This window comes from Quercus robur, chromosome 10, assembly GCF_932294415.1.
Source record: "Quercus robur chromosome 10, dhQueRobu3.1, whole genome shotgun sequence".
Classification (NCBI taxonomy): Eukaryota; Viridiplantae; Streptophyta; class Magnoliopsida; order Fagales; family Fagaceae; genus Quercus; species Quercus robur.
Genome location: NC_065543.1, coordinates 46421307 through 46565485, shown reverse-complemented (window position 1 = coordinate 46565485; position 144179 = coordinate 46421307). Strand labels below are relative to the sequence as shown.

The 144179-nt window shown below is 36.9% G+C and overlaps 3 protein-coding genes, 1 long non-coding RNA gene and 1 pseudogene across 6 annotated transcripts; 4 read left to right on the top strand and 1 right to left on the bottom strand.

Moving 5' to 3' along the window:
• Positions 1–23121: 23121 nt before the first annotated feature.
• LOC126702158 (uncharacterized) lies at positions 23122–24989 on the top strand. The gene is made up of 2 exons (XM_050400817.1): positions 23122–23228; positions 23813–24989. Exon 2 carries the CDS (start codon positions 23813–23815, stop codon positions 24887–24889), a length of 1077 nt encoding a protein of 358 aa, XP_050256774.1. The 5' UTR covers positions 23122–23228; the 3' UTR covers positions 24890–24989.
• Positions 24990–55898: 30909 nt separating this feature from the next.
• On the top strand, positions 55899–64826 carry LOC126703262 (loganic acid O-methyltransferase-like; annotated as a pseudogene).
• A 5397-nt stretch (positions 64827–70223) lies between these two features.
• On the bottom strand, positions 70224–71271 carry LOC126701898 (uncharacterized). The gene is made up of 2 exons (XR_007647553.1): positions 71216–71271; positions 70224–71065 (listed from the first exon to the last, which is right to left on the bottom strand). It is a non-coding gene; the product is annotated as an uncharacterized LOC126701898 (long non-coding RNA).
• Positions 71272–84574: 13303 nt separating this feature from the next.
• On the top strand, positions 84575–101283 carry LOC126701897 (serine/threonine protein phosphatase 2A 55 kDa regulatory subunit B beta isoform-like). 2 transcript variants are annotated; one of them, XM_050400332.1, is made up of 14 exons: positions 84575–84744; positions 93536–93639; positions 93984–94091; positions 94192–94311; positions 94562–94753; positions 94850–94941; positions 95200–95318; positions 96859–96982; positions 97125–97248; positions 97903–97971; positions 99908–99999; positions 100129–100206; positions 100707–100783; positions 100905–101283. In XM_050400332.1, the coding sequence occupies exons 2-14, from the start codon at positions 93553–93555 to the stop codon at positions 101039–101041; spliced, it is 1419 nt and encodes a 472-aa protein (XP_050256289.1). In that variant the 5' UTR covers positions 84575–84744; positions 93536–93552; the 3' UTR covers positions 101042–101283. The 2 variants fall into 2 exon arrangements, with proteins under 2 accessions (XP_050256289.1, XP_050256288.1); XM_050400331.1 differs by lacking the exon at positions 84575–84744 and adding an exon at positions 93002–93239.
• A 14164-nt stretch (positions 101284–115447) lies between these two features.
• On the top strand, positions 115448–137428 carry LOC126704392 (protein MICRORCHIDIA 6). 2 transcript variants are annotated; one of them, XM_050403381.1, is made up of 19 exons: positions 115448–115700; positions 124244–124615; positions 124886–124960; positions 125071–125105; positions 125900–125978; positions 126099–126188; positions 126268–126343; positions 127510–127588; positions 128218–128346; positions 130959–131057; positions 131156–131257; positions 131343–131489; positions 132211–132303; positions 132697–132748; positions 132860–132971; positions 135208–135416; positions 135499–135655; positions 136223–136265; positions 136879–137428. In XM_050403381.1, exons 2-19 carry the CDS (start codon positions 124252–124254, stop codon positions 136981–136983), a joined length of 2046 nt encoding a protein of 681 aa, XP_050259338.1. In that variant the 5' UTR covers positions 115448–115700; positions 124244–124251; the 3' UTR covers positions 136984–137428. The 2 variants fall into 2 exon arrangements, with proteins under 2 accessions (XP_050259338.1, XP_050259339.1); XM_050403382.1 differs by lacking the exon at positions 124244–124615 and having other exon boundaries at positions 115449–115700.
• Positions 137429–144179: the final 6751 nt, after the last annotated feature.

Below are 144179 nucleotides of genomic sequence, written 5' to 3'. Positions count from 1 at the left end.
CGATCTTCAAGCTTTTCATGAATGATTAGTCGATAGTCTTAATGGTCTTGATACTTGCATAGACTTGTACCTATATCTCTTCCCACCTTTCTTTTTATGTTTTTGCTTAAAGAGCTCAACAAATGTAAATCTCAAAATGAAAAGAGATAATGAGCTGCAAAAGTCGTCGCACATACTAGTATTTGACTAGGAAAAAGGGAAAACGACTTTTTAATTGAAATGTATGGTGCTTAATAAGCCAAAGGCTTATTCTTAATATTGTAATATCAAAAATTTCAAGCACCAATCTCAAAATGAGATGTATTGTTCAAAAGGATCAAATGTTATGATTTGTATAGAAGCCAAATGAAAAGCTTCTAAGACTTGTAATCATTTTCTTGTGGGAGGTCATATATATTCATTTCTATAATTGAGATAAACCACTTGACCTAGTACTGGTTGTGTATGACTTGATTGAATTGATCATTGAAGCTTCACTCTAGTTTAAGGACTATTTCACATTTGATACTCACCCACAACACACAAGTTTTAGTTCAATTAATGCTTATTTCATTTGTGTGATTGTACATGCTCAAATGTGATGTGTATGCTCAATTGCTTGCCGATCAAATCCAAAAAGATTTTTGAGTATTTTATATGTTTTTGAAAGTGATTTTATACTTTGTGCTTTAAGTTTTGTTCAAAATGCATTTTATGTGTTGTTCTTCAAAAACTTGTTCAGAGGCATTTTCACGAGAAGCTCGCGACTAAAAGCTTCCCCCAAAAGAGGTTAAGGGAAAACTGGAAACCTCAAAATTCATACAAAGAGTATCGCGATTGTATCACGACTATTTAGCGACTAATCTCTTCCCACGAAAAGATTTTTAGGCAAAAACTGGAAAACACAAGTTTCATACAAAGACTATCGCGACTATCTCGCAACTGTTTTGCGACTAGAAGCTTCCTGCGAAAGTCTTTGTGCTTCAGTGGTGTTTTTCGCGAGTGATTTCGCGATATCTGACCCACAAAAAATGTGTGTTTTTAGTTTTATAGGGTTGATGTGACAGATTTTTAAAACACTCTCTATTTCCCTCTCATTGCCTCACTCGAACCTCTCTTAACCCAAATATGATTTTCTCACAAAACCCCATCATTTTCAAGCTTGATCTCTACACAATCAACTCAAAGGTATGTTTTGCTAACAGCCCTTTTATTTTTTCCTTAGATTATGCAGAAATTGATTTAGGGCTCTTGAGTTGGGGATTTTCGAAAAAGGGGTTAGGAACTTTGATTTTGGGAAAAATTTTTCAAAATTTTGATTAGGCTGTGCCCCATTTGTTTTGATTGTATCTGTGTTCGCCCCTTGTGGCATTTTAATCATGTATTTAGGCATATTTCCATGTGTTCATGCATTGCCCATATGTGTAGTGTAGTGTTGCATGCCATGTGTTTGTCAAAATGCTTAAGTGACATTTTGAGTTGTTTTGAACTCCAATGAGTTCCAATTTTTGGGTTTACCCTTGATTGAACTTGATTAACATGTTTTGATCATCGGGTGTGTGTTTTACACACTTAGCCTAACTTATGCCTCACCATGCCTTGCCATGCATCACCTAGGCACACACCATGCACACCTTATGCACACTAGATGCACACACATGCACAGTTGCTAATTTCTTGCATTTTGGTAATGGTCATATAGTTTAGCACTTTAAGCATGTTGTTTTAACATTGTTATGTTCTGTTTTAAGTCTTTGTGCTTATGTTTTGGACTAACTTGACACTAATCAAGTTTGTGTTCTTTTTTTTTTTTTTTTTTTTTTTTTTTTTTGTGTTTCCTTGTGCAGATGTCTCCCACCAAACATTCAGCTTCCAAGAAATCCTCCAAGCGTCCTCGCATGGACTCAGACAACTTCATATCAGCTGATGCAGACATGGCTTACAATGATTGCTACAAGCGAGCCACAATAATTATGGAAAGAGTTGTCAAATTGGATACCCTTGAGGACACTTGCATTCTTGACGTGTTCAAGGAGAGGACATGGACGAAGCTACTGAATCCGAGTTGAGTTGTGTACTCGAAAATCATCAAAGAATTCTTCTCGAATGCTAGTGTGGATGGAGACCACATTAATTTCTGGGTGAGAGGCACAAGGAATTTGTTATCACAAGGGAAACCATACAGGAGTTCTTGGAAGTTGGTCCTCCTTCTCAGCCGATTACCGTGCAATACGATGATCATTTGGAATCCATTAAGGAAATGGTAAGGCTTCTTAGTGGTACACTAAACAAGAAGTCCATGAACACAATTCCATTCAATCCGGAGATGAGAACTCTTGCTTATGTGATGATCCACAACTTGTATCCGGTCACCAACTTGACGACATTGTCCACTCCAAGGAAAATTTTCTTATACGATCTCTTCACTCATAAGGAGATCGACATCAGTGGACACATCTTCCATCTCCGGACCAAGAGCATTGAAAAGAGGAACTCCAGAACTATCATGCCATTCCCTTCTCTCATCATGGGCCTCATTGCAAAGACAAGGCTTAAACTTCTAAGCGGCCTCGTCGTAGTACAAAGAGACTATCCCATTGGTGCACACACAATGACTTGAAGCACAGCTCACATTAGAGGATCCAAAACCGGTGTGTCTCAAATACCAAGGGATTGTGTTGAGGAAGAGGGTGGAGATACGGAGGAGGAGATTGAGAGATTCACCTTTGCACCAGAGAGTTCTGCTTAGCCATCCTTTCAAGCACAAGCACGGGGACCCGATAGACTTGATCGCCTCATTGCTAGGGTAGAGCAGATGTATACCAAGCTAGACTCCCATGTGTAGCACACTGTGGACCAGTTTGCATACATCCAGGGTCAGATCACTGCACTATCTTCACAGATTGACGATATATTGATGACGCCGGGATCCGATTTAGAGTCCGAGTAGTTCTAGCCTCTTTGGCCATTCCGATCAAAAAGGGGGAGAAACTTTTGAGGGGGAGCAGAGCTTAGTCATAGACATTGGTTCATTATTGGCGATTTAGCATTTTTTTTCTTGGTTTAAACTTTATTAGTGTTTATAACTCTTGGATAGTTTTAATTGCTTTCTTTTAAAGCTTACTTTGTTTTTATATTTCAGTTTAATATTCAGTACTTGTATTTATTTCATTGCTTTGTAGCAATTTTTTTAGTACTTTTAGATGTTGCAAAACTATCTTAAGTACCTCGCACTTGTACCCTAGTAGGATTTTGTATCCTAGATGCAAATACTTCGTGTATTTTGCATTGGTTGTGTGTTGGACATGTAATTGATCATTGTGATTGGTCTTAATTGCATTGCGTGTTCGGATGAGCATTTACTAGCTAAATGTTCATTGTAGTCATTATTTAATGACTGTTCTTGTATGATCAAGATATGCTTAACTGCTTTATAGTTTATACACTTGATCGCACTTTACTTGCCCATATACATATCATGTATTCAACTTGTCATAAGCTTAATGAAAGTTTTGTTTGTGTGCGAGCGTTTCAGGTTACAGGTATATTCATGCAAGTGCTTCGCAGCTTCTAGAATAGGTGTGAGTGAGTTTTGTCACTGTTCCCAAACTCACGTTTAAGTCTAGAGTCTGTTTTAGGGGTTTTGCCATGGAATAGCCAAAGGGGGAGATTGTAAAGTTGTAATCTACAACTATTTTATGTTGGCTTTAATTCCGTGCCAAATTTGATTGTAATTATGTTCAATCTTATGTACCCTATATTATTTGTGGGATTTCATTGTAAGGGTTGTATGAGAGAGAGAGAGAGTGCGTGAAGACTCAAGGCATATTGAAGACTAAAGCTGTTTTCGTGGGTAGCTCGCGAGTAAGCTTCCCGCAAAGTGAAGCATGTGCCCTACACATGACTGGAATGCGAAGAGTCAGGACAGGTTGGTGACAACTAGTTTTCGCGAGTGTCTCGCAGGTAAGGCCTTCCTGCGAGATACCCGCGAAACATTTTGTTTTGCTGAACTGTCATTTCTAATACACAGTTTCTTTACCCACACTATATATACCCATATTACCCACAGATGTTGAGGAGTGCTTCTGAGAGAAAACCCTAGCCACAAACCTTGAGAGTTAGAGATTGTTGTACCTACAATTCTCAACACAATTTATTGTGGATTTTCCTTGACTCCTACCTCTTCATTTCCATGCACTTGAGAGATTGATAGCCCAAACACTTACCACACCCTTTTAGAGTGTCAAGTGAGGTTTTGGTGCTACTAGGAAGCATTGGAAGAAGCCAGGCTTTGGTAGATGCAATCGAGCGTATTGCGGGATCCGGAGAGCTAGACAAGACACGGTTCTGAGAAGCCTTGTTGGAGTAGGAGTTTGGAGGGCTTAGGTGCATTGGGTAGATTAGGCTTGGAGGGTCTCTTGCTGCTCGTGTATCCCAATTGATTGTCTAGTGGATCGATTACTACTTGGAGGGCGGCGGAGAGGTTTTACGCCGAGTACTTCGGTTTCCTCTTCGATAACACATCGGCGTGTTATCTTGTGTTTGCATTCTTCTTCCCTGCTCTTTTACCTTTCAGTTTACTGCTGTGTTTCATTGATTATGGGTTAGAGTAGTTTATTTGTTTATATGCTAGCATTTACTCTATTCCGCACTTAGTATAAGTTAGAGTAAAATCTATTGAGCCGTAATATTTAATTTGGGGGTCCAAATAGCTCTTGTGTATTTAACACATTTTCGAGCTTTCAATAATGATCGTGCAATAAGGTATCTAGAGGTAGGGTAAGTCTTAGTTGTCTAATTAATGTTGACACTCATTTTTGTTAGGGCTTTGCTATAGGCACTGAAAATGTAGAGGAACATAGCTTTCACAATTACAACGTAATGTCAATTGTTAAAGATGACGTACGCCTCACGGATTTGGTAGAGCTTGTGTCCAGTGGCTAGTGTCACTGAACACGTTGCGATGCAGACACGTGTCCAAGAGTGGTTAAAAGAGCGTTTTTTTCTTGTAGTGTAATCACCGTTTCAGTATCAATTTAAATTATGGTGTAGTAAAAAGATCAAATTCAGTCATATCAAATGGATAGGACATGAATATGGATGAACCCAAATCTTTTAACACGCTCTTTCTATTCCATCCCATGCTTCACATATGAAGATTAGCCAGTTGTCCACTTATTCTTAATTTTAATTTTACTTAACTAAAATAAATGATAAAAAAAAATAAAAAATAAAAAACCTGAACCATATTCATCCCACCTCTTTTTATTTGCTAATTTATTCCTAACATGCCCTAATAACATCTTTCCACATACAAGACTACCATGAGATTAATTACTATTAACCAATATCATAGATGATCACTAACATATGTAATATATATATTATTGACACCTAATGTATCTAAAAAATAAAAATCATTTATCTTATTTGAAGTGTTCCATTTTATACTCTAGCAATCTAGCTTACCACATGTCTTTTGTTATTTTCTTATAAAATAAACAAAGTTTTTTTTTTTTTTTTTTTTTTTTTTTTTAAAATTTTAAAAGACACATAACATATAGTAATTGGTAAGATGTAACACTAAAAGTGGAACATAAAATTTTATTTATATATATATATATATATAGATATACAGATTTTTCTTTCTTCTTCTTCTTCTTCTTCTTCTTCTTCTTCTTCTTGTTTTTTTTTTTTTTGTGCTTAGCAAGATTGGAAGTAGGACTTATTCGAAGCACATCCATCTACCTCTTGAGTCAAGACATTAGGACAAGAAGTGAAATTTAGACTAATAGCGGCATGTGTGTGATGCCCCAATTTGATTGATTGTGTGATGTGTGATGTGTGATGAGTCCTACATTGGGTATTTACTGGGTCGATCTGGGCTTTATTAACAACTACAAGGAGCCTCAATTGTGACTAGTCCTTTTGGAGGTATAGCGCAGATGTGGCTAGCGCTTTTTCTTGGGTTGTTACATATAAGCAAAGTTTATACAAAATAGAATAATTTTCTTAATATTAACAATTATTCCAAATACAAAGGCATATCGAATATCACGATATCGAATTGAAACATAAATCAAAGGATGCTTGACTCTCTTAGGGGAATGAATAGGAACTAAGAAGTTTATATAAATATTTTACAATTCTTGAGTAAGTCTAAAAGCTCAATTTGCTAAAAGAAAAGTTTTAAATACCATTTGGAGAATAGGAATATGACTATGAAATCACTTGGCTTTACACAAATTTAAAGAACAAGAACCATTTTAGAAAACTTAAATTGAAACTCAATTATTTTCGGAAAATAATTTAGTTTAGAAATCATCTTTTAAATGAGATTTGGACATTTCAAACGTTATTTAAAATTTGAAATTTCTCTTTAAAACATTGTTTAAAAGTTGAAGTTTCTCTTTAAATGATGTAAAAATGCTTTTGATAAACTTTAGAAAACGCAAGCTTTTGAAAACCTTTAACTTCTAAGAACCTAAAGAACAAAACTTGTGCATATTATTCATAATTACTTACAGCACTTAAATCACTCTGAAAGTCCAGCCGAAACACCCTCCAAAAAGTCTCAAAACACTCTTAAATAGGACCTATAATTAATCATGGAAATTACTTAATATCCTCCAAAAAATATAAAGCTTATCGAATTATACAAACTAACTCACTAAGATTATACTTTGTTGAACTAATTAATAAAACTAATGTAAGGAATCTCTACCCACAAATGTTTCCTTGAATTTATCAAACTCTAGAGGCAGTAACCAATATGTTGTACACTCAGGATTTGATATATGCCCCAACAAAAAGTAAACCCTTATACATTATTTAAGCTTTACAATCTTGACTTTTGTTCTAAAGTAAGAGCTGTAGGGACCCTAGGGTTTAATATAAAACCCCAAAGAAAACGTTAAACCATCCTAATATATATAACTAAAGAAAATGTGGAAAAACAAATAGGACTTAATAAATACAAATCTGAAAGAAACATGATGGCAATATTCACCTGTTCTAGGGACCCACAGTGGACAACGTGAAAGCCATACACACAGAGGCCAATTTTAAGATTTAATATATATACAAATGTGTCTCCTAATGGGTTTAATAGCATATAACCTCAATGAAAAATGGTGGGCAATATCATTGACTTATTTTATATATATATATATATATATGTACATATCCGAAAGAAAATGTAAGCCATAATCATAGATTAAAACTTGTAATTCCATGGCTTAATTCAAGGATATATGTAGTGGGCAGTGGGTAATCTAACGTAAAAGTGCAAGTCATATTCTAGGAAAATCCCTTTTAAACAATCTACACATCCCCAACGTTTTCCATGATAAAATTCTAAACCTTCAATTCTTTGTTTCTAACAGTGAGAAATCATACTTGAACAATTTGGTTGCCTCTTCAATTGTAATTACGTTTTTATAACATTTTTATAAACCTTTTTACTAGCAAATTTTTATTAGTTCGCATATGGCACAACATTTACATAATTTTTTTACTTATCAGTATCCACTTATTACATAAGTAATTTATAAAAAAATTGCAACTCTAGTATTTTCCTCATTTTAGTGACCATAAAAAAATTTATAGATCTAAAATTTAAAACAAAATATACAAGCCAAAAAAAAAAAAAAAAAAAGGAAGCTCAACAACAAAAATTACCAGTAAAACTAAAAACAAATTAAGCTCAATTAACTAATTTTTTCAAAAATAAATTTTAGGTTCTAAGACTTTAGGAACTAATGTATTAGAACTTCAATTTGTAATATGTTGGCAAACCATGATCAAAACATAGAGTCTAGGTTTAGGCTTGCTCAATGTGTGTTTAATTGTAAAATTGAAATCAAGTGATTGCAAAAGTTATTGGACAAAATCTGCAAGGCTCGATCGATCGAAAATTAGATTCAATCGATCGAAACTCGTGCAGATTTAATTTTCTGCAAAATTTCCAATTTAGGCCAAGCCCATATGAGGTGTAGGGTTAAGTGTTTTACTTCAAGTATAAAAGGAAAAACCCTAGCTACATTTTAGAAGTCTTTGGAGAGTTGTGTGTTGAATCTTCTATGAGATCTAGAGGTGTTTACCTTCATACACACACATAGAGTTGTCAAGATCAATATTTACATCAAGAACTTGATGATCTCTTCAGTTGCTGCATAAAGAACTTTAAAAAAGATCTGAAACTTTTGAGTGGAATCTCAAAGTCACAAGTAAGAGAACTTGTGGTTGCTGCAAATCAAGGAAAGAAGTAGTCTGTGGACTCGGAGCTGTCACGTGGTCGTGGTAGTAAGTTTTCTACTCGAGGTAGCAATGGGATGTTAGTGGTCTAAGTTCTATTATAAAAACTTCAATTCTTTCATAATGGATCTGTTTTACTTTGAAGATAGCTAGGTTAAATCCTCCCCAAGTTTTTTACCGGTTAGGTTTTCCTGGTTTATCATATCGTTATGTTCTTAATATTTCTGCATTATTTACTTGATATGATTTTATTGTGTTAACTTAGAACTGAATAATTTATTTAAGTAATCACTTGGCTAAATAACTAGGTTAAACAGCTTGTGTTAAGGGGTCTAAAAACGTACAATAAATAACCCTTCCCTTTAAAAAAATTTTAAACAAAAATAATTTTGTTCTTACCTAAAATAAAAAAAATTAAAAAAAAAAATCTCAGCAACTAAGTAGCAGAATTAGAGGTTGAAATTACTGCACACAGCCAACAGTAAAACTGCCCCTCCTAACTCAAAGTTCTAGCTCCGTCCTTGTTTCCAACTCTTTGCTATTAGTATCCATGAGGGCTGAAAAATTCAAAAGAGATGGATTTGTGAATGAGAAATGCAAGTAAGATACAATGGTTGTTTTATTTTAATTTTTCTTTTGCCTAGTTAACTAGCATTTCCTTGTTTATATAGGAATCAATCGACTATAGAAAGCAAAAATCTCCAGGGCCCGCTTTCATTAAACTGAGGCATACTAGCACCTAAATAGGGGTCGTTATTAATTGGTTCTCTAATTCAATTTGAAAAAAAATGCTTTGAGTACTACAAGTATATATATATATATATATATATATACATGGAGAAAATGGGTTTTTGCCCTTTTTTTTTTTTAAATATTGAGCAAAATGCCCCATGTCTGAAACTATTTAGGGAAATGTCCCTGTTCTGAAACTCGAATTTCTAAAAATCGAGTTTCAAATGTGTAACTCGATTTTTGGAACATCGAGTTATAGCAAATGTGGACTTAGAATTTTTTTTTTTTTTTTGGGTAACTCGAGTTCCATGTAAAGTACTCTTCCTATCTCCCTTGTGTGGTGTGTCTTTGTGCTAAAACTTCTTCCCCTCTCTCTTGTGTGTGTGTTTGTTTCTTAAAAAAAAAAAAACATTAATGTCAATTGGATGATATTTACCATTCTATCCATAAACTCATCTTTTATGGATTATTTTAAATTACAAAAACTTGAATTTTAACAATTAGTTGATGATGTGGCTATTAATCTTTGATCACCATTAAATTTTACAAGCATAGAGAATATACAACGATAATGTGATTTAACGATGGATTTTGTAAAGATTCACATCCAATTAAAAAAATATTGAGTGGTGTAACATATTATATATATATATAACTGAAAGCAAATCTAATTAGATTATTAACCGGAGTCTAATTTTGCGTCATATGTCTTATATAATTTTTCAACTATGAAATAATAATAATACACTAATCACAATATGTTACTGCAACAATTGAAAAAAAAAATTGTGCAAATTTTTGTATCACTATTCTTATTATTCTAGAAATCTTCTTGCGTGTATACACACACTAGTTGATAATTTGTGCAATGCACAAAATAGTTTAATAAAATATGATTTTTTTTCTCCTATATATTTATTATCTAAATATGAAATTGGATACTTATGATAGTTTTTAATAGACATTTATTATGATTGTATTTGTATATAAAATTTTATGAGTTTAAATTCAATAAGAAGCCGGTGTAAATCCCTTTACTTACACCCCCTGTAATAATAACATGCCACATAAGCTTTTCACACATTCATGAATACATTCTCAATAAAATAAAATAAATCATCAAATTAAAAAATAAAAAATAAAAACCCATTTAAAGAAGCACCAAGCCACCTAGCCTTCGGAGATGCTGCCAAACCACCGACGTTGCAGGAACCTGGAAAAATATGTCAAAGCTGTCATTGATATTGCAATCGTGACAATGGCAAGCAAAATTCTCTCTAACAAAATTTCCAAAAAAATGAATAATGGTCCAAAATTGGTTCATTTGCATTCCCTTAATTAAACTCCCAAACAATGAAATGAAAGGAATATTTCAAAATTTATTTATTTATTATTATTTATTTATTTTTCATTCTATTCATTTTCCTCCTCCCAAATAGAATGTAGGAGTTGGATCAATCGACTCATGGTCATGAGAATCCTAAGGGTTGGAACTTGGAACAATTGAGTCTAGGTAATTGACTTCCTTTGTAACTATTTTTATGTATGCTCAATAAAGACCACTCGTCCGCATCTTAAGAATCATTTTAGCTTAGTTTTATCTCAACAAAGACAAATTACAACAAATATTTGGTGTCTCCATTATTAATAGATGATTAAATTTGAGGCTTTTTAAGTTGTTTAGAAATACTAACTTGATCACAATTCAAATGATGGTGGTCTTATATAAAAGTGATGTTGCACTAATCACACTTTACCACCTAAGCATATTTGAAAAAAGTGAAAAACGTTGCATTTATAGCACTATCGTAAACATTTAGAAAGATGGCATAATGTTAACAAAATTAGTTTTTATTTTTATTTTTTTTATGGAAGTAAATTAGAATTGTATTAGCACATATATAACATATGCCTAAATAAAATATTGGTGAAAAAGTACAAACCCATCAGCCAAACAGAACCTAACACTGAGCTACATAGCATACATATGACATTTAAACAAACCTTCATTATTAAAACAAAAAAATTATGATGTTATATTATAATAAATTAAAATAAATATTAAAATTTATTTTTTCAGAAACTTTTGGGAAAAATTCTAAACCAACTAACCAAGTAATATTGGTAAGAGCATTAGTATTGGAATTTGTAAATGGTATATGTTAGAGGATTTTAGCATCAAAATCATAAAAGTGTGCATTATCCGGTATTGTTCAATCGAAGTTAAGGAGTTCCAGAGCACGCAGGAATGGACTTTCATTCCTGAGACCCCCTCGTCTATGTACTCGGCGCCCCTTCCCCCACCCCCCATTGCTTGAAGATGCGTACGCGATACGAGAAAGGGCTCTTGGGAGGAACCAATGAAAAGCTAGGGTAGAACCTCGGAGCCAACCCAAGCGAAGATCATCACTCAAAAGCTTGAGGAGCAACCCGCAAAAGGGAAAGTCATGGAGGCGGCAGACTCGCCAGTTAGGCACACCATGAGTACAGTAGCATCTTATTTATATGATGCTACTGTATGGTATTTAAAAAAAATTAATTAATTAATTCTCTCTCCTACTTTTTATTAATCATTCCAACAAAATTTCTCTCTCCTACTTTTTGGGTTATATATTTTATTGTGTAAATATATTATTTTAATGTGTTGTATAGGAAAATAAAAGTTGGAATATTGGGTTTGTTATAAAATGATATGATATAATTGATAAAGTAGGTTTTGAGATGGTAAAATAGAATTTTTTGAAGAAATCAGATGCGAATGCTCTAAAAGTCTTCCAAAAAAAAAAAAGTAATATTGATAAAATTGATAAAACTTTGACAATGGAAGTTACTCTTAACTAACAGCGTTAGTAAAATTAAGTATATGAAAAAATCTTGTTTGCTAGGATAAAAAGACTCAACTATATTAAATAAAATGAGAAAATGATTTGGACAAATTGAATCTCAATTAATATTGGTTCTCACCGGATTTTACAGAAATTGGATTTAAAAAAATTCAATTTTAATTGAATTATTATTATTATTATTATTATTATTATATACCGAATAGAATTTCTACTCTAATTTAATCTAAGTATATATATGTGTGTAAAACTCTCTCTAGAGACTTGAACTCTAACCCTTACCCCTTACATCCCACAAACATTTATACTTATAAAGTGATCACTGTACCAAGAGTACACAATAGTTAATTGAATTATTTTTTGTTCAACTACCATTATAATTCAAAACTAAATTCATTTATGATTTGCCCCACACTCCCGGAAAATGTAAAACATCTAAAGGCCAAGTGGAAGAGGACGAGTCCATTAAAAAAATAAATAAATAAAAAGAAAGTAGAGGACGTGTAACAAATAATTTTGACCAGATGACCACTTGTGTTCACATTATGATGGCGTAACATTTAATGCAACCATTATTTCACAACAATTATAAAATCCACCAACTGTAAAACGAAATTCGTGGTTTGTCAGGTCTTCATTAAATTTGTGACCCATAATTTAATTAAATGTCATATATAAAGTAAATTACGTATTTCCAGCAAGTTATATGATGTCCCATTTCGTTGACCCCTCAAGAATTCGATATACATGAGATTTTTTTTTTCCTTTTTTTTGAGAAAAATATACATGACATGCTGTGATGCTGATTAATACTTTTCACGCAACATTTAAACTTTATATGAAAAATTGATTTGCTATTACATTTATTACATTTAGAGCCGTCTGGTTGGAATGATGAAAAAAATGGTGAATTTAAAATGAGGAGATGATAGAAAAGTAGAAGAATAAAAGAAATGTTAGTATTCTCTTATATTGTTTTGTTAGATGTTGAAAAGTGGAGGAATAGAAGAGTCATTTGCTTGATTGAGAAAAAAAAAAAAAAAAAAAGATAAAAAATGTAATTTGTATAAATTTACTTTCATAACTAAAAGAAAGAAAATGCATTAAAAAAAGTAGAGAAAAAAAGTCAACTAAGCACAGGAGCATAGTAGAGGTATAAGCAAATTTAATATTTTTCTCATCAACTTCTCTCTTCCTTATTTTCTCTCCTAAAATCACTCCAAAGTGGAGAGATGATTTTGGTGAGCCTTGGGAGAGAATACCTACCCCACCAAAATCTCTAAAATTTTCCATCAATCCAAACAACTCAAAAAATCTTTGTCTCATTTACTTTCCATATTGTTTTCACCCCAGCAAAACCGGCACTAATACATCTTACATATGAGGCTTTGCAATTAATATATGGTTATTTTATAACAATTACATAATTTTCTTTTTACAGAGATATACTTTTTTTTTTTTTTTGATGAAAAAAAAAAAAAAACAATTGTGCCACCTAGTGTTAATACGACCTGTAAGACGAAACTTTACTATTGAAACGAAAACTTATTGATAAATTATTTAAAATTAATATTGAAACTTCTTTTACATTTATAGAAGTTGTTGGAAATAGATTTTAATTGGATTATTATTTTACATGTATTTTTTTACTTACTAGGTGAATGGGTTGTGTTTTTTCTTAGGAAGCCAAAAAGTAACTGTACGGCACCGAGACCCCAAGACCCATATAGGCCCTTGGACCCAAGCCTAACGGGAACAGCCCCATTGCCCTAAGCCCTTCTTGGATTTGCCTTAGCGTAAAAACTAATTTTGGACCTTGAATTCTGATAAGTGCTCGGCATAAGCTTTCCCGAACAAGCGTATTAACCGTGTCCGGGAAAATCATGATATGCTCGGTAAACTGCATTACCGAGCACTATCGACTAAGCTGGAACCAAGTTCCAAGGCCATAATTGTTGCACCCCACTCTCACCTAAATACCCACTTAAATCAAATAATATTGGACCTTCAATAGCACTAACAGAGGCTGAAATCGTAATCTCACCACTAACCTTAGCTATAAATAGCAGAAGTTTGGGAGGAAGAAGGGGTTCAGAAAAATAGAGAGAAAACAGTCAAGGGAGAAAAAGATACTGAGTGTTGCTTTGAGTCTTTATGCCGAGAACGACCCAGAGTAGGAAATTCTTAAGCCCACTACAAATAAATTGTGAGCTCAAGTGAGTTAAGGCCCAACAGTCTCATCCTTGGTTCCCATAGTAACAATTCATTGAAATGACCAATGGAGGATGGGTGATAGTCTTAAATGTAAAGCTTAAGTTTTTGGTATAATCAGTAATTTAACATAGTATCAGAGTTACGTAGAAGGTCCTGAGTTCGATTTCTGCCTCCTCCACTTTACCTCCTGTTTAAATTCTCACGTGTTGTGCCTCACTCCCATATGACAATATTTGATTAGAGGGTAGAGATATATATAAGATAATTACACCAAATCTTTAAAGCATTTAGTGTGCGTTTAGGTTAGGATTAAAAATTAAAATTATTTCACTATTCAACTTATTTTTGTTACTATTTATAAGCCTCATTGCACTTTTTGACACTATTCATGGGTGACACTATTCATGAGCCTTACTGTACTATTTCAATTAACTTTTACCTTTATTTACAGTACTTTCAACAAAATAAGTAGTATTTAAACATACCCTTAATCTCTTAAATGTGTTAAGTATGATAGCTCTGTATTATAAATAATGATGATAATGGCTCAATGTATGGTGAGAAGTGAGAACGCATCGAACGATTTAATTTATTTTCGTCTAAAAAAACTAACTTTTTTTTAAAGAAAAATAAAATAGTAAATAAATGAGTGGATTAAGATCAAGAGCAACATGAAACTTTTATTCATCACTAGCTCCTGCATCTCAAGAGTTACAATATCAAGAACAAACACAAAACTAGACCATTTACGTACGTGGACAAGAAGAAAGAGTTCATGCATCAAGCATCATTATTATAGGGTTGAATAATACATTTCACAGAACCAGCTATATATATATATATATATATATGTATATAAGAGTACTAGGAAAATAAAATATGACACTGAAATTGAATAATACATCCATGGAAGAAGCTTGAATCTTGTTGGAGTATCAGTATTCGCTGCAAATTTTCATGCACTTGGCACCATTACAGAGCCTAATGCATTCAACCCTCATTTTGGTGGCGCAGGAAACGCAGGAGACGCATGAGGCGCATGAAGCAGGAATTTCCAGCAAAAACACACAAGAACAACAACTGTAAAGCCTAGGAGAAAAATCATGTAAACAGCTAAGAAAATACCACGTTTAAGTTGACGATCTCCATAACCTACAGGTTTTTCAATATCATACTCGTCCTCGTAGTTAAAATCAAGCCTGAATATTTTCATATTCACTTTGTTGAGCCTGAACTCGAAAAATTCTCGATTACCTTTAGTTTCAACGTACTTGATTCCAGTTATAATCAACGCAAACAAGTTAAGTAAAACTGCTAATATAGAGATAGCAAAGAGGAACCAACCATATGGTGGCTTGAGCTTCTCTGCATCAGTGCAAATAATTGTTAATATGACTCCTTGAAACACAAAGTAGAAATTTGCAAGAACGAAAGTAAACGATTGAAGATTGCTGAGACGGGTATCTGTCTTTTCTATTACTGCGCTCAGTTCCGCTTTTTGCATCACAAGTCTTTCCAACTCTTTGTTAATATTCATGAGTGCTGAAAAATTCAAAAGAGATGGATTTGTGAATGAGAAATGCAAAAAAGATACAATGGTTGTTTTATTTTAATTTTTCTTTTGCCTAGTTAACGAGCATTTCCTTGTTTATAAAGGAATCAATCGACTGTAGAAAGCAAAAAATTCCAGGGCCCACTTTCATTAAACTGAGGCATACTAGCACCTATATAGGGGTCGTTATTAATTGGTGCTCTAATCCAATTTGGGAAAATGCTTTGAGAACTACAATTTATATATATATATATATATATTAATTGGTGCTCAAATTCAATTTGGGAAAATGCTTTGAGTACTACTAGTTTATACATATAAGTTAGATTCAAGTTACATTTGATTTAATTCTAAGTAATGTTACACTATTCAATAAATTGTTATAAAATTCATATTTTGAAAATCCTACCATTGAATTATATATTCTATATGTTCTTAACATCCATGTCATTTGGATGTTATTTACCATTCCATCTATAAACTCATTTTTTATGCAATATTTTAAACTACAAAAATTTGAATTTAATTTGACAATTGATTGATGACATGGCTATTAATATTTGATCACCATAAAATTTTACAAGCATAAAGAATATACAACGATAATGTAATTTAACGGTGAATTTTGTAAAAATTCACATCCAATTAAAAAATATTGAGCGGTGTAACACACACACACACACACACACACATATATATATATAATTGAAAAAAAATCCAATTAGATTCTTAATTGGAGTCAAATTTTGCGTCACATATCTCATATAATTTTCCAATTATGAAATAATAACAACAACAACAATAATAATAATAATACACTAATCACAATATATTACTACAACAATTGACAAAAAAATTGTGTAAATTTTTGTGTCACTATTCTTATTGTTCTAGAAATCTTCTTGCATGTATATACACTAGTCAATAACTTGTGCAATGCAAAAAATAGTTTAATAAAATATGATTTTTTTCACCTATATATATTATCTAAATATGAAATTGGATAATTATGATAGTTTTTAATAGACATTTATTATTTATTTATTATTTTAACTGCCGCACTAAATTGTATGCACTAAAACTTTAATTTTCTCACTAATTTTGTAGCACCACAAAATTGTCTACTCCCATAAAACTGAAGAGGCAACCAAACTGTTCAAGGTATGATTTCTCATTGTTAGAAACAAAGAATTGAAGGCTTAGAATTTTATCATGGAAAACGTTAGGAATGTGTAGATTTTTTAAAAGAGATTTTCCTAGAATATGACTTGCACTTTTACGTTAGATTACCCACTGCCCACTACGTATATTCTTGAATTGAGCCATGGAATTACAAGTTCTAATCTATGATTATGGCTTACGTTTTCTTTCGGATATGTACATATATATATATATATATATATAAAATAAGTTAATAATATTGCCCACCATTTTTCACTGAGGTTATATGCTGTTAAACCCATAGGGAGACATATTGTATATATATTAAATCTTAGAATTGGCCTCTTTTACTTACAGCACTTAAATCACTCTGAAATTCCAGCCGAAACACCCTCCAAAAAGTCTCAAAACTCACTTAAATAGGACCTTTAATTAATAATGGAAATTACTTAATACCATTGACAAAATATAAAGCTCATCGAATTATACAAACTGACTCACTAAGATTATACTTTGTTGAACTAATTAATAACACTAATGCAAGGAATCTCTACCCACAAATGTTTCCTTGAATTTATCAAACTCTAGAGGAAGTAACCAATATGTTGTAAACTCAGGATTTGATAAATGCCCCAACAGAAAGTAAACCCTTATACATTATTTAAGCTTTATAATCTTGACTTTTGTTCTAGAGTACAAGCTGTAGGGACCCTAGGGTTTAATAGAAAACCCAAAGAAAATGTTAAACCATCCTAATATATATAACCAAAGAAAGCGTGGTAAAACTAATAGGACTTAATATATACAAATCCGAAAGAAAACGTGATGGCAATATTCACTTGTTCTAGGGACCCACAGTGGACAACGTGAAAGCCATACACACAGAGGCCAATTCTAAGATTTAATATATATACAAATATGTCTCCCAATGGGTTAAACACCATATTACCTCAATGAAAAACGGTGGGCAATACCATTGACTTATTATATATCTATATATATATATATGTACATATGCGAAAGAAAACGTAAGCCATAATCATAGATTAGAACTTGTAATTCCATGGCTCAATTAAAGAATATACGTAGTGGGCAGTTGGTAATCTAACGTAAAAGTGCAAGTCATATTCTAGGAAAATCCCTTTTAAAAAATCTACACATCCCTAACGTTTTCCATGATAAAATTCTAAACCTTCAAATCTTTGTTTCTAACAGTGAGAAATCATACCTTGAACAATTTGGTTGCCTCTTCAATTGTGTGTGCTCTAAACTCCAAGTTAAAAAAACACCTCCTAACCTCCTTAGTGGTGAAACTCTTCTCATGAAAACCCAAATTTATCTTTTCCTCTACCCTATATTTTAACGCATCAGAGATGTGGGCTTGATCGGGTAGTGGGCTGGAGTTTAAAACCCACTTGAGCTTTATCTCTTTAGACTCCAAGAAGCCCATAAAACATCTTCCTCTTTTATTTTTTTATTTATTATTCTAACTGCAGCACTAAATTGTATGAACTAAAACTTTAATCTTCTCACCAATTTTGTAGCACCACAAAATTGTCTACTCCCATACAATCAAAGAGGCAACCAAATTGTTCAAAGTATGATTTCTCACTGTTAGAAACAAGGAATTGAAGGTTTAGAATTTTATCATGGAAAACATTAGGGATGTGTAGATTGTTTAAAAGAGATTTTCCTAGAATATGACTTGCACTTTTATGCTAGATTACGCACTGCCCAGTACGTATATTCTTGAATTGAGCCATGGAATTACAAGTTCTAATCTATGATTATGGCTTACGTTTTCTTTCGGATATGTACATATAATAAATCAATGATATTGCCCATTGTTTTTCACTAAGGTTATATGCTGTTAAACCCATTGGGAGACTGTAAGGTTGAATTTATTCAACCATCTAATTGGCTTTATTCCGTGCCAAATTTGCTTGTAATTCAGCATTTAGTAACCCTGTATTTAGGTGGGTTTGTTGTAAGGGTAGTGAGTGAGATAGTGTGAAGATTGCTCAAGAGTGTGCAAGAAAACAGAGTGTCGCGGCTGGGACTCGCGACTGGTCTCGCGGCTTCAACCCGCCAGAAGATGCACACGTGCCAAGCATGCTGGAAGATGAACAGTCATGCTAGCTGGAGCACTACAGGACAAAACAGGACAACTGGCCATACGGTTAACTCGCGACTGGAACTCGCGACTTAGTCAAGCCGCGAGGTCAAGCCGCGAGCCACCCCTGTTTTGGTAAAACCTGACGTTTCGCATTCCACTCCTCTCCAGTATAAATACCCTTTTAACCCACGTTTGAAAGAGAGCTTCCAGAGAGAATTTTGAGAGAGAAACCCTAAAGAAAAACCAGATTGTTTCACCCACAATCTCTACCTTAGAGTCTCATCAAAATCCCTCACTCTCTTCCTCTCCATTGTCAAATCCTTGAGAGGCCATTATACCAAACCTGGTTCTCACCATTATCATCTCTGTGAGACAGACGTTTGGAGTTCTGGGAAGCAGTTAGGAAGGAGCCAATATTCATTGGTTGATGCTACGGTGTAGTAGCGGAATCCGGAAAGCTAGAAAAGAAAAAGGTTCGGCGCAACCTCGTTGGAGCAAGAAGCTTGGAGGGCTTAGGTGCATTGGGTAGATTAGGCTTGGAGGGTCTATTGCTGTCCTTGTATCCCAACTGTATTTTCTAGTGGATTGATTACCGCTTGGAGGGCGGCGGAGAGGTTTTTCGCCGAGGTCTTCGGTTTCCTCTTCGATAACATATCTGGTGTTATCGCTGTGTTTGCATCTTCCTTCCTCTCTATCTCTGCCTTTACATTATCTGCTGTGGTTTATTTTGTTGTGGCTTAGATAGTTGTTTAATCAATACCATGTTATAGCATATGTTAAGTTTCCGCACACTATTGTTTAACATATTGCGTGTGTTGATTAAATTGGTTTTTGGGGGTCTAAACGTTCAAAAGTGTTTTTGTACACGTTTTTGAACTTTCAATTGGTATCAGAGCGGGTACACATCTGTTTGGTTTTATTACCATTGTGTGATCCTTGACTCCCTTTCTTTTTGAGATGGATAGGTCTCAATCCCTTAATGCACCTCCATATTTTGATGGAAGTAATTATGCGTTTTGGAAGGTTCGTATGAGAGCTTTTCTATGCTCTATTGATGAATCCGTGTGGGATGCTGTTGAGATGGGTTGGACCAAACCTGAGGCAGCCAAATCCACATGGGATAAGGCAGCTCTTGCTGCATCTAATGCTAACAGTAAAGCACTAAATGCTATCTTCTGTGGTGTGTCTCCAGATGAATTTCACAGGATTTCTCACATTACCATTGCCAAAGTTGCATGGGAGATTCTGGAAACAACTTATGAAGGCACGAAGAAGGTGAAAGATACCAAGTTACAAATGCTGACCACTCGGTTTGAGGAACTCAAGATGAGTGAGGATGAGTCTTTCGACTCGTTCTATGGGAAGTTAAATGAAGTGGTTGTCAGTAAGTTTAACTTGGGGGAGAAGATGGAGGACTCTAAGATTGTCAGGAAGATCCTTCGATCATTGCCGGAAAGCTTCCGTGCCAAAGTAACAGCCATTGAAGAGAGCAAGGATCTTGACGATATCAAGGTTCAGGAGCTGGTTGGTTCTTTACAAACCTATGAGATGACTCTGCCAAATCAACGGAAGAGTAAATCCCTTGCTCTAAAGACCACTAATGAGAAGGTGGAAGATCAAGGCACTTCGGGAGAAGATATGGTGGACAAGGATGTAGCCTATCTTGTTAAAAATTTCAAGAAGTTTTTGAAATTCAAAAACAATGGAAAATTTGATGATAAGAGAAAATTCCAAAATTCTGGAAGGGAGAAGAGGGATTTCCAAAGGAAAGATGGAAAAGAATCCCAATCCACACAAAGTGTTACTTGTTTTGAATGCAACGGGCATGGACACTTCAAGAGGGAATGCCCTAATTATTTGAAATCAAAAGGCAAGGTGTATGCCACGACCTTGAGTGATTCAGACTCATCCGACTCAGAATCTGAAGAGAGCTGTGATGGAGAAGGGAACTACTCAGCTTTCATGACTATTGCTCATGTTGAGTCTTCGGATGAATTGAATTTGCTTGTTCAAGACCTTGGAGAACATAGTGAGGATGACTCACTAGGAATTGTTGAAGAATCGGAAGCTGAAGAAGAAGAAAGCACAGCTACTCTTCAAGAAAATTACAACTCACTTTTGGAGAAATCTGGTGAATACACAAGGGTGGCCAAGGCTGCTGTGAGAAAGATGAAGAAGGCTGAGGAGGACTACAAAAGTCTCCTAATCCGGTATAGGGAGGCCAAATGCGAGATTGAAACTTTGAATGGTGAGCTCTCCGAAGCTTACACTAAAGTGAGATTTCTTGAAAGTGAGGTTGTTCAAGCAAATGCAAAAATAGAGAGGGTCACCACCAAGAAGCTTGACGATGTTATATCTTCTCAAAAGAGCTTCTCAGACAAATCCGGACTGGGATATAGCGGAGGAAGTAGTTCAACTGGAAATGTCACCAAAGAAGTGAAGTTTGTCAAAGCCAAAGATCCAGTTGCAGCTGATCCTATTGGTGTGAAGCTTGAGGTGGAGGAGAAGAAGAATGTGGTGGACCAACGGATGCTGAATCATCGTAATCAGTATGTGGGCAGGTCTGAGTCTCGTGCCAAGTCACGTCCTCGACCACAAAGAGGTCCTAGAGGAATGTATGTGTGCCATTATTGCGGACTTCAAGGGCACACTCGACCGAATTGCCAAAAGCTGAGAGCAAAGAACAGTGCTACTCCTCAAAGGTCAGGAGGACCAAGAATTGATAGGAGAACTTGGGCAGGGGATCAACCTAGAGAGCAAAATGGAGATCCCGGAATGATGGACGTGATGAAGATGATTGGTGCTTTCACCAACTGCTTGGAAAGCTTCTCACGAAGGTTTGAAAGTCCTAACTCCCGTACCCAACCCTCTAAGGAAATCACCCCAAACGCAAGTGTCGTGTGGGTGAAAAGGGGTACTCATGCATAAGCATTACAACATGTCCATGCATTAATACTTCCTATGATTTGTGACTATGTTTGTTTGGTATGCTTGTTGTTTTTGATTTTGGTTGTTTGTTTGTGAATATCTCTTAATTGTGTTTTATCATTCTTTTTGTTTCTTGAGTCAAAAATCCAGAAATCACATAAAGAATTTGAAAATCTAAACATTTGATTGACTTTGTTGAGTTTTTGTCTTAAAACTCGTTTTGCCTTGTACCTTTGTGCTAATGGCTTTGTGCATTGTCGAGCATTGCTTGTTTTCATGCACTCATATCACTTTGGGAAAAATCTTGAAATCTATGTAATTGTTGTAAATAGATCTTCAAACTTGTCATGAATGATTAGTGAATGGTTATGTTGATCTTGAAACATGCATAGACTTGTGTCTATATCTCTTCCCAATTTTTTATTTTTTTTTGCTAAAAAGAGCTCACTAAATGTAAATCTCCAAATGAAAAGAGATATTGAGCTGCAAAAGCCTGTCGCACATTCTAGTATTTGACTAGGAAAAAGGGTAAGCGACTTTATATTAAAAGTGAAACTTCTTTCAAAAAGGCCAAAGGCCTATTCTTCAAAGAAAAATGTTATTTATCCTTCTCACAATGAGAGATGATTGCCTCAAAAGATCAAATGTTATGGCTGAAAGTGGAGTCAAATGAAAGACTCCTAGTTATGTTATCAAGTTGTGTGGGAAGTCATATATTCATATTTCTATAATTGAGATTGGTCACATGATCTAGTGCTAACTGTGTATGCCTTGGTTGAATTGATCATTGAAGCTTCACATTAGACAAAGGACTATTTCATTGTTGATATCCACACACAACACACAAGTTTATGTTTGATAAATGCCATATTCATTTGTGTGATTGTACTTGATAAAATGTGTTTTCACATACTCAATCTTTGTTAATTCAAGCACAAAAAGATTTTTGAGTGTTTTAGGTGTTTTTGGAAAGTGTTTTGCTGAAAAATCTGAAAATTTCAAAAATACAGTTTTGTCCTGTTTTGGCGGCTCATTCGCGGGTGTGTCAAGTCGCGAGAATCAGTCGCATCTTCGCTGGTCAGTTTTGGCGACTTGTTCGCGAGTGGAAGGTCCAGTCGCGAGATTCACTCAGAGATTTTCGCGGCTCAGCTCGCGACTCACTCGCGGGTAGACCTTCCAGTCGCGAAAAACACTTAGAAAAATTTTTCAAAATTTTCCTCTTGAGTGCTTTGGCGGCTTGAGCTGGCGACTGTGTGGCGACTTGAACCAGTCGCGAAAATCGCGTGTTTTGCAGAAACAGGAGCAGTTTTTAAACTTTTTCAGCTTTTCCCTCGAATTTTTGTGACTGTTCATCTTCTCTCTAAACACTCTCCCTCCCAAACACTCCGTGCTCCCTTTTCCAATCTCTTGTGTTGCATCCTTACAGCCCAAAATCGTCGAGTTCCAGGTATGGGTTTTCTGATTTTCACTCTTTTCTACTTGATTTTGTGCTTTTACCCTTGATTTTTCGCATTTGATTGTGTTTTTGAAATGGGTTTGTGGTTCGGTCTCTGCTCTTTGTTCTTGCTTAGCTTGTGGATTCTGTTGTTATAGGTTGTGTTAATGATAGTCATTGTCCTATTGCTCTTGTGCTTAGCTAAGTATTCCTTTCATATTCACTCTGAACTTTGAGCTGTTGAGATGTTACTATTGGTTCTGTTGAGGTTGTGAGTTTTCCTTTGCAAGATGTGCATGTCTTTGTTTGATAATCTGTGGGAAGACTATGTTAGGTTCTATATATTATTTGTTTGTCATATCATTTTTTTCTGCCTCAATGTCCTTCATCTGCCTTCAGGATGGCTTCACCATGTTGTTCATGTGTTTCCTATCCTAGGATTAGTTTATCTATATGGTTGAACTAAATTGCTTGCTGGTTAAATGTTTGAAGTTCACATTGTTTGATTGATATCTTTCTCTGTTAAATACATGGTACTAACTGGTTGTGCACATATATTGTTATATGTTGTTGTGGCCTTTTCTGATTGTTCACAGATGGCCCCTTCACCCCAGAAGAAGAAATCTACTGCGAAGAAAGCTGACAAAAGACTTAAGATGGATCCTAGATTGTTTAGGTCAGTTCATCATTTTGAGAGATACAAGGATAACTTCTTGAATGCAGGAATCATTCAAGAGAGATTTGTGGATTTGGATGATTTAAGGCAAACTTTTATTCCCAGTTGTTTTGAAGGAAGAGGATGGGACAAACTTTTAAGTGATTTTCCTTTGGTGTGTGAACCTCTGATTAGAGAATTTTATTCAAATGCTGTGATAAAGGAGAATGAGTTAAATTGCTGGGTTCGAGGGAAAGAATTCATCTTGGATGCACATGTCATAGATGATGTACTAGGGCTTGAGGGTTTGGATGATGAGGAGTTTGTCAATTTCAAGGATAGGAGTGTCTCTATTGAAACAGTTCAACAGAGAATAGGTGGGCAGAGAGAAGGGAAGTGTTTGAATACCACTGCCTTTCCAGTGGACATGAGGGTTCTAACCATAATCATGATGTTTAACCTTTATCCTATTAGGAAGTTGACCACAATCAATTGTGCTAGAGCAATTTTTCTGATGGATCTCAAAGAGAAGAACTTCATAGATATAAGTTCCCACATCTTTGACATCATTGTGGATGAGACAAGAACAACATCTAGACCAAAACTGATCTTTCCCAGTCTCCTAATGAGGATATTTCGAAGGAAGGGTGTTCAAATTCCTCAAGACATCAGTCACATGTCCACACCCTCTGCAATCAACAAACTTACCTGCAAAAGGATCAGTGTTAGGCTTCCAGGAGAAGAAGATGAAGGTGATGAAGGAGAGGAAGTCCCAATGGAGACTGATGCAGAGGCAGCAGGGCATGCATCCACCTCAACACCAAGGAGGAGTGGCAAGAGGTCCAGAGCTTCAACTTCTGCAGATGCACCTCCAGATGCTTTCCAGATCATTCTGGAAAGGCTTGATGGGATCAGGGCAGTCCAGACTGAGCATTCTGACAGAATGAGAGCCATGCAAGACCAGATTGATGTCTTGGCTGCTACACTTGACAGCTTCACAACTCAGCATGACCAGTGACCCTTTGGCCATTCCATGTCAAAAAGGGGGAGAGAGTTCATTGATAATTGAAGCAGAAAAGCAGCTCTTGAGGGGGAGTAATTTGTTGAGGGGGAGTAATTAGTGTTTTTATATTTTTTTTAATACACTGGGTTTTGGTGTATAACTGTTTCTAAATCTTTTCATATACTCTTGGATAAACTTTTATATATGTTTGATGATGTTTTTCAGGTACTTGTTGTGTTTGTACCCATATGCTTTTGTAAGCTTTGAGGGTTTATGTTTTATGCATAGTTTGTAGGCCTTGTGGTATGTACCATGCTTAAGTGCAACCTTTATGCTATGTGAAATCAGTATTTTAAATCCAAATGTTCTGCATTGTGGTTTATGTACTGTCACTCTTGTGCCCTTGTAGGATTGTTCCTAGATGCATATGCCTTGTGTGCTATGCATTGGTTGAGTGTTGTACATACAAGTGTCTTGCCTTGTGCTTGTTAACTTGTATGTCCTTGTGTTCATTCCAAGTGTGAATGAACACTGTGATCACTACCTTGTGGTGTTCACCTGGTTGATCAAGCCATGGTTTGTTTATTAACTCCATCTTATGCTTGATATCATATTGCCTGTTTCATATGCATTTATAATTTTCTGCTTACAATGATCATGGTGTATTGTTGTGTTTCAGGAGTTTATGTTCATATGATTCAAGTGCTTCACAGCTTCTAGAATTAGGTGTGAGTGAGTTTTGATCAACTGTTCCCAACTCACATGTTAAGTCTAGAGTCTGTTTTAGGGTTTTGTCACGGAATAGCCAAAGGGGGAGATTGTAAGGTTGAATTTATTCAACCATCTAATTGGCTTTATTCCGTGCCAAATTTGCTTGTAATTCAGCATTTAGTAACCCTGTATTTAGGTGGGTTTGTTGTAAGGGTAGTGAGTGAGATAGTGTGAAGATTGCTCAAGAGTGTGCAAGAAAACAGAGTGTCGCGGCTGGGACTCGCGACTGGTCTCGCGGCTTCAACCCGCCAGAAGATGCACACGTGCCAAGCATGCTGGAAGATGAACAGTCATGCTAGCTGGAGCACTACAGGACAAAACAGGACAACTGGCCATACGGTTAACTCGCGACTGGAACTCGCGACTTAGTCAAGCCGCGAGGTCAAGCCGCGAGCCACCCCTGTTTTGGTAAAACCTGACGTTTCGCATTCCACTCCTCTCCAGTATAAATACCCTTTTAACCCACGTTTGAAAGAGAGCTTCCAGAGAGAATTTTGAGAGAGAAACCCTAAAGAAAAACCAGATTGTTTCACCCACAATCTCTACCTTAGAGTCTCATCAAAATCCCTCACTCTCTTCCTCTCCATTGTCAAATCCTTGAGAGGCCATTATACCAAACCTGGTTCTCACCATTATCATCTCTGTGAGACAGACGTTTGGAGTTCTGGGAAGCAGTTAGGAAGGAGCCAATATTCATTGGTTGATGCTACGGTGTAGTAGCGGAATCCGGAAAGCTAGAAAAGAAAAAGGTTCGGCGCAACCTCGTTGGAGCAAGAAGCTTGGAGGGCTTAGGTGCATTGGGTAGATTAGGCTTGGAGGGTCTATTGCTGTCCTTGTATCCCAACTGTATTTTCTAGTGGATTGATTACCGCTTGGAGGGCGGCGGAGAGGTTTTTCGCCGAGGTCTTCGGTTTCCTCTTCGATAACATATCTGGTGTTATCGCTGTGTTTGCATCTTCCTTCCTCTCTATCTCTGCCTTTACATTATCTGCTGTGGTTTATTTTGTTGTGGCTTAGATAGTTGTTTAATCAATACCATGTTATAGCATATGTTAAGTTTCCGCACACTATTGTTTAACATATTGCGTGTGTTGATTAAATTGGTTTTTGGGGGTCTAAACGTTCAAAAGTGTTTTTGTACACGTTTTTGAACTTTCAGAGACATATTTGTATATATATTAAATCTAAGAATTGGCCTCTTTTACTTACAGCACTTAAATCACTCTGAAAGTCCAGCCGAAACACCCTCCAAAAAGTCTCAAAACACTCTTAAATAGGACCTATAATTAATCATGAAAATTACTTAATATCTTCCACAAAATATAAAGCTTATCGAGTTATACAAATTGACTCACTAAGATTATGCTTTGTTGAACTAATTAATAACACTAATGCAAGGAATCTCTACCCACAAATGTTTCCTTGAATTTATCAAACTCTAGAGGAAGTAACCAATATGTTGTAAACTCAGGATTTGATATATGCCCCAACAAAAAGTAAACCCTTATACATTATTTAAGCTTTATAATCTTGACTTTTGTTCTAGAGTACAAGTTGTAGGGACCCTACGGTTTAATATGAAACCCAAAAAAAAAAGTTAAACCATCTTAATATATATAAACAAAGAAAACATGGCAAAACTAATAGGACTTAATATATACAAATCCGAAAGAAAACGTGATGGCAATATTCACTTGTTCTTGGGACCCACAGTGGACAATGTGAAAGCCATACACACAGAGGCCAATTCTAAAATTTAATATATATATATATATATATATATACAAATATGTCTCCCAATGGGCTTAACAGCATATAACCTCAATAAAAAACGGTGGGCAATATCATTGACTTATTATATATATATATATATATATATATGTACATATCCGAAAGAAAACGTAAGCCATAATCATAGATTAGAACTTGTAATTCCATGGCTCAATTCAAGAATATACGTAGTGGGCAGTGGGTAATCTAACGTAAAAGTGCAAGTCATATTCTAGGAATATCCCTTTTAAACAATGTACACATCCCTAACGTTTTCCATGATAAAATTCTAAACCTTCAATTCTTTGTTTCTAATAGTGAGAAATCATACCTTGAACAATTTGGTTGCCTCTTCAATTGTGTGTGCTCTAAACATTAAGTGAAAAATACACCTCCTAGCCTCCCTAGTGGTGAAACCCTACTTATGAAAACCCAAATTTATCGTTTCCTCTATCCTGTATGAGACTGTTGGGCCTTAACTCACTTGGACTCACAATTTATTTGTAGTGGGCTTGAGGATTTCCTACTCTAGGTCGTTCTCGACAGAGAGACTTAAAGCAACACTCAGTTTCTTCTTCTACCTTGACTGTTTTCTCTCTATTTTTCTAAACCCCTTCTTCCTCCCAAACTTCTGCTATTTATAGCTAAGATTAGTGGGGAGATTACGATTACAGCCTCCGCTAGTGCTATTGAAGGTCCAATATTATCTGATTTAAGTGGGTATTTAGGTGAGAGTGGAGTGCAACAATTATGGCCTTGGAACTTGGTTCCAGCTTAGTCGATAGTGCTCGGTAATGCAGTTTACCGAGCATATCATGATTTTCCCGAACACGGTTCATACGCTCGTTCGGGAAAGCTTATGCCGAGCACTTATCAGAATTCAAGGCCCAAAACTAGTTTTTGCGCTAAGGCAGTTCTAAGAAGGGCTTAGGGCAATGGGGCTGTTCCCGTTGGGCCTGGGCCCAAGGTCCTATATGGGTCTTGGGATCTCGGTGCTGTACATTAGCCCCCCCTTGATTCATACCCGATTGCCGGGAAGAATCAAGGAGCTGGCCGAGCCTTTTGACCTCGAAGATTTTTATGGCCTAGGAGTCGTGGTTACGGTTGCTCATTAATGCTCATCTCAAAAGACGTGTCGTTTCGCGGCGCCAGGTACAGTTGTCATTATTGCTTAACGCTACGTGAACCGAAGCGGCGCGCGTATCGGTTACGTTTGGTATTCGCAGGGCCGTTCATAAATCGTGCCCATTTATTGCTTGATTAAACGTTTCATTGCCCCCCTTTCTGACTCTATAAATAGTTCCCCTCAGAACATTCTCTTATTTTTCCTCCACCTCTGATATTTCGCGCTTACTCTTTGCTGACCAACTCTCTGTGCGCTTACTCACCTGCCCAGTGTTCCCTTCCTCCTTAGAACCCAAAGTAAGTTTTTCTTCCCCTTTATTTTCCTTTAGCTTATTTCTTCAAGTTCCCTTTCATAGCATTAGGTGTTATAGATGGGTTACTCTTATCTTCTAGAGTCCCCGGCTGCCTTGGCCACCTTTAGGAGCACATTTAGTATTCCCGATGACATGGATGCGGCTTACTGCCACGAGAGTGATATTTCTCTCCACCGAGGATTTGGTACAGCCTTCTTTCCTCTGATGGCAATTTTAGAAGGCGAGGTTAGGTTCCTCGTGGATCCCCTTTTGACCGATACACTTAGGTACTACGGGCTGTGTCCCGACCAGTTTCCCCCAAACTTTTACCGGGTAGTTAGCTGCGTCAGTAGGTTGAACCATACCTTTGATTTACAGTTAAATTACCATGACATTAACCATATGTATAGCCTCTGTGGGAGCAAAGCTACCAACTATTACCTAAAGACAAGAGATAATCGGGTACGGCTGATATCATGCCTGCCTGATTCGAACAGGAACTCCACCGGGGAGTTCGTTCGGGTGCGCGGCAATTGGTTTTCCGGGGATGTCCCTTGCCCCCTTTCACGACGTGAAGTGGGTTTGTACCAATCCCTTGATCTAATTGTTTTCCTCCACTTTTCCTTTTCTTTTTATTGAAGTAAATCTTTATAATCAAATACTGATATGACACTTGTTCCTTTGCAGACAGCAAAGTGTTTGTTCCGGACATCAGAACCGTCCATACCAAGGATTTGAACTTCATCCTTCGTTCCGAGATATACATGCATTGGGACGGACAACTCCGGGCTTCGCACCTAATCCTCGGAGTAGAGCCAGTTTACTCCACCTAGCAGAACTTTAAGCAGGCACTTCTAGTTGACAGTCCCCCGCTGTCATACATAGACGTTCGGTACGCAAACTTCTTGCCACCGAAACTTACAACCGGGGAGGCAAGGGAGTTTGGACGGCGCTTCACCTGCTCGGACGAGCTAGCCCCCTTGCGAGATGAGTTCGCGGAACGGGTGTCTCAGCGCCTTAGAGAGTTAGCCCACGAAACTATCCAACAAGAGGGCCCTGTTCAAAAGCAGCCGCAGCCCGAGAATCCCCCGGCCGAGCCTCAGCAACCAGTGATTGAAGCAGCTGCCTTGTTGGCTGAAGCTATCCAACCCGGCAGAAGGATGGTGTCAAAGAAGGTCATGACCCTTGACCGCTTCGTGCCCGGTGCACGGCAGCCCAACCAGCCCCCACCTCCTCAGGGCCGGGGTCAGGGGCCTCAGCCTCCACCCTCTTCTCAGGCTGGACGGGCTCGTAAGAAACAAAAGGTAACCGATCAACCTTCCACGGGCCCAGGAGATGCTGCCGTCCAGACTCCTCCCCAGCCAACAGGGGGGATCGTTATTCGTGAGCCGCAGACCCAGGTTGGTATGGGGGTTGCGTCCTCCTCCCAAGTGGCTCCAGCGTGGAAGCCCAAGTTCTTATTGGACGGCAAGCCGTTGCCTTCAACCGCCTGTGTTCGGATGTGGGAGAAAGGCGAGGGTGGCCGTATTGCCCAAACTTTGGCCGAAGGTCTTCTTCTTCCTGAGGACGTGCACGCCTTCGAGGAGGGATCTGAGGAGTCTGTGGGGCGCCGGTTAGAGTGGCACGCCATTGCGGTAATTATTTAGTTTATTTATTTCTTCCCATACATTCACTTCTGCTTCCTTATTAACTTTTGTGCTTGCTAGGCTGCCTAACTGGCTCATATAGTGGCTGGCCGGGCACGAGATCTTGCCGAGGAAGTCAAGCGCGAAAAGGGGGAGCGAGAGTCAGCGGCCAAAACGGCGAAGGAAAAGCTAAAGGCAGCTGAGTCCGCCGAGAAGAAGGCTGCTGCCGCGGAAAAGAACAGGGCATTGGCGGAAAAGAGGTGTGCGAAGCTCTTGACTAAGAAGAATGAAATGGAGGTCAAGCTAGCTGAAGCCATCAGCCTTAATACTTCCAATGCCAAGGAACTAGCCGACCTTAGGGCAGCCCTGGCGGCCTGGGAGCAAAAGTGGTACAACGAAGGCTTTACTGATGCCGAGAAATCTGCAGAGCTGGTAGTGGCCCAGGCTCGGAACCTGGGTTTTGAGGCCGGGTGGTTCGCCGCTCTCCAAGCACTGGGAGTTCCCGAGGATTCACACCTGAGAGACCCCGGCCAAATTCCCTTTCCGAGCCCTGTTACTGCCGTGCAGGATCCCCCGGCTGCTGTTGATGAGGAGGAAACGGCAAGCATGAGGGAGCTGGTTGAACAAATTGACGCTCATGCCGAGCCAGAGGACATGGAAGCCACCAACATCCCGACTGTACAGGACCTTCTTGGCGAAGACTCGCGTTTCCCCCTGACCGACCAACCAGAAGTAACGGACCTGGCCCGACCCTCCAGCTGATTTTTTTGTAGTCCTTTTATGCTTTTACTTATTTTTATCGCATTTCCAATTTAATAGTTCATTTGCCTATGTCACCGGGATGTGGTGAACGAACAATTACTTTTACTTGTTTGATTGGTAAACCATTTTCCTTTTCTGACTTTCGTTTTAATCCGTTGAATGAATTTCTATCTATTTGTATGTTTCGCTTGGATCATGCCAGTGTTTTGGCCATTTAATGGAATGATACCCCCAAAATCTATTGCGCGGTGCTTTGGAGAATCCAAGAGCGCCAATGGATTTAGCGTTTGTAAAGGGTTAGGGTTCCCGTATGTTCGGTGATTGTGATCCTATCGAGGGTGATGTTTTTGTCTTTTATTATTTTTTTATTCCTTGGTGGCGATAAGACTTCTACCCGCTCGGCGAATTTAGCTTACCCGAGAGCCAGGTTTCTGTCCTTTGTGTTTTAGTGCTAAGGTTTCAACCTGTTCAACGATTTTAATCGAGCCGAGGGTCAGGTCTCTGTCCTTAGAGATTTTAGTTATAAGGTTTCCACCTGCTCGGAGATTTTAATCGAGCCGAGGGCCAGGTTTCTGTCCTTAGAGATTTTAGTTATAAGGTTTCCACCTGCTCGAAGATTTTAATCGAGCCGAGGGCCAGGTTTCTGTCCTTAGAGATTTTAGTTATAAGGTTTCCACCTGCTCGGCGATTTGAATCGAGTCGAGGGCCAGGTTTCTGTCCTTAGAGATTTTAGTTATAAGGTTTCCACCTGCTCGACGATTTTAATCGAGCCGAGGGCCAGGTTTTTGTCCTTAGAGATTTTAGTTATAAGGTTTCCACCTGCTCGGCGATTTTAATCGAGCCGAGGGCCAGGTTTCTGTCCTTAGAGATTTTATTTGCAATTCTCTTGGTGAGCAGTTATGGAACCAAAAACAGCATATACAAACAACTTCATCATAATCTTGATTTTAGCAAAATACAAGTTCTGGCTTACACGGATGGTCACGCGTAGAACTTCTTCAAGTTGTTGGCGTTCCACGGCCGGGGAAGTGGCCTCTCGTCAAGGTCTTCCAAGTAGTAGGCCCCTGCACCGGCGATGGCGGTAACTCTGTACGGTCCCTCCCAGGTTTGAGCAAGCTTCCCTGCAGCTATGTCTCGCATGTTTCCCACGGCTTTTCTTAGCACCAGTTCTCCGGCACTGAATTCCCTCCCCTTTACATTTCGGTTGTATCTTTGGGCTAGTTTCTGCTGATACTCGGCGAGCCGTATGGTTGTGGCCTCCCTGCATTCTTCTAGCCAGTCCAAACGCTCCATCATCAGGTCGGCGTTCTGGACAGGGTCAAACCCCGCGACCCGTGCACTGCATAAGCTCACCTCGGTGGGTATCACAGCCTTCGCTCCGTATGTCAAAGAGAACGGGGTCTCGCCCGTGGATCTTCTGGGGGTCGTACGGTAAGCCCATAATACATTGGGTAGCTCTTCTGCCCATCTTCCTTTCGCCCCATCCAACCTCCTCTTGAGCCCGTTCAAAATAGTCTTGTTAACTGCCTCAGCTTGGCCGTTGCTTTGTGGGTAAGCCGGGGTTGAATACTTGTTCCTGATGCCGAGTTCGCTGCAAAAGGTCCGAAAAGCTTTGCTATCGAACTGTAGCCCATTGTCTGTTACTAGCAAATGTGGCACCCCAAACCTTGTGACTATGTTTTTCCATACAAACTTTTTCATGTCAGTATCCCGGATATTTGCCAAGGCCTCGGCTTCCGCCCATTTTGTGAAGTAATCTACAGCCACCAATACAAAACGGCGGTTCCCTGTTGCTCGGGGGAATGGTCCAAGGATGTCAAGCCCCCATTGCGCTAATGGCCACGGGCTACTGACGGGATTTAGACGACCTGCAGGCTGATGGATCAAAGGGGCTTGCTTTTGACACTGTTGGCAACTCCGAACATATTCGGTGGCATCCTTCTGCATCTGTGGCCACCAAAACCCCTAGGTCATCGCTCTGTGTGCTAAAGATCGTCCCCCAACATGGCCGCCACACACTTCCTCATGTAGCTCGGTCAGAAGCTCGCTGACTTTCTCGGGATGTAAGCATAAAAGGTAAGGGCCTGCAAAGGACCTTCGGTACAATTTGTGGTCCGAAGATAGCCAGTACTAGGGAGCCACCCGACGAATCTTATTGGCCTCATCTTCATCATCCAGAACTTTATCCTCGGCAAGGAAATCTATGATCGGGTTCATCCAACACGGATTGGCCACCGCTACCTTGGCAACCTCTACTCTGGCTTGGTCGGGAATACTCTTCACACTGATACTTGGCTCCCTTATAAGTTCTATTGTGACTAGCCGTGGCGTGTCCTCGGTAGCCGATGAGGCTAACGTGGCAAGTGAGTCGGCGTGTTTGTTTTGTGACCGAGCTACCTGGGACACCTTTACCGTTCCGAATTGACCGATAATCTGCTTGGCCGCACTTAGATAAGCTTTCATTCGAGAGTCCCGAGCCTCGAAGTCTCCTGTGATCTGATAAACTACCAGTCGAGAGTCCGAGTAAATCTCAACATCTTTTGCGCCTAGATGCAATACGGCCCTCAAACCGGCCAGTAGGGCCTCATACTCGGCTTCATTGTTTGAGGCTTTGAATCCCAATCTGAAGGAGTGTTCCAATCGTATGCCCTCAGGGGTAATTATGACAATACCAGCCCCAGCCCCCATAGCATTTGAAGCGCCGTCCACAAATACCCTCCAGGGGCGAATTTCTGCATTACAGATTACCTTGCCGTCGTTGTTGGGTGTGAATTCTGCAATGAAATCTGCAAGAACCTGTCCCTTCACCGAGCTTCTAGGTCGGTATCTTATGTCAAACGATCCCAACCGTGTCCCCCATTTGGCAATTCGGCCTGTGAAGTCTGATCTCTTTAACAGTGACTGTAATGGATACTCGGTGAGGACGAACACCATATGAGCCTGGAAGTAGTGTGGCAACTTCCTAGTGGCGTGCACCAGGGCTAAAACCAACTTCTCCAAGGGCAGGTACCTTGTCTCGGCATCTACCAAGGTTTTGCTTATGTAATACACTGGCATCTGTACTCCTTGGTCCCTTAGTAACACAGCACTTACAGAATGGTCGGTGACTGAGAGGTACATAAACAAATCCTCCCCGGGCTCCGGGGCCGTCAACCTCGACGCCTTTACCAAGTATTCCTTCAGCTCTCGAAAAGCCTTATCACATCCCTCGTCCCAACGAAACCCCTTCCACTTCTTCAGAAGTTGATAAAACGGCCGGCAGCGATCAGCGAACTTGGAGATGAATCGGTTTAGGGTGGCTAACATTCCAGTAAGCACTTGCACCTCCTTGGGATTGCTTGGTGGTCTGAGACGGTTCATGGCCTCTATTTAGTCGGGGTTAGCCTCTATTCCCTGAGTAGAAATCAGATAACCCAGGAACTTGCCAGCCCCCACACCGAAAGTGCACTTCTCGGCATTTAGGCGCAATTTATGCCGCCGTAGTATCTCGAATACTCCCCAGAGATCTTCCGTATGCTGTGACTCTTTTCTGCTTTTTACCACCATGTCGTCAATATATACTTCAACCGTGCATCCAATTTTTTCTCGGAACATTCTCGTCATCAACCGCTGGTACGTGGCTCCGGCATTCTTCAATCCGAACGGCATGACCTCGTAGTGATAGTTTGCATTCGGGGATATAAATGCTGTCTTTTCTCGATCCTCGAGTGCCAAGGCAATCTGGTGGTAACCCTGGAAAGCATCCAGGAAGCTCATCCTCGGGTGCCCATACGTGGCGTCTACTAGTTGGTCAATCTTGGGCATTGGGAATGGGTCCTTGGGACACGCCCTGTTCAAGTCTGTGAAGTCCACACAAACTCTCTATTTACCGTTCTTCTTCTTCACTACAACTTTGTTTGCTAGCATCTTGGGAAGAATATTTCTTTTATGACTCCGGCCTCCTTCAGCCGCTGGACCTCCAGGTTTACTGCGTCAACATATTCCTTTGACGCTCTTCTCGGTTTCTGCTTCTTCGGGGGAAATGATGGGTCCACGTTGAGTTTGTGGACAATGAACTCGGGATCTACGTCGGGCACTTCATACGGGTTCCAGGCGAAAACATCTACGTTCTGCAAAAGGAACAACAACATCTCTACCCTTTCCCGGTCATTCATGCTTGTACCTATCTGGAAATACTTGTCAGTATCTGGAAGAATTCTAACCTTCAATACCTCCTTGGCCACGTCCGCCCCCGTTTCCCCTCGAGGCTTCTGTAATTGCTATGAAGTTTCTTTCTCGGCCTATTCAGCTTGTCCGAGCTGTTCACTTTTCCATCTGATCGCGGCGACAAGACACTGCCTCGCCACTTGTTGGTTCCCCCTCACCTCGGCAACTCCATACTCAATGGGAAATTTTACTTTCACGTGGAGGGTGGATGGAACAGCCTTCATGGCGTGAATCCACGGCCTCCCCAGGATTGCGGTATACAGTGAGAATGATCGGACTACTATGAAGGTAACTATAACTCCCTTGTCTTCCATGTCCACCGGGAGAGAGATTTGTCCCTCGGGAATTACGACTCTCCCGTCAAATGAGACCAGCGACGTGTCATATTTCGCCAAATCCTGGGTCTTCAATCCGAGCCCTTCGAAGAGGTTCGGGTACATGACGTCAGCCCCGCTTCCTTGGTCGATCATCACCCTCTTTACCAGGAACCCGCCTATCCGGGCCGTCACCACCAAAGCATCATCATGAGGTTGGACCGTCCCTTCCAAATTGTCTTCTCCGAACGAGATGGTCAGCCATTCAACTTTCTTCTTCTTCTCGGCTGAATCTCCTCCCGTGCAAGCCACTGTTAATACCCTTTTTGCTGCTACCGTTCCTCTTGGTGCAGCATGGATGACTTTGATTACCCCCAGTGGAGGCAGGAGGGGGTTCCTTTTCTATTGGACGCCCTGGCCGGCTTCTCGGTCAGTGGAGTCTACTACAAACTCTTTCAGGTACCCTGCCTTTACTAGCTGCCCAAGATGATCTTTTAATACCCGACACTGCTCGGTGGTGTGTCCTTTGTCTCTGTGATAGGTGCAGTATAGGTTTTGGTTCCTCCGAGACGGGTCACCCCCCATTTTGTTTGGCCACCTGAAGAATGACTCGTTCTTGATCCGCTCCAAGATTTTGTGCACGGGTTCTTTGAACGCCACATTAACCCCTTCGATTTGCACCTCTGGTTCCTGCATTCTGAAGTCTTTTTTGGGTCTTGCCGACACAACGCCTTGCCGAGATCTCCCAAGTAACGGAGCTTTCCCCCTGCTCTGCAGCCGATCATCCTCCAGGCGTTTGTACTTCTCTATGCATCTCATCAGTTGCCTCATATCCTCGGGGGGTCTTTTCGTCAACGACTCCCGTAGTTCAGATTTTTCGGGGAGCCCCATCCTGAAGGTGCTTGCCGCAATTTTCTCATTCCCTCCACCAATCTCGTTGTAGAGTTCCCAGTATCGGCTGGCATAACTCCGAAGGGTTTCTCCGACCCTCATCTTTATGGAAAGTAGCGCGTCAACCGGCTGTTGCACTCGGATGCATGTCACGAATCTACTGCCAAACTCTTGAATCAGCTCGGCGAAGCTACGTATGGAGCCTTTCCGTAACCCATTGAACCATCTTAGGGCCGTTGAACCGAGACTAGAGGGGAATACTTTACACATCAATGCATCATTGTGTGCATGCAAAGACATCATGTGGATGTAATGACTGACATGCTCCACGGGGTCTGTCTTCCCCTCGTAGGAATTGAATGGCGGTTGCGTGAATCTGCTCGGTATAGGGGCTTGTTCAATCTCATCGGAGAACGGTAACCGGGCAGCCATTCGTAAGGCTCGGCTCATGGCGTCCATGGCAGCATTGTGGTGCTGCCATTCCTCCGGCGATTCTGACCCTCGGTCATCGTATCCATGTGACCATGAACGATCCCGCTGATGACGTGTCTCCCGGGAGTGCCGGTGTGACTCTTGAGAGCGTGATCGGTCTTGGAATCGTTACGTACCAGATCGGCTGGAGCCCTCCTCGCCCCGATTTCTCTTTTGCCGGGGGTTGCGATTCCTTTCTTGGCGCCGACCCCTTGCTTCCAGCTCCAAATCCATTACTAATCTGCGCAACCGCTCCAGTTCTCGGTCTCTATCATCATACTACCGATGCGTCGAGACGCCTGAAACCGTTCGGTGTGTCTGGGCCGACCCTTCTCCCAATCCGGACCTTTCCTCTCCTCTGGGGTGCTCCCTATCCTGCCGCCGTTTCTGCCTTCTCTCCCTCCACGTCGATCCCCGAGAAAATCCTATGGAACTGCTCGGCGCACGCCCTCCTGAACGCTCCTCAGACATTTCCCTGGTTTGAGTCTCAGTCGAACCACAGCTTCGTAGGAAAGCCCCCCGGTGGGCGCCAATTGTGGGAACTAGATATGAGACTGTTGGGCCTTAACTCACTTGGGCTCACAATTTATTTGTAGTGGGCTTGAGGATTTCCTACTCTGGGTCGTCCTCGGCAGAGAGACTCAAAGCAACACTCAGTTTCTTCTTCTCCCTTGACTGTTTTCTCTCTATTTTTCTGAACCCCTTCTTCCTCCCAAACTTCTGCTATTTATAGCTAAGGTTAGTGGGGAGATTACGATTACAGCCTCCGCTAGTGCTATTGAAGGTCCAATATTATCTGATTTAAGTGGATATTTAGGTGAGAGTAGGGTGCAACAATTATGGCCTTGGAACTTGGTTCCAGCTTAGTCGATAGTGCTCGGTAATGCAGTTTACCGAGCATATCATGATTTTTCCGGACACGGTTCATACGCTCGTTCGGGAAAGCTTATGCCGAGCACTTATCAGAATTCAAGGCCCAAAACTAGTTTTTGCGCTAAGGCAGTTCCAAGAAGGGCTTAAGGCAATGAGGCTGTTCCCGTTGGGCCTGGGCCCAAGGGCCTATATGGGTCTTGGGATCTCGGTGCCATACAGACTCAATATATACAAATCTGAAAGAAAACGTGATGGCAATTTTCACTTGTTCAAGGGACCCACAGTGGACAACGTGAAAGCCATACACACAGAGGCCAATTCTAAGATTTAATATATATACAAATATGTCTCCTAATGGGTTTAACACCATATTACCTCAATGAAAAATGGTGGGCAATATCATTGACTTATTATATATATATATATATATATGTACATATCCAAAAGAAAATGTAAGCCATAATCATAGATTAGAACTTGTAATTCCGTGGCTCAATTAAAGAATATACATAGTGGGCAGTTGGTAATCTAACGTAAAAGTGCAAGTCATATTCTAGGAAAATCCCTTTTAAACAATCTACACATCCCTAACGTTTTCCATGATAAAATTCTAAACCTTCAACTCTTTGTTTCTAATAGTGAGAAATCATACCTTGAATAATTTGGTTGCCTCTTCAATTGTGTGTGCTCTAAAGTCCAAGTGAAAAATACACCTCCTAGCCTCCTTAGTGGTGAAACCCTTCTTATAAAAACCCAAATTTATCTTTTCCTCTACCCTATATTTTAACACATCAGGGATGTGGGCTTGATGGGGTAGTGGGCTGGAGTTTAAAACCCACTTGAGCTTTATCTCTTTAGACTCCAAGAAGCCTATAAAACATCTTCCTCTTTTTTTATTTATTTATTATTTTAACTGCCACACTAAATTGTATGCACTAGAACTTTAATTTTCTCATCAATTTTGTAGCACCACAAAATTGTCTACTCCCATACAATTGAAGAGGCAAACAAATTGTTCAAGGTATGATTTCTCACTGTTGAAACAAAGAATTGAAGGTTTAGAATTTTATCATGGAAAACGTTAGGAATGTGTGGATTGTTTAAAAGAGATTTTCCTAGAATATGACTTGCACTTTTACGTTAGATTACCTATTGCCCACTATGTATATTCTTGAATTGAGCCATGGAATTACAAGTTCTAATCTATGATTATGGCTTACGTTTTCTTTCAGATATGTACATATATATATATATATATATAAAATAAGTCAATGATATTGCCCACCGTTTTTCACTAAGGTTATATGCTGTTAAACCCATTGGGAGACATATTTGTATATATATTAAATCTTAGAATTGGCCTCTTTTACCTACAGCACTTAAATCACTCTGAAAGTCCAGCCAAAACACCCTCCAAAAAGTCTCAAAACACCCTTAAATAGGACCTATAATTAATCATGGAAATTACTTAATATCCTCCACAAAATATAAAGCTTATCAAATTATATAAATTGACTCACTAAGATTATACTTTGTTGAACTAATTAATAACACTAATGCAAGGAATCTCTACCCACAAATGTTTCCTTGAATTTATTAAACTCTAGAGGAAGTAACCAATATGTTGTAAAATCAGGATTTGGTATATGTCTCAACAGAAAGTAAACCCTTATACATTATTTAAGCTTTATAATCTTGACTTTTGTTCTAGAGTACAAGCTGTAGGGACCCTAGGGTTTAATATAAAACCCCAAAGAAAACGTTAAACCATCCTAATATATATAACCAAAGAAAACGTGGCAAAACTAATAGGACTTAATATATACAAATCTAAAAGAAAACGTGATGGCAATATTCACTTGTTCTAGGGACCCACAATGGACAACGTGAAAGCCATACACACAAAGGCCAATTCTAATATTTAATATATATTTACCAATATGTCTCCCAATGGGTTTAACAGTATATAACCTCAATGAAAAACGGTGGGCAATATCATTGACTTATTATATATATATATATATATATATATATATGTACATATCCGAAAGAAAACGTAAGCCATAATCATAGATTAGAACTTGTAATTCCATGGCTCAATTAAAGAATATACGTAGTGGGCAGTGGGTAATCTAACGTAAAAGTGCAAGTCATATTCTAGGAAAATCCCTTTTAAACAATCTACACATCCCTAACGTTTTTCACGATAAAATTCTAAACCTTCAATTCTTTGTTTCTAACAGTGAGAAATCATATTTGAACAATTTGGTTGCCTCTTCAATTGTAATTATGTTTTTATAACTTATAGACCTTTTTGGTATCAAATTTTTATTTGTTCGTATATGGGCACACCATTTACATCATTTTTTTACTTATCAGTATCCACTTATTACTTTAGTATTTTATAAAAAAAATTACAACTCTAGTATTTTCCTCATTTTAGTGACCATAAATAAATTTATAGATCTAAAATTTAAAACAAAATATACAAGCCAAAAAAAAAAAAAAAAGCTCAACAACAAAAATTACCTGTAAAACTAAAAACAAAATTATTCTCAATTAACTAATTTCATCAAAAAATAAATGTTAGGTTCTAAGACTTTAGGAACTAATGTATTATAACTTCAATTTATAATATGTTGGCAAACCATTATGAAAACATAGAGTCTAAGTTTAGGCGTGCTCAATGTGTGTTTTATTGTAAAATTGAAATCAAGTGATTGCAGAAGTTATTGGACAAAATTTGCAAGGCTCGATCGATTGAAAATTAGATTTGATCGATCGAAACTCATGCAGATTTAATTTTCTGTAGAATTTCCAATTTAGCACAAGCCCATATGACATGTAGGGTTAAGTGTTTTACTTTAAGTATAAAAGAAAAAACTCTAGCTACGTTTTAGAAGTCTTTGGGGAGTTGTGTGTTGAATCTTCTGTGAAATCTAGAGGTGTTTACCTTCATACACACACATAGAGTTGTCAAGATCAACATTTACGTCAAGAACTTGATAATCTCTTCAATTGCTGCATAAAGAACTTTAAAGAAGATCTGAAACTTTTGAGTGGAGTCTCAAAGTCACGAGTAAGAGAACTTGTGGTTGCAGCAAATCAAGGAAAGAAGTAGTCCGTGGACTCGGTGTTGTCACATGGTCGTAGTAGTAAGTTTCTACTCGAGGTAGCAATAGGATATTAGTAGTCTAAGTTCTATTGTAAAAACTTCAATTCTTTCATAGTGGATCTGTTTTATCTTGAGGATAGCTAAGTTAAATCATCCCCAAGTTTTTTACCAGTTAGGTTTTCCTGGCTTATCATATCGTTGTGTTCTTTATATTTCTGCATTATTTACTTGATATGATTTTATTGTGTTAACTTAGAACTTAATAATTTATCTAAGTAATTACTTAGCTAAATAACTAGGTTAAACAGCACGTGGAAAGTTTTTCATATGGAAAAAATTTTAGCTATAAACTTGGTTGTAGCCTAAAGCTACACCTTTCAAAAATTTAACATGACTACATATTTTGAAAATTTAATCGTTAGATTGCATTTTGTTTACACACATGTTAAATTTCATGCTAATTGGATGTTATTTACTTTTCAATCCATAAATTTATCTTTTATGAATAATTTTAGATTACAAAAGAACTTAAAATTTAAACAATTGATTAATGAAAAAGTTATTGAAGTTTGATTTTCTTGATGGGAATGACATACCAACTCATGGATTCCTAGGCGTAGGGTCTAACTTGGGACAAGTAGGCTTAACACAAAGATAAATTGGAAAGAAAAACCTAACTAGATTAAGCAAAGAAGAAAAAAAGAGAAGAAGTCTTATATTAATGTTCCCTCTACTGGCCAAGGAAGGTATTTTTGAGCAAGCTACAACACAAGTCTTAGTTAGTTAACTCCCTTTTTTTTCTCTAATTTTTTTTTCTCTCTCTCTCTCTCCCTCCCCCCCCTTCTTAGTGGGGTTTTTCCATTCCTTTATAGTGCCTGTCTTTAATCTTGGCCCTCTAGCTGTAAGGTGGTGGTTGCTTATCAGTTACTTGTGCCATCCCGAGTGAGTTACAGGCTGTCCAGGTACTATTCAGGCATCACTTCCCCTATTAATATGGTTGTCCTGGTTGGTACAGAGTATTTAATGTGAAGGTGATGGGTGCTTCCCCAACTCGCTTCCCCCTTTTCTCCTTTGGCGCCTACCTGTGGCTACCAACTTCAATCTATGCCCTTTGGTACAGTGATAGCTCATCTCACCCTCCTCGAAGTGTAGGGGGAGCTCCTTCAATTGGCATAATGCTTCCTTCTCCATCTGCTGGGCCTATATGGCCCTTAGGCCTGACCCAGCAACACCCCCCCCCCCCACACACACATATATATAATCTCTCCTAATCATTAAAGTCATTTGATAATAGACTATTAGTTGGAGTAGAATTTAAATTTCTAAAACTTAGATGATAAAGTTTTATCTAAATTGAATTATTATTAAATCTTATCCCTTAACCAAGAGTCTTGTTGCTTAATATCCTAATAAAATATTAATTTAATAAGATGCAACTTCAGGGGAAAGACAAAAACAAAAATGTGATTTGTGTGGGATTTAAGTTTAGAAAATTTTGATGATAGACTTTTAGTTTTATTTAAATTAAACGATTGTTAAATTTTATCCTTTAATTTGAGGAAATATATCATAAAAATTAATATAAAATTAATTTAGTAATAAGTTAATCTTAAAATATTGATAATAGACTTTTAGTTGGAGTAGAAGTCAGAAGGCTTCTTTTTTTTTTTTGGCATACCAGTTCTTCTAAGTCCAATTTTTATTATATAGTATATGATATGATATAAATAATTGGCAAAAAAATAGTATATGGATTTTTTTATTGGAAACATTTGTCCTTTTGTTTTTGGAAACTTATTGCAGTGATCGTCATAAAAAAAAAAAAAAAAAAAATCACCATGACAAAATTCTATAAAATCTTGAGAGAGAGAGAGAGAGAGAGAGAGTTATTCTACATTAGGTCTCTTTATTTTCTTTTTTCTTTTTTCTTTTTTCTTTTTTTGCATGAGGGTGTGATTCAAATTTTGTTTGAGACTTTAAGCTAAATAATAATTCAAATTTAAAAAAAAAATAGTAGATAATAATGATTAGGCTTATAGATTTAAAGAGAGAGATGGAGTTATTTTGCATTAGATCTCTTTTTCTTTTCTTTTTTTTGCATGAGGGAATGACTTAGATTTTGTTTGAGACTTTGGGTTTGTTTAATTAGCCATTTTGGGAGTTTAAAAGAGAGTTTTTAAAACCCAAAACTTTATTCTGTAACCACAACTCCTCGTAACTTTTTTTGACAAACATTCATTGTAAACTCAAAACACTATTTTTCAATTGTTTATACAAATGCATCTTTTAAACTAAATAATAATTCAAATTAAAAAAATAATAACAATATGAAAAATTGTGAGGCCTCAAAAAGATGAAGTGTCACAATATTATGAAATCAATAAAAAAAGTCAACCGTGCTTTTGGTTTTATATTATACTAGTATTATTCATGTGCGATGCACGGCTTGATGAAAATTCACACGTAAGCTAAATTTTCTTTAAAATGATTTTAAAATAATATTAAACAAATAGTAATAATAAATTATAAAATAAGTAAATTTTTTAATAATAAAAAATTGCTTTAAGTTCTAATTGTTTTGAGCTTGGACTTTAACTTAAACTAGCATGTAACCCATGCAAACGAATAAATGCATTTAAAATTAAACGTAATTTTTATTATAAAGATATAAATAATTAGTCAAATTATTAAAAAAAATAGCATATAACACATGCATACATTACATATGGATACATTTAAATTAAACACAATTTTTATGATAGAAATATAAATAATTAGTCAAATTATATATATATTTTTTAAGTAAACGAAATTAGTCACATATTAAAAATTTTACACAAATTTAATACTACTTATGATAATTTTTTTTCTAATTTTTAATAAGATTGAATGTATGGTGATCATTGTTGTGTAGTGATTTTTATGAGTATATGTGATTAGTTCTTTTTACAAAAAAAAAAAATTGTTCATTAATATTAGATTCTTAGTATTTTCCACTCATTAACTCACTGGGTACAAAAAATTAAAAAACTTAAATGGACATTTAAAATTAAAAATAATTTTTATTATAAAAATATAAATAATTAGTCAAATTATTAAAAAAAAATAGCATGTAACACATGCATACATATGGATAAATTTAAATTAAACACAATTTTTATCATAAAAATATAAGTAATTAGTCAAATTATATAAATATATATATATATATATATATTTAAAGTAAATGCAATTAGTCACATATTAAAAATTCTTACCCAAATTTAGTATTACTTATGATAATTTTTTTTTCTAATTTTTAATAAGATAGAATGTGTGGTGATCTTTATTGTGTGGTGATTTTTATTGAGTATATATGATTTTTTTTTTTTTTTTTAGTTCATTAATATTAGATTCTTAGTATTTTTCATTCATTAACTCACTTGGCACAACATCTCAAAAAAAAAAAAAAAAAAAAAACTCACTTGGCACAAGGATTAGAAACTTAAGTGGGCATTTCAAGTTAAACACAAATTTTATTATAACAATATAAATAATTAGTCAAATTATTAAAAACAAAACATGTAACACATGCATACATATGGGTACATTTAAATTAAGCACAATTTTTATCATAAACATATAAATAATTAGTCAAATTATAATATTTTTTTAAAGTAAATGTAATTAGTCACATATTAAAATTCTTACCAAAATTTAATACTACTTATGATAATTTTTTCTAATTTTTAATAAGATAGAATGTGTGGTGATTTTTTTTTGTGTGTTGATTTTTATTGAGTATATGCGATTTTGTTTTTTTTTAATTTTATAGTTCATTAAAATTAGATTATTAGTATTTTGCACTCATTAACTCACTTGGCATAAAGATTAAAAAACTTAAGTGGACATATGGCACAAAGTTAAGTGGATAATTAATTATGAAGTAGTCCCCACATAAATTTAGACATGCATGGCGCAAAATTGGATTTTGATTTCAAATTCTAATTGAACTTTCTCTAAGTTTTGCCTCTATATATATATATATATATATATATATATATATATAGACACACACAAATTGGTGGCTAGTGTTTTGTTTCTTTATAGTAAACTTTCATTGACATAATATCTTGCACACAAATTCAGAAGTAATTAAAGACCAATAAGTAAGATGGATTTATTAGATTAAAATATAAGTGTAAGTTGCATATTGGGAAAAAAGTGAAAAAAAATACAACAACGTGGGACGTATTATATGAGATTTAATTATATGGATAACTTTATATGTATATGTGTATATATATATATATATATATATATTAGTTCGAGTAGAATTTAAATTTTTAAAACTTAGATGATAAAATTTTATCTAAATTAAATTATTGTTAAATCTTATCTCTTAACCAAGAGTCTTGTAGTTTAATACCCTAATAAAATATTAATTTAATAATATGCAACTTGAGGGAAAAAAAACAAAATAAAAAAACCTGAGTTATGTGATTTAAGTTTAGAAAATTTTGATGATAGACTTTTAGTTTTATTTAAATAAGACAATTGTTAAATGTTATTCCTTAATTTGAGGAAATATATCATAACAAATAATATAAAATTAATTTACTAATAAATTAATTATAAAATATTGATAATAGACTTTTAGTTGGAGTAGAAGTCAAAAGGCATTTTTTCTTTCCTTTTTTTGAGAAAGAAAATGTGGGTAATTGTGTGGGATTTAAGTTTAGAATTTTTTTTTATAATAGGCTTTTAGTTTGAATAAAATTTAAACTCGTTGACTTTAAATGATAAAGTTTTTCCTAAATTAAAATTTTGTTAAATATGATCTCTTAATTTGTGAAAATATATCATAACAAATAATATAAAATTAATTTACTAATTAGTTGTAGGGTAACAATTTGCAGCCCAGGCCCAAAACATATGGAGCCTTGGCCCAATGAACCCAATACAATAAATTTGTAGAGAATAGGTCAAAGAACTAGGTCTTAATGAGTTGAACAACGACTAGTATTGAATTGCATGACGATCAAACACAAATAAAGGATTCTAATATCAATGGACTTTCAGTCCGAGGAGGTCATACCTGTATATAATGATCACTCTCAGATATCAAAATGATTTAGATTGTTATAATATTTTCTCTCACTATTTTCCGATCCCCTTCTCATGGAGGGTCTCTCGCATTATATAGCTCATTTTGAGTCATCTTGATCCTACACATGTTGATCATCTGAGTCCCTACTTGAGTGCCCGTTCCATCAGACACTCTTTTTAGCCTTCTGTGAGTTGTGGTAGCCAAGGCAGCACTGTTCAGAGGTCTTCTCTACATAAATGTGGCCAGAAAAGTAGCTGCAATGTATTTAATGCGGTGGTAGCAGTTTTTCCTTAGATATTTTTGAGTTTCCTTCTTTCTCGTATGTTCATGAGGCACATTCCTATCGCTGGAGCCTTTTGGAGGGTCACTCTAATTGCTAGAGTACACACTTTGGCTACATTCGTCGTATCTGAGGAGGGATTCCTCCTCGGATCATCTTCCATTCATTCCCTACCTATGAGACTTTAACTGGGAATCCTTAACAACTATTTGCTCCTCCTTGGACTTGTCAATGTCCCAGATAAAGCCCAAAGCCCAATATATGATCTTAGGCTCTTACCCCTACAATAGCCCCTCAAAATTTCGGTTTTCCCCTCTTATCTGAGGAAAAAAAATGGGGTTTTGATTTTTAAGGGATAAGACCCACTAATTCTTTGATTCACACGTATGGGAATGCGGTTTCACGTGCCTCATAAATGTCACTGACGCTTCATAGCCCACGAGGCGCTATTAATTACTCCAGGCAGCTTTATGTCCCCTGCATCCAACGGTGAGGTGCTAATCCAACGGTTGACATTTTTCCTAGAATTTTGAGCAGGAGTATTCCCACTTACTCTTTCCCTCTATATAAAGCCTTGAAGGAAACCATTTTCCTCTTTTCTTCAAAAACCTTCAAGTGCTTCAGAGAATTCCAGCGCCTCGTCTCACAAAACATTCTAAATTCCTGAGTCTCCATAGCTATTTCTTGTAAGAAGTCTTCGCGAATCTTTCTAAAAGTTTTAGTGATTTAGCATACGTGTTCCTGTAATTCTTTCATTTCTTTATATTCTTCTTTTTCTTCTCGGCCTTTTTCTTTTTAGAAGCCTTTCTCTGCGTCATTTCTGGTCACTTAGATGGGTAGGTTCAAGCACCTAGTAGATTCGCCGGCCGGTATGGAGGGTTTTAGGGCCAAATATTGTATCCCACAAGGAGTGGGTTTAGAATATTGTCCTCCAGACCGAATACTCATTGACAGAGAGATGGGTCAAGTCATCATTCCCATGATTGCTTTCATAGAGGGAGGAATGACGCTTCCCATGGGTAGGATAACCAAGGACTATTTGCTTAACCACAAATGGGCCCCCCACCAGTGCGCTGCCAATATGTTCCGAATTTTAGGGTGCGTAGATGCTCTAAACGATCAGATGAACCTTGGTCTCACATGGCACGACGTTGCTCATTTGTACGAGTGCCACTCCCTTTCCGGGGCATATTATCTCAAATCTCGATCCGACGAGGTGAGATTGATATCTTGCCTTCCTAAGTCCAACAAAAGCTTGAAGGACAATTATCTGGTCATTTCCGGGGAATGGCATGACGGTCTTCACTTCCCAGTTAGAGCAGGAACACCAGGTGAGGTACTCTAGGATCAAGTCCCTCAGCCGGGATCTTAGTCTTCTGAGCTTTCCCTTTACTTACTCTTAGTTATTTGTTTTCTCAGATTAACCACAATTTCCCTTTCAGATGTTTTGCAGATAAAGATCACATCGCTTCGAAGATCAGTTCGACCAACATTCAAGCTCTCAATTACCTCCTAAGGTCGGAGATTTTCGTGAGTGAAGATGGCCAGTTGCAGGCCGCTCATCTGATTTTGGACTACGAGCCACTGTCTCGCATTTTCCAGGACGTAGGCCAAGTAATAAGGGCTGGAAGTTCCAGATTGGCTCGGATTGACATCTCCAAGCTGGGATTTTTAGCTCAGAGAGACCTTCCGCCCATTCAGCTGCCCATCCAGCATGTTCTTCAAAGGGTAGCCACTCCAAGAGAGGAGATAGATTCTACTCACTCATCCCTCGAAGCTGAGATTGATCAATTTTGCTTTAACGAGGAAGGTGAAGTGCCAACAAGGCCAGTAGAGCTCTCGGACTTTGACGTTGATCTTGACCAATTCTCCGCAGCACATTCTCCGAGGTTGATAATTGTCTAGATCGATACCAGCCTCGAAGTCGAAGAAAAAGGCATGGATCTAAAGCAAAGGTCCGGCTTAAAGGGCCTGATGGCCAATAGGAACAAGGGATAAACCTACAAAGATGTCCCCAAGGTACAAGTTCCTCCCAGCCTCCCTCCTTCTCCCCCGCCTTCCATTGACCTCGGATTACAGGCCAATCCAAATTTGAGGACGAAAAGGATAGTTTAGGATTTGGAGAAGGGCAAGATCGGTCCTTAAAAGGGGGTCAAACAGCAGAAAAAGGCCAGAGAGCCTAACAATAAGAGGGCCAAGTCCGTGGATAGTGTAGTGTGACGAGGGCAGCATACTTTGTCCCCTCGGCTCAAGATAGATGGTGCTCCCATTTCTTGGGACGCCACGATTTGGGAGTCTCAGATGGGACAGGCTTCATACCTCGCTGAGGCCTTACAACCAGCCCCTTCTCCTCCCCCGAGATATGGATGGGCTCAGGAATACCAGGCAGCCGGACCTCTTCATGTCGTTGAAGAGGGACTTTGCGAGGAGTGGGTTAGGAATGCCTGCGATGAGGTGAACGTTGAGGTCCAGTCTCGCCTTGAGGCTGAGAAAGCGGTCGAGCCCTTAGGCAAGAAAAGGAAAGCTTGTCCGATAAGGTTAAAGAGGCTATCCAAGCTCGTGCCGAGGCGGGCTTGAAGATCACGAAAAGGCAAGCTGAGCATATGCTCCAGAAGCTACATGTAACAGAGATAAATCTGGCCACCGAAAAACAACCTGTCTTAGATCTCAAGGTGCAGTTGCAGAAAGCTAAGGAGGCAACTCGGATGGCCAGGGAAGCAGCTGAGGCTGCGGTGAAGGCATCCTACGAGCGTGGGGTGCTGGACATGGAGAAAAGGCTGACGGAGGAGGTGGCTATAGTTTGTAGGGATTACTACACCGAGTCCCAGGGAGTGGCGATGGACCGGGCGGGAGTCCCTGCAGACTCCGAGTTGAGGAGGGCTGAGAATATCTTCTTCCCAGAGGATATTCGAGAGATTCCTAAGTCGAACCCTCCTTCTGAGAATCTCCTTTCTGCCTAAGCCCCCCTTTTTGATACCGACGTTCCTGAGGGGGCAGGAGTGGATAAGGAAGCTCAACCATCAATGAAGGATAAGCCCTCCGAGGACTCCCTCACAATTAGGGATGTAGTCTCGCAAACCAAGGACGTAGAGTCTAATTCCAAAGCTGATGGTGCTCATTCCGAGGCTGCTGATCCTAAGAAAGATCCCCTCAAAGACAAGGCCTAGAATTCTAGATATAGGATTCTCTTTTGTAGCTCTCTTTTTGCTTTCCATTCCTGTGGCTTTTGCTACTGCTTGTAATATAATTTCTTTTAAATTAATGAATGAACTTTTTCTTCTATTCCTTGGGTCCTTACTTTTATTGCTTCCATTTTTATTGTTATTGCAAACGAGCCTAAACTGTTGTTGCTCCATTTCCAACAGTAATTCATTGTTGGCATTTCAAGAAATCTAACTAAGTATCAGCAAGGTAGAGTTATTTTACGTTTCTAATACGAATTAACTCTCATGTAATGAATGCTGAATCTGAAGGTAATAAGTAACATACCTTGTAACTTAATTTCTATTTAACATTTATAAGGGTGTTCTTGAGTGTCAAAAGTAGTTAATTTCCCCTAAGCCTATGGTCTGAGGGGCCATGCAGGACTTAGGTTCTGTTTAACACTTGAGTAGATGTCAAAAGTAGTTAATTTCCCCTAAGCTTGTGGTCTGAGGAACCATGCAGGGCTTAGGTTCTGTTTAACGCTTGAGTAGATGTCAAAAGTTATTAATTTCCCCTAAGTTTGTGGTCCGAGGGGTCATGCGGGACTTAGGTTCTGTTTAACACTTGAATATTTACCAGAAGTAATTAATTTCCCCTAAGCCTGTGGTTCAAGGAGCCATGCAGGGCTTAGGTTCTATTTAATACTTGAATAAATGACAGAAGTAATTAATTTCCCCTAAGCCTGTAGTCCGAGAAGCCATGCAGGGCATAGGTTCTGTTTAATACTTGAATATTTGCCAGAAGTAATTAATTTCCCCTAAGCCTGTGGTCCGAAGAACCATGCAGGATTTAGGTTCTATTTAATACTTGAATATTTGCCAGAAGTAATTAATTTCCCTTAAGCCTGTAGTTTAAAGAGCCATGCAGGGCTTAGGTTCTGTTAAATACTTGAATAGATTGAGAGACAAGAAGCACGATGCCTTTATACAACAAAAGAACTTATTGATAAAGGAAATTTTCATTAGTAATAGTACCTTTTCAAGTTGTTTACATTCCAAGGGCATGGTATTACATGCTCATCTAAATCTTCTAGGAAATATGCCCCTATACTAGCCACTAAGGTGATGCAATATGGTTCTTCCCAATTAGGTCCTAGCTTTCTCCACGCTGGGTTTTTTGCAGTGCCTAGAACTTTCCTCAACACTAAGTCACCAGGCACTAGTGGCCTTAGCTTTACTTTGGCATCATAACCTTGCTTGAGTTTGTGTTGGTAGAACGCCAATTAGACAATTGCCCTTTCTCTTCTTTCTTCAATAAAATCTAAGCTTTTCTCTAGCGGCTCATTGTTGCTGCTCGAACTAAATGAGCAAGTCTTTAGCGTTAGAAAGCCCGTTTCTAGAGGAATACCAGCCTCGGCCCCGTAAGTCATCGAAAAGGGGGTCTCCCCTGTTGATCTACGAGGTGTGGTTCGATACGTCCACAGAACATGTGGCAGTTCTTCCACCCATCTTCCCTTCGCGTCATCTAACCTCTTCTTAAGTTCGTTTACTATGACCTTATTAACAGCCTCGACTTGCCCATTCCCTTGGGGGTAAGCTGGGGTAGAATATATATTCGTAATTCCCAATTCGCAACAGTACTCCCTGAAGGCCTTACTATCGAACTGAAGACCATTGTCCTAGTTGACGGAGTGAGGGACCCCAAACTGGGTAACAATGTTTTTCCAGACGAACTTTTTGGCATCCATATCTCTGATGTTCACTAAAGGTTCAGCCTCAACCCATTTAGTAAAGTAGTCAGTGCCGACGAGCAAATACATTTTGTTCCCTGCTGCCTTGGGAAAGGGCCCGACGATATCCAAGCCCCATTGAGCAAATGGCCAAGGGCTGGACAGAGGATTGAGGATCCCTCCTGGTTAATGTATGTTTGGGGAAAATCTTTGACATTGGTCACACTTCTTCACGTATTCATGTGCTTCTTTCTGCATGTTTGGCCACCAATAGCCTTGGGTGATGGCCTTATGGGATAAGGACCTCCCTCCTGTGTGGCTTCCATAAATCCCTTCGTGTAACTCCTCAAGGATTAGTTCTGAGGCCTCAGGGTGTACGCAGAGCAAGTATGGTCCAGAAAATGAACGTTTATACAGCTTCTAGTCCTTAGATAGCTAGAACTGAGAAGCTTTTCTCCGTATCTTGTCAGCCTCAGTCTCTCCTTGGGCAAGATGTCATCCTTCAGAAACAGTACTAGAGGGTCCATCCAGCTAGGTCCCACTCTGACTTGGTGGACATGGATCACTTCTCTCTTCGTCACTGAGGGTTTGTATAAATCTTCTACAAGGATGACCCAGGGTAAAGTTTGAGCCGAGAAGGTGGCAAGCGTGGCCAAGGAGTCGACATATGTGTTTCCACTTCTAGGGATATGCAATAAGCTAAAAGAATCGAAACGTGACTGTAGGTGCTCAACTTGGCATAGGTATCCTTGCATTCTTTCGTCTTTTGCTTCTAATTCCCCATTCACCTGGCCAACGACCAATCTTGAGTCCGAAAACATGTTTACTACTTTTCTGCCCAGTTTCTGAACCATGGACATCCCCTCTAGTAGGGCCTCATATTCAACCTCATTATTCGAGGCCGAAAAACCCAATCTTAGTGATTTTTCGAAGGTAATCCTTTCAGGGGAAATCAGAACTAGCCCCACTCCAGAGCCCCTTTGATTTGCTGCACCATCAACATATACTTTCCAGCATGTAGGTCCCTGTAGAGAGATTGCGCCAACTGATTTTTCATCCATGTCTTGTGTCTCTGCTTCTTCTTCTAACAAGGGTTCAGCGAATTCAGCCACCAAATCTACGAGGAATTGGCCCTTAATGGAGGTACGAGGCATGTACTTGATGTCAAAAGCCCCGAGAATTATGCCCTACTTAGCAATTCTCCCTGTATAATTAGCACTCTGAAGTATAGACCTGAGCGGAAGCTGGGTTGGAACGATAACTGTGTGTGCCTGGAAGTAATGGGGAAGCTTTCGTGTAGCTTGAACCACCACTAAGATGGCCTTTTCTAGTGGCAAATAACGGATCTCAGCTTCATGCAACGATTTGCTCATGTAATAAACTGGTCATTGTACGCCGTCGTCCACTCGTATTAGCACTAGGCTTACTGCATGAGGGGCCACAGCGATGTAGGCGAATAAGACTTCATCGGCCTCGGGATTGGACATGATTGGTGGCTGGGATAGATATTCTTTAAGTTGTTGGAAGGCCAAAGCACATTCCTCGATCCATCCACTCAAATCCCTTCCATTTGTTCATCAAGAGGAAGAAGGGTCTACACCTATCTGCCGATCGAGAAATAAAACGGTTTAAGGCAGCAATCATTCTGGTAAGCCTTTGGACCTCTTTGGGATTCTGAGGCGGTTGTAGGCTGTTAACAGCCCTGATTTGATCGGGACTGACCTCAATTCCCCTGTAGGTCATCATATAGCCCAAGAATTTTCCTGATCCTACCCCAAATGAACATTTGGAAGCGTTAAGATGCAGCTTGTGTCTCCTTAAAATTTCAAAGATGTCTCTGACGTCACTCACGTGCCCGGACACTACCTTACTCTTTACCACCATGTCATCTATATAGACTTCAATACTTTTACCCAGTTGCGGCTCAAACATTCTGGTAATCATTCTTTGGTAGGTGGACCCTGCGTTCTTCAAACCAAAAGGCATCATCTTGTAATGGTAGTTTCCAATGGGAGTGACAAAAACTGTCTTTTCTTGGTTGTTTGCGGCCAGAGGTATCTAATGATATCCTTAAAAAGCATTTAAGAAGCTCATCCGAGGGTGGCCCGCGGTCGCATCTACCAACTGATCTATCCGAGGCATAAGGAACAGATCTTTTGGGCAAGCTTTATTCAGATCCGTGAAGTCTATGCAGACTCGCCACTTTCCGCTCTTCTTCTTTACCACTACAGTATTAGCCAACCACTCAGGGTAAAAAACTTCCTTGATAGCCCCTGCTCTTTTAAGCTTCATCACCTCGTCCCTAACGACATTAGCATGCTCCTTCAACGGGCGCCGAGGGGGTTACTTCTTGGGAGTAAAGGATGGGTTAACATTTAGATGGTGCCAGATGAAGCTTGGATCAACCCTTGGGGAAGCCATCAAACCATCTCATCGCCACTAGTCCTAAGCTGGATGGAAATATTTCGCACATCAAAACCTCATCTTTGGAATGGACAACCATCCTCTGGTTAAACTAGCTTACATGCTCTATGGGGTCCGTTCGACCATTGTACATGGTGAAAGTAGGTTGATGGAATCGCCGAGGGAGCTTAGCCCCTTCTATCTTGCGTGTGAAGGGTAACTTAGAGATCCGATCCAAGGCCTTGCTCATGGCGTCGTTTACTAGGCCTTTACAAGATGGACTTTTGCGTCTGCGTTAATGGTGGTGCTCTTCCTCATAAGAAAAGGTCTCACTTGGTGGAGTTCTTGACCTTTGCCTATAACTGTCGTCCCCTTCATCATTAGTATCTGAATTGGAAGGAGACCGCTTCCGTTGTGCACGATGTAGTTTCTTTTTTAAGTCATCAATCTCTTACTGCAGGGCTTTATTATCGTCCTGCCTTTGGGACACGTGACTTCCCACCCTAGAATGGCTTCTGCTTGTATGGGTAGTACGCACATTACCCTCTCAATCTCGATCTCTTTCCCGTTCAAGGTTAAGAAAGTTGTCTTGCCGTTGAGAACCTGCAGGCTCCGTTTGGTGTGGACCTGCTTGGTGCAGACCTGCTTGGTGTGGACCTGATCCCACCATGTTTAACCGTTGCACTCACTGAGGCACAAGTTCTCCCCACAAACAACGCCAATTGTAGGGTCACAATTTGCAGCCCAGGCCCAAAATGTATGGAGCCTTGGCCCAATGAGCCCAATATAATAAATTTGTAAAGAATGGGTCAAAGAACTAGATTTTAATGAGTTGAACAACTACTAGTATTGAATTGCATGACGATCAAACACAAATAAAGGACGCTGATATCAATGGACTTTCAATCCGAAAAGGTCAGACCTGTATATAATGATCACTCTTAGATATCAGAATGATTTAGATTGCTATAATATTTTCTCTCACTATTTTCCGATCCCCTTCTCATGGAGGGTCTCTCACATTATATAGCTCCTTTTAGGTCATCTTGATCTTATACTTGTTGATCATCTGAGTCCCTACTTGAGTACCCGTCCTATCAGACACCCCTTTTAGCTTTCTGTGAGTTGTGGTAGCCAAGGCAGTATTGTTCAGAGGTCTTCTCCACATAAATGCGGCCAGAAAAGTAGCTGCAATGCATTTAATGCGGTGGTAGCAGCTTTTCCTTAGATATTTTTGAGCTTCCTTCTTTCTCGTATGTTCATAAGGCACATTCCTATTGCTAGAGCCTTTTGGAGGGTCACTCTAATTGCTAGAGTACACACTTGGGCTACATTCGTCGTATCCGAGGAAGGATTCCTCCTCGGATCATCTTCCATTCATTCCCTACCTATGAGACTTTAACTGGGAATCCCTAACAACTATTTGCTCATCCTCGGACTTGTCAATGTCCCGAATAAAGCCCAAAGCCCAATATATGATCTTGGGCCCTTCCCTGCATTAGTTATTCTTAAAATATTGATAATAGACTTTTAGTGGGAGTAGAAGTCAAAATGTGGGTTTTTTTTTTTAAGAAACAAAACATGGGTTGTTGTTTGAGATTTAAATTTAGAATTATTTATAATAGAATTTTAATTTGAATAGAATTTAAATGATAAAATTTTACCTAAAGTAAACGGTTATTAAATATTATCCCTTAATTTGAGAAAATGTATCGTAACAAATACTATAAAATTAATTTACTAATTAGTGAGAGTAGTCATTTGTCCCAACCACTTCTTCTTAGTTCAATTTTATTATATAATATATGATATGATATAAATAATTGACAAAAAAAAAATAGTATATGGATTTTTTTTAATATTGGAAACGTCTATCCTGTTGTTTTTGGAAACATATTGCGGTGATTGTCATAAAATTAAAAAAAAAAAAAAAAAAAAAAAAAAAAAAAAAATCACCGTGACAAAGAATTGCCCTCTTCCATAAAGTTAAAACTTGAAAGCCCTCAAAATTCTATAAAATCTTTTTTTTTTAGAAACAAAATTCTATAAAATCGAGTGCCTTATTAATATATAGGAGAGAGAGAGAGAGAGAGAGAGAGAGCGAGAGAGAGAGAGAGAGAGAGAGAGAGAGAGAGAGAGAGAGAGAGAGAGAGAGAGCTGAAGATGAGCAACATTACATATTTAGTGCCTGAATCTTATCCAATGAATGGCAGAGATGGCATTAATAGTTATACTAAAAACTCCTACTTCCAGTTTTCTTCAATTTTGTTAGGGTAAATTACAAAGTTAGTCCCTATCTTTTACATCATATCTCAATTTGGTCCCTAACCTTTCAATTGTACCAATTTGGTCTTTAACCTTTCAATGCTATGTCAATTTGGTCCTTGCTGTTAAGTGTTGGATGAAAATTGCTGATGTGTCTAATAAATCAAATAAACTATTATTTCCATGCCATGTAGATGGACACCTCAAATGCCATATCATATTACATTTTTTTTTTTTTAATGTGAGGGGTTGATTTAGTTCTTGCACGTGAGTGTCTATTTGGGATCAAATTCCAGATTTCCAAATAAATCATGGTTTTAATTTCATGGGTTTTGCTTATTTTGGTGTATTAATTTATACAAATTTATTTTTGTGGCTTTCTAATGATGTAACTTTGCTATTTTAATAAAACTAGTCGCTAACCCGTGCGATGCACGGGATAGTTAAACAAAATTTATACACATTCACTTTTATTGGTACAATCATTTGAAAATAATTCTAACTAATACCCATATGTAAGAGACACATTGACTTACTATTTAAAGTAGCATTTTGAAGAATTTACACATATTGTGCAACTGAGCCTTAATTTCTCATCAACAATAAAAACATGGAAATTCAAAACATGGAAAGAAAATAAAAATTACAACAATTAATTCCATTATCTTTCATGCTATACTTTGTAATTGTACAAAATTAAGTCAACTCAATTTAAGTAGTTGTAATAAAATTGGCTTCTACTATTCTCTATTCTATAGAGATATGAACATATTGGATTTCTCAAACAATTACCGGTATTGCAATAAAATGATTTATTATTGAAAATAAGAAACAAAGAAAATCTATCTATAGCTTAAGAAACACAATATACTAAAATTAAAGAGATAAAATTTTTGGAGGACAAAATATTATAGATAATTTTAGAAACAGATTATACACTTAAAAGGGTTAGTAATTTATAGCACTTACCCCCCACTATTAGTATACAGACACCAAGTGCGGTCGTCGTAACCCTTTGAAAGAACCTTCCCCTATTGGACCCTATCAAAAAAAAAAAAAAAAAACACCCAATTAACAAAATTGATCCAAAAGGGTCTAAAAAGCACACAAAATCAATTCAAAAACAAAAATATGAGACAAAGTAATTACTTTCCGCTGCCAATGAAATCGTCTTTTGTATTGCTGTTCCAAACTGCAACACTTATCTCTCTAAGGCCTTCAATTAACGAAAACACAAACTTCTCTTGGAATACCGGAGTATTATGATCATCTATACACACACACATAAAAAACAAAATCAGCATAACTCACTATAACTCTATAGAAGCCTCAAAAATATAAAGAGAAATTAAAGGGGTTGAATTTGATATTTATGTTTGGAGAGAGAGAGTTTGCAGAAACTGTGGCTTTATATTTCTTAACTTGAGAGAGGGGTAAGGTTGCTAGGGTTTTGAGGTGTTATAATGTTTTTATTTTTATTTTTTATTTTTTAAATATTGTGCTGAAATATTGTGCTGACGTGGAAAAATGTGGTGCCAGCAGAGGCTTCGGTTTTATATATATTTATATATTAAGCTGAAGTTTGATTTTGTATTGACAGGTTCTTTTGGGAGATTTGGTGCTTATACATTGTCCTAGGATGAAGAAAGTTGGTAGGACTAGAATAATAGATTAAAAAAAAAACTGGATCTTTGAGAACTTTGTTACTTTCCAGTTTCCATCGCAAATGTATTTTCTATATTTTCTCTATTAGTCCCATTCCTGAAATATGCAAAACACAAAATAAGCACATGAACGAGTAATCCCACAACAAATCCCAACATCCAAAACAAGCAAAACCCAAGAAATTAAACCATGAAATCAAAGTCTCTAATCCATTTTAGTTCAGCTAAGACAGAGAGAGATCGCAAGAGAGAGATTGCGAGATAGAGAGAGCAAAAACTGACCGGAACAGAGCTAGACCTCGCCGTCGGACCTTGTCATTGCTCCTTATTGCGGAAACCTCATAGCCTCACCCTTTCTTTTTGGACCAAGTGCTAGCTGCTCCTCAGATAGACACTCACTTGCAAACGTGAGTCAATGAATCAGCCATGTTTTTTTAATGTAATATTATGTGGCATTCCACGTGTCCACCTACATGGCAAGGAAATAATAATTTAATTAGTCTGTTAGACACATTAGCAATTTCCATCCAACACTTAATAGTCGGGACCAAATTGGCATAGCACTAAAAGGTTAGGGACAAAATTGACATAATTGAAAGGTTAGAGACTAAATTGAAATATGATGTAAAAGATAGGGACTAACTTTATAATTTACCCATTTTATTATCTATTTCTCCTATTTCTTACACTCTTCTCATCTTATTTGGCTAGGCCTGTTGCATACTAATGTGTATATCATTTGGTAATGAATTTTTACCAGCCAAATAATGTGCATGATAATAAATCTCTGGGCTGCAACATTTTTCTATCAGGCCACAAATGGAAGAAGCCCCCTTTTAACCAATAGAATATATTTAATTTATTTGTTTTGCAATGTAGAGAAAAAAAAAATACTTCCTTTGAATGCGTTGTTTATCTATCTAATAATATAAAAAAGTTTATCAAGGACCAAAAAGTTTTAACAAAAAATTTTATTTTTGAAAATTTATCATCTCTTCAAATGTTGTGTATTCTGTTAACGTGTTTTAGTCATAGTTGTCAAAAAGAAAGAGACTGCCAAAAAGCCAATGGATTCATTTTCAAAATCAATTTTAAGTTTATAACCACAATTTAACCATACCAATGATTCTTGTTATATACACGTGCATATATCATATATGTTAATAATGGCATACTTAACTTAGTGTCCATTTAGATAAAACTAGAGTCCATTTGGTATCTTATTTATCAGTTTTTTGAAAAATAGGATTGCTTTAAAAATAGAAAAGGAAAGAAAAACTATATATATAATAAAAAGTGACATTTAAAAAAGTCGAAAACTACTATGATTGACATACCTAGCTAGTATGCAGAGGGCTGGCGCAAAAGCTGCGAAGGCAATGATGGATGATATAATTACAGAGAAGCTTGATGTAGAAAAAAGAATTTCTAGTTCAAAGAGCACATTCCGTATAGCAGATTTGGGATGTTCAGTTGGGCCAAATACCTTTATTGCTATGCAAAATATAATAGAAGTTGTGCAACAAAAGTACCAATCCCAAGGCTTTGCTTCTCAAATGCCTGAATTTCAAGTGTTCTTCAATGATCACACATCCAATGATTTTAATACCCTATTTACCTCTCTCCCACCAGAAAGGCCATACCTTGCAACTGGAATGCCAGGGACTTTCCATTGTCGGCTATTCCCTAATTCCTCTCTCGATTTTGCACTCCAAATTCTCTCTAAGGTGCCAGAAGAACTGCTAAATAAGAACTCTGCTGCGTGGAACAAGGGGAGGGTTCACTATGCAAGTGCCCCAGATGAAGTAGCTCAAACTTATTCAACCCAATTTGCTAAGGACATAAAAACCTTTTTAGATTGTTGGGCTAAAGAGCTTGTGGTGGGTGGACTAATGGTGCTTATTATGCCAGGTATTCCAAATGGGATTCCTCATTCCAGTTCATGAACATGCGCAATCTTTGATTTCCTGGGATAGGGCCTCATGGGTATGGCAAAGGAGGTAAGCTAGCAATCAACTATTACTTTTTGCACTAGAAAAATTTTCAAGTCAAATAGATCACTGCAAGTAAATTTATTGAACTTATACTAAATGTCAGCATATGAACTTAGAATTGGACCTTAAAAATACAAAATTTTGTGAAACTTATACTTTTATATACTCATTGTTCTATATAATGTACAAGCAATTTGCTAGGCAAACAACATAAAAAGAAAACCACTTCATGAGGATCTCTTTTGTAGAGGTTGGAGGTTCTCACTTCTCCTAGTTATGCATTGTTCCGAGAACAATTTATGTTCCATACGTGTAAAAACGAAAAGAATGATGCTAGAAATACTATATATTTTATTACATATGCTTTGCAAACTAATTTGTGTACAAATCACAATAATTCAAACATTCATTTATTATTTTATTGAAATAGGACCAATTGCATCCACTACCACATCAAGTTGTAGGCCTTTTCTAGTAATATCAGTAATAGTTTTAGTATTTTCACACCATAATACCTACTCTTATCTTTGTAGGGATTAATTAGTGAAGCTCAAGTGGACACCTTTTACTTGCTTGTGTATTTTGCCTCACCCAAGGAGATGACGCAACTCGTGGAAAGAAATGAGTGTTTTAGCATTGAAAGAATGGAGATAACACTACCTTGGGCAAGAGTTGATGGCCTCCATGTCCAGGCATGCGTGATGCACCTAAGAGCTGGCATGGAGTGTAACACCCCAAACTTTTTAAAGCAATTTTACAATGTGAATAATATCTCAAGTGAATTTTATGTTTTTCAATAAGGTTGTTAATTATTTTGTAGAGGTCTTTTTAATATTAAAAGCTTGAGGTGGATTTCTTCCCAAGATATTTTTGTGATGAGTAGTTTATAATAACCCATACATCATCATACGGTAAGCCGCCCCCCTCCCCCCCACTATTTTTCTTCAGCCGCTTCTCCCTCTCTCCCTCCCCCTCTCTTCTCATATTCACTCTTCTTCTTAGTTCTTCCCCAATGATGACCGAACCTCCAAGCTCCCATATCTCTTTCCTCATTTCTTTCTCTCTCTCTCTCTCTAGTTGAGACCTCCTTGTTAGGGAGGATTATGTCTCCATTGGTTTTCCTAGTAGCTAAAACTCCATGAGATTTTTAAGTGGATTAAACCCAAGGTAAAAATCTAAGCTTTTATCTCAATTTCTTCTATGAAATCCTTTGGGTTTTGCTATTTAATGATTAATATGGTGAATACTTAATGGGTTTTGGTGAATAATGGAAGATTAGAGGGTTAAGATGATTCGGGTAGCAATGGTTTTGTTAAAATCTGAAAATTTCATAACATTTGAGAGTTTTTGCTTTGATAAAAGGTTTTGGTTGATTAGTTTTCTAATGGGTATTTGAGGGTTGGTTTGCTAGATCAACTATATGGGTCTTGTTGTTGCATATGTTGATGTGAGTTGATTTTAAAGTGTGTTTCCTTTGCATTTAAGTGACTTTGACATATGTGAATGTGGGCATTTGCTTGTCGCGTGCCAAGTGTTCGATAAATTGCCTATATGAGTTATGGGATTGAATTTCTTGACTTGTGTTGTGATGATTGTTTTATGAGGTTATGGTTTGTAATCCTAGCTGTTTATATGTGCTAACTCATGTAGCTATAAGGTTTAACCAAGTCTTGAAGCTTTTGGCATAGTGTTAAAATTATAGTATTTTTCTTTTGAGTAGGCTGCACTATGTGATTTTTTATAAATTATAGAAAAATTATTTTGTGCCGAATTTTTGATGGTACATACTACACATATAAGAGCTTATCCTTATTTAATTTCAAGTTGATCAAATAACTTTTCATGGACCAAACGGTTTTTACAAAAGAGCTAACCTGCTGTGTAGTGAATCTGAAAGTATGACGAGTATGTTGGGATTTTGTGGAATTTACTTGAAACCTTTGTTGAGTGGGTTGGCTTGTAAATTCTTACATTTTCTTCGACATGTGTTTTACTTAGTTAAATTTAATAATTGTTTGGTTTAATCACTTGCAATATTGTATTAAAATGCTTTGGTTGTGTTATGGTCCTTTGGATCACTTGTATGCTTGTTTGATGTCCCTTGGGGATAGGTGCCTTGGGATAGTCAAGTTAGGCTTTAGGCCCTCCATTTGATTTTATGGGACCATTTTCGATTTATGGAGACAAGTTTGAAGGTGCTTTGTGATAGGCCTTGTTATTGATAGGCTTGATCATTGTGTTTCTAGGTTTCAAGATTCTTGGTGATGAACCTAGTAATTGGATTGCTTACTTAGGTGGCGGTGCCCGGTTGAGGTAAAATTGGTTGGCCTCCCGAGGTAAGTAGCTTTTAATGGGATTTTTTGGAAAATAACCATGTTGCATAAATGTTATTTTTGGGTTAAACACATTTTGGAAAATTATTTGTGGAACTATATCTTTCTAAAAACTATTGTGTTGTAACCTTAATGTATATGACTATTTATGAAAAGTGCATCATGTTTAATATGACATATGGGGAAATTCATGAATATTTGGCATGGGAAAGAAAAGCACCTTTGATTAAATTCTTGAGAATGAATTTTATGGATTTATTGCATTATTCGCAAAATTTAAAGATGCTTTGATAATTGGAAGATGTAAGGTTGAATTTATTCAACCATCTAATTGGCTTTATTCCGTGCCAAATTTGCTTGTAATTCAGCATTTAGTAACCCTGTATTTAGGTGGGTTTGTTGTAAGGGTAGTGAGTGAGATAGAGTGAAGATTGCTCAAGAGTGTGCAAGAAAACAGAGACTCGCGGCTGGGACTCGCGGGTGACTCGCGGCTGCAAGCCGCCAGAAGCAGCACACGTGCCAAGCATGCTGGAAGATGAACAGTCATGCTAGCTGGAGCACTACAGGACAAAACAGGACAACTGGCCATACGGTTAACTCGCGACTGGATCTCGCGACTTAGTCAAGCCGCGAGGTCAAGCCGCGAGCCACCCCTGTTTTGTAAAACCTGACGTTTCACATTCCTCTCCCACTCTAGTATAAATACCCCTTTTACCCACGATTGAAAGAGAGCTTCCAGAGAGAATTTTGAGAGAGAAACCCTAAAGAAAAACCAGATTGCTTCACCCACAATCTCTACCTTAGAGTCTCTTCAAATTCCTCAACTCTCTTCCTCTCCATTGTCAAATCCTTGAGAGGCATTATACCAAACCTGGTTCTCACCATCATCATCACTGTGAGACAGTTGTTTGGATTTCTGGGAAGCAGTTAGGAAGGAGCCAATCTTCATTGGTTGATGCTACGGTCTAGTAGCGGAATCTGGGAAGCTAGAAAAGAAAAAGGTTCGGCGCAACCTCGTTGGAGCAAGAAGCTTGGAGGGCTTAGGTGCACTGGGTAGATTAGGCTTGGAGGGTCTATTGCTGTCCTTGTATCCCAACTGTATTTTCTAGTGGATTGCTTACCGCTTGGAAGGCGGTGGAGAGGTTTTTCGCCGAGGACTTCGGTTTCCTCTTTGATAACACATCGCGTGTTGTCCTTGTGTTTGCATCTTCCTTCCTCTCTATCTTTGCCTTTATATTATCTGCTGTGGTTTTATTTTGTTATGGCTTAGATAGTCTTTAACCAATTTCGTATTATAGCATGTGTTAAGTTTCCGCACACTAGTTGTTTGACATATTGCTTGTATTGGTTAAGTTGTTTTTTGGGGGTCTAAACGTTCAAAGGTGTTTTGTACACGTTTTTGAACTTTCAGAAGAGTTGATACAAAATCTTTTTGACAAGAAATGAATTTGAAGGCTCTGAGAAGCTTGTGAATATCTTTGGATATTAAAAGGTTTTGTGAAACTATTTGGAAATGAATTGTGTTTCGAATTCATGTAATCTGTGAGCTCTTTATGTTTTACCCTTATGTCGTGACATGTGATTATCCGGTGATTACCTAGCTAGATACTATAGTCTGTGTGACATTGGTATCTAAGCACCCGTCTTTGTGACGGCATATGAGTTCCGTCTTTGTGATGGAGTTGAGTTCCGTCTTTGTGACAGCAGATTAGTTCCAAATATGTGTCGGTGATGAGTTCTGTCTTTGTGACGGCGTTGAGTTCCGTCTTTGTGACGGCTGATTAGTTCCAACTGTGTGTCAGCGATGGGTTCCATCTTTGTGACAGCAGATGAGTTCCGTCTTTGTGACGGTGTTTTCACATGGCCTTGGGTTGGATTTTCAGGTTTTGGAATGGTGTTTTGATAGCTCACAGTAAATAGTAGTTTCATGTTAAAATATTTTGAAAAAGCTTGGTGCTATATCGTTTAAATTATTCTTATCATTTTACCACTGGAAATGGATTTGCTGGATTTTCATTGAAATTCCCAAAGTATAACATGTTTTGTAAAATGCCCATCATGAGACTTGCATTTCCTCCACCCCCATTAATTATGCTATTTACTGGGTTTTAGCTCATCTCAATCTCCAATAGTTTTACAGATAAATTAGCTACACGTCGGGCATGGAGTTTAATTTATTGGTGGAGATTGGAGTGCTATGTTACATTGGGAGACTTGGGCGACTCAATCTTGCAAAGTTTAACAAGATCACAATTAATTCTAATGGAGGTTGGATACTTGAGTTTTGTTAGCCTTAGGTATTGTAGGCCTAACTTCAATGTTGAGGTTGTGTATTCTAGAAGGGATTGTGGTTTTGTGTTATCCATTTGGAGTTTTGAAATATATTCATGTATTATTTGGAGGCACATGATTTGAGTTATTGTTTGTAAATGTGTTATAGAGCTCTGACTTATAATATGAAGATTTTAGTATGTTTATTTATTCTTATCATGTGTCAAGGAGGAAAAAAAAAAAAAAAAAAAACTCCTACGTTCTTGCTCTTAATGGCTTTTCTCTCATGCTTTGGACCCTTTTGGATTTGGGGTGTGACATAAAGGGTATAAAAAGCAAACATTTTGGAGCTGAGATTATTGATGAACTATTTGATCGATTTTGTAAGAAACAAGAAGAATTTATTAACTTGTTGGAGTCAAAATACAATGAAGAAGATCTACTCTTTATCGTTTTGAAACGCATATGATGCAGCTTTGGAAGCAAACGTAAGACTTCTCATTGTGTCACAAATTTGCATATGTATCAATGCAATATTTATATCAATATCGTAAAGAAACTTTGATATCAGCTACAAATGTACTTAATTTTATAAATAAAAGTCCATAACAATCATAGCCTCTTTTATATGAATAATGTTTAGTGAAGTCATAAATTAGAGGAAAAGTAACAACAATTGAATGTAATGCATGTGACAAGTACAAACAATGCTCTAAGATATTCGATTCATTGCATTGTAATTAAAAGAATTACACTGGAGTTTACAATTCAATATTTCAATTCATCAATTGGTTGTGCAATTCAATACAACTGGCCGATATCCCGCACAATTTGCGGTCCATTTTCAAAAAATCTATAAGAAATTATCCTATAATCTATTGGGTTCATCAATTCTATTATTGTTAGTTATAACTAATTTACAAAGTTTGTTAGTAAAACTAAATTCAAACTAAACCCTAATCCCTACCTGTTTTTTCTATTCCAAAGCTACGTATCCTTTGTTATGTGGTGCTTCGTCATGAATTGTAAGAAGGGAAAGGAGACAAATACTTTTTACAATGTTTAAGAAATCATAAACCTCAACATAAAAGAAAAAAAAAATACCACCATTCATGGCAATGATTAATAATAAAAAAAGTAGCCCCCATAAATCTTTAAAATATTCATCATATATACATACAACATTTACATAGCAAATTGCAAAGTACATGCCTTAGAGCTATAAATTATTACAATAATAGCTTAATAGAGAGTGTTGATACTCATTTTTGTAAATTTGTACCCAAAAGTTCTTGAGGAGGAAAACCCAATAGAAAGCAAGGCCCAAATGCCCACCAAAAAAGACCAAAGAAACAAAAAAGAAATAAAATCCTAGACTTACGTCTGGACTAAGAAAGAAATACAAGGGAAAGTGACATGCAACAGAATATAGATCTTTTGCAGAATACAGATCTTCTACCGATTGACTTTGGCAAATTAAGGCAAATTGGGTCCAAGACTTTTTTGACCTAATAAAGGGCAGTAAGCCAATAAAGCCCATAACATCCTTATAAAAGAAGGAGAGAAGCCAAACATATCTCTAGTAAGAGACACGATGGAAAGAAGCAAGAAATAACAAAAACATCAACAGCAGGAACTACGTGAAGGAGAGAAAAGCCAAATCAAAGGCAATAACAAATGTAGAAGGAAACAAAGCCACAGCAGCAAGAAATGCGTGAAGGAGAAATATACCAAAATCGGAGAGAAGACAAAAGTAGCAAGGTAGGTGAGTAAGGTAAGGTTTGGGCTTTGCCCTTCTGCATCCCAGCCATGCAAAGGAGTAGAGCCCACGACCGATGAGGGGCAAAGTTGTGGTTTGTTGGAGGGGGAAAATGACCTAGATTCGATATCTCGCCAAGACCAATTTTGGGAATATATTTTGCTGGGAAAGCACCTTTACCAAAAATTGGAGGAAGGTAAGTGGGAACCATCTAATACATGCTAGAGAGTGAAGATAGAGAATTAATGGAGACTTATACCGTTTTAGGGAAAGAGATGTGAGGTGGCTCCACGGCAGCCTGGCCTTTACCCAAAATGGGGAGACCATTTGTCGTAAGAGGGTGAAACTCCCTAGTGGGATTGAACCCACTTTTTTCCTGATCTACTTACCTTTTCTAGGTTTCAGGAACTCTTAGTAACATGGAATTAGAAACTTAATAATATACATGTTATTCTGCAACTGATGATAATCTGGTTTTGTAATCTCTGTACAGTGATGGCTAGACATTTATCTCTGCAGACGACCTCAGAATAAACACGTGGAACATTGAGATTAGTAATCAGTGTTTCAGTATCATTGACATGAAGCCATCAAACATGGAGGATCTTACTGGTAATTATGTTGATCCCCGAAATGTAATCTCTAGTTTACTCTCTGCCACCTTCTTTATTTATTTTTTACAATACTCTAGCATTGCATCCTCGGTATGTCTCTTACTCACCTCATTATGCCTTGTATTTAAATGAATAGTGAAATGTTAAAAAAGAAAGGATAGTAGGTTATGAATGATGCAGCAAAAGACTTTGCACTACATAATCATATTTATTGACAAACCTTTAATTGTTCTTCTAACATGATGAACTTTTCTTTCCACTACTGAACACTAAGTTGTAACTGTCAGAGGTTACGAATCAGTAGGGAAGGTTTATGATGAAAAATTTTAGAATGGGATGCATTTGGTTGTGTGTAGACTTGAACGTTAAGTAAATTCATGTTTCATACAGTTTTAATCGTTATTTTGTTTGGATCAGTCATAGCCTTTGGATTTGGTTCAAAATTCGAGTTTGATGGTTTGGATGCAGTAACATTTTCTTTGGGAATGATTAACATTTTAAACTAGTTCTCTATTGGATTCCACGTGGACACAAGGGATGGCATTGTTTGTTTGGATCTACTACTGTCTTTGTGTGAATTAAATTTAAATAACCCCAAGCAACTGAGAAAATAAATAAATCCACACAAGCATCTAAGGACAAAACAACCACACTGGAACAAAAAATTTACGGGAAAAAAACCATGAGGAAAATCCTACAAATCCACTATAGTAAATAAAGATTACAATACTCAAGTTTATGCCAAAAAATTGAGTTCAATAAATTGGGAAAGTACAAGAATAAATCTCCAAGAATAATTACAATCTCATTGCAAAAGATTTCTATCTAGTGAAACCAATGAAGCAGCAAGATCTTCACTCTGAATACTTCATCCTTTATGTGGTTGTTGCACTCAAAATTCCCTCCTGTACAAAACCTCCAAATTTATCTTCCTCACGCGTTTTGAGCAAAGAAAAAATTGCATTTTTTTCTCTCTCTAACAGCTTGCACACCCTTACTCCTTGATTGGACTGCTCTGTCTCTCTCTCTCTCTCTCTCTCTCTGTATTTCTCTGAGTTTTCCAACTTTTCCCACGCGCATTCCTGCCTCTAAATGCGAAAATGCTAACTTGTCTTGACTTGTTCAACATGCTCACTAATGAGCTTTTTATCAAATTTGGGCCGGACCACATAACGTGCAGTGCACCCAACATTGTTCAACAAACATGTTTATAATTATTTCTCAAAAAAAAAAAAAAAAAAAACATGTTTATAATTTTGACTAAACACAGTACACCTCATTCATAGGTTTATTGAGTTATGGTGTGAGAACTTCACCCACAGAAATATGACTTGATTAAACAGCAAATAATTTAAAGGAACCTTCAAATGTAATGTTAGTATTGCTTGATGTAACGATGAAACTATCAAATGTGAGTAAAAAATAAAGAAATCAACGAATTAACAACATATGTGATGTTTGTACCGTTCAATTTGATGATATAACCATTAAATGGGAGTAAAAAAAATAAGATAAACTATAAAGTTGTGATTTACAACTATGTTTTATGTTGGTTTTATTCCATGACAAAAAGTGTTGTAATTGTATTAATTTATTTCCTTGCATTTTGTGAGATTTTATTGTATTGGGTTTAATATTAAGTTCGTAAAGAATCAAGCATAAAATGAAGATCAGTGCAATTTCACGACTAGCTCGCCAAAAGCTTGTGAGTAAAGGTTCCCACAAAAAGGTCACGTGAGAAGCACATGTTGAAAACTAAAGAGTCAAGTGCCAAGCTGTATTTCGCAAGTACTTCGTGAGACAGACCATTTCACGAGGTATTCGCGAAACTTTATGCTTTGAGGATTTTAAGTGTGACTTTCTTACTCTTTACACATACTATACATACCATCATTACCCACAAAAGTAAAGGAAGCTAATATTCAAAGAGAAAACCCTAGATAGGTTTTTACAACACAACACACCCATCTTTTAGAGAGAGAGCTACTCATTCTTAGTAAGAAATCACTGTAGCCTATTCTCTTTCCCTCTCCCATTGTCATACCTTAGGAGGAGATTTGTACTCAAACACAACCCACACCTATTCAGAGTGTAAAGAGTGTTTTGAAGTTTGGAAAGTTTTGAGAATTTGTCAAAAGAAGCCGGTGAGGCTTGGCAGATGCAATCGAGCAGTATTGCCGGATCCGAAAATTAAGCTAGTGAAGACAAGACTTCGAAAAGTCTGTTGATAGTAAGAGCTTAAAGGGATCAAGTACATTGAATAGACTAGGCTTGAAGGATCTTTTATTATTTATGTACTTCAACTTATTCACTAGTGGATCGATTTCGACTTGAAGGGTCGTGGAGAGGTTTTTCGCCGAGTTTTTCGGTTTCCTCTTCGATAACACGTCTTGGTGTTATCTTATATTTGCATCTCTCTTCCCTTACTCTTTAAGCTATATATTTATCGTTGCTTGCTTGCTTATGGCTTAGAGAGTAGATTCGGTGATTGCGCTTTTTTTACTTTTGTTTCGCACTTAGATAAGTTAAAGTAAAAGCAATTAAGCTGTAATTTTAAAATTGAGGGTCTAAACAAGCTTGTGTGTTTTCACACAAATTTGAGCTTTGAATAACTACCGAATGTGATAAATTACGGTTATATGTGAAGTTGATATTACCCAATAATGCGACGATAGAACCATCAAATGTGAGTAAAAAAATAATTGAACCACTGAATGTGACAAAAGTACGGTCATATGTGATGGTACTACTTAATGTGAGGATGACACTGTTAAATGTATGTAAAAAAATAATTAAATCACCAAATATGACAAAAGTATGGTTATATCTGATGTTGCTACTGTGTAATGTGACGATAGAACCGTAAAAAGTGAGTAAAAAATAAGGAAATCATCGAATGTGACAAAAATACGATCATATCTAACGTTCATAGCTTAATGTGATGATGAAACCGTCAAATATGAGTTTAAAAAAAAAAAGGAAAGCACCAAATGTGACAAAATTACGATTAAATGTAATGTTTGAACTGCCTAATGTGGTAATGAAGTCATCAAATGTGAGAAAAAATAAGGGAACCACCAAGGGTATGGTAATTTCTTGATAATCATTCAATAAATAGGTTTTAATTATGTGAATAAATCCATATGACAATATTTTATTAGAGGGTATAGATATATAAGATAATTTACACCAAATCTTTATAGCGTTTAATCTCTTAAATGCATTAGGTATGATAGCTCTGTGTAATAAATAATAATGATGATAATGGCTTGATGTATGGTGAGAAGTGAGAATGCATCAAACAATTTAGGGTTTGTTTGGATACCATTTATTTTACTGAAACTGAAAATTTATTACTGAAAGTATCGTATATAAAGGTAAAAATTAGTTAAAATAGTACAGTGGGGCCTATGAATAGTACCAAAAAGTATAGTGGGACTCATAAATAATAACAAAAATAAGCTGAATAGTGAAATAATTTATAATTTTCATTACTTCCCAAACGCATACTTAATTTATTTTCGACTAAAAAAACTAACCTTTTTTAAAAGAAAAATAAAATAGTAAATAAATGAGTGGACTAAGATCAAGAACAACATGAAACTTTTATTCATCACTTCTGCAACTCAAGAGTTACAATATCAAGAACAAACACAAAACTAGACCATTTACGTACGTGGACAAGAAGAAAGAGTTCATGCATCATTATTATAGGGTTGAATAATACATTTCACAGGACCAGCAATATATATATATATATATATATATATATATATTTAAGCACTAGGAAAATAAAATATGACACTGAAATTGAATAATACACCCTTGGAAGAAGCTTGAATCTTGTTGGAGTATCAGTATTAGCTGCAGAGATTTTCATGCACTTGGCACCATCACAGAGCCTAATGCATTCAACCCTCACTTTGATCGCCCAGGAATTTCCATCAACCAAACAAGAACAACACCTGCAAAGCCTATGAACGGAATCGTGCAAACAGCTAAGTAAATATAACGTCGAAGTTCACGTTCTTTATGACCTTAAGGTTTTCGAGAATCTTTCTCGTCCTCGTACCTATGATCAATCGCGAATATTTTATCATACACTCTGTCTTGCCTGAAAAACAAAAATTCTCGAAAACCTGTAGTGTCAATGTACTTGATTCCAGTTATAATCAACGCAAACAAGCTAAGTAAAACTGCTAATATATAGATAGTAAAGAGGAACCAACGGTCTGACGGCTTGAGATTCTTTGCACCATTGGAAATAAGTGTTAATACGACTCCTTGAAACACAATGTAGTAATTTGCAAGACCGAAAGCAGACGAGTGAAGATTGTTGAGATGCGTTTCTTGCTTTTCTATTGCTGCGCTCAGTTCCTTTCTTTGTTTCACAAGTCTTTTCAACTCTTGGTTATTAGTATCCATGAGGGCTGAAAAATTCAAAAGAGATGGATTTGTGAATGAGAAATGCAAATAAGATACATGGTTGTTTTATTTTAATTTTTCTTTTGCTTAGTTAACAAGCATTTTCTTGTTTATATAAGAATTAATCAACTATAGACCAGTCTCAGCTTTCTTACCTCAGATTCACGGATCCTAACACAGCAAGAGGGATCGAAACTCAACAACACAAAAAGGTCCACCACAATATTTAAATTTATTTATATAGAAACTTTTGGGAAAAATTCTAAACCAACTAACCAAACAATATTTATAAAAGTCTTCTAAAAAAAAAGTAATATTGATAAAACTTTGACAATAGAAATTACTCATAACAAACAACGTTAGTAAATTTAAGTATATGAAAAATCTTTTGTTTGCTAGGATAAAAAGACTCAACTATATTAAGTAAAATGAGAAAATAATTTGGACAAATTGAATCTCAATTGATATTGGTTCTCATCTGATTCTACAAAAAAAATTGGATTTAAGATATAAAAAATTCAATTTTAATTGAATTATTTTTGGTTCAGCTACAATTATAATTCAAAACTAAATTCATTTATGATTTGCCACACACTGGGGGAAAATGAAAAACAGCTGAAGGCCAAGTGGAAGAGGATGAGTCCATAAAAAATAATTAAAAAAATTAAAAATAAAAAGAAAGTAGAGGACGAGTGGTAAATAATTTTGACTGGATGACCACTTGTGTTCACGTTATGATGGCGTTGATCTTTTCCTGTGAATGCAGAATACTAAAATCTCTCCAATTTTCCACCAACCCAAACCACTCAAAAAAACCTTTATCTCTCCCATTTACTTTCCATCTTGTTTTCACCCCAGCAAAACCGGCACTAATACATCTTACATACGAGGCTTTGCAATTAATATATGGTTATTTAACAATTACATAATTTTCTTTTTACAGTGACTTACTTTGAATAGCTAGCACGTTTGAGACGTGACAATGTATGCTACTTAACAATTGTGCCACCTAGTGCTTTTTTTTTTTCTTTTTTTTTTTTTTCTTTTTTTTTGTGATACATCCACCTAGTGTTAATACGACCTGTAAGACGAAACTTTACTATTGAAAAGAAAACTTATAGATAAATTATTTAAAATTAATATTGAAACTTATTTTAGATTTATAGAAGTTGTTGGTAATAGATTTTAATTGGATTATTATTTTACATATATTTTTTTACTTACTAGTTGAATGGGTTGTGTTTTTTCTTAGAAAGTCAAAAAGTGACAATTCATTAAAAGGACCAGTAGAGGATGGGTGATGGTCTTAAATGTAACTATCCTCTCACATGTAGTGTTGTATTGATGTTATTTGTGATTTATGCATGTCATTTGCCGATAAGTATTTAAATCACATACTTTTAACACTTGCTTTTACGTGTGGGTCGAAACTACCTCTTCATAGGTGAGACCTAACATGTGAAAATTTAAATGGGAGGTAAAGTGGAGGAGATAAGAATCAAACTCAAAATCTCATACTTTAATAACATTTTAAATCACCAATTGTCTCAAAAGTTTAAGTTATTAGGAAATGGTGAATTTAATCACTTAACCATAAATCTAACATTCTCCCTCACTTGTAGACCTAAACTTCCCTTTAATAAGTGGGGGCCCAACAAATAGGAATTTAACATTTTAAATGGGGGGTAGAATAAAGCAAAAAATCGAACTCAAGACATCTTGCTTTGATACCATGTTAAATTACTGATTATCCCAAAAACTTAAGTTCTTGGGAAATGGGGAATTTAATCATTTAATCATAAATCTAACACAAAAATTACATAAAAATACAAAAATTAATAAATTACAACAATTAAACAGTAAATTGTGTCCTGCGTCAAAATTCAAAAATCCCTAACCTTCTTACCCAAAACAAAGAAAAAACTATCATTTGACCTTATCTTAAAATAAACAAATAAATCTCTCATTCCATTTTATTTAAACTTTTAGATGGTATGTTATTAGTACTTTTATTGATCTTATTATAGAATATAATTTGTGTAAAAGATATTTGTTTAACTATGGTGTTTTGAAACCAAAATTATCACAAAAAAATTACTGTTTTTACATATTTTGGGCCAATACAACACACACATATATATCAGTAATAATACTACTATCACACACTTTGAGACAACTGTCTTACATAGTTGACAATGATAGGAAAATGCTAATAGATGCCCTTAAAGTAATGATTAACAATCAATTTAAAGAAAGTTTTTATGGAAAAAAAAAAAAAAAAACAAAAAACAAAAAAAAAAAACAATTAATATCTTGACAATTTTTTCATTTCTCATAAAAATGGTGTCAAAATTTTCCTAAAATAGATTATTAACTATTGTCCTAAAGACACCCGTTAACATTACCTAATAATTAATTATAATTTACCTCATAAGACAATTGTGGCAAAGTATGTATACCTTAAAGTTGTATTACTAAACATTACTAGATATGCAATTAGCCCAAATAAAAGTATCTTTCTCGAACTAAACTGTACAGTTACAGCCTCTTATGTTTCACGTGAGCTTGATCCGAAAAAAAATTGGTGCCCAAGAACTTTTCCAAAATTTAATAGCCTAAATAAAAGTATCTTTATCGAACTAAACTGTACAGTTACAACCTCTTCTCTTTCATGTGAGCTTTAGTGCATATGTCCGCATCATGTTAGCTCGTGCACTCTAAAGCTAACCTGCGTCCAACTTTAACTAGTTGGACCTTTCCAACATGATATATGGTCCCATTTTGTTGACCCATCGAGTCCTCGACATACATCACATGTTGATTAATCCTTTTCCCACCACATTTACACTTTACAGGACAATTTGCTTTGCTGCTACACTAAATACATCTTTACATACAAGGCTTTGCATTTATTATTTGGTTATTTGACTGTCACGTAATTTCCTTTTTTTTTCTTTTTTTTTTAAGGCACTTTGAAAAAACTCCATGAGCCAGTGATTTACTACGTTATGGGTCCACCCATTGCGAATAGTGATTAGTCTCTGGTTGAAGGTTTCGAAGAAACACTGTGGAAATATATATATATATATATATTAAGTATGTTCAAGACGTTCTGCTACTTTCTATATCGTGCCACATAGTGTTAATACGAGATTTAAGACAAACCATTATTATTGAAACGAAAACATATTCATAAATTATTTAAAATTAATATTGAAACTCGTTTTTGATTTATAGAAATTGCTTGTAATAGAATTTTAATTAGAGCAGCACTACGCCCATAATATTTTTACAACAAATTATAAATGGTAAATTGTTATTAATTCTAATTTGAATCTACTACTTATATTCCTTTCTTGGTCTCCCATAGCAGTCAATTATAACATGTCACTTAAGATTTGTTGTAAAAGTATTGTGAAAAATATTATGGATATATCATTTCTCTTTTAATTAGACTATTGTTTTAATTTCGTAAAAAATTTGTTTATTTAAATTCATTGTGTGTTGTATATATATTACTGTTACAATTCATTGTGTTGATGGGTTGACAATAATTGACATGATTGGTGCAAACCATATAAATATGGTACGTTTTGCAAGTTTAGTATTTAGTATAAATAGGTTCACTTTCATGCTAAAATGTTTCACCCGTAATCAACGCAAAGTTACCCAGTTCATAATATGTTTCATTTTTTATACAAACTTATTTAAATCATATAAAATAAATCTCATTTTTCACTAATATAAATTTGAAATTTAAATATTGAATTAAGTAATTAAAATAATTTTAATGGTTTTATTGAAAATGTCTTCATTGAAATTCTAAAATTCCTAAACTTTTACCCAAACCTAAGAAAAAACTCTCATTTTATCTTACTTTTCAAAAAAAAAAAAAAACTCTCATTCCATTTTTTTTTTCTTCTATTGTGTATTTCCAAAATTGGGTGGAATTTCGTTGAGTTGAAATAAAAACTTCAAGATGGTATGTTATTAGTACTTTAATTGATAATATTATGAAATATAATTTGTGTAAAATTTATTTGCATAACTATGGTCATTTGAAACCAAAATTTTCACAAAACATTTACTGTTTTACATACTTTGGGCCAAATGTCTTACATGATAAACTATGATAGACAGTTAGTCACAGTCTGTCACGTAAAACAGTTGTAACCAAGTGTGTGTGAAAGTTTACGTAAAACAGTTGTAACCAAGTGTGTGTGAAAGTTTATATTACTAACATTATTGCCAAAAGATCCGCAAAAAATTTGGTTCCATAAGACTTTTCCAAAGTTTAATAGCTTAAATAAAGGTATCTGCATCGAACTACACAATACAATTACAACCTCCTCTTTCATGACGGTCTAAACTCTAGTGCATGTATCCGCATCAACTCTAGAGCTAACCTATGTCTAACTATGTAGCTCTATGTAAGAGAGTCTTGTAACTTAATTGACACCTCCCTATGCACAAAGTGCTTGGGGTTCTAGAGAGGAAAGAGTTTAAGCAAAAACATTATTTGCTATAACTCTTAATATACTAACTCTGAGTGCAAATGCATCATATTAATATATTTTTATATTTTGTAAGCACATAATAAACGTAAACATATAAATTTTACACAAATTATATTTCATAATAAGATCAATTAAAGTACCGATAGCAAACCATCTAAAAGTTTTTATTTCATCAAAATGAAATTCCACCCAATTTTAGAAATATTATACAAAATAGAAGAAAAATAAAATGGAATGAGAGTTTTATTTATTTATTTTTAAGATAAGATGAAATGAGAGTTTTTTTTCTTTGTTTTAAAAGGTTATGGAATTTAGAATTTAAATGAAGAATGTAAGGACTCAATGCGCAACGAACCCCCACGGTGTTGGGCTCGCACGTGAAAGGGCCCAGACAATATCATTTGTAGAGAGTGGGTTTGAAAGGCTAGGCCTTGGATACCCGGCGGTGGGTTCTTTATGGTGTTCGTACGTGTTCAAGGTGTTTTCACCCTTGGAGTATGTCTCTTGGAGGTAGACTGGGAGGCCCTCCATTTTTGCCATTTTTTCCAGTCCCCCCTCCAGATTACTTATTTTTTTCTTTTATACTAGCCTGTGTTCGCTTTCCTTTGTCCACGTGTAGGGTCGACCTTTCCAAAACTGATACTTGTCCCGTCAGTCCAAGACAAAAGTCGTTGGGAGTGGTTGATAAAGCTGAAGAATACGGCTCTGTTAGGTGCAGAGCCGTGTATGGGGAAGGTCGTAGGGGCAGCCTTTCCTAGATATTTTAGATTTTCTTTCAAGTTTGTCCCTATACCGTTTTTGCCCCTCTTCTCGGTGGAGCTTTGGGTCAGCCAAGGACTGGACTGTCCACGGCTGCTTCTCCGGGCCGTTTTCTGCTTTATGTCATTGAGCTTGGGCCATAACCTTCTTCGGCTTGGGCCTTTGGACTCCCCATAAGCAAGTGGGCCTGGCCCATAAATTATTGGGCCCCACAATAGCCCCTCAAAACCATGCTGTCCGACCTCCTAGTTGGAGAGGGGGGTTTTGATAATACTGAGCCTTTATTACGGCTCATTTAATTCAACCTTTTACCGACGTTGGCAACTCTCCACCTGCCCAGGAAATGCACCGGTCTACGAGATGTTCTTCTTGATTTGTTCACGATATGTTCATGCCGTTTAGTTATCCGAAGCATGTCTTTAATGGTTTCTCTTCACGAGACCCCTCAGATTCAATGGTTACTGATGGTGTGGGGGAGCGGAACAGGCGCATTCTTGTTTGCAGATTTCCTTGGAGATCTGAACACATTTAGTACACTCCTCTTCGTCCCTTATATAAAGAGGAAAGACGAGAGTTGTTTTTCCCATATATGAATCCCTTAATCCTCCAGAAATCTGAAATCCTTAGATTCCTCCCAGAGTTTACCTTTACCTTCTGATTATACCTCAATCTGTAATACGTTCACCACAGTCATAGGCAATGAAGAAACCATTCCCCTCCCAAAAATACCATGTTCTAATAAAGTTTGAAATGGCTCGGTCAGGGCAAGGATGGCGGAGACTCAAGATTTGCCTCACCTTCCTTTCAGCCAAAATCCGAAGCAGGGACTCGTCACGTCATACTTTCGGCGTGACTGAGCCGAGGACACCCATGATCAGTACCACCCGCTCTCTCATGAGCATATCTAACATAGCACCAGTGTGTTAGGAGTCAGGACTGGGACAGGGACTAAGTGCCCCTGCTTCTTCCTCTCTTTGTTCACTAGCGTCTCCTTTTGTCTCTCTTTCTTCTTCTTTCCACCACCAGATCCATCCTGGTGCTTTTCCTTCTCTCTCTTTTGCTCCTTCTTCTTCCTTTTCATCTCTTCCCTCTTCTTCCCCTCCTTCTTTTCATTCATCTCCTCCATCTTCCTCATTCATCTCCTCCACCTTCTTCTTCCTTCTCCTTCATCCTCTTCTTCCTTCTCCTTCATCTTTTTCTAAAGAAGGTTCTTCTCTCAATATAGGTGATACTGAGGCAGAGATTGGAGAGACTTTGAAGACGAGTTTAAAAGACACCTGACTGTTTACTTATCTGTATTACTGATGTTATCGTTGCTTCGGCAGTTCACCTTTTGTATAAGCTTGTTTAAGCCCCTCTTTGTACGTTGTAATAATTCTTCATATTAATAAAAATTGTTATCAATTTACTTCGCATGTTCTATCTCTATGTCTTTACAAATTTGCAAGTGCTGTTCGGCTCAATAATATAACATTTGAATCAATGACAACTAGGGCCAAAATACTTGCTAATGAAAAGATGTCACCATAAATTTAATAGAATTGTTTGGCACAACAAGGCCGACCTGTGAAGAACGATACTTACCCCAAAACGTGCCGAGATGAGAACTGGATGCTCTATGCGGTGTAGGAAGTAACCATCTGAAGACGTATCACCCGCAAAAATGAACAGCCCCCTTAGGCTACTGAGTAGTGGGCGTTTCGCCATATTTTTAACACTGTTATTGGCCTTAACCTTTTACAGTATTTGAGCCGAGGACTTTCCCCATCCAAGTAGTTGGTTTTCCCATAGGTTTGAGTCCGAGGACCATGCGATGCCTTGGTTCTGTCCAAAACTTGTATTTTCTTTGTAAGTAGTTGGTTTCCCCATAGGCTTGAGTCCGAGGACCATGCAAGGCCTTGATTCTGTCCAAAACTTGTATTTTCTTTGTAAGTAGTTGGTTTCCCCAGAGGCTTGAGTCCGAAGACCATACAAGGCCTTGGTTCTGTCCAAAACTTGTATAGGTGCCGAGCAGGAGGTTGTCCTCGGCAATGGCTATTCCTCGGCGTGGGCCGTAGTCCCTGGGCCCCCATGCAGAACGGGCCTAGGCCGGGAATTCACTAGGCCCACAAATTAAGAGGTGTTTCTGTAGTCTTTGGTCACGTGGTACTCTTTGGCGCCCCACTGTTCGAGGTGCGCCTTCACGAGACTCCTTTAATCTCATGGTTGCAGGTGGCGTTGGAAATTGAGCTGGAGCCATTTTGTCTGTAGCGTTCCTTGGGACGCTGCGTGAATTAAATGCCACCACCTTATCTTTTTAAATAAATAGGAGAGAAAGTTGCTTTACCTACGCACAAATCCTTCAGTTTCTTCCCAAATCACAACTCCCATATTCGGTGCTATCCTCCCTTAGTATAACATGTTTGAGGCGAAGGTTGGGGTGAAGGAACTCTCTCCGCCACAGAGGCACCGTGTCCTCCTGAGACTCAAAGTAGTGAGGTACGGGCAAGGGAGGTATAAATTCAAGAGAATATTCCATTTCGACAGAGGGGAAAGGGTGTTTCTCCCTTTTTTAGTCAAAATCCGAAGCAGGTTCTGTTCATGCCAGAATTTTGGTGTGTCAGAAGAAAGATTCTCCGCCATCAGCGCCTCTGCCTTGTTGCAGGCGAATTTTTGGTGAAGGCTCCTCAACTTCCGGCTCCCTGCACCTTTCCTTCAGTGGTGTGAGGCTCAAGTTGGGTTTTTTTGCTGCCTGAGTTATGGGCATGTAAAAGTATTGAGGAAGAACAAGGTCTTGAAGCAGTACCCAACCTCTCCTCTGTGCCACCTCCTCGGCTTTATCTTATTCTCTTGTATCTTTCTTTTTGATTATGTGGTTAGCTTTAGAAGCCAACCTCTCGTCTGTACTGCCTCCTCGGCTTTGTCTTATTCTCTTGTATCTTTCTTTTCGATTATGTAGTGAGCTTTGACATGAGCTAATTTCAGCTTTTCATCGTACGCTGTACTATTTCTTTGTTTTAGTAAAAAGGGGAAATTTATTTACTTGTTTGAATACTATTCTTTTTGCAACACTACTTTGTGAATGGGTGTGCTCCATGTGTGTGTTTCTTCAATGATACTTAGAGCAGGAAACCTTGAAACATAATCCAACTAATTCTGATTTACCAACACTACCAGGCATTATGACGATAATTCATAGTAAGTTAAACTTAGGAAACTAACCGAGGTAACGGTTGAATATTCTGTGATAAGTGCGAGAATACCGTCCGAGAATGATAATCTCTAAATAATCCATCCGAGGAGTTGACTGAGCAGTAGGGAACTCCGATTGTGTTTCAGGCAACATACTGCTCTATATTGCATCGATCCCTTTGGTGCTGAAGATCCGAAAGTAGACTTGAGAATCCTCGCAATTGAGGAATTAACCCAATTGTTAGTGGAGGGTTTTCCTCGCATAGATCCTAAGGTCCATGTAATGTAGTTTTTCATTGTAAGTAGTTGGTTTCCCCAGAGGCTTGGGTCCGAGGACCATGCAAGGCCTTGGTTCTGTCCAAAACTTGTGTTTTCTTTGTAAGTAGTTGGTTTCCCCAGAGGCTTGAGTCCGAGGACCATACAAGGCCTTGGTTCTGTCCAAAACTTGTGTTTTCTTTGTAAGTAGTTGGTTTCCCCAAAGGCTTGGGTCCGAGGACCATGCAAGGCCTTGGTTCTGTCCAAAACTTGTGTTTTCTTTGTAAGTAGTTGGTTTCCCCAGAGGCTCGGGTCCGAAGACCATGCAAGGCCTTGGTTCTGTCCAAAACTTGTTTTTTCTTTGTAAGTAGTTAGTTTCCCCAGAGGCTCGAGTCCGAGGACCATGCAAGGCCTTGGTTCTGTCCAAAACTTGTGTTTTCTTTGTAAGTAGTTGGTTTCCCCAGAGGCTTGGGTCCGAGGACCATGCAAGGCCTTGGTTCTGTCCAAAACTTGTGTTTTCTTTGTAAGTAGTTGGTTTCCCCAGAGGCTTGGGTCCGAGGACCATGCAAGGCCTTGGTTCTGTCCAAAACTTGTTTTTTCTTTGTAAGTAGTTGGTTTCCCTAGAGGCTTGGGTCCGAGGACCATGCAAGTCCTCGGTTCTGTCCAAAACTTGTGTTTTCTTTGTAAGTAGTTGGTTTCCCAAGAGGCTTGGGTCCGAGGACCATGCAAGGCCTTAGTTCTGTCCAAAACTTGTCTTTTCTTTGTAAGTAGTTGGTTTCCCCAGAGGCTTGGGTCCGAGGACCATGCAAGGCCTTGATTCTGTCCAAAACTTGTTTTTTCTTTGTAAGTAGTTGGTTTCCCCAGAGGCTTGGGTCCGAGGACCATGCAAGGCCTTGGTTCTGTCCAAAACTTGTGTTTTCTTTGTAAGTAGTTGGTTTCCCCAGAGGCTTGGGTCCGAGGACCATGCAAGGCCTTGGTTCTGTCCAAAACTTGTCTTTTCTTTGTAAGTAGTTGGTTTCCCCAAAGGCTTGGGTCCGAGGACCATGCAAGGCCTTGATTCTGTCCAAAACTTGTTTTTTCTTTGTAAGTAGTTGGTTTCCCCAGAGGCTTGGGTCCGAGGACCATGCAAGGCCTTGGTTCTGTCTAAAACTTGTTTTTTCTTTGTAAGTAGTTGGTTTCCCCAGAGGCTTGAGTCCGAGGACCATGCAAGGCCTTGATTCTGTCCAAAACTTGTCTTTTCTTTGTAAGTAGTTGGTTTCCCCAGAGGCTTGGGTCCGAGGACCATGCAAGGCCTTGGTTCTGTCCAAAACTTGTAGTTGTTCATTTATTTATTTATTTTTTCCTAAAGGTTAGCTCCTCGAATAAGGTGGAGGAAGTCAGCTTGATGTTTGAAGCCCCTAGACTTGCCCACGCCACTGGCACTGCGAGGCGTAGCCCCTAGTGGGAACTTATGTTGGAACAACAACAATGTGTCGCCAGTCATAAAGGCGTCCTCATAGACTCTTATTCGACAAAAGCCTAACTCCACTGTCGCCTGAGCCAACGCGCAAGCCCTTCTCACAGACGGCGCCAATTGTAAGGACTCAATACGTAACGAACCCCCACGGTGTTGGGCTCGCACGTGAAAGGGCCCAGACAATATCATTTGTAGAGAGTGGGTTTGAAAGGCTAGGCCTTGGATACCCGGCGGTGGGTTCTTTATGGTGTTCGTACGTGTTCAAGGTGTTTTCACCCCTGGAGTATGTCTCTTGGAGGTAGACTGGGAGGCCCTCCATTTTTGCCATTTTTTCCAGTCCCCCCTCCAGATTACTTATTTTTTTTCTTTTATACTAGCCTGCGTTCGCTTTTCTTCGTCCACGTGTAAGGTCGACCTTTCCAAAACTGATACTTGTCCCGTCAGTCCATGACCAAAGTCGTTGGGAGTGGTTGATAAAGCTGAAGAATACGGCTCTGTTAGGTGCAGAGCCGTGTATGGGGAAGGTCGTAGGGGTAGCCTTTCCTAGATATTTTAGATTTTCTTTCAAATTTGTCCCTATACCGTTTTTGCCCCTCTTCTCGGTGGAGCTTTGGGTCAGCCGAGGACTGGACTGTCCTCGGCTGCTTCTCCGGGCCGTTTTCTGCTTTATGTCATTGAGCTTGGGCCATAACCTTCTTCGGCTTGGGCCTTTGGACTCCCCATGAGCAAGTGGGCCTAACCCATAAATTATTGGGCCCCACAAAGAATTTTTCAATAAAATCATTAAAATTATTTTTATTACTTAATTCAATATTTAAAATTCAAATTAATGTTATTTAAACATGAGATTTAATTTATATGATTTAAACGAATTTGTGTCAAAATATGGATCAACCTGCCATGATATGTATTATGAACTAGTTTATTTCAAGTTGATTGCGGGTGAAATATGTCAACACGAAAGTGACAAAGCTATTAATCGTGTCAAAGAAAATCAAACAATTTTGGCACAAACCTATATTTATTTATTATTTAATAAATGCCATGTCAGATCCACATCAACTTAGAATTTTAATAATTAATTTATCAATTTTAACCCAAAAAAAGGAAATAAAAAAACAAAATTAAAAATGAAAAACACATGAATTCAGATCTAAATCATACAAACCTAGAAATCAAACAAACCCAGAAAATCATACAAACCCATCAAGAACATACAAGAGCACAAACCCAAAAAAATCATACAAATCCATAAATCAAACACAGAAAAATCATAAAAGAATATTGTACAAAACAAAATCAATCCATATATATGCACAAACCAAATTATCCAAAAGAAAAAATATATTTAAATATGAAAATTAAATCAATACAATCATTAACAAAATACTCACAAAATTAAACAAACCCAGCTCAATCCCTCAACCATACCAACACAAACCCAACTCAACCATACCAACAAAAAACAAAACATCTCAGCCTCTCTCTAAACCCAACAATCAAAAATCAACAAACCCACAACCAAACAAGAACAATGTTGATGCCCACTTTTTGACAAAGGGCCCAATAGCAGAAAAAGCCCAACAATATGAAGAAAATGGGAAGAGAAAATAGTAAAGCAAGCCGGAATGACAGGATTAATGGCCAGCAGGCTCACAAGAATAATAAGAGGTAAAGAAGAAATAAATGGACCGAGGAAGCCCAAAGAATGAAGTAGTAAATCCATGGGAACAATAAGAGATAAAGAAGAAGTAAATGGGTCGAGGAAGCCCAAGAAATGAATTAGTAAATTCATTGAGTCGGCTTAAAGACCAATAAGCCCGAAAAGTGCTCCCTAAAGAATAGACATTTTACGATAACAGATCCCACGTATTGTGAAATAATCAGTACATTAAATACTTACGAACAAATGACACGAATAAATCACAAATAATATCAACACAATACCCCATGTGAGAGCATGGTTACATAATACAATCACCCATCTTCCACAGGTCTTTTCAGTATATTACACTTTTTGAATTTCTAAGAAAAAAACACAATCCATTCACCTAGCAAGCAATACATACATACATACATACATACATATATATATATATATATACACATATAAATAAATTTTAAAATAATAATCCAATTAAAAGAGAAATACTATGTCTACAGCATTTTCACAACACTTTCATAACAAAACTTAAGTGGCATGTTGTTATCGGCTGCTATGGGTGAGCAAGAAAAGAATATAAGTAGTAGAATCAAATTAGAACTAATAACAACTTATCACTTATAATTTGTTGTGAAAATATTGTGGGCGTAACACTTCTCCAATTAAAATTCTATTACCAACAATGTCTATAAATCTTCAACAATTTTCAATATTAATTTGCACTTCCCATAACTTTGTTCAATCTTCAAAGGTCGTGTCCACTCCCTTAGGTATTTCATCCATGGAAGCTAAAGTAACTAGGGCATCCGTAAACTGATTCAGAGCTCTATTGAGTCATTGATATGGTTGTGTTGTTATAGTTTGTCATTTTTTTTTTTTATAAATAGTTTAACATCTTTATAATTATAATTATATCAAAGAGACAACAAAGTATTATTAGGTAAATAATAAATCTTAACAACAATCTTACTAACAAAATAGTATTTTGATTATTTAAAAAAAAAAAAAAAAAAAAAAAAAAAAAAATAAGTATTTTAGTTATGATTTTTTTAGCTCCCCTCCCTTGATAGTCTGGCTCCGTCCCTGCTTTGAAGGCACCATGTCTAAACTTTCCACTGTTCCACAGCTTTAGAAACAGCAATTATAGAGTCGATATTGGTATTCAAAACCATATGTGAATCTTCAAGCTTCCATTTGTGCAGAGCATACACCTGAATCACACTGAATTCATCTCAAACCTTCGGGTCATTAGCATAACACATCTCGCATAATTATCAAATCTATCTGAACAATCACAACTTCAAATGTTCTCCTCTGTATCAAAGCAGCTTGGATTTTAACTACTCAGTGTAATGCTGTAACAAATCTGATGAGAAATAATGTATCTTTTCCATTCAAGCATAGTAAAAACTATCACAAACAACCAAAATTTCAAGAATCCAGGTGAATCTTACCACTGGGATGATGAGTGTTCATGTGGGTAGTCATATGCTGTCACTCATGCCCCTTGAATAATCTTTTTTGTTTAGTGTCCTACACTGCTTAGATTACATCTACTACATAACTTTATAATAGTTGTCACGTGCCTTCTATATCACCGAGCTGTGTAGCGCTGGCTTGTAAACTCGAGCGAGGGTATATAAGGAGATGGGCCAATGATTTGGCTCATTGCGCAGGATCAGCAAGTGCAAAATCCTGGCTCGCCAGTTGAGAGCTAAACCATGTGACTTGGGCGAAGGCCTGGGTCTTGTGGTTCCTAGAGTGGAGGGTATAGCGTGAGGCTGGTTTCACAGAGGAGCGAAGACCTCCCGCCCTCGACAATGGAAGGATAACGAGCTGCTGTGCTTCTGATCCACTTGCCTGGTGAGTTGAGCTCACTTGAACCGTCTCTTTTTTGTATTTTTTTGCTTCAAAAATTTACCATTTCAACAGAAAATAGATTTGGATTTAGGCAATTCATATTTGCATGAACCGAATGCAACATTTAATCATCTAACTTTTCTTTCAGTTAAAACAAATTTTCTTCTTTTAATCTCTATTAACTTATGAATTGCCATTGCTGCTGCAAAGCAATTTCTTCAAGTTTAATTGGTCATTTCCAATAAAAGCTACCTTCAACTTCAAATCCTAGTAGTTATAGTTATTATTATTATAAATAAAAATATTCTCTTATATAAAATTTATACAGATAGCCATATATAAACTTTGAACCACTTAGAAGAGTGGGGAACACACTCCCCCCCCCCCCCCCACCTTTCCCAAAAACATCTCAAATATTAGAAAATTACCCCTAAATTTTCCTAAAATTTTCAAAAAATATATGGTTGGCCCCCTCAATTTTTAAAATGTTAGATTTTTACTCGTAAAGTTACCCAAAATTTTGAAAGATATATGATTCCCCCCTAAATTTCTTAAATATTAGATTGTTACACCTAAATTTACCTAAAATTTTATAAGATATATGATTGGCCCCTCAAACTGTTTATATTTTTTGTATGACACTTTTAAATTTGTTTAATTCTATTGTTTGCTGGTAGGTTTCTTCCATTAATTTAACCAATGACTAGAAACAATTTTGTTATTGTTAATGGATGGGATTTTATAATCTTGCTTTGTTTCTTTGTCCTAGAGATAAATCGGATGTACTGTTTCAAATATTATTTCTTTAGGCGTTATTGGAGCATCTTGATCTTCTGTCACTTTGATGAGAGTTTCCAATCTGAACAATAGAAAATAGAAAATAAATGTGTTAGAACATCCTTCATCCACACTACATAGTTATCGACATTAATAAAATGCCGGGCTAAACTATGGGCAAGTTTATTACCATCTCTCTTAGTGTGAGAGTATAGTAATTTAGTAAAAGAACTGGACTGACTAAGAGCATCAAGAATAAGGGGCTTCACTAATGCTAAGTTACTCCCTCCTTCCTTCAAGGCTTGCATGACAGTTTGACAATCACCCTCCAACACAGCTTCGCCTATTCCAACCTCTAGTCCAAACACCAAGGCAGGGGGTAATGCTTCTATCTCCATAGCATCATACGCTCGTGGCAATACCTGGGCTAATGAAGCTATTATCTGTCCTCTGCATTCCAAAATAGCAACACCCACACCACTTTTGTTTTCAAACTTGAAGACGGCTCCATCAAAATTCAATTTGAAGATGCCGCTTGGCGCTTGGTGGTGGTTTCCACACTGACTTGGGTTGTGGATGAGCAGGCATTGGCTATGGAACAATATAGCGAAACTCGTTTAGTTTTTCCAAAGCCACTTGAGCAATCTGATCCATTCTGCAACTTGGAACATGATGTCGAATTTGGTTACGTTGGTTCCATACTGTCCAAACAGTCATAGCAAAGAGTTCGGGCTGGGCATGGTTCCTTATCCACGAGAGCAGATCACGGAAGTCCACAAAGCATGACATGTTTCGACTATGAAGCACGGGTGCGTTTCGGGACTCGGGTGCGGGTGCGGGGGTGGGTGCGGGACTCGGTAATTTTTGAAAAAGTAGGGTGCGGGTGCTGCGGGACTCGGCGATTAAAAAATTATTAAAAATATTTTTATTTATATTTTCTATATATTTTTACTATAAAAATATTCTTAAAAAACACATCAATATACTTGATTCATAAAACAAAGAAAGAAGAAGGTAAAAAACACATCTGAGGTCAGAATTTCGGCTGCTCCAGCGAGTTTTAAGGCCAATTTTGGCCGTTTTCAGCCGATTTCGGCCGTTTCCGGCCTGTTTCGGCCGTATCGGTCGCCGGCCGATACGACCCGATATGGCCGATACGGCCCGATTCTGGCCAAATCAGCCCGATTCGGCGCGAATCGAGCCGCGTCGGCGCGAATCCAGCCGATTGGGCTCGAATCCGAGAAAAAAAAAAAAAAAAAAAAAAAAAAAAAAAAAAAAAAAAAAAAAACTCAGACATGGCCGGACTCGCGGTCAACCGCGTCGGACTCGGGTGCGCCACCCTCCCAGCCGCGTCCGTGCTTTCTAGTGTTTCGATGACCCCACCCACTCAACCCCGACCAAACCTGATCCAATTCTTTGCACGACCATAGTGCATGTAAACAGGTTTCTTCCTCCACAGAACATCGGTCACACAACATGTGGACAAGGGTGGATCGTCGTCTCAAGTTAACCTTGGTTGGAATGGAGTCTTTGCAAGCTCTCCAAACGAAGTTCTTGATTTTATTTGGGACCTTCAGCATCCAAACCTTTCTCCAAAAGCTTGTATCGGGTTGTTCTTCACCACGAGGTGGACCATCATGTAGTTCCTTGAGAAACCTACACCCGGATTTGCAGGTATAGTTCCCATGCTATGTAAATGGCCAGAACATCTCATCTACACAAGCCAACCGAGTCAAAGGAATTCTTTTAATCAAATCAACATCGTTGGGGGCAAATAAACCATCAATGATACCTGAGTTCCAAGACCGTGTATCAGCATCTATCAGCAAATCCACTGTTGCATTTTCCATGGACTATAGAGGTGAAGAAATTCGGGTTGGATGTTTGATTGGCAGCCAATGGTGCTGCCAAATCTTTACTGAACAGCCATCACCTATTCTCCACCTCACACCTTTTTCAATCACATCCCTACCATAGAGAATACTCTTCCACGCATATGATCCCCCACTTGATTCCATAGCTTCCATGAAAGAACAATTTGGAAAGAACCTAGCCTTGAAAACCTTGTAAAAAAGAGTATGTTTTTCATGTAATAGCCTCCATGCTTGCTTTGCTAAGAGTGAATCATTGTAGAGTGCTAAATCATGAAAGCCCAAACCCTCAACCATCTTGGATTTTGTCATGTCATCCCACTTGAGCCAATGAATTTTCCGTGTGTCTCCACATTGACCCCACCAAAACTTTCTAATCAAAACTTCGATCTCATTGCACAACCTAATAGGTAGTTTAAAGTACCCAATTGTATAAGTAGGAATTGATTGAATTACTGACTTGATCAAAACCTCCATTCCCGCTTGTTATAGGAGTTTTCCTTCTCACCCTTGCAACTTCCTCCACACCCTCTCTTTTATATAATTGAAGCTAGCCTTTTTACGTCTTCCAATCAATGAAGGAAGACCCAAATATTTCTCATAGTTGTGCTCCTCTCCGACCCCCAAAATATCTTTAATAATCTACCTTGATTCTTCATCAACTAACCCACTAAAAAAGAGTGCAGTTTTATCCCTATTCACCTTCTGACCAAACAGAGTTTCATATTTGGAAAGGAGGTCCATCACCTTGTCACATTCACTAGGGATTGCTCTGCAAAACAAAAGGCTAGGTGAGTGAGTTTAGGCCCTCGTCTACAAAGTGCAAAGCCAGTAATGTCCCCATTATTTGCAGCTTGTTGGATAAGACCATGCAGCCCTTCCATGCATAGAAGAAATAGAAAGGGGGAGAGGGGGTCCCCTTGTCTAATGCTTCTTGACGAAGTAATAAGCCCTTTAGGTTCACCATTGACCATCATAGAGTAAGTCACAGTTTTTACACAAGTCATAATAAAACCCACCCATCTTTCATTAAAACCCATCTTCAACATCAATTTTTCCAAAAAAATTCCATTCAACCCGGTCATAAGTTTGCTCATGTCCAATTTCAAGGCCATGTAACCTGTAAAGCCAGATTTATAATTTTTCATACAATGTAATGTTTCAAAGGCAATCAAAATATTATTCGTAATAAGACAGTCTTTGACAAAGGCAGATTAGTGTTCAGTGATTATTGAAAGGAGCAATTTTTTCAATCTATTTGCCAAGACTTTGGAAAATAATTTGTAAAGGACATTACAAAGGCTAATGGGATGATAATCTATCACATATTTTGGGTTTTTTTTTTCTTGGGAATAAGTGTGATGTGGGTATGATTTAAAGGATGAGGTAAAGTACCTAAGTTCGGCCAAGCTAGTACGGATTGGGTAATATCACCTTCCACCATTGGCCAATAGTGCTGAAAGAACAATGGAGGCATCCCATCAGGACCGGGAGCTTTCAAAGGTCCCATTAGTTTCAAGGCATTAGCAACTTCAGAAGCACAAAATTGCCCGTTTAATTGGCTATTCATATTGTTGGTAATCACATGAGGAATCTAGTCAAGTATCGAAGAGGATAGGTCCAGATTGGTGATGGTGAAAAGCTCTTGGTAGTAGTCTGTGATAATGGTTGAAATGTCCTCCACATTTTGGGTCCATACATTGGCCGAATCATATATACCCAGCAAGCCATTCCTTCTGAACTAATGAGATGCTCGTGTATGGAAATATTTGGTGTTGCAATCCCCCTTACTTAACCATTGGATCCGAGCCCTTTGCTTCCACATTCTAGTTTCTTGATCCAACAATGTGTTTATCTCCATCTTCAAGTTCCTCACACGTGTATTGTCCCCACTTCTAATAGCCATCTCTTCTTCCTCCATAATTTGTTTTTTCTTTCTACTAAGCTCCCTTTTGACATTGCCAAACACATTGTGATTCTACCACATCAAGTCTTTCTCACATTGCTTCACCTTGTTGAGCACAACTTTATCTGGATTAGTATTTGCACGTGAATTCCATGCTGCCTCCACAACTTCCCCACACCTGCTATCAGAAAGCCACATCTCTTTAAAGCGATTTTTTTTTTTCCTAAGATGGCAGATCAATACCTAATGGGTTTATTAGTAATGGACAGTGATCAAATGACAGGCATGGAAAATGATGGATCCGAGTTCCTAGATATCTCAAGAACCATGAATTTGTAGCGAGTCCTCGGTCAAGCCGCTCCCAAATAGATTGGCCATTATTAAAATGCTTGCTCCATGTAAATCTTGGACCGATAAACCCCAGGTCCATGAAGCCACACTGATCGATGATATTTCTAAACAACTGCATCTGATTATGATTTCGTGGTGCTTCACCAACTTTCTCATCTTGCCTTATAATCTCATTAAAGTCGCCAACACAAAGCCATGGAATAGTTGGATAAGTATTCAATGCACTGAGCTTCAACCATGCCTCATGTCTCCTCCATGTTACTGGTTCCCCATAAAAACTGGTGAAACGCCAAGCTTGTTCTGTAAACCTATCAACAAAAGTATCAATGTAGTATTTAGAGGAGTCAACTACAGTAAGGATGATTGAATCCTTCCACAAAAGCACCAAACCGTCCCCTTGAGTCTCACTTGGTATTGACCACCTATTATTGAAATCAAAATTCCGTAGCACATTATCAAGCCTAGCATCATCTGTCCATATTTTGACCAAGAACATAATAGAGGGATCTTTTGCCCGAATATAATCTCCAAGATCTCGAATTGTACGTGGGTTCCCAAGCCCATGACAATTCCACACTAAAATACTCATCGTGACTAGCAGGTCTGATGCCCAGCCTCTACCACTTCAGATTTTGCAACTTCATCACTAACAGCAACCCCACGTTTTTTATTGGGTAAACCACTAGGGACATCTGAACTATCAATTGATCTCTTTTTTAATTTTCCTCCCACGAATAGGGAAGTTTCTGCCTCAGTGTATAATCTATTGCCAACCCTCTTCCAAGTTGCTAACTTCTGTGTTTGTTTCTCTTCCAACCTTTGTTGGTAGTGTGTTTGGTCTGCCTTGTCCTCCCTTGCTCCTGATGCGGCATTGGTTTCTGCAAAATTGCCACCTTAGCATCATTAACTATTTTTGGTTCCATAATCCTAATAGTTGGTGAAGAGATTTTTTCCTTATCTGGTCCATTAATTGCATTAATCATCCGTTTCTGAGATAGCTAATTAATAGGTGCCCTATCGGGTATATTAGCATATGCCAACAATGCCTCATCATTATCCTTTATTTTTGCCAAAAACGCCTCCTCTTTTAATCCTTACACCAAAATAGAAGGTGCAGTAATTGGGTTGGACTCTTTAATGATTGGCGTGGACTTCGGCAACACCAAATTCCCCATTATTACGGGCTCTGGACTTGTACCCAGCTGTGTGACCGAATCAGCATTGATGAGGGATTAACTCCAGGTTTTGTAACTGATGTAATGTCCACATGCACCGCGTCGGCGCTACTTCCCTCCATCGAACTTGCTGCGTTACTCCCTCTGTTCTTTGTCTCCGTCGTATCGCTCCCTGTTGGGCGAGCAAGACTTCGCTCATAATACCTAGGCACATAGATTACTCCTTTCCCTGTTGCCCGATATGGTGAAGCCTAGAGAGAAGGTCCAAATTGTTGCTTCGACGCCTATAAGGTACCTTTGCTTTAGAGCCATCATTCGTAGCTCTTATCATCATGATTCTGTTTACCACACCAATAGCAGAGGTTCGACAAATGCTCATATTTGAATGAAACCCATCTTTTGTCCCCACTTTCAAGTGTGACTACCCTCCCACGGCATAATGGAAGGTTGATATCCAAAGTGACGCGAACTCAAATGAAGTTACCACCATCCTCATTCACTTCACCCATGGACTTGTGTACTTCTCCCACTATCTCACAAATACATTTTGCCACCTTCTCAGTAATGTATCAAATGGGTATATTATGGACTTGCACCTAAAACGTGGCTCTACTAAAATCAAGGTCTTGGATAGGTGTATTGCTAACATACCTCTGCAAAACAACCAAGTATTTATCAAAACTCCAGGGCTAATTTTGAATTATTTTGTCGACATCCGTAGAGGAATTAAAGACAAAGAGAACGACATGGTTACTTAGGTTCCGAATGCTGAAACCATTAGTCAACTTGCAAATTTGTTTGAAAGTTCTTGCCACAATATCCATGTTCAAGAAACGAGGAGTCATGAATTTTGCCACTAGAATGAATTCCTGAGATCGCTGATCTCCTTGGAAGGCGAAGTCTGAATCTTCCCTCTCAGAGAGAGACATATTTCACCAAGTATTTGTGATTTCCTCCATGTTAGGCGTCGTAGAACGAGCAATAAATTCCTCACAAAAAGAAAGAAAGTGTTTCCCTAACCCCACAAGAAAAAAACCCCACAAGCTCCACGGATATACTTGTTATCCCTAGAGAGACAAAAGAGAAAAAACCACAGACAAAAACACTCCTTCATATAGAAGGGACAAGCAACTTCTACTACTTAAGACAAGAAGGAATATCCAACTTTCTTAACAACAGAGAGACCTCTAGAGTACACTTAGTTGTAATACATAAAGTTCACTGAATAATTTCAGCAAAGTCTAGGAATATCCAGTGAAACTCCCTGGATTCACTTGAAAAGAAGATATAAGAAACTATGAGTTTAGACAAAACCTGGCTCCACATGTTGGTATAGTTGGTTGGAAAATTATTTGCACTTGCAATTTAAACTTATATAATAGATACACAAAAAATGTGTACAATGTTGTACACATTTGCAAAAAATGTGTGATATTGTATGCTTTTTTATACAAATTTATACAAGTGACAATTTTTAGAGTTTTTTTTTTTTTTTTTTTGAAGGCCAAACAAGCTTTTATTAGAAAGAAATCGTTATAAAATACAATTCAAAGCATCCTTCCTTGTCACATTCACAAACGGATAGGTAAAGACGATTCATTAACAAACCCCTGCCACCTATTATTAAGACCACATTTGGCTAAGCAATGATCTGCCAGAGATTTGCCTCGTGATTTATCTAGGAGAATTCCACTGAATCTTATTCTTTGGCCATATAACAAAAGTCTTCTACAAAACATAATACTTCCCAAGGAAGTGAAATGGGTCTTAGAGTTAGATCGACAATAGGAGAGCTCTTAGAGCACTCACATCACTTCATGCAAAAATTTCTGTCTCTTAGAGCATTCGCATAAGTTCATATAGAAATTTCTTTCTATTTCAACATAAGAATATATTTTTTTTATATTCTTACTTCACACACAACAACTACCACCCGATCTCTACTTTCATCCTCCACATACGTAAATAAAAGAATAAACAAATAAATGTAAAATAAATATTGTCATAATAAATACTATTATAATTCTTCACATTTCTGCTATCATATGTACTACTTTCTAAATTTTGCATCATGCGGCTTTTTTTTTTTTTTTTTTAAATAAAAATAATAATAATAATAATAAAAAGTGTACAAAAAATTCGAGTGGAGAGAATAGAAGGTAATGTCAGGGAATCAGAATCTCACTTTTAACCGATAACATTACAAAAATACCCAAATACATTCTAAGTGTAACAGAATCACTCTATCTCTCGGTAATGGCGGGCTAGTGATACCTGAAACCCAAACGTCGTCGTTTCTTTCGTAAGAGCAGCCAGCCATGACTTTGAGCACAGAACACTCTCCCTCTTCTACTCCACTCGACTGGAAATTCTCTCAGGTCTTCGGTGAACGAGCTCCCGGAGAAGACCTCCAAGACGGTTACTTTCTCTCTCCCTCCCTCTGTTTGGTTACTGAGAAAACTGTAGGCAATGAATTTTTTAGCTTTAACCTTTTTGAAGTCTCTGTTTGTTTGATTAGAAAATTTAGGAAAGATGTAATTGTGTTATTTTTGTCCATTTCCTCGGAAACTAAAACTAACTGTAATCTTAACTAACTTTTAGAAATCTTTGGTGGTAGTTAGGGGCTTTGTTTTGTTTTAATATATATTGGTTATTATGGGTATTTCTATGGTTGTTGATTAAAAAAAAAGTTGTGGCTTTTTTTTTTGTTTTAGTTGATATCATATCATCAATGGGATTCGAGAAGAGTGGTGATTACCTTGCCGTTGGAGATCGAGGCGGCCGCGTTGTGATTTTTGAAAGAAAGGATGGGAAATATGTAAGAATTAGCTATACAATTGGGGTTTGGGGGGGGGGGGGGGGGATTTTTCCCCGTTGCTGAGGTGGCATGTTGTTATTGGTGCTAATAAAAATAACGTCAATGGTGGGAACATGTGAAAGTGATATTACATATTACTCCGATCACAATTTACCATGTCAGCAATTGAAAAAAAAAAAATGGTTGTTTTGCTTTGAGAATTAGCAAGATTTTGTTTTTTCTCCCAATGAATTCATTTTGGGCTATCTTCTTGTTTAGGCTGGCAGATGTATTGGTTGTTTGGCATCTGTTGTTGGATAAAATTGGGTTTGTGATCTTTTTATCATTGATTGTTGGCTTATTAGACTTCAAATGGGCACCTTTCTCGGAATGAGTTGGAGCAGTTGGATTTTAGTTTTACAAGCCATCCTGAATTCCAATATAAGACTGAGTTTCAGAGCCATGAGCCTGAGGTATGCTCTATGGTATATTGCATGGCTGTTTTCTGTGTAAAAGTGGGTTCTTGCTGTCCATGTGAGTTGCAGACCCTGATGGTATTTATCTTTTGTTTAGTTTGATTACTTGAAGAGTTTGGAAATCGAAGAGAAGATCAACAAATTAAGATGGTGTGATACACAGAATGGGTCGCAATTTATCCTCTCAACAAATGATAAGACGATTAAGCTGTGGAAGGTATGGGTTTTTCTAGAATAAGTATCTCTATCTCTAAAGTTCCTACTTGAACCTTCTTTTACTGCTGAAAACAGTAATTAGTTTTATAAAATATTCTAACATTTTTGCTTTTTGTTCTTTTCTTTTACTCTTCTTTGTTAATCTATTAGATTGCATCCTAAAACATTCAACCTCTCAAGATGCATTTTCATTACCATGCCAAAGTGACTTTGGTAATGCTAACTTGTTCTTTCTGTGGTTTTGAGTCCAGGTGAAGGAACATAGAGTGAAGAAAGTAAAAGAAATGAACCCAAATCCTCCCGTGTGTTCAGAGAATGCACTTTTGGCTGAAAGGAGTTTTATAAGTGGACAAGACAATCCATCTGTTGGTAATGGCTATCTTCTGGAATGGACAGAGAAGATGGGTTCTAACACGTTTCCATCTCAAGAAGTGCACTCGAAGGTAGATATTTGTGGATTTTAGTAAATCTATTACAGATTGACTGCATCAGTTTTCTTTGGTATATAAGTTTATTATAGTAATCTGCTATGTAATTAGATTGCTGATATTGAAGACACTGCTCGTACAAGATGTCGAAGGGTGTATGCTCATGCTCATGATTTTAACATCAACTCCATCTCAACTAATAGGTAAAGTTTGTGTCTGCTGTCTTTGTGTTGTTGTACCTGTAATACATTTCTTGCTTAGAGATTGCCTTGTAGCTCCTACAGAGGATATGAGAAAAGGCTTTATAATTTTAGTTACACACATAATCTAGCCATTACTTTTTTCCTGATCTACTTACCTTTTCCAGGTTTCAGGAACTCTTAGTAACATGGAATTAGAAACTTAATAATATACATGTTATTCTGTGACTGATGATAATCTGGTTTGTAATCCCTGTACAGTGATGGTGAGACATTTATCTCTGCAGACGACCTCAGAATAAACTTGTGGAACATTGAGATTAGTAATCAGTGTTTCAATATCATTGACATGAAGCCATCAAACATGGAGGATCTTACTGGTAATTCTGTTGATCCCCGAAATGTAATCTCTAGTTTACTTCCTGCCACCTTCTTTATTTATTTTTTACAATACTCTAGCGTTGCATCCTCTATATGTCTCTTACTCTCCTCATTGTGCATCGTCTTTAAATGAATATTGACAAACCTTTATTTGTTCTTTTAACATACTGAAATTTTCTTTCCACTACTGAACACTAAGTTGTAACTGTCAGAGGTTAGGAATCAGTAGGGAAGGTTTAGGATGAACAGATTTAGATGGGGATGCATTTGGTTGTGTGTAGACTTGAACATTGAGAAAATTCATGTTTCATACAGTTTTAATCAATACTTTGTTTGGATCAGTCGTGACCTTTGGATTTGGTTCAAAATTCGAGTTTGATGGTTTGGATGCAGTAGCGTTTTCTTTGGGAATGATTAACATTTTAAACTAGTTTTCTATTGGATGCCATGTGGACACAAGGGATGGCATTGTTTGTTGGGATTTACTACTGTCTTTGTGTGAATTAAAATTTAAAATACCCCAAGCAACTGAGAAAATAAACAAATCCACACAAGCACCTAAGGACAAAACAACCACACAAGAATACCAAATTTACATGGAAATCCTTCAGTAGAGGGAAAAACCATGGGCAAATCCCACAAAACTACTATAGTAAATAGAGATTACAATACTCAAATTTATGCCCAAAAATCAAGTTCAATAAATTGGGAAAGTACAAGAATAAATTTCCAAGAATAATTACAATCTCACCACAAAAGATTTCGATCCAGTGAAACCAATGTAGCAGCAAGATCTCCACTCTGAATACTTCATCCCTCTGTGGTTGTAGCACTCGAAATCCCCTCCTAGAGAAAACCCCCAATTTTTCTCCCTTGTGTCTTGAGCAAAGAAAAAATTGCATTTTTTTCTCTCTCACAGCTTGCAGACCCTCACTCCTTGTTTGGACTGCTCTCTCTCTCTCTCTCTCTCTCTGTATTTCTCAGTGTTTTCCAACTTTTCCCATATGCACATTTCTGCCTTTAATGTGAAAAGGCTAACTTGTCTTGACTTGTTCAACAAGCTCACTAATGAGCTTTTTATCAAATTTGGGCTGGAACACATAACATGCAGTGCACCCAACATTGTTCAACAAACATGTTTATAATTTTGACTAAACACAGAACAACTACTTCGTAGGTTTATTGAGTTATAGTGTGAGAATTCACCCGCAGAAATATGACTTGATTAAGCAGCAAATAATTTAATTTTAGTGTGTCATAGATTTCTTGGTGACTGTAAAAACAGAAGTCCCTTTGCTTGTACAAATATGGAGTAGGCCATGAAGATAATCCATCTACATTTATAGTGTTGTTTTCTTATGTCAACTGTAAATCACTGGCTACAACCTCAATGTGCTCATATTTCATTTGCCTATCCAAAAAGGGGAATCAAAGGTTCCATGGGGATTTGATTTATTTCACTATGTTTCTCACGTATGCAGCCCAATAGTATCTCAATCTGTTATCTGCTACTAATCAATCTGTTAAATTTTTATTCAGAGGTCATAACATCGGCTGAATTCCATCCATTTCACTGTAATTTGCTTGCATACAGCAGCTCAAGAGGTTTTATTCATCTAGTTGACATGCGGCGTTCAGCATTATGTGATCACAGTGCAATCCTGTGAGTTTCTGCTCATTTCTGTTTCATTTCCATGGTTCATGTATCATGAGTTCAGATGTTATACTTCTCTAGTCATTATTTACCATTCCAGAATGCATCGGAAGAGGCTCTGATACTTGTCATATGGGGTTTAATTTTGCAGATTACAAGATGGAGGATCCCATGGGTTTAAATCATTTTTTACAGAGATCATCGCATCCATCTCTGATATAAAGTTTTCAAATGATGGGCGGTATATCTTAAGTCGTGATTATATGAATCTAAAGGTCATACTCTTATCACTAAATTGAGCATGACCCCTTCAATTCCAAGCCACCCTTTTTCAGAATCTCTTGTCTGTGTTACATTTATTCTATTAATAGATTTAGGAGATTATATGATCATAAGTCTCCATCATAATCATTTTTTTTTTTTGAGGCATGATTGCAAAAAATTTCTTTTATGTATAGTTATTAGACCTCATCTTCTTCTGTTTAGGTATGATTTGATAAGTCTATGGACAACCACTTTAGTTTGGGGACACAAAACCTTTTCTTTTAAGTAAGAAAGATCATTTATTGACTTCTGCTTTTATTTTGATTCGTTATTTTAACATGAGCATGCACATAATAGATTTTTATACTGACTAAAGAACACTATTTGTGTTCCTCATGACTGTATTTTGTTCCTCATTCCTTTACACCTAGTTTTCTAATTTCTTGCCTGCTATCTTTATGTTCATTTTTGTTTATGTTAATATTTTTCATATATTGTGATTAAAAGACACAGTCCTTAGGTTCATGACACTTCATTGATGATCTGTATTTCAACTAATTTGATGGCAAATGTATCTTCTGGTTTTTGTCCTCTAGATAACCACCTTGAAGAGAACCTGGTAGTTCACTACCTTGTACTAATTGAAGCTTTATTTCTTGTTGCAGCTGTGGGACAGTCATATGGATTCATCGCCAGTTGCAACATTCAAGATTCATGACCACTTGCACCCGAAGGTAAGTAAGCCAATACAATTCGCAGTGATCTCAATTAGAAAAGATGCATCAAATTTTCACATGGATGTTAGGATGTCCAGGTTTGTTGACAAAGAATGTTGTGTATTGAAACCATCTTTGTCATTTTCTGTTGGACTTTGCACCTTCAATCATAGTTGTATTAATGAACTGATTTTCCACAATTCCACTTCACATGCAATAAGCAAAAGCAAAGGGAACAAGTGCTACTGATTTTAGCTTTCATGAGGATTAACTAAGAACCTACTTTCATTTTCTTTTCTTCCTAGAAACCACCAATTGCCTTGTTATACTTGCTGTGTCTTGGCATATTGTAACTCAAATGTCGACCTTAGCTCAGTGGAAAGAGCAGAGGATTCATTCTCAAGGTCGCTGGTTCGACTCCAGCAGGTCGAGTTATATTTTTTTATCATAAAATAGGCTTTTTACTTGTTGGTCATGAAAAGTTGAGCTTTCTCTTTTTCTCCCTTCTTCTGCAGAAACTGCCATTATGTTGTATGTTCTTTTTTTTGGCTAATAATGTTGTTTGCCTTTTTAATATGTAACTGAGGATACGTAAAAGGATTTTGAATAGATCTTACATGCATAAATACACGTGGAGTGAATCTTTCAGGATGAATTTACCAATGAGAAGCAGCTTGTTGTAAAGGAATTGCATTTATTCTTGAAAACTTGGCTGCTCCTTTCATAGAATCCCTGAACTTAACTGTAGGAGGCTCAAGTATTATTGGTGATGTTCCACTCAAAAGATTGGAAGTGCTTCAGGTCTTTCCTGAGAGATCTTTGTTACTCCCATGATAGAACCTTGGGCCAATAATTTGATCCTGATCTTACCTGTCAGAAGCACAGTTTTCATCATAATGATTGAATTTTCCATCATGAAGATATATATATCTTTCTTACTTATCAAAAAAAATTTTCCATCATGAAGATTGTTGAATGTTGCAAGATAAATTTCCTGCAAGACTGCACCTCAGCTTGAGCACCCCCTACTCACCTATTTGTATTTTATATAGGAGGCATAAAGAGGCCTTGGAAGTGTCTTGAACAACATTTTTTATTTGTTGAAATTAGAAATTATTTTTAGGAGAGGGCTCGGACTTTGTTTTAGAAGGTGCTTCCTTTAACCCTAAGTATTGAAAGGTGAGTGTGGTGCCAGCTCCACGGGCTCCTTCTTTTGTCTTTCCTTTCTATGTAGTTCATTTTATCTTCTTCTTTTCTCCTCTTTTCTTTTCTTTTCTTTTCTTTTCTCTCTCTTCTTTTTTTTTTTTTATAAATAATGTGGCTAAGTTGTCTAATGATTGCCCCATGCTATTCCCTGCCACCTGCACTGTAAACATGACATTTGATTAATTATTTTTAATAGCTCAGTAATCTCTTCCTACCATATAGCCTTTCATCCTCTATATAAATTTGGTGACAAGGATACATACACACATTGGTGTGGGATGCATACAAGATAACCAACAGCTGGCCTCCAGAAAGTAAATGCAAAGCATTATAGGGAAGTCATGATAGGAGCTTCCCTGTTGAAAATTTTTACCAAATTTTCTCTAAATCAAAAGTCTTTTTCAACTTGCACCACAATTAAATCTGTCATGAGTCATGACTTTTGAATTATGTTCAGCACCTACAAGACCAAATGACTGGATTGAAAACATCCCAACTTGAGTATAAAGCTTCAGAAAACTCCTCAAACGTGAAATTACCAACATTAATTCATAACAATCCTTGACCTTAGTTCCTGAAGGAATAAATGTTGATGTCATCAGTGTTTCCTTGTCTATAGCTAAAGGAAGTGTCCTCCAATGATGCTGTTAACTTACTCTTCGTGTTAGTTTATGCTGTGTAGGTTTCTTTTACTATGAGTTTGACAAAGTGCAGTCCCAATAGCTGATAGTAGCTGTATATTGTGCAGTTATGCGAGTTGTATAATAACGACTCCATATTTGATAAATTTGACTGCTGCCTCAGTGGAGATGGAATTCATTTTGCAACTGGATCTTACAGGTTTTTCCTTTGTACCCAAACTGTAGTTGCAAATCGTGGCATGGGAAGCATCATCATAAATCAAGTTTGGCATGTGTTCTCCCTAAATAAAGTAGCTTAAGTAACCAATTTTTTCTGTATTTGATTTAGCAATCTTTTACGTATTTTCTCCCACGGTGTTGGAGGTGCAGAAGGGATCACAATAGAAGCTAGCAAAAATTCCAACAGGTTTGCTTTTTTCTTTTTGTCAAATTCTTTGTTCCTTAAACCATAAGCCATTTAATTGATGAATAGCTATTGTTAAAGCCCATGGGATATAAATATGATAGTCAAAACCCACACATGCGTGATGATCATGGACTCTCCGCTTTATTTGATGTCGCCCAAAAGGTTGTGGAAAGGAAATACAAGGAAATGGTTTTCTTTGTTAAGTAATTTTTGTTGTTTTCCTCTGCTTCCTACTTTCCAATATCAGGTGGAGGCTTACTGTTTTATCCTTATTTTTCATTTCATTTTTTTTCCCCTGAAAATTTCCATTTATGCTCTATGTGACTATGCGAGTGTGTGTTGCCTCTTATAAGCTGATTATTTCAACAATAGTGGAGGATCTGGATCCATAAAAATGACCAATATGTCACTTGGTGGATGACAATGTGATTTAACTGCTATTTTAGGAATTAGGACAGATTGACCCAATTTTCAACTTCTTTTTTTTAACTTAAAAACAGGAAGCCACTTCGTGATGCTGCTCCAAGGACTAGAAGGTCATCTTTAAGCAATCTGACACGTGGACTTTATCGCCTTGGTTGGGATTTGCAATTGTTTTTCCTTTCCTTTCCTTTTTTTTCCTTGCATTATTCAACATGTGCATTTAATCTGCTTCCATCTGGGGTTCAAACCTATCTTCTCTTTCCCTGATTTTGCAGGGCATGAACACTCAAGCTCAGGTACCGATGAATTCTCTTGTAACTTAAGCTCTAAGCTACTACATTTGGCATGGCATCCAACCACAAACTTAATTGCTTGTGCCGCTGGGAATAGCTTGTTCATGTATTATGCATAGTTTCTGTACGGTCGTACCCATGGAAAATGAAATAAATCAACTAATACTAGGAAGAACTTGTGCATATTACTTGTCTGTTCTTTCTACAAATTTTACTTGGATGTATGCTGATAGAAAGGAAAATGATATGCAAAATGTAAAATAACTTTCTTTCTTCGGCCTACGAATATGCCAGCATGATGACAAGGCTGACTTGAGACTTACCTTTCAGTGGTTATATAATTTACTGATTTTTGTAGAAATTATTTTAAAAATCTATTACAATATTTTGGTTGTATTTCCAAAATATATAAGTAACTGCTACAAAAATACAGAATGGAGCTAGAATATTAGTATTTTGGTATCATACTAAAAGATCTCTGATACAACCTCCATGGCTGTGAGCTGCACCTCTTCTCCCACGGGAGGCCTATCATGACAAAAGATAGAATAATGGGGATGCAAGTGAATATTAAAGAGATTATTTGGTCATGCTTAGAGCATCCACATCAGTTCATGTATAGTCTTCTAAAATAGAAAAAAGTACAAATTTTACACATTTTGAGCAAAAAAACACCCACATCAGTGGGTGTAGTAAACATGTGTAAAATTGTGTAAACATTTCCACAAGCTATAATAACCGTGTATATTTACACGGTTACTGTAACTCGTTTATAATTATTTTATTAATTTTTTCTCTCTCTTGTCTCTGTTGGCCTTCGTTTTTCTCATTTTTTTCTCTCTCTTCTCTCTGCTTCTTTTTTCCTTCTCTCTCACTCCTCATTCACTCTTTGCTTCAATGGGTCTGATCAACCTCTTCGTCGGCCTCTTCTTTCCAACCTGCTTCAATGGGTCTAATCAACCTTTTCTTTTCTCATTCACTCTCTGTTGGTCCTCTTCGTCAGCGTCGACTTCGGCTTGAATGGGTTTGGGTTTCGGCTCCAATCAACCATGAGAATGAGAAACAAAAAAATCACAAAGCTTGGGTCTAGGAGATCTAGGTTTCGGCTTGATGGTGGCTAGGTGATGATGACGGTGGTTGAGAGAGAGAGAGAGAGAGAGAGAGAGGCCATGAGTGAGAAAATAATAATAAATGTAAAAGAATGAATATTTTATTGAATAAATATGTAGAATAGATAAACTGATGTGGGTGCTTTGTAAAAGTAGATGTGTAAAATAGAAAAAGTAAGTATTTTTCTTGTAAAATAGACAGAAAATTTGAACGAACTGATGTGGTTGCTCTTAGAGGGATAACCGGAAGCATGCTAACAGGCCAAGGCTTGATATCTCTGATAAAAGGATTGTAATAGTCTCTTTAATTAATTGTGTCCTATAAATGACCTTACATGCTTAAAATTTAAATGGAACAATGAGATAAGAGATAGAGATATGCTAAAGCTGGTGATAAATACTCCATTTGTTTCACTGTAAAATTTCAGGTATTTGGTGTGATCTAAACCAAAACTTTAACGTATAAACCACCAAATCCAACCACAAACAACTAGATTGGCCCAAAACCAGTGCCTCCCAACCACCATCGGCACCTCTCAACCGTGATCAGAGCCTCCCAGACACCATTTGATATTCTAATCCAAATAATAGCCACCACCAACCACTACAAAATTCCAGTCACCATCGAATTGAAATGTCAGTCACTACAAACTTGTAAAGATAAGTGAAGGAGAGAGTGGTTATATATTTTGTCAAATTATTTTTTGGTAAAACATTTTACAAGTTTTTATAAAGAGTTTTATGGTCAATAGAAGATATTTCCAAGTTTGACCAAATTTTACAATAAAGCAAACACTTTAAAATTTGTAAACTAAAAAAACATTTTACAGTGAAACAAATGGGGGCAAAAGATAACACATTCTAAAAATATGTGCTTTGTTTTACAATACCAAAACATGGGACCATTATTCAAAAAGAGTCCTAATAACAAATAACAACTTCAAATGGATGAAGTCCTCACTTGTATTCAACTTCAATTTATCCCATGCAATGCACTCCATAGTGTTATCAACTTATCATAGGTGGTACTGTAGTAGCCCATAACATCCCTTCGCCTCATTTACAGCCCTAGCCCCTAGGTGGTAGCCCGTAACATCCCCTGCCCCTTAGAGTGTTCCCTTGTCCTTTGCTAATATTGCTAGACATTCATGAATCTTGATGATTATGGCTTAGTTCTTGTTTGCACTATAAATAATTATTTACTTATGGAATATTAAAGCAATAATTTGGTATTAAGTAGACTACATCAATCTGGAAAGAGTGATGTTAGTTGTGAGCATCATGAGTTGTACCCTCTTTTTGTGTTGCCATGTTGGCTCTCACTATCGTGTGCGTGAGATATGCGGTACTCAATTTCCTTAATATGATTTGAACTAAAAGTTAGCACGAGCCTAAGAATATTCATATGTCTCTAAAGTTGTTTAAGAAATGTTCCTTCAATTCAATCTTTTTAAATTCAAACCTTAAAGTCTTTTAAGAAATGATATGGTCTTTTTAATTATCCTCAAACATATTGTATTTCCTTATTTGACTCTTTGATTTAAATTCAAATATGATTTGAATTAATTATGAAAGGTTAATTAAGTTGCCTTATCGGAATTATTTAATTTGACTTAATCATTTAAGTTCAATTATATTTGAGAAATATTTTTAAACCTAATTGATTATGTCTTAGAAACATTCCATCTTTATTTTCATCATTAAGCCTTGACTCTTGATTGATTAGGTTTCGTGGAAACATTTTATTCTCTGAAGGGTAAATTGCAAATTACACTCCTAAAGTGTGGGAGTGTTTGGATTTTACATCCTGAAGTTTCAGAATTTGGATTTTACCCCCTGAAGTTTAGGGTATTTAGATTTTACACTAACGTTTTAGAATTTAGATTTTGCCCCCTAAAGTTTGGAAGTGTTTGGATTTTACACTCCCAAATTTTGAAACTTTTTGGTGTAAAATCCAATTACTCCTAAACTTTAGGGAGTAAAATCCAAACACTCCTAAAATTTATGGGGTAAAATTCAAATTCTGAAATGTTAGAGTATAAAATCCAAATACCTCCAAACTTCAGGGGGTAAAATCCAAATTCTGAAACTTCAGGGCGTAAAATTTAAACACCCCCAAACTTTAGGGGTGTAATTTGCAATTTACCCTTCTTTGAATTATCTCCCAAGACTTAATTGACTTTTAATTTTGGAATGATTTTCTTTTTTAAGACTTTTCTTGTTTAAAGCATATAATTTGACCACCGCACACCCTCAGTGTGAATCATGCGATGGTCACTTCACAAGAGAGATTTACACACATATAAACTTAAATTAGACTAGAGTAGAATTTCTATCTTGTATAAAAAAAAAAAAAAACATATAATTTGAATTTTAAGTTTGTGGGGACCGTTCGATCAATAGGCCCATAAAATTCAGAATTGGTTCAGGATTGTTGGGCCCGTGGCCCATCCGAGGATGCATATCCGTCCAAGGACACCCTACTCCTCGACAGTATGCGTCCGAGGACGATCAGGACGTGGTCTTATTGCAACCAGACCTCAGAATTAGGTCACCGTAAAAAATAGAATAATCGACCAGGGATGAAAGAAATAAGGCAAACAAATATCTATGACTACAGCTGCCTTCGCATTAATGACCTCTCAACCAACTCTCTGGCCGCATTAATGTGGAGGTGATACCTGAACAGTAAGGAAGCAACCTTACAGCTGCCCATAGGAAGTTCCAGGAGGTGCTAGATGGGACAGAAAGAAATCCTCCGGACCCAACCTACACGTGTGCGGTAAAGATGGAACACAAAGGGGGGTATATAAACTAAAAGAAGAGCATGAAGAAAGGGGGGATCGGAACAGAAAAAGAAAAGGGAGAGAAACATAGACAAAAAAGAAGAGAGCAAAAGTAGAGAAGAAGAATTGCACTGGTCACTAAAGAAAACGTTCGTTGTACCAGCTTTAGACCTTTAATATACTTGAAAGTGAATCTTTTTAAGGGAGACCACAGTTAACCTAGTTCTTTACACCTACGCTCTACAAATCATATTGTCTGAGCCTTTTTATGTGCGAACCCAACACTGTTACGGTTGTCGAGGAGTAGGGTGTCCTCGGACGGATATGCATCCTCGGATGGGCCACGGGCCCAACAATCCTGAACCAATTCTGAACTTTATGGGCCTATTGATCGAACAGTCCCCACAATAGCCTCTCAAAATCCTACTTTTTGACTCCTCGGGAGAGAAGGTGGATTTTGACGTCATAAACCTGTACCTGCGCGCGTTTTGGGGCATGCCCCTGACGCTTTAGCATCCCGATTTTGGCAGCATTAAATTTCAACAACTCTGTTGTCTCCCACGTTTGACGGTGAGATCTAAATCAAATGGCAGAAGGCTTACCTTGTTTTATGAGCGGGAATTTCACCGCTCACAACCCTTACATGACTATAAAGGCGCTCCCCAATTAAACCTGTACTTTTCCTTCGATGATTACATGGTTCCAGAGCTCATACATTGAACCTGCCTTCTTCCAGTCTTCGTCATTCTCCTGGCGACTACAAATAATCATACGTTGTCCGAGACCCTTCCTTTGAACCTGTAAGTCCTCCTGAAGTTTTTACCATTTTCGTTTCAAGCCCAAAAGTATTTTCTACTAAGTTTTTTAGAAAAATGGGGAAACAGAAGAATCCATTTCGATGTCTCGTTGAATCCGAGGAGGGTATTAGAAACTTTCGCTCTAAGTACAAGATCCCCCCAACGGTAGGGATGAGGTACGCAGCCCAAAAGGAGTGGGTTGATGCCAGGCAAACTGGGGAAGTAGTCATCCCCATGATCGCCTTTATTGAGGGCGGGATGACCATCCCCATGGGTAGTATCACTGGGAGTTACCTTAGCTTCTTTAGGCTATCCCCCACCCAGTGTGCTCCCAATATGTTTAGGGTCTTGGGAAGCATAGACGCTCTGAATGAGAGAATGGACCTAAAACTAACCCACCATGACGTGAATTGGGTGTACAACCTTCATCGCCTAGCTGACCAGGACTATTATCTCAAGTCGAGGTATCCTGAAGTAAGGCTAATTCAGTGCCTCCCCACTTCAAATAAGAACCTAAAGGAGGATTTCCTTATTTTTTCTGGGGAATGGCACGATGGTTTACCTTGTCCGACAGTAGAGGGAACACCAGGTGGGTGCGAAGTTATAGATCTATGCTGTTTATTTCGTGAACACATTTCACTTACTTTTATTACTTTTGTATCCTACAACTTTAACTTCAGAATCAACGGTTTTGCAGATAGGTGCTACACGAAGCCCAATCTCAGATTAGTCAATAAGGCGAGCCTAGACAGGTTATTGAAAGCTGAAATATATGTGAACGAGGCTGATGGTCAGCTCCGGGCAGCACATTTAATTCTTGGCTATACCCCTCTTTCTTTCGCCTTTTAGGCGCCGAAGTGCGTGATTAGAGCACGTGATCCTCGGCTTCACCGTATCAGTGTTGCCTACGAAGAGTTTATCGTTCCAGAAGGTATTCCGCTTCCCCAGTACAAACCTCGCACAGAGCCTCTTTTCGTAGCCAGCGTCTCAGCGGGACCTTCTTCACCCTTACCTTCCCTCAAGAAAAAGGGAACAAAAAGGGGAAGGAAAAAGGGAAAAGGCGAGGAAACCATTGCAACAGTATCTGAATCCTCGGAAGATTTCGGGATTTTTGATCAGCCCACAAGCCCCGAGGAAGACCCTGGCGAGATAAGGATACAAAGGAAACCCCAGAAAAGCTTGCTGAAGCTGATGGAAGGTCAGCCGGGAAAGTCTGCACCTGCCAAAACAATACCATCCCAAGCTTCATCCTTTCCAGACAGGTCTCCTCCTCCAACTCCTCGCCACCCTCCTCGTTCCTCTCCACAACCAACGCTTCCCAGCGCTGCCGAGTAGAAAAAGCGCAGGGAACAGAAGAGCAAGGAGTTGGCGGATACGAGCAAGTCTCGTCCTACTTGAGAGGAGGATGACCAACGAGCTGCAAAACAGCAGAAAACTAAACACCCAGCCACGCGGGGCCAAGAGAAATCTGATTCCCCACATCCTGAGCCACAAGCGTGGTTGCCAGTACCTATGCACGGTGGGGAGCCCCTGCGAGACGATGCCTCTATAAGGGACTTTAATGGCGGCATTGGGTGTCACGTAACCTCGACCATAAAGGAAGCCTTATTGCTCCCAAAAGATATGGCCGAGATAAAGAATATGAGGAAGAATGAACTCATCCTCAACAACAAACGATATATGGGCATGGTGAGAAGTTGTCTTTTACCCTGTTTCATTCTATGACTGTTACTCACTACCACGCACTTTTCATTGACTATAATGTTAATTCCCCCTCTCTTTTCTCTCTTTTTTTTTTTTTTTTTAGATCATCCAAAATACCTTCAAGCTAGATGAGATGCTCAATGCCTGTTCCAATCAGCTAGATGGCGAAAGGAAAAGAAGGGCAATGGCTGTACAGACCTTGTCCAAATCTGAACAGGATTTGGCCGATGCAAGGAAAAAACTACAGGTTGAAGAGGAAGCTCGTAAGAGCGCTGAATCGGCATCAGAAGGCTACCAGAAGCAGGCCGAGGAACAAGCAAGGCTTCTGCGAGAGACGAATGCCGAGCTGAAGAAGACCTAAGAGCAAGCTCTCGTTCTTAAGAAGCACCTAGAGGAAACCCAGAAGCTAAGGGAGCAAGCTGAAAAGCTCAAAGAGCAAGCCAAGAAAGCGAAAATCAAAGCCGAACAGACAATGAACGAAATCGAGCAGAGAGGCTACGAAATTGGTATAGCTGAAACTGAGAAGGCTTTAAGAGCCGAGGTTCCGAAGGTATGCCGTATCTATTGCGCCAGAACTTGGAGCGAGGCTCTTAACCGTGCTGGGGTTGAAGCCTCATTTGAGCTACGTAGGCCAGAGAACGTATATTACCCGGAGGCGATACGCCCCTCAGCTCCTCAACCCTATCAGGCGGATGCTTCTTCTCCAGTTATTAACCTTAACGAGGAGGTTTTGCCTCGCAATTCTCCTCCTCGCGGCCAATCGGGACCGACTAAAGAGGGACTAGCCCCTCCAGGAGCTTCCCTAAACAAGATCACCACCGCTTTGAAGGCAGGGACGGCCTCCCAGGGTTTTCAACAGGAACTGGACTCCACGGTTCTACCAACTGGTTCATTTCCAAAGCCAAAGATGGAATCGCAACTTCGGAGGCAGACCTACCCGCCAGCCAGACCCCGCAGATCCAGTTGAAATTAAAGAAGTAGAACCTGCTTTGTAACTTTAAATAGACACTTAATAGAGGACTTTTTTGCTCATTTTCTTATCGTTCTGGCGGCTCCGTGTTATCTTTACACTTATTCACTTCGTCGTTGTAATTTTGTATGGGTTCGTTTCGACCACCTTCTTTATTGAACGCCAATCTTGCGTCCAAAGCTCTCTCTCCGACTCCACATTGAATGTTATAGGGCATTATTTCCGTCAAGTTTATGACTAGAAGATTTATCACAACTCTATTACCATTCAATAATTCAATACACAACATAGAAGGTTAATTTCTACCGAGTTTGCGGTCTGAGGACCTGACATAACTTAGTCCCTGTTCCACGTTATAATATAAATCGTAGGATGTCAATTTACACTAAGTTTGCGATCCGAGAACCTGGCATAACTTAGTTTCTGTTTAACAATTCAATATAAATCATAGGATGTTAATTTCCACTAAGTTTGCAATCCGAGGACCTGGCATAACTTAATTTCTGTTTAACAATTCAATATAAATCATAGGATGTTAATTTCTACTAAGTTTGCGATCCGAGGACCTAGCATAACTTAGTTTCTGTTTAACAATTCAATATAAATCATAGGATGTTAATTTCTACTAAGTTTGCGATCCGAGGACCTAGCATAACTATATAAATCATAGGATGTTAATTTCCACTAAGTTTGCGGTCCGAGGACCTAGCATAACTTAGTTTCTGTTTAACAATTTAATATAAATCATAGGATGTTAATTTCCACTAAGTTTGCGGTCCGAGGACCTATCATAACTTAGTTTCTGTTTAACAATTCAATATAAATCATAGGATGTAGGAGTACAGGATGTATGATTAACGTAAGTTAAAAGAAAATATTTGAATTGAAACGCTCTTATTAATAATAATACCTCTTGAGATTATTTACATTCCAAGGATGGAGTACAGGTTTTTCATCTAGGTCCTCTAGATAGTAGGCTCCTATTCCTGCTATAGAAGTGATCCGATATGGCCCCTCCCAATTAGGTCCCAGTTTTCCCCAATTTGGATTCTTAGTGGCCCCCAGGACTTTCCTCAGCACCAGATCTCCTATGGCTAACGACCTCATCCTTACATTGTTATCGTAGCCTTGCTTGAGTTTATGCTGGTAGTAAGCTAATTGAACCATCGCGCTCTCCCTTCGTTCTTCAATCAGGTCTAAACTTTTTTCCAACATCGCATCATTATTACCCGAAGAAAATGTACTGGTCCTTAACGTTGGGAATCCTGTCTCCAGGGGGATGACGAAGACTGGAAGAAGGCAGGTTCAATGTATGAGCTCTGGAACCATGTAATCATCGAAGGAAAAGTACAGGTTTAATTGGGGAGCGCCTTTATAGTCATGTAAGGGTTGTGAGCGGTGAAATTCCCGCTCATAAAACAAGGTAAGCCCTCTGCCGTTTGATTTAGATCTCACCGTCGAACGTGGGAGACAAGGGAGTTGTTGAAATTTAATGCTGCCAAAATCGGGATGCTGAAGTGTTAGGGGCATGCCCCAAAACGCGCGTAGGTACAGGCTTATGACATCAAAATCCACCTTCTCTCCTGAGGAGTCGAAAAGTAGGATTTTGAGAGGCTATTGTGGGGACCGTTCGATCAATAGGCCCATAAAGTTCAGAATTAGTTCAGGATTGTTGGGCCCGTGGCCCATCCGAGGATGCATATCCGTCCGAGGACACCTTACTCCTCGGCAGTATGCGTCCGAGGACGATCAGGACGTGGTCTTATTACAACCAAACCTCAGAAGTAGGTCACTGTAAAGGATAGAATAACCGACCAGGGATGAAAGAGATAAGGCAAACAAATATCTATGACTACAGCTGCCTCCGCATTAATGACCTCTCAACCAACTCTATGGCTGCATTAATGTGGAGGTGATACCTGAACAGTAAGGAAGCAGCCTTACAGCTGTCCATAGGAAGTTCCAGGAGGTGCTAGATGGGACAGAAAGAAATCCTCCGGACCCAACTTACACGTGTGCGGTAAAGATGGAACATAAAGGGGGGTATATAAACTAAAAGAAGAGCATGAAGAAAGGGGGGATCGGAATAGAAAAAGAAAAGGGAGAGAAACATAGACAAAAAAGAAGAGAGCAAAAGTAGAGAAGAAGAATTGCACTGGTCACTAAAGAAAATGTTCGTTGTACCAGCTTTAGACCTTTAATATACTTGAGAGTGAATCTTTTTAAGGGAGACCACAGTTAACCTAGTTCTTTACATCCACGCTCTACAAATCATATTGTCTAGACCTTTTTATGTGCGAACCCAACACTGTTACTGTTCGTTACAAAATCGCGTCCTTACAAAGTTCAAATTTGAATTCAAAGTCTTTATGATTTTAATCTTTTAGGAAATATCTTGCCATTAAAACTTAATTACCTTCCTTAGTTAGCTTTTCTGGTTATATTACACCATTTTTCTAACCATAAATTTAATGAGAATCTAATTCCTAATGAAATGAGTATGTAATTAATTACAAAATCTTGAATATTTTTTGTATTTTGGATTTTATTAATTAAAATTAATTTAAAACAGGCAATGACAAAAAAATAAAAAATAAAAAATATTTACAAAAAGCAAACTGTACAACATTTGTTATAATTTTAAATAGAATAAATAAGTGAAAAACTGGGTGCTGCCCAGAAATGCGGATGGTACAAATTGGGTGCATATGCACCTACTCTTCAACCAATTCACATAAAGACATTCATTATTGACAAAAAGTAACACGTGAAGAACACTGTTCTGCCCACAATGGTGTACGCCATGCCATTCAAGAAGGTGTGTACGCCTATTATTTTAGGGGCACACACACTCCTAAGTAGATTTAAAGATTAATTTAATTTCCAGGAGATTTAGTAAAATGCAATCAAGCAACATGTTATCAGGCAAATCATCAAACATCATATATCATGCTAAAGACAAAATGTGAAAGAATGTAAAAGCAACGTAAAAAAATATTAAAAATCAGTTTAGCAAAAAAAAATATTAAAAATCAAGGAAGGGAAGATTCATATCTCATACCTTTAGCACTTTACAGTGAAGTAGATGATCAATCACTTGGTTAAAATCGACTACCACAATATTGTGTGTGTGTTTGGATCACCAATTTGAAACAACTTTTTGGCTTGGATTTAGATATTTTGATGTAGAACCCTAAAAATTAATGGAATGGGTGAGGTGGTGTGATTGAAAGTTGAAAAATGTGAGTAAGAGATAAGTTTCCTAGCAATGGAGTACCAAGAAACTCAAATATCTCACTATAATGAAAATAGAGTGATTTTTAGTGGTCTATCCCATATTGGCATATGCCACAAAATGGGTGCATATGCACTTGAAATACGGTGTTGGCCACTTTGGTAAGCCATTGAAAAATGAGCTTAAAATGAGAATTGTTGGGTTATTACTTACTAGGCCCCATACGTGGTGTTGATTATTTTGGTAATGATTTAGATTTTTTTGTCATTGGGACCGAGGATTTGGGTATAGGCTGAAACAAAATGGAGTTTTTACACTACAAATACTGCAACCTTCAAATGCTTATTTTTAATGTTGTTAAAGCAACACAAATTATATTCTTTGCAACGTCAATGTGTAAGATTTTAAAGTAAAATTTGTAGAAATTTTAATTATTTTCCTGTATGGAAAATAATTTATAAGAAAAGGGTTCATGCACATGCTTAGGGGTGAGTTCTCACACTTGAAGCATGCATATGTAAGGTTCGAGCATTCGTATAGTTTGCGTTTGCATCCAAGTCCTAGAATAAGAAAAATTATAATGTTTTGATCACCAGAATTGCTCAATTTGATGATTTTCCACGTATGCTACAATTTCATTTGACCCATAAATCCTTAGGATTAGGTTAATCAAGAGTGATTAATTATTTTCTATAGTTGATTTGATTTTCTTAGTTGACTATTCTATAATAAATTTGATTTGAATATTGTTTGTATATGATTTCATAACAAAATATTTTCTTATCGGTGTACATTTAATTTGATTGCCCACTAAATGCTAAATTTTATCTAATTAATTGGTTGACTTTCCTTATTTTACTTTGTTTGACTTAATTGCCAACACTTCCATTTAACAAATCTAATTTGATTATGTGCCGAGATACTATATTTGAAATATGTCATCTAATGTAATAATTGAAGGACATATTTTAACTACAACATTAGTTTAGGCTATAACCTTACTTTATATCTTTTTATTTGAAGTTAATTTTGACAAATTCACCCCTAGATTACATCTTCTTCTTATATCATTCATGTTTGTAAAATTTCTAGAAAATTAAAAATCAATAGTTATATCATCAATAAATCAATAAATTGTTTAAATTGCAAATTTTTGTAGGTTAAAATTATGCATAAAATATGAGCTTATAGATCATATAGTAAATAATATCTAATTGACACAAAATTTGACATGTGTATTAAAAGCCTAAATAATATACAATTCAACGGTTAGATTTTCAAAATATGTAATAATATTTATTTTATTTAGTAAATTTGTAGCCTTAAAATACAACCAATTTTGTAACTAAACTTTGTCCATAATTAAATAATTCAAAACAAGGATCCATCATAATATTTTTCTTATTTACAAATGGCCTAATAACACTAGTGGAAGTTGATCCATTCAATCGAGCAAGCTTGGGTGTTTAACACATTTCTGAGCTCATATTCTAATTTTGAACCTAGGTTTGGTTAAGTTGGACCTTTGCAATGGGATAAAAAATGGATCATGAACTTACAAACAAGTGGCGACTCTTCTTTCTACTCTAACTTTTGATTTAGTAGCGTATACCAAAATCCATGTTTAAGATGGACCCATTCTGGATTGTATGTATAACACCCAAGAGAGTCATACAATTCGTAGGCATGATGGCATTCACAAAGCATGTCTTAGGGCGTTAATCGGAGCATATATTGGATGAGACAAAGTGAAGTTTGTTAAACTTTAGACCATGAAATATGTTATTTGTGGGGATGGTACAAAAATATAGTTGCTCAATTGCTAGAAATATTTGGATCATGGAATGTGATAAACTTTAGACCATAACTGAACAAGTATTTATATTTTAATATTATATTTTTCTTCTTTAATTAGTTTGAGCTAATTAGAACTCACCGGAACTCATCATCTTTTTAAATAGAACAACCTAATACTAAATGAATTTTGATTATATTATATTTTATAAAATCTCATCACATCTTTAGTTATTTTTGTGATTGAAGTATGCAACAACTCTAAATTATAATGAATAAAAGTTATTAAAAAAAAAAAAAGCATCTGTGAGGGTGCATGAGGGCTTGAGGCTAGTCTTTTCTTAAGTGAACTAATTAAACAAGTTTTGTTATTTTATACAAATGGCCCAATTAAATAACTATTGATTCTTTTCTCAAAAAAAAAAAAAAAAAAAAACTATTTTTTCCATACTTTTCTTAAGTAAGTATCTTGTGAGATGGGTGCATGCGCTCAATGTCTCATTAACATGTAGGTGCCACATGCATAAGACTCGTGTGTCAGTGAGACTTTGAACGCATGCACCTGTCTCATACAAGATTTTTCGACTTTTCTAATGTTTGCACGAAAGAATAACTAATTCTTGTACAATTTTAAGTGAATTACGAAGTGATGGATAAGTATCAAACGTGACTAATTTGTATTAAAAATTAATGTATTTTTTTATAAAAGAAACGGTGGAGATCAAATCTAACAGAGTAAAAGTGGAACTTAGGGAAATAACTTGCCACATTATATAGATCCAGAAGCACGTGGCAATTCAAAAATTCCAGGTCACAACTTAAATAAAATTTTTGCCACAGTTATCTACTTGTAAAGTGTCAGACAATCTATTACGATATGTCATAGTTGTGGGTTTGTAGCATAAATTGTGACATTTTTATGGCATTAGAAATTAGGATTATCTTAAAAATTACAATTTTTGTCACAACTTTTTACATGGCAAATCACAAGGCCAAGTGAAAATGTCAAACAACCTGAGTTTGCCATATTTGTGGCAAAAGTTGTGTTATTTTTATGGTACTAGAATTATCCTGAAAATTGAAAAGCGTGAGTTCTACTTTCTAATTAGATATGGGGTTTAATCCCTTTTTATGAGGGGACTTATAAACGGATTTTTTTTAAAGAAATTATAAGTGGGCAAAACTTACGTATATTATTTAGACTTCATTTTTAAGATTTTGTCATATGAATTTTTTTTTTCATGGGATGAAAGTGTATATTTTAATTAAATAGTCATATGGCTAAATCTTAAGAGAATAACCTAAAAAACAACACATAAGATGCTATACCTAAGTTTTGTCCATTATAAGCGGACTTGAAACTATAAAAAAATGGCAAATTACAATTTACTCACCTGTGGTTTGGCCAAAATTTAAGTTGCTTATATGTGATTTGAAATTTGACATTTTACTCACTTAAGGTTAGCTATGTTAGAGTTATGTAACTTACCTATGTTAAAAACATGACTAAATATGTAATTTTGTTCTACTTTTATATCTCTCTTCTCTAAAAACAAAAAACATAAAAATACAAGATAAAATATAATTGAGTGAAACACTTGTATCGTGGGATTTCAAATCATAGATAGGTAATTTAAATTTCAGTCAAACTTCATATAGGTGAAATGTTAAATTTTAAATTATGGATAGACAACTTAAATTTCGATAAAAAAGCACAGGTAAGTAGTAATTTGAAAAAAAAAAAGCAAAAAAAGCAAAAGAGCAATATTAATAATAGAGCAAAATTTAAATACAGTACTTAGGTCCTGTTTTTAAAATTCTACCGTGTGAATTTTTCCTCATAAAATAAAAAAAATATTTTTTAGTTAAGTTAAATTTTAAGAAATAGACTTAAAAAAAAACAGCATTTAAGACTCCATAACTAAGTTTTGTACAAAATAATAATTACACCGAAAAGTGCAACCCATTTCAAAGTCCAGCCAACGATGAAACTCCTCGAACTCACGCAAGGTCAGGTTTTAAAGACATTGGAATGCACAGCTGTACAAAACCAATGTACAGCTGTCAGTTGTTTTTCATTAATCACTTTTGACCTTTAATTTTCATAGCTTTACCCACACTCTAACACTTTAGGACCTACTCACTATTTATTAGACCCACACATCTTGCATATTTGCCTTTTTGCCACCTTGAGTTCTTGGCTTAGGGTTTGTGACAAAGTGCACATGGATCTTTGCCCTAACACCCAAATCCCAGAAATTTAGTCAGTGAAATAAGGAAGAAAATCTTGGAGATCTTCTGGGTGGTTTTGACTTTGAGAAGATTTTATGGTTTCTACATCTTTTGGGTAGCTTTCAGTTCTGGATTTGGCTGTGTTAAGAAGGTAAAGGGTCTGCATTTTTATTATATTTGTACTTTTCTTTGCGCTCTTGATCTTAATATATATTTTTCTAATCTGGGTCTTGTTCAAGTTTTTGAATTTCTTTGTTTTGGTTTTTCTGGACTTACCTGTGTTCAGTTAGTTTGTCTTGTTTTTTGTTTGAAGTGTAAATTTTTAGTTTTGGTGCCTTTAACTGTGTTGGTAGTAACGTTAGGTTAGGTCATAAGTGTAGTTTTTTTTTGGGGGTGTTTGAAATCCTACTTTTTCTGTTGTTGCTTAGTTTGTGTGTAGTTATTGTTCAATTAAGCAAATTTGGTTAAAAGCTGCATTGGGTGATACTCATTGGAAGTCCAAGTTAAAAGCCAATTTTGCTCCCTATCTGCTGACTTTAAGTGACGCCATTATGCAGTACCTTTGAGAATCCTTAAATATAAGTGTGTATAAGTGTGTGGTTGAAGGTAGAGATGGAGAGTGACATAAAGTGTGGTTTTGTTTGTTTCTTGAGAGAACTGTTTTTAGAAGTAAATTATTTCAAAAGGGAAAGGATTTTATTTTTTTGTCCATGTTTGTGCTTAGTTTCATATATTTTACTCATAGTTGGTTTCAAGACTCGAAAAAAAGTGAGTTGCGGTAAGTTGATAGAAAAGAATACATGTGGCTGACTTGATTCCTTTTTTGGCGATTGATAACCTACGTCAAAATTTTGGGACTAAAGTGATGGTGTAGAGGGAAAGGTTAGTGTAAAGGGGAGGAGAGAGGGGAGGTGGTGGTGGTGGTGAAAGTAGTGATTTTTGGTGCAAAGACGAGCTTGGTGTGAGTATTTCAAAATTTTGGGATTGCTTTCGAGCGAAGAGAAGTTGGTATTATTGTGTTTGAAAATTCCAAACCCTTGCGTCAACTTTTCTCATGAAATAAGAGGTTGAAGTTTTTGGGTGGTGGTGGCAACACTAGAGTGGGGCGGAGAGGTGGGAGGTGGAAGTAGCATTGTAAAGGAGGGGACAAGAGGGAGGTGGTTGTGGTGGTGTAGGCGAAGGGGAGGAGGAAGGTGAAGGCATGGGGAAAGGGAAGGGGAAGGAGGATAAAGGAGGAGTCAAAGGTTGAGTTCATATAAGCCATTTCCCATCATTTTGGTGTAATTTTTTGTTGACCAAGAAAATGTCTTTTTGTTCACTAGCAAATTTCAGATGCACCAAACATTGGAAAATATAGAAAAAAAATTCTCAAAAATGTTTTATTTTGAAACAAAATGAGCCTAAGTTATAAGTAGTTTCCATGTTGAGTAAATAAGTGAGGTGGGGGAGTGGGAGAGCGAAAGTTTCTATTAGGTCTGTATTTTGTTTTAGGTCAGTGGGATTACACAAAAGAAAGCGAAAGTTTCTATAAGTCTTCTTTCTACCCATGAAAATCTATCTCACCAAAGTGGGGATTAGTGTACGTGATCTAGATCTAGGTGCTTGCATAGGACTTGGTGGGACGAGTGCTTTCAATATCTTGGATCAATGTTTGTTATCTAGGTGCTTGCCGAGGAACTTTGAGGAACTTTGGTGGGACGTTGGCTTTCGACATCTTGGATCAATAGGATTAAAATAAAATATGTTGAATGTAACTTTAGTAATAAGTAGAAACAGAAATGAAGGGATTGTAGGATTTTTTTGTTTGTTTAATAGGAAAAGGGTTGTAAGACTTGATGGTTAAGAGATACCAAAAAGTGAGCTTTTAATATCTTGGTCGAATAATTTATAGTTGGAATGCATGGGTGCGCCAATTGGGTCGGCGCACTTGAGTCCGATACGCATAGACGTGCTTGCATGCCTGTCCGTGACCGAGTGCTTTCAATATCTTGGATCAATGTTTGTTATCTAGGTGCTTGTCGAGGAACTTTATTGAGACGTGGGCTTTCGACATCTTGGATCAATAGGATTAAAATAAAATACGTTGAATGTAAGTTTAGTAATAAGTAGAAACAGAAATGAAGGGATTGTAGGATTTTTTTGTTTGTTTAATAGGAAAAGGGTTGTAAGACTTGATGGTTAAGAGATACCAAAAAGTGAGCTTTTAATATCTTGGTCGAATAATTTTTAGTTGGAATGCACGGGTGCACCAATTGGGTCGGCGCACTTGAGTCCGATACGCATAGACATGCTTGCATGCTTGTCCGTGACCGAAATTTTTTTTATGGTCCGATTCGGTCCGAAATGGGCAATAGGCCCTGAATCAGTTTGATGTGGGCCGAAATAAGTGTTTAAAAAAGAAGAAAAAAACATAAATTTTTTGTCAAAACGGTGTGTTTTGACATCCTAGTTTAAAGAAAAAACCCTAAAATCATCTCGAACTCTCTCTGACTCTCTCGTTCTCTCCGTTTCCTCTCTCTCTCTCTCTCTAACCCATGGCTCTCCCTTAGACTCCCGCCATCTCTCCTTTGCCTTACTGACCCAAGCTCACTCTCCCAACTCTTCATAAAATCTTAAACCTCAGTCTCAATCTCTCCATCTCTTGGTCAAAGAAACATTGCTTCCCAGTAGCTTCATCGGCGAAGTATCACACATTGGTAGAAGGGCAAAGGTATTTAGTATTCACTTTATTATCTACTATTGCTCTTAAATTGGTATATGCTTACCATTATATGAAAAAATATGCTTTGCAATATATAGAAAATATAAATAAAAATATATTTAATAATTTATTAAGAAATGTATCCCGCTGCACCCGCACTCTACTTTTTCAAAAATTGCCGTTGCCGCATTGCACCTGCACTTGAACCCGAATCCGAATCCGAATCTGCACCCATGCTTCCTAGATTCATAGTGATGGATAGTTTGAACTTTGAAGGAGATGTGAATTATGTGATAGAACGAGGATGAAGTAGAGAAACGCATACTATGTGATCGTAAAATATCTGTCAAGTTAAAAGGGTGAATTTGATAAAACTGCCTAGGAAGCATGGACACGGCAAAAAGCTTAGCGCGTTTGTGGAGACTCCTCAAGCATGGTTGCGTTTGTGTACATGGGGTGAGCTATCAGAAGCAACATGGGAAGTGACAAAGGTTGATTGGTCCTTAGGAAGCAACATGGCAAAAAGCTCAATGTGTTTGTGTTGGACACCTTGAACATGGTTGCTTACCTGTGTTCATGGGTTGCTTGACAAAAAAATTACTCGAATATTTAAGAAGCAACATGCTCATAAAATGAGTGTAGTTAAAATGAGAATGTTAAGCTGGATAAGTGAAAATATAAGGAACTTTGAGATTCGAAATGAAGAAATTTTCTTAAGGGAGGAATGGTCCCTATTGATGAACAAATGAGGGTGAGTTGCTTAAGATGGTTGTTTGTGTATAGAGGAGAGCAATTAATGCATCAATGAGAAAGTGTGGATTGATTCAAGTCAATGGCACTAAAAAGCATAGGAAGACCTAACATAGCAAGTAGAATTAATGATGCTGCCATGGAGGCAAATTTGCTTACTCAAGACTCTTTTTTTTGTGGCCCAAGTGTGAAGTCCAATTGAAGTGAAAGTTATGTGATTCCAAAGGTCTTGTTATATGTGTCATAGGGTAAACAATATTAGGGATTTTTATTCAATAAATTATGATGAATTTTGTATTAAGGGACAAAACTATAATTTCAACAATTGCTGCCAATTAAAGGTATTTTGGTAGTTTAATTAAGTTTAGAATTTCCTAGGAGATTGTAAGTATTTTAAGTTTTATTTTCTGAGTCCTAATTGACTTTGAGTCCTAATTGACCTAGAGAAAGCATATGATAGGGTCCTTAGAGAGGTTATTTGGTGGGTTTTGGAAAAGAAATGAGTTCCTTTAGAGTAAAACTAAGTTGATTAAAGATATGTATGACGGAGCTTTAACTAGTGTGAGGACAAGTGGAGACCTAACATGTGAGTTTCTTATAACTACATATTTGCATTAAGGATTAGCATTAAGTCCCTTGGTGAATTTTTTATTTTTTATTTTTTTTGTAGATGGCATAGTTTTAGTGGATGAAACTAGAAGTGGCGTTAATTGGTGAGACACTCTAGAATTTTAAGACTTTCAATTAAGTAGGACTAAAACAGTGCATCGAATGTAAATCTAGTAAAAGTAAATATAGAGATTAAGGGGTGGTTAGACTTGATGGTCAAGAGATACAAAAAAGAAAAAAAGAAAAAGAAAAAAAAAGCAAGAGCTTTTGATAGCTTGAATCAATAATTCATAAAGATGGGGAGATATGATGTTTGGTGTACAGTGGGTGATGCCAAGGACGGTTGTTTCTCTTCTCTGTGCATGGGAGAGTTATTTGGGGATACTCTCTGCTTCAATTTGGAGTATGGTGCCAGCTTGTTTGGTGTGGCTAATTTGGAGGGAATGAAATTCCCGCACTTTTGAGGATGTTGAGAAATCTGTTAATCTTTTGAAGTCTTTGCTAGTTGGGGCATTGTTTGGGTGGTCTCGTATTTGGGGTTTTACGCAATGTATTTCCGTATTTGATTTCCTGCAATCTGTTTCTGTTTCTGTTTCTCTGTGATTTTTTTTTTTTTTTGGTATTTGTTTCAAGTGCAGTCTGTTCATCATTGTGAACATGATGTACTTTTTTATTAATGAAAATATCTATTACCTATCAAAAAAAAAAAAAAAAAAAATTAAAAGATGATGTGATTCATAGGAAAGCAAGGTGGATGAAGTGAAGTGTGTGCGCTTATGGCCAACGGTGGCTTGGGAATAAAGGAACTCACTACCTTTAATAAAGCCTTATTAGGGAAATGGCTATGGTGTTTTGGGGTTAAGGAGTCATGACTTTGGAGGAGGGTGGTAGCTACGAAGTTTGGGGAAGAGTGGGGGATGGACTTCTAAGTTGGTGAGGTAGGGTTGGGATAGAGGAGGAGTTGGGATATATGTTTTACTCGGGGTTGGATTTAGTGGTGGATTTCCTTCATATTTTAGAATCCAATACCCCCTTCAACTTAAAATGGGGATTGCATGAAATGGAAGTTGAAGAATGAGAATTTTGATATCTGTTCGCTTTGTAATGATTTGCGAGATCCCTTTTCTGCTGTCTTTCCTTGGAAAGGTATTTGGAAGTAGAGGCCCCTTGGCGAGTTTCTTTTTTTTTGTTTGGGCTGCAGCTTTAGGATAAGATACTCATAGGTGACAATTTGAGAACTATGGATTTTTCTTTTGTTGATTGGTGTGTTATGTGCCGTTTTTGTGGGGAGATTGTGGATCATTTATTGCTTCATTGTGAAAAAACTCATCCGTTGTTGTGTTTTGTTTCTAATCCTTTGGGATTTAGTAGGTCTTATAAAAAATGGTACTTGACCTTCTTTTTGGTTGGTGGAATTGGTTGGGGAAGCACACTTCAAATGTTTAGAATTTAGTTTCATTGTGTTTGATGTGGTGTATATGGAGGGAGCAAAATAGGTGGACATTTGAAGATGTGGATAGTTCAAATGACTAGTTGATTGCTTCTTTCATTGGTTCTCTATTTGATTGGTTGCGGGCTTGGGCACTCACATCTAGCGAATCTCTCTCTTTGTTTATTTGTTCTCTTCACTCTTGTAATTAAGTGTTCTTTTTTTGCTCATTGTCTTTCTTTCCTTGTACTTTTTGACTATTTTGTGCTCCTTTGCATAAAGTAGTTTAAAAAAAAAACATTGTGTAATCATAGGATACATATTAAGTTGAAGGGAAAATTTTATAAGACTACTATAAGACTAGTTATGCTCTATGGTACTGAATGTTGGGCTATTAAGAAGAAACATATTCATAAAATGGGTGTAGTTAAAGTAAGAATGTTAAGAAGGATTAGTGGAAATACACGGAAAATAGGATTTAAAATGAGGAAATCTACTTAAAGATAGGGATTGTCCTTATGATGAAAAGATGAGAAAAAATCACTTGAGATGATTTAGTCACGCTAGGAAGAGAGCAATTAATGCATTAGTTAGAGTGAGGGTCAAGGGGGGTGGTGCACTAAAGTCTGCAGGAGGGCTCATGGGTGTGGTCTTTGGAGAAGCATTAATGAAGGGTGGGAGAGCTTTTCTAAGCATCTGTCCTTTGAAGTGGGTGATGGAACTCGTATCTGCTTTTGGCATGATAGGTGGATTGGTGAGAATTCTTTAAAAGATCGCTATCCTACGCTTTATGCATGTTCAGCGGTCAAGGATGCTTGCATCTCTGAGGTTTTGTGGGCTCCAGAAGGGGGTACTGTTAGAGTGTGGAATTTAAGGTTTTATAGAGCGTTTGAAGATTGGGAGTTGGCTGCTTCTTACTCTCTTTTTCAGCTCATCAATCCTCGTATTCCTCGAGGTGATAGGAGAGATACTCTTTGCTAGCAGCTGAAAGGGGATGGGAAGTTCGACACCCGGTCTTACTACCATGAGATTCGGGATGTTTCGAATTCTTTATTTCCTTGGAAGGGTGTTTGGAAACCAAAGATTCCTAAGCGTGTGGCATTTTTTTTGTGGACTGCTGCCCATGGTCGGATCGTCACTTTGGATAACCTAATGCTTAAGGGTCGTCCTTTAGCTAATTGGTGTTGTATGTGTTGTTGTGATGGAGAGTCGGTAGACCACCTTCTTTTTCATTGTCCTATTATTCATTCCCTATGGGCTTTCATGCTTCAGGCTTTTGGTATTCATTGGGTTATGCCGGGTTCGGTGGCGGGTTTGTTATCTAGTTGGCATCAATGGCTTGGGAAGCATATTTCGGAAATTTGGAACTTGGTTCCAGGGTGCTTAATGTGGATTGTGTGGTTGGAGCGAAATCGTTGATCTTTTGAAGATAAAGAGAAAACGTTGGAGGAGTTAAAGATTTTATGCCAACGCAGTCTAATGGAGTGGTCTCGTTGCTGTGGTTTTACTGAGTGTTCTTCCCTCTCTGAGTTTATGCCTTCCCTTAGCTTGGTTTCCTGACTTCTCTCTTGCTATTGTGTTGTGTAGTGTTGTGCTGTGTTGCTGTTTTGTTGCTGTTGTGTTGTGTTGTTGTTCATCATCATGAACATCTTGTACTTCTCTTTTTTTTTTCCTCTTTAATATAAGTTTTCTATTTACCTATCAAAAAAAAAAAGTTAAGAGTGAATGGATTTAAGTTGAGGGAACGGAAGAAGGCTGATGAAGACTAAAATAACAATAGTTTGAGAATTTAAAAGGACATGTCAATAAAGGAAGTGACGGAGACTATGACTTTGGTTAGAATAGAATGGAGGAGATAATATGTGGCCAATCTTGACTAATCTATTGAGGATTCATAGCCCACCCGAAAAATATTTTGACCGGGATTTTTTTTTTTTTTTTTTTTTTGGTTTTATTTTCTTGAGTCCAAATTAGTTTTTAAGTAGGTTTTAATTTACATGTCAAACTAAAAGTTCAATACTAATAGTACTGGAAAAACTTATTACATGTGTGTGTATATATATTTGTGCTCAATGTACTCAATGGGAGATGAAGTATGTGTGTGTATATATATTTGTGCTCAATGTACTCAAAGGGAGATGAAGTTGAGTGATAATATATTGAGCGTTCTGAGCATTGAGGCGAGTTAGTCTTTGTGTAATGTTTTTCTCCCTTTCCTTCTCTCTTTTCTTCTTGTTCTTGTGGTACTGTACATGGGTATTGTTGGTATAACCCTTGAATACCATAAATTCTTTTTTTCCCTTCCCCAACTTATGCTCTTTCTTTTACCCGTCAAAACCCCTAAGCCCCACATACTTTCTTCTACCAAGTAGCTATTAAATAACTCATCAAACCATGTTTTAGGCCCAATATTGGAGTATGAAATTCATTTGGAATTTTCATTATTGAGAATCGTGGTAATATTTTATGATGTTAAATCCTCTATTACTTTTGATAGAGTATTTGATTGTATGAGATGGCTTTTAAATGTTAAATCCTCTATTACTTAATGTTAATGTTAAAACCTCTATTATTTAACTTTATTACTTAATGTAAAATTTTCTATTACTTTTGATTGTTGTTTCTCGTTGTTTGATGTGGTGTATTTGGAAGGAAAGAAATAGTAGGTGCTTTGAAGACAATGAGCATTCTATGCCTTACCTCAAGCTATTATTTTTTAGAACCTTATTGGACTGGTTCTCAGTGTGGAGAAAACAACCCTTTACTTCAATTTTGGATTTACTTGATTTATGTAATTTTTGTATTTGATCTGTACACCCCTGTATACTCCCTATGTACTTGGGTGTCTCTTTTTTGATATCAATAAATCTTTATTACTTACCAAAAAAAAAAAAAAATTATTACAGAATTTGGTGCTTTGGTGGAGAAAACCATTCTCTATTCTGTTTCTTAGATTTGTGTATTTTTGCCTAATTATCTGGCTTTCCTTAGTACATGCCTGTGTACCAGGGGTGTGGCATGTACGAATTCTTTTTTCTTTTTATATGGTTTTTCTTTACCTATCAAAAAAGAAACCATTCTCTAGATTGTACCGTGTCATTTATCTCTTGGCTTATTGATCTTGATGTCTTGGTTGCCTGTTGAGGCTTTGCTTTCTTTAGTTACTCATTGTCACCAGCAATGTGCATTAAAACTTCTTTTACAGTGGTCAAGATGAGCACTATAGACATTGTGGACTTGTCTAGTGATGATGAAAGCGAAGATCTGAATGTGAAAGCTGTTAAGTTGGAGCCTGGTATTGTTGGGGGTAGAGTGCAACAGAAAGAAATTAAGCCTCAACTTGTGAAGCACCAAACATCCAAGACCCAATATAGAAGACAAGAATCTGAAGAAAACAGAAGTTCAAATGCTTTAAGTACTGGTCAAAGTAACTCTAGTATATTGGATCAAGGGCAGTCACCTATAGATGATACAAGTCTTTCTTCCTCATCACCTATATGTCCAGCACCACTTTGTAGGCAGTTCTGGAAAGCTGGGAGCTATGATGATGGACTTGGTTCTAAAGTCTCAATTCAAAGTATTATTCTTTCAACTGTTAACATTTCAATATTTGCTGACATGTATGTTTAGTTTTACTGAATTGATGTTATAATTGTATGGCCTTCTCAACTATGGCTCCTAATCAATTGTCCAATGGATTACTCTGAAGCTCTGGTCTTATAAACTTCCTTGCTTGGGCTTCTCAGGGAATGATTATAGTAAACCCTCATGTGCTGTGCATGCAAACATCTGCATTAGAGTTTATCAAAGCTTGATTTATTTTTCTCTGATATTTTTATTATAACAGATGGCAAAAGCTATCTTCATGTACACCCGATGTTCCTTCATTCAAATGCCACTTCACATAAGTGGGCCTTTGGCGGTATGTGTGGCCAACAAATTTTGCTTATTTGATTGTGCTTTTATCTATGATTGGTCATTTTGTGGCACTATGTGTTTACCATCCTTTTTCTTGTTGCTTTCTGTTTGCAGCTGTCGCAGAGTTGCTTGACAATGCAGTTGACGAGGTAAACTTTAAATCTTCAATTGCTTTGTATTTTTGTTTTGGTTTCCCTTTGGTACTGGAGTGTGAGCCTTCTGGCGTTGCATATGATTTGAAGGATAATATTGTACTATAATTTTCTATTGGATAGAGATGAATTTTATATATTTCAGTAGGACAATTAATATATTCTCAGACTTTCAGATTCAACAATTACTTTCTTAGTTATAAGATTTTTCTCTTCTTTTCTTTCTTTGAAAAATGAAAATGAAAGAGGCCAAGTTGGTTATTTCTTTGTGGTTGTGTTAGGTATATATATTTGTATGTCATCAGACTTATTTAGCTTGAATTGGCAATGGGAATCGGAAAGAAGAATCTTAATCTTTGATATAGCAATCATTGAAACTGAAAGATGAAGAGGGTATTTAGAAGATGAAAATAATATTCCTATTACACTACAATAATGCTATGCATAATGCCTAAAATGGGCTCCCTTCAGAGGTGTTGGAATTTGGAAGCCTATAAGGTTATAAGATTCTGCTTGGGGTTTCGTTGACCAGTAAAAAATAACCTCTTATGCTCATTTGTATCATATTTATTGTAAAAGTAGATATTGCTGCATTAGAGGACAAGATTATCTAGTCAGGTTCATTTTTATCACATACAATGGTCTTTGCTATGGCTGTTGCATGGGTTTTATATGCTCTAGATGTTCATTGCTGGTGGCGTGATTATGTTTTTCACTGGGTTTTTTTTTTCCAACTATCAAATCATGTTATGCATTTCACTTTTTTCCCCTTCTTTTCTTAAATTGGATAGATCCAAAATGGGGCCACTTTTGTCATTGTAGATAAAATCACAAATCCAAAGGATGGAAATCCAGCATTGTTAATTCAAGGTATGTATCTGAAATTTCATTAAGAATATGGTTGTTATTGTAGTCTGTGTCCTTGTCGATAAATTTATCCTGTTATATCATTTACTAACCCTTTTGTTTGCAAAACATGTTTACCTTTAGATGATGGTGGTGGAATGAATCCCGAAGCAATGAGGCGTTGTATGAGTTTTGGGTTTTCAGATAAGAAATCTAAATCGGCTATTGGACAATGTATGGATAGTAGCATTAATTCTGTAGTTTCTTTTGAATGTCTTCCTTGATATTTATTGGTTTACTTGTAGCCTTCCAGATGGAAACGGCTTCAAGACTAGTACAATGAGACTTGGTGCGGATGTTATTGTCTTTAGCCGCCACCTGAATAACAGGTTTGAATTCAATAGTGAAACTCTTTTCAGCCATATCATTTGAGTTATGTGTTTATTGTTTATTGTTCTCTCCAGTGACTTGTACTAAGCTTACTTGTACACATACGCACATGGATAATTGGATATGCATACTTTCTATAATGAAAATGAGTGTTCTTACAATTAGGGAGTTTTTACCTCTTTTTAACTCCTTATGATATGTAGCAGTATGAGAATATTATGTGAATAAATAAAACAATTTTTCTAAAACCACTCTTTGCAAAAGTTTCAGAGCTGGTTACACACCAAATTTTCTTTATGCACGTCTTTAGGATGCTATAAAGGTGTGAAATGGTGTTGTGTAACAAAGGCATCATGCGTGCCCTATTTTCTAGTCTCAATTAATCGAAGCTCTTATTTAATTGGTCAAAATATTATTAGGAACCTGTGGCTTTGAATATCTGGATTTTCTTTTTTCTCCTCATCCTTTAAAGTAACTTTTGGGTTGGTGGATACATAAAAGTGAAGTTCAGATTGCCAGCTGCATGCTGGAAAAACCAGAGTTTATTCATGTCACCAAGTTTAATATGAATCAGATTAATCCTTACAATTATTTTTTTCTTTTCTTTGCAAGTATAACTAAGGGGATTCAACCCCTTGAAGTAAACCCCACAGGAAGGGGGCAGATGCCATTGGGCCATAAGGCCATTGATGATAAATCCTGACCTTTTTTCCTCTTTTTTTTTTTTTTCTAGAAAAAAAATTGTTAGTGATGGTGAAAAAAGAGTCAGGAGATTCTTGAGCACATCAAAACAGTATACTTCTTAATTCTCAATTACTTAGGAAATTGACTTTCAAGAAGTTGGAAATTTATTTGGCCTTGGGGTCCATCTGCTTTGCACGTATTCAAGGATTCTATGACTTCTAGATCCCTTGCATCTTTTCTACATGTGTTCTTCTGCATTTTGTTTCTTTATTCCCTGTAATTTGATGCTGTACTCATTTGACAGTTATTTTTTAATAATGGTGAGTAAAATATCATTGACGTGTGAACAAAGATATTAAGAATAAACTTTATACATCAAAGAATAATAATTTTTAATCTATTTATTCATATTGATTTTGTTACTTTTGTTATTGTCAGTACAAACTTATTGTTTCCTAATATTAGTGTATTCCATAATCAGGATATTGACTCAAAGCATTGGTCTCCTCTCATATACATTTTTATCACGAACAGGCCATGACAGAATAGTAGTACCCATGGTGAGTTTCACTGCTCTACTTCTTGGTCCTTGTATTGTGAGTAGTGACATTCCATCTTTTTTGGCTAATTTGCATTAAAAAATCAAGAATTGTGAACTCGTAAATATCATTTGGTTAGTGTATGAGCAATAAATGTGTTAATTTGATCTATATTCATGCATTGTGACGTGAATATCTCATAAGTTATACAGTTAACATGATATGCTATACTTTTAGATCTTCACAAATGAATGAGATTATCATTGAAATCCTTGTTGTTTTGTTCTTTGTTTGACTGGTCTCAAGCTTGGGGCTTACCTCATTGTACTTCTATTTTGAAGTTCCAAGACCCCCTTCATCTTCCTACGAGATTGCTTTGTAATTTGATAGATACTTTGTGTTAATCATAGTGCACGGAGTAATCTTCTTTTTTGTATAGATTATACCACTTATATAAAAAAAATTGTTCAACACGTGATTAGCCTGGGTAGAGTCTTGTTTTGTGCGAATAAATATTAAATCATAAAGTCATGGTAGGTGTCAATGACTGTGTGGTTTCTGGTTTCGTGGACTTTTATGGTGCTGTTTATTCTTTCACCCTCTCTTTGTTGAGATTTCTCTTACTTTGAAGTCCACCATGTTGATTGCAGGTGGATTATCAGTTTAATACATCAACTGGTACACTGGAAATCTTGCATGGTAAAGAACATTTTATGTCTAATCTTTCAATGCTGTTGCAGTGGTCTCCATATTCGTCAGAAGCAGACCTTCTGAAGGAGGTAAGCTTGTTCAAAATTTTATTTGTTCCATTGCAACTTGTTCTTTTCGACACTATGTTTATATTGTATCTAATTCAAATATTTGTTGTGTTAATATGCAAATATTTTACTGTGTTTATTTGTTTAATTAGACATTTGTTTACAAGTCACATTATGAAACTTTTTGGGAGAGATTGAACATAGGCTAAGGCACAAAACAACAATATTAGAGGATCAATTTGGTTTTAGAGGATCAACATGAAACATACTCAAATACCTATTTTCTTACTTAGTCGTATAATGCAAAAATATAGAAAAGACCATAAAGATCTCCATATGCTGTATGGCTTTTATTGAGTTAGAGAAATCTTTTTTTGCAGAATCTAGAGAGGTTATGTTGTGAGTTTTAGGAAAGAAAGGAGTCCATTTAAAGTATATTAAATTGATTTAAGTATATGAATGACAGAGTTTTAGCTAATGTGAGAACCAGATGGATTAGCTCACTAAATTGATTTGAGATGAAGTCCCTTGATGTATGCTTTTTGTAGATGATATAGTATTAGTGGATGTAACTAGACCTAGAATTAATGTTGAAGTTGGAAATTTTGAGAGATGCTTTAGAATTGAAAGGTAGGAATGTAAGTTTAGTAAAAGGAGAAACAAGGATGAAGGGGCTAGATGAAGTAGAGAAGCGCGCATAGGGACTATTGTGTGATTGTGGAACATCTATTAACTTAGGGATAATTGTATACAGTTACTATGGGACCAACTTTGCTCTCTATACTAAATGTTGGGTTGTTAAAAAAGATGTTCATAAAATGAGGTAGCTGAAATGAGAATGTTAAGATAGATGAGTGGAAATATAAGGAAAGACCATGAAATATTGGGATTTGGAATGAGGAAATCCCCATAAAGATAGAGACCACTATTGATAAGAGAGAGAGAGAGAGAGAGAGAGTTATGGTTTGGTTGTGTGCAAAGAGAGTGATTAATTCATCAGTGAGGAAGAGTGAATTAATTCAAGTTAAGAGAACCAAAAAGGTAGAGAAAGACCCAAATAACGTTAGTAGAGGTAGTAAAAAAGTACATGTCAATTATGGAGGAAACCGAGAGTATGACTTCGGATAGGGTAGAATGATGAAAAGTTAGGGATGGAACACGGGTGAAATTTTGGCAAGACCGATGTTGTGGGGAGAGCTCTCTTGCTGTTTGTTATTCCAAGTTATTTAGGATTTGTCATAATTGGGAGGTTAGTGTGGCGGATTTAATGCAATTAATGGGGTTCTTCATTGGGATCTACACTTTGTACGGGCCATTCAAGACTAGGAATTGGAATCTTTGATGACCTTTATGGATATCATTTATGGTGTGGTAATTAGGGGGACTGGGAGGATAAGATGTGCTGGAAACTAGATCAGAAAAAAGGGCTTCAAGGTTAGTATTTTTTACCAACTTCTGGGTGCCCCTCCAAGCACCAGTCATTAGTCTTCCCTTGGAAAATCATTTGGAGATCAAAGGCCCATTGATAGTAGCATTTTTCATATCGACTGCTACTTTGGGTAAGATTTTGACAATTGACAACTTAGGGTTGAGGAAGTTAAGGATTACATATTGGTGTTTTATGTGCAAATGTAATGGTGAATATGTTGATCACCTTTTCCTACATTGCTATATTGCTTCAAACTTATTGTCCATGATTTTGGGTTTGTTTGGAGTTCGTGGGGTGATGCCAAAATCTACTGTTAAGCTTTTAGCTTGCTAGCAAAGTCAGTTTGGTTGTCACTGGAATAGTCATATTTGGATGATTATCCCCCATTGTTTGCTGTGGTGTGATGTGGTGTATTTGGATGGAAAGGAATAGTAGGAGTTTTGAAGACACCGAATGACCGAAACTTCTATGCCTAATCTCAAGTTATTCTTTTTTAGAACCTTTTTGGATTGGTTGTCAGCCATGAGGAATCTTTCTTTATTTTCTATTGTTAATTTTTTAGATTTATGTAACTTTTGTAACTGATTGTTTACCCCAATATATTTCTTGTATACTTGGGAGACTAGTTTTTTCTTGATTTATACAATTTTATTACTTATAAAAAAATAATACACATGGCCGACCCTGACTAGTTTATTGAGGATCTATAGTCAGACCTCAAATTTTTGGGACTACGTCTTGGTGGTGGTGGTGGTTTTTTCCCAACTTAGACCTTGGAAACACATGCACACACACAGTTGATCTCTGGGTGATTGACCATTTGGTGAAGAGAATGAACTTGATGATTGTTGCCATTCTGGTGAGGGGTGGGGGATATACCCCTGTATCATGTTTGAGAAAAAGGGTCTCATGTTATCCTGTTGTGAAATTACCAAAATTTCCCACTCATGATAGAGAAATAGAAAGCAGTCGCATAGATGTTTTAACCCCAAGGGGTTGGCTAAGTGGTTCCTAAGGCCTCATGATATCCATGAGATCCTAGGTTTAAAACCTCTTGTTAGCATCTTGGGGCCACCTCCAAGGGATTCCTCCTTATAATAAAATGGATACTTATCTAAAAAAATAAAGATGTTTCTTGCAATTGTCATAGCTTTTAGAGTCCCTTTCAAACTTCAATTCATGTGTACTTACAATTTGATGGCAGTTTGATGACATTGGGGCTCATGGAACGAAAGTTATTATCTACAATTTGTGGTTCAATGACGATGGGAATATGGAGCTCGACTTTCTATCGGATCCTGAGGTTGATATTTCTTTTCGGTGTTTTGTTTTTTTTGTCCCCTCTCTCAGCCTTTTAAAATTATTTCTGATGATGTGCTTTCTGTGACTTGGTGGTTTCAGGATATTCGTAGTAGTGGGGAGACCAAGAAAATTGGCACACTCAAAGCTTGGAAGGCAATAAATGAACAGCACATTGCTCACCAATATCACTATTCACTCCGTGTAAGCCAATTATAAAGAATAAATACTTGAATCAAATGTATAAGAAAGCAATTTTTTCTTAGTATAGTTTCCTCATGCTGCACAGGTATACTTGTCCATCTTGTACTTGCGGTTACCAGAAAGTTTCAACATAATATTGCGTGGGCGAGTTGTTGAGCCTCATATTATTGCCAATGATCTCAAATTCCCAGAATTCATCTTGTACAGACCTCAATGTGGTGGATGTGTGGAGGTTGTATTAAATTTTTGTCAACTCCTTTTTTATCTGTTTACTCTCTTGGTCTTTGTTAAAAATATCTGTGCATTTTAGGTCTCAAAGTTGTATCTCTTTTCTATTGCCAGACAATATTGAATTATTGATGGTATCCTCACAACTGCTTTTATTAGTCTAACATAACTGGATTGGTAATGTTTTCCCTTGGCCTGGCTGTAGAACTCAAAGGGTTCTTAGCTGTTAAAATCCATTGCATAAAATGTCTATTTGTACTCGAAGGAAATCCTGTTTTTATATTGTGTCAGATGGTTTGTTTATCACCTTTAAAAAAAAAAAAAAAAAAAAAAAAAAAAAAAAAAAAGGTAAGCACAATACACACAACAATATGGAATTGAATGTGACCTCTCTCCATCCTTTATTAATCATTTTTTTTTTTTTTTTTATATATAAATCTTTCTGTGTGTACTTTCTTTTAAACTTTGTCTCATGATGGTCAAGTGTCTAGCTTGATACATATATGTTTGTTTTTCTGTTATAAATATTGGGTTTTACTGTCTTTGGGCAAGTCCAAAGGGATTTTCTTTAGAAAGGTTGCCTACATTATCCAAAAAAAGAAGAAGAAGGTTTTTGTGGCACAGACCTACTTGTGATGCACTTTTATATAGGTTATCAATTTCATTTGGTGGTGCTTATAGAGCTTTGATTATTTACTTTGCCTTTCTTTTGGTTAACTGTGCAGGGTGAAGTTTTAACTACGATTGGGTTTCTTAAAGAAGCTCCACAAATCAGTTTTCATGGCTTCAATGTGTACCATAAAAACCGTCTAATACTGGTGAGTTCTTGGTTATTAAAAAAAAAAATCTGGTTAGTTGTTTTACATTAAAAATTTTCACATTGCATTGGTGTGATAGTGTAATTGTTATAATCTGAGAATTTCTTATATAGTAGGTACATGTGACCTTAGAAATGACTCTTGATAAAAAAAATACAATTCAAGCACCCATTTGGGATTGAACCCTTGATTTGACCCTCTACCGCCTGTTTATGAGGGAAGGAGGGACCTACTGATTACTTCAATTGTTAGCATGTAGTCTGTTTAATTCGTTGGTTGGAAGATTGTTCAATTTTCTATCAGTTCATCCCCCTCCCCACAAAATTTCTAATCTTACTGTTCTCTAACAGCAATGATGTATTTAAGCCTTTGCCATTTTCTTAACCTCTGCAGCCATTTTGGCAAGTTGTGAGCTATCTAGACAGTCGGGGCAGAGGGGTTGTTGGTAAGAAGCAGATAGAGCCTTCTTTATATTAAATTTTTTTTCTTCCATTTATAGGTTAATTTTGTTAAAAATTGCAGTTGCTAGGTTTCTAATGGTTAATATATTATTTAGGTGTTCTGGAAGCAAATTTCATTGAACCAACTCATAACAAACAAGATTTTGAAAGGACTTCCCTTTTTCAGAAGCTTGAAGGTCGATTGAAGGAAATGACATGGGAATACTGGTAAGCTGTTTTTAATATGAAATAGTGTTGTATTTTGTTAGGAACCCGGTGGTTCCTAATGAAGATGGATAGGAATTGTAGGGGAATTGACTTAATTTGAGGTAATCACCTTCTATAGAGAAATATTGAGAGAGAGATTAAGAGAGAGAGAAATGCACTAATGCCCTAAGCAATTGGTTTATTCTTCCATTATGGAAATGTGATTACAAGTAGGTATTTATAGAACCATAAAACTATTCTATTGGCCCACATGACCTTATCCTAATGGTCCTATTATTCCCCATGTGCATTAATAATCCCAACATGTACTAAATGTGATTAACATGCCTGGAATTGTAACTAACTAACTAACTAACTAAATCTACAACAATTATTATCCATATACTTCTAGCATTCTAACATTTTCCTTCCCTTGAAAACACCTTGCCCACAAGGTGTTGTGAAATAGCATCTTCATCAAAAGAGATCTTCCAATGGACCAATACCTTAGTGACATTTTGATCACCATATTCATGCATTTCTCTTTGACAAGCGGTCCTGTAAACATGAAGGTTTCTTCTTCGTAGATCTTCAAACTTTGCTCGAATTTCTTTAATCTTCAAGGTCTCATTGGTTCTTTGAACCTTGGAATGTTCTTGTATCCTCAAGACCTCATTTGATTCTAGAACCACTAAAATTGTTGGCGCTTGCATTTTGGATTCTTGGATCACCGACACTTGGATTGCCAATTCTTGAATCAGACTCTTGAATGGAAGCCTCCATTGGTGCATCTAGAATTGGTTCTTGGAAGATCATCATCACCTTCTTTGTTGGTTCTTTGGACTGTACTTCAAGGGCAGCATGTTCATGTATATCATCATCCACTTTGACACCAAAATCAACATCTTGGCTTGCAACAACAGCAGTAGATTCTTGGAACTTAATTTGTTCTTCGAGTTCCATTGAATCAAGAGATTGTAACTCATTTTCTGTCATATTCTCGAGACCCTCTTGCAATCTTGAGAGCTCTTCATTCATGGCCTTGTTAGATTTAGCCAAGGCCTTGACCTTCTCTAAAATGGCATTGTAAGATTTGTACAAAACCTTGATATTCTTTGAAACTTTGTTCACCATTTGCTGTAATTCTTTCCAAAGTTCTCTTCAGTCACATTCGTCTGTATCAAGATCAACGGCTCTGATACCAATTGTAAAGAACAGAAAAGAAATTGGAATGAGTGTAGCTGGATTTGAGGTCAGCTAGCCTCCTGAGAACAAAAGAATGAAGAGAGGGATAGAGACAACAGAGAGAAGAATTAGTTCATTAACTGTTTGATTGATTCCGTTGTACAAGTTGTTGCTCCCCTTATACTATTCCCTAAGCTCTGCCCTCTGCACTAACCAACTAACACACACAGCTGTCACTAGCAGACTCCCTAGTTCAACTGACAAGATGACTAACTTCTATCAGTGTAACTAACTCCAACAGAATCCTATTGCAGCAGGTATTTCTCCTATTGCAGCAACTAATAGAGTACATATGGTAATGATAGTGAGTACATATAGCAGTGATAGTAATCCTAACATATTTGTTGTGGTTAGGAATATATCCTTTGCTTTTCTCAGTCTTTCCTTTTTACCCTTCTCTTATTCCTGCTGTTGTAGCTATGACATTTCTAATTTGTTGGTTGAAACTTATCTAGGAGATTTTCATGCATCAATGGAAGTTGATTACTGAATTTTTAGTTTTACGTATTATTTGGAATCATCTTTACAGCATTTTAGAATATCTTTTATTTTTTTAAAATTCAATATATAAGATTGTTTTCATTATTATATCTTTCTTCCTATATTGTTTGTCTACCCTAGGAAATCTGATTTTTTATGAGGACATCATGTAATTTGTTGTCTTTAAAATAAAAATTTACCAATTCAACGTCGCCCTCATAATTTTTCACTCTATAATGTAAATGGAAAAGGAGTATCGACTTTTCAAAGTATACAATATTGGACATCCCAAAATGGAATTGTGAACATATAATACAGAATGGAGATAGTATTAAAATAAGTTACTTTTCTCAACTCTTTTCATCAGTATTTTGTGCTCAATAAGTTTTGGTGAATGCAAGGAAATGATAAATTATGGAATTGTAAACTTGAATGAGCTTACATATGCTCCAGTTGTAGGTTATTCATAGGTTAATGTGTCATAGCATAATTTTGTAATACCTACCTGATGCACATTAATAAACTTTGGCAGGGATTACCATTGTGGGCTAATTGGGTATCAGGTAAAAAAAAAGCCTAGAGTATCAGAGACTCCACAGATTTCATCTCATAGTACTCCACACAGCGGTAAACAACATCCTGTCACATTAAATAAAAGTCCCCCTGCTATTGGTAGTATGAAAGCAGCAATTGAAAGGGCTGAACGATCAATACCCATCTCCCAAAGAAGATCTGAACAAGGTACTTTTGAGTTAAAATCACAACTCATTATTTCTAACCATGGTAAATGTCATCCAACTTATGATGCCCTGTCTTGGCATAGGATTATGTGTGAAGAGGAAGGGACATGATGATTTAATAGAGGTAGAGAAGGCAAAAAGGCAGGCAGTGGAAGTGGTGCCACTAGATATTTCTGGCAGTCAGCTGAAAGATCCAGAGGCTGTAAATTTGTTGCAAGAAAACAAGAAGCTCCGTCTAAAGTGAGTATGTTAGAATTATAGACCTCTATGGTTATCTGCACTTGCACTTAACCACAGAATATATCACATTGAGATTCCTTTTTTATTTTTTTATTTTAAATTTTAGGTAATTTACACATGCAGCCAGTTGGTTTTGAACTCACAATCTCACCCTCCACCCATCTCTTACGGAAGGAGGTGATAACATTTAAGATCAAGATCATTTTCTAGATTAAATGGAGAATTCAATTGGCTAGAATAATGGGAAATTCAAATTTGCCGGGATTGACATTTTGTTCGTATATTGGGAGATCTACTTCTTCAGTTCAGTATCATGTTTCTTGGCTGTTGTTACCAAATTTGGCTGATAGAGCCGTTTTTCTTTAAAAGTTAAAACATCTAGACTAAATTAACATTTCATAATAAAGAGACTAAGTTTTAGTCATTAACATACCACAACCCTCCTTTTTCCTGGCTTGGGACCAGCTGTTTTAACAAAATATATAAATTATGAGGAGCCATGATCAAATTAGCCATCAACTCATGCCTACTGAAAGCATCATTTATATGTTTGTTTTATCTTTTCAGATGTTTGGAGTATGTGAAGTGGGAGGAGCAACTTAATCTAAAGGTACTTCTAATGCACCAATAGTTGTTACTAGTATTCTAGATCGTGCTTATGATTTTTTTTTGCTTGGGTGCTAAAAAATATCAATATCTGTATTCTATAATTTATGTTTAAAATATTTGGCAATTCATTGAATAGAAATCTACTTGTACCATGTTGTATGGACACCATATTAAAGGACTAATTATCTTATGAGCGAGCAGGCTACTCACAAGATAACCCCAAGTTGACTCTGTTTCCTGAAGCAGCTGAAGGCAAATTTCTATCCCTTTGGATGGGATTATTAGAAAAATAAATTTGGAAAATAATAAGAATCTTTTGGTGAAGAAAGGAAAGGAATTTTTTATTATCCAATACCCCTAGACTCATCTCAAAGTTTATGCAAAACAAAGGCATCTCAATTTTCTGTCCAAATGTGCTCCTGCCCCTTATCAAAAAAAAAAATTACAAGTTCCAAACTTTTTGTGATTGCTATGATGCTTAGCCCTGCATAGTTTGTGTTGAACATTGAAGTTTTAGATTGCTATCTCATCTCCTACATTAAAGCAGTGATGTTTATACTTTTTATGACTTTATTTTGACCAGTTAATGAGAACCATTCTTTTTGTATATACAGGTGACTCGTCTCAAAACTGAAATAGAGGAGGTTCAACGTGAACACGAGCGAATGATGGCTGAATTAGAGTTGATGAACAAGGTCAAGGATGAAAAGAATGTATAAATGTAGATCCTGTAGTTTTTCTTCAATTCTTTAATTTGTAAAACAGTGTTGTATTCATAGTTCAGTGTAGCCAAACAGCTTTCTTCCTTATAGAGGGGGGTGAGGTCGATGAGACCATGACAGCATGCCTGGGCACAGGTGCCTTACTTTTATTCCTTTTTTTTTTCCCTCCCCCTTCCTTTTTTATAAGGTAAAAAGGCTGAGGTAAGATTGCTTACCATTCACCCATCACAACCCGTAAAAGTGGGACCTTTGTGCACTAAGTAGACCTGTAAATAGTTAGTTAAAGCAAGGTCAAATTCCGTTGAATGTTGAACTTAAGTAGTTTCATTATGGCACATCAGAGCCGCTTGCAGATTTTCACCCGTTTCTGGGACAAGTAATTCGTTTGTACAAACAATGAGACTTTCTGAATTTGTAAAGAGCATTTTCATCTGTTTTTAAACATAGTTTCCCCGTACCCTCTCCCCACCCATTTAATATACAGGAGCAACCAAAATATGTGAAGTTTTTCAAGTTCAAATATTGTTTAGTGATTCTGGGTTGGTAGCTAGAGATAGCCTCTTACCTCTTTATCAATATGGAATATAGTATTGCTGATTGATTTGGTCTTCTTGAAGATTTAGTGTCATGCTCTTATTATCATGAAATCATCACGTCCTCTATTCCTGGTTGCTCAAGGTATGGCTGTCTGGAAAATTTAGTGCCACTCTCTTATTACCGTGAAATTATCACCTCCTCTATTGCTGGTGGTATGGCTGTCTAGCAGATAAGATACATGCCTTACAGCATGATTTCTCATTGTTATTCTTTACTAACCCCTCGGTTCTAAACAAGGTCCAAATGGACGACCAATTTCAGAATATTGTAAAACAGCTCTTTTGTTATGATTACACAATTTGCCACGATATGCCATGCTTGAATGTTTGACTGAGTGGAGAGTCACGTTCTCCACCACTTAAAATTGGCTAATTCATAATTGTAGTAAAAGTTGTCCCTATAACTTCTCATTGTGATACCCAAGGCCTAGTAGTTCAGTTTTGGAGCCCCCTCCTATTTTAAATAGGAATTAAATGGCAACAGGGCAGGTTTGAGGTGGATATCTTAATTCCCGCCCACCTGAACTCACCCCTTTAACTATACTAAACAGGGGGATTCTTTGCCCCCATACCCGCCCTTACGGGCCCTGTCCTGCCATGCCCCTAAAGGAAAAATATAGGAGGAAAATAAGAAGGAAAAACGTTCAACCCATAAATACAAATTCAACCACTGTTTTTCATTCATCCCTGTTTATCAATCATCTCCATTCCTCGCCACTGTTTCTCAATCATAAACAATCATAAATGTTCATTTTGAGGAAAATAAAAGGAAAAACAAAACAAAACACAAGCTAATAAAAGGAGAACATGTAGCGTGACTAGTGTCAACGGTGAGGTGGAGGGAGTGGTGAGGTGAGGGAGGAGAGAGAGGTGAGGTGGAGGAGGGAGTGGCGAGGTGAGGGAAGCAAAGAGGAGGGAGCGGTGGTTGAGAGTGAGAGAGAGAGAGGGAGGGGCGGCTGAGAATGAGTGATTAGGGTTAGGGAAAAATGAAAATAGAGAAACTGAGAAAGTTAGATATCTATACTTAGGGTTTTTTAATTATTTTATATTATATACGTATACAAGTTGGGTTCGGGCCGAGTAAGATTAATACCCACACCCACCCAAACCCGCTATGGGTGGGAGTTTTAAAACCCACACCCGCTTCATTTGCTTCGCGGATTGGGTAAAACCCGCCCGATTAGGGTTGGATACCCACGGGTTGTGCAATTTTTGCTATTCCTAATTTTAAATACTTTATCTTGACTAAAATGCAAGCTATAGGATTGTGTCCCATGAATGTCAAAGAGACCACACATGATAGTTTTTTTTTTTTTTTTTTTTTTTTGAGAAATTGAAAACATTGTAGAGTTTCTTTTAGTATTTCCAAATTTATTGGTCATTTAAGACTATTTGTAGTTTGAAAGAACTAATGGATTTATATCTTGCATAGTAGATAACTAGATATCTTGGATTTATATCTTCACATATGTTATATATGATATTTTTTTAATAGACTTAATAACTGTTTTAAAGATAGTAATTTGATGGGAGGATCTCTTTGATAGAAATGTTAAAGTTTGAAGATTAGAGTGATAAAAATTAAAATTTAAGGACAAAAATGACAATTCACTTAACATTAGAAAATGTAATTTATTTTAGCATAATAATAATAATAAAAATATTGGGCATTATTTGAATTTTTTTATTCAAGTATGAAAATAAGTATCTACAAAATAAAATAGCAACTCTATCATAATGTGTGTGTGTGTGTGTGTTTTGTCATTTCTCACATCTAAATTTTTTAAAATTAATTTGGCTCCCAAATTGGTGTAATGGTTTCAATTCACTTTCTTTTTTTTTAGAGAGTTTCAATTCACTTTGATTCTTAAACAAAAAAAAAAAAAAAAAAAAAAGTTTAAATTGTTTTTTTTTTTTTTTTTGTTGATACAAGATAGAATTATACTCTAACCTAATCTAAGTGTATATGTGTGTGAAACTCCCTCCTGAAGACTTGAACTCCGGTCGTTGCCCTCCACACTCCTCAAACACTTATACTTGTGGAGTGACCATTGGACCAAGGGTGTGCGGTGGTAATTTCAATTCACTTAATTAACTTTAGTTTGTGAAATATTAATGCTTTTCAGTTAAGGTTCTATTTGGTATTGCTATGGGAAGTAGAATTTTAGCTGAAAGATTTGCAACAATTAAGACATTTCATTCAAAAGAATTCAATGTCGAGAGCATTTGACAAACGATGTTGATGATGTATTTTGAAATTGTTGTCGCCGTTAGATCACTAAATTGATAAGGAGCTTTAGACATGAGACATGATAAAAGAGGATATAGGGTCTGTTTGGATACCGCTTATTGCTGAAAAATGAAAACTAAAAATACTGTAGTAAAGTAATTTTTAAATGTGTGAATAGTACCGTGAGACCTAGTTTTAAATTTTTAATGAAAATTTTGGTAAAAAAAGTACTTGTGAGTCCTATGAACAGTGCACGGGACCTACTGAGTTAGACGCATATGCAGTTGAAAAAGGAAATCAGCTCTTTCCAAACATTCACATAATAGAGTGAGTTGTATTTTTCTTCTAAAAAAAGTGTTATATTTTTATACTAAAACCTAATTCGTTTCTTTTCTTTTTTAAAAAAAAAAACCTAATTCATTCCATTTTAGCGGCCTATATGATTATGGAATTGTTATTATTATTATTATTAACTCTTTCTCTCCCTCTCAAAATGGTGTATATTAGAAAAAGAAAGACAATCATTTATTTCAAATTATTTCTATTTTTTTTTTTATACAAGATAGAAATTCTACTCTAACCTAATATAAGTGTATATGTGTGTGAAACTTCTTCCTGAAGATTTAAATCCTGAACCTTGCCCCTCACATCTCACAATCACTTATACTTGTGGAGTGACCACCGCATTAAGGGTGTGCAGTAGTCAAATTATTTCTATTAAAAGTTAAAACGTTGGTTCAATATAATACACTTTTTTTTATTAATAGAATCAATACACTGTATATTTTAAAGCTAGAAATCTCAGCTTTATATTAAAATTGTTTTCAGTTATTAGGGGACCTTAAAACCCGTTAATAAAAATACTTAAATGTGTGAAAGTTTAAGCTAAAGAGTTTTAAGGTCTTAAACATTTTTTTAATAAGATTTTTTTTTAATAAACTTTTTAATAGTCTGTTACAAGTTTTTATCTCTCTTTTATCACTAAAACTTTACTACTAAAATTTAATGGTAAGGTAAGAGCCTTAATGCCTTATAAATCAATGAAATTACTTGATTTCTCTTATCAATCTTTTCTCGCCTACTTGTTGTAAAAATTATTTATAAAAAAATAAAAAATAATAAGGTTAAAACTATACTTCTTACAACAATTTCTATTTCTATATAACTTAAATTCTAGGGCTTTCTTGCAATTATATAATTCATTTTCTTCCTGAAATAAAATGAAGAAAAAAAAAAAAAAAAAAAAAAACTAAACTAAAGCTCTTTTTCTCTGTGTAATATGATAATAGGGTGAGCATATAACCGCCCGACCCGACCTGGAATGTTTTGGGCAGGTTTAAGTCTATTCGGTTTATCAGGTCTTTTAGTCGGGTTGTGATCGGTTTTCAGGTTGAATTGTGGATCACTAGTAGACCTGAATTTTTTTTTTTCAAGAACCTGATTGAGTTTGTGTCTCTCTCTCTCGTCACCCTCAAACTTGACTTGATACCGCCCTTGGATTAATTCATCGCATGTGTTCCTCTCTTTCTTTATAACTAGAATTTAAATGATTTTGTTGTATGGATTGGGATTTGAGAAGATTAGTCTTTTTAATTGATCCTAAGCTGTTCTTTTGTTAGAGTTGGAAGAGTCAGTTCATAGTCATGGCTTTGAAAAATTCTATGGGATGAGGACAGCAGATCTTTTAGATAATAATCTTTATGATTTTGAGATTAGTCTGATGTAAAATATCTTTCAAAATTGAAGTTTCCAAACTTTGATTCCAAAATTAAATTCTATTTTGAATTTAAACTTTGCTTTGGAAGAAAATAAATCAAGAGGGTGGAATAAATTCGGATTACATTTCCTAAATGATTAATGTATTTAATGCCAAAAATTGTTCTCTTAAAAGTTAAATTTGAAGTTGAATAAAATTTGGCAAGTGATAATAGTGTCATAAATATTGAGATTTGGCCAAGTTTCCAAATTGGAAAGAGATTTGGTCAAGTTTTCAAATTGGAAGCAGATTTGGTGTCAATGACAATGTTATAGAAAATAACTCAAAAATAACAAAAGACCCAACGGCCAAAAAAAAGAAAAAAAAAAAAGAAAGAAAAGAAACCCGACCCTAAAATTTCAGCAACATTTCGGGCGGGTCAGTCAACCATGTGGTCGTGGTGTGTGTTTTATCGGGTCGGGTCTCGGGTGACTCCAAAACTGACCCGACCCGCGATTTGCTCACCAACCCCATATAATCATATCATCAGAATTTCTCTTGCCAAGTGTATTCCATGCAGATGAACACACATCACGAGTAATGGACGTTACATGCATATTAAAAACTACAAAAAAATAAAAATAAATTATTATAAGATAAGCTCAACCAACCCAGACAGCTTTGCACATGTCTTTAATATTCGGGCAGCTCGACCAACACTGCCCCAAACTCCATCCTCGTAAACTCCACCTTGCCCGTTGCCCGAAACCCTAGCACTACAGTTTTTCTCTTCAAAGTCTTTGAGTTTGAGCCTCTATAAATCCATAGCAATAAGCCTCACTTCAAAACCTCAAGAGCCTCAGCCACCACTTTTTTCTTCTTCTTCTTCTTCTTCTTCTCTATTTTTATTTTTTTTGTTTATGAATCTTCTTCTCTATTTGGTGTATACATATATGGGTTTCACAAAATTTGAAAGTTCTTTGTGTTCTTTTTAGAGCTTTAAAACACCTTTGTAAGTTTTGATCATATATATATGGTCATTCGCTTGGGTTTTTGTTTTTGTTTTTGTTTTTAATGTTTTGATAACTTAGGTGCAAATTACTTCCATCCGCATGTGACAAGTATATGGGCATTGCGGCCATAGTTTTGCACAAATTGACTAAAAAAAATGAAGTACCAATAATATTTGTGTGCTTTCTTTTGCTGTTTTTCTATTAGAGGTTCATGTCAATATTTTTTTTGCTTCATGAATCTCCTTAGATTTTGCCAGCGCACATATTCACCATAGCAAATCGACAAAAACCTTACCTTCTTCTTAATAAGATATGATGGTAATGTAGTTTTTACTTAGCAATAATGTTGAGGTAGTTGAGTAGATACCAAAAGTACTATAATGCAAAGGAAGTTGGTTGGCTTAGTAGAATGATAGCAGAGAACGCACCGAACTTTTAATGGGTTGCTTTCTATCGCAATGTCAATCAATCATGAGTTGAAAGAAAACAAGCTATCATTATCAACCGAAAATGAACTAGAAAGAAAAAGTTTGTTCAATTAATTACTTGGTCGTCTACATTTTCGTAAAGGCCTTACAGTGTTTGTCGGTAATGGAATCTTATTAGCTAATGCATATGAGATACAGAAATTGGGCTTTGAACATGTTTACCAAACCATGACTCAGATTTCATGAGGGGCCTCTTTGAGTTTGAAGAGCCAGTTGGGGTCAAGTTTTAGAAGGCCAATGCAAAGAAGGATATTTTTATTGTGGCTTAGAAGCAAAATGGGCCCGTGTTTCTTATATAAACCTCTAGACCCAACAATGAAAATCCTATAAATGGACAATTTATCTCGAACCCCTTTTAATCATCTTGTTAACCATTCTAATCAGTTCAAGGAAACCATTGTAAATTTCAGTGACTATGTGGACTTTTTAAGGTTAGGGTAAGAAATAACTTGATTGGAAAATAAGAATTACTTAAAAAAAAAAAAAAAAAAATTGGTTGGAAGGATCATGTTACTATTCTCCCGTTATAAAAATAACTTTTTTTATTTTTATCTTATAAAAATAGATATGTGAATTCAAGGATTCTATTCTTGACCCTGATAAATAAATAAATTCAAAGGTTTCCTAAGCTTTCGAAAATAGTATTAAAAAAAAAAGACCCAATCGTTCTTTACGAGGGATTGCATAAATGGGGAGGAGAGGTAGGAGAAAGGAGGGAGAAGAAAGAGAGATGAGTATTCTTCATTTAGATTTTAGACTGCTAGCCCAAAAAAAAAAAAAAAAAAAAAACTCATTTAGGTTTATTATTTTTCAATTATCAATATTCATACATGATTTGGTAATTTAATCTTTCTAATATATATAAAAAAAAAAAAATTAACATAAAGTTTTGATAGAAAATTAATAAAAATACTAGGTGATTAATCTAATCACCACAAGGTCATATGTGACATGTTTGTGAGTAAGGAATTTATTTGGTGTTTGGTCGGCCACTCTCACTTGAGAAAGAGAAGCTTCTCAAGTATCTTAGGAGCATCTCCCTCTAAATCTCAAAAAGTTTTTTGCTCATAAACATTAGCTCTTATAACATTTACATTGGTAGAGCCATAAATTTAGTAATTCGGTACCATAAAAAGTTACTTTATCTATTTTACCACCACACTTTACAAA

Coding starts and splice junctions, on each gene's coding strand:
- LOC126702158 (XM_050400817.1), top strand. CDS start 23,813: ATGGCCCCTTCACCCCAGAAGAAGAAATCTACTGCGAAGAAAGCTGAC.
- LOC126701897 (XM_050400331.1), top strand. CDS start 93,140: ATGACTTTGAGCACAGAACACTCTCCCTCTTCTACTCCACTCGACTGG. Junction 94,092..94,191: donor TTCAGAGCCATGAGCCTGAG/GTATGCTCTATG, acceptor TCTTTTGTTTAG/TTTGATTACTTGAAGAGTTT. Junction 97,972..99,907: donor ATGACCACTTGCACCCGAAG/GTAAGTAAGCCA, acceptor TATATTGTGCAG/TTATGCGAGTTGTATAATAA.
- LOC126704392 (XM_050403381.1), top strand. CDS start 124,252: ATGAGCACTATAGACATTGTGGACTTGTCTAGTGATGATGAAAGCGAA. Junction 126,189..126,267: donor TAAATCGGCTATTGGACAAT/GTATGGATAGTA, acceptor GTAGCCTTCCAG/ATGGAAACGGCTTCAAGACT. Junction 135,656..136,222: donor AACAAGAAGCTCCGTCTAAA/GTGAGTATGTTA, acceptor TTATCTTTTCAG/ATGTTTGGAGTATGTGAAGT.